General features: G+C 42.2%; 2 protein-coding genes across 7 annotated transcripts; one reads left to right on the top strand and one right to left on the bottom strand.

Moving 5' to 3' along the window:
- Positions 1 to 11,339: 11,339 nt before the first annotated feature.
- Positions 11,340 to 64,855, bottom strand: ALPK2 (alpha kinase 2). 3 transcript variants are annotated; one of them, XM_072860437.1, is made up of 14 exons: positions 64,656 to 64,855; positions 63,693 to 63,727; positions 62,552 to 62,605; positions 62,162 to 62,275; positions 49,577 to 51,286; positions 36,239 to 39,122; positions 33,468 to 33,615; positions 30,318 to 30,445; positions 30,184 to 30,219; positions 27,742 to 28,016; positions 27,530 to 27,618; positions 23,422 to 23,639; positions 21,487 to 21,535; positions 11,340 to 14,433 (listed from the first exon to the last, which is right to left on the bottom strand). In XM_072860437.1, the coding sequence occupies exons 5-14, from the start codon at positions 51,062 to 51,064 to the stop codon at positions 14,199 to 14,201; spliced, it is 5,550 nt and encodes a 1,849-aa protein (XP_072716538.1). In that variant the 5' UTR covers positions 51,065 to 51,286; positions 62,162 to 62,275; positions 62,552 to 62,605; positions 63,693 to 63,727; positions 64,656 to 64,855; the 3' UTR covers positions 11,340 to 14,198. The 3 variants fall into 3 exon arrangements, with proteins under 3 accessions (XP_072716538.1, XP_072716539.1, XP_072716540.1); XM_072860438.1 differs by lacking the exon at positions 64,656 to 64,855 and having other exon boundaries at positions 63,693 to 63,972; XM_072860439.1 differs by lacking the exons at positions 62,162 to 62,275; positions 63,693 to 63,727; positions 64,656 to 64,855 and having other exon boundaries at positions 62,552 to 62,567.
- A 103-nt stretch (positions 64,856 to 64,958) lies between these two features.
- On the top strand, positions 64,959 to 102,827 carry MALT1 (MALT1 paracaspase). 4 transcript variants are annotated; one of them, XM_072859350.1, is made up of 17 exons: positions 64,959 to 65,175; positions 67,015 to 67,181; positions 73,810 to 73,931; positions 75,055 to 75,205; positions 79,047 to 79,225; positions 79,815 to 79,911; positions 80,647 to 80,679; positions 82,415 to 82,441; positions 83,586 to 83,621; positions 85,455 to 85,658; positions 91,484 to 91,661; positions 93,021 to 93,095; positions 94,159 to 94,286; positions 98,040 to 98,189; positions 99,641 to 99,798; positions 100,696 to 100,821; positions 101,611 to 102,827. In XM_072859350.1, exons 1-17 carry the CDS (start codon positions 65,015 to 65,017, stop codon positions 102,073 to 102,075), a joined length of 2,457 nt encoding a protein of 818 aa, XP_072715451.1. In that variant the 5' UTR covers positions 64,959 to 65,014; the 3' UTR covers positions 102,076 to 102,827. The 4 variants fall into 4 exon arrangements, with proteins under 4 accessions (XP_072715451.1, XP_072715453.1, XP_072715452.1 ...); XM_072859352.1 differs by lacking the exon at positions 80,647 to 80,679; XM_072859351.1 differs by lacking the exon at positions 82,415 to 82,441.
- Positions 102,828 to 132,741: the final 29,914 nt, after the last annotated feature.

The raw sequence follows: 132,741 nt of genomic DNA, 5'->3' as shown, positions 1-132,741 counted from the left end.
GATATTCAGCAAAATGTCGTGCAAGAGAATCTGACAAGCCCTAACGACACACCAGAGGATCATTTGGCAGTTGTGTCAGATGGTAAGTGCCTTTCCGTGCTTGATTCATGTGGGGAAAAGGAAATGCTAAAACGTACTAACACAAATAAAATAGTGCAAGTGAATTTTGAATACTAAGCACTTCAGAATACCAAAGTATCCACAAATGCCTGTGGCCTGTCTGTGTAATTTAACAGGATTTAATGTCTTTTACATAGTGATCTCTGCCTGCACTTTTAAAGAGATCAGGCTTTTATTAGTGTCAGTCAGCAAGCCACCCTAAATGTTTATTGTTTTAAAAAAAAGGGGTGGCAGGGAAGCTGACAGTAAGCGTGGTTAGACTTCACCAGGGTTACAGGAATGCTTCCAAGTCCGGATATACAAAAAGGACAGGTTCTGTGATCCATATTCAGATACTTCTTGAAAAACCCTCTTGTTCTTCGCAATGATCTACTCAACTGGAACATTCTAATAATATTCTTTATACAAATGTCTAGCAGAAGAGAAGCAAAAAGTGGATTTTTTTTTCTCTGATGTTTATACTTCGCTTTCGCCCTGTACTGTCCAGTAACTTGCCCATTGTTTCAGGTTTTTTTGCTCCATTGCAGTACTAAAAACTAGTGGCCATTTCTCTTTCTTTCATACCTTTTGTCTTGGAAATATTCCTGTGGAATTGCTGGAAGCTTCCATGTAGTTGTGGAACTGTAAAACTGCCTGCTTGCAGCTGCATCATTTGCCTGGCTATCTACTATGATACAGGTTTCACAGTGAAGTCTAGAGGCACTTCTGCCAGGGCTCTACTGCTCTTTGCACTGTATCTGCCAGCGATTGTCGGGCTTCTCCTCAGAGACCTTAATTAGAGTAAGGTCTTGCCTGACCTTTCTTCTCTGCTGCAGAGAGAAAGCTGAGTCAATGTGTATGTGGAAAGGTAAGGGGAAAAAACACTAATATTGTGATGAATTAGAAAGCAAGGTCCAGTACTTATGTTCCTTTGGCATTAATTTCTCATTATCACCAGCTAGAGCGTAGGCACATTTATTAAAAATAGCCTTGTGGACCTCAGGTCTACAACTGCAAGCTGCATCCTGACTAGACAGAATGTGCTCTGGGTGTGACTGTGTATTTGTCATCATTAATTAAAAAAACTCAGTGCCGTTTTGATGCAGAGGGTGTGTTGCAGTTCCTTTCCTTCTTGCAGGGATGTCTCCTTTGTAGCTGTGATTGCACAGTGGCCCGACCTGTGGATCTGCAAATCTGCCTGACAGTTCTGTGTATTCGTTCAAATGCACAACTCTTTCCCAGTACAGCACGTACAGACTCAAAACACAGACAAAATCAGTGCAAGATGAAAAGCACTCGGAAAAGTTTCAGCCCTGCCCAAGCATTTACAGGCTTGCTTCCTTGACAAGGATGGGAATGACAGAGCAGTTGTAATAATCACGTTTGAAAAACAAAATCGTCTGACCTGGTAACCAGCCAGTGAAGGTTCATTTCTCCGCTATTTACCAGCCAAGGGCCACTCAGAACTCAACTCATACTGCCAGTTCATGCTTTCACTGAGGTTTGATTGTATGTACTTGCAAATCAGTAGCTAAAGTGGTCTAGAGCCCCAGTGAGTCTGCACTGACCGATCAACGCTGGTTGAACTAGATTACATTTAAGAAAAAGATCCAGAAAAGACAGGAAGTTGGATCAAAAGGTAAGGATTGCAGAGGAAATAACTCGTTACACTGCGCAGAGTGTGCTGGTGGTTCAGGTGTATTCAGCACATGTAGGCAGCCAGCCAGTTTGTGTGTGTTAGTATCTCCTCTCTGCTGGCACTTCAACTTTTCATGCTGTAGAATAGTGAGCTAAATAGCCCCACCTGATGATCTGCATATGAACATCTGTGTTTGGGAGCCCTGTGCCCTTATCCTTAATCATTTCCTGTTACAGCTCCTTCCACTGTCTCAATCCAGGGCTGTTGTTTCTGCAGTAGGCCTCAACCTGCATCTCATCTGGAGAGCGGGTTCTTTTCTGGATCATTTCCTTCAGAGAGCCATGTTCTACTCCCCACAAGCCCCAGTGCTTCAGCTGACCTAGGGGCAGTTGCCCATACAGAATCTCTTATTTTGGGGCACACAGAGCTGCACTTTTCAGAAATTGCAGCATGACCTGATTCAAGCTAGGGACTGCCTCTCCTACTTACAAAAGCTGGTATTTAAAATGGCGACCACTTGGTCTCAACAAGTACAGAAATGTGATTTTCCTCCATAGCTGTACTACATTCGGCATACATACCTCAAACGTTTAGATTTTACAAACAGCTGATGACAGAGATTTGTGCCTCTCTCTCGTTTCTCAGCTGGAATGCACGATGGGAGTGCTGACAGCAGACTGAGAATAAAGCAGAGGCATTACGGCTGTTAATGTGTGGGAGTGACACAGGGCAGTGAATTAGGGAAGATAAAAAATGAGACTGACAGGAAGGCTAAGCCCATAGGAGGAGTTCCCTGGGGATCTGAGTCTGCCTTTTGAACGCTTTGACTTGCTTAACAGTCTTCTGCTAAAATGCAACCAGAGCCAGAAGACTATTGGAGAGTCTAGTTTTATTACATATGGGTAGCAAATGCTCCTGAATGTGTAAAAATGGGAACGCATTTACTGAGCTTAAAAATAAATGAGATGGATAGTTTAAAAGTGTTATAGCGAGACATTCTGTCCTCATCTCTTGGCACAAAAAGACAGCTCCATCCCCTGCCATGGTGCTTCTAACCAGTCCATACAGCATTCTTTTTTGAGTCAGAAAGTTCAAGTTTCCAGTAGCTACAAAAAACATTTCGGTACTCAGCACATACAAAATCTACCCAAATTCATGCAAAATGGAATATTAATGTTTAACGTACTCTGCTCTCCTTGAAAGATTTTTACCAATTCCAGGGGAATAAAGGAATTCCACTCTGTGGTCTGTCTTCTTTTTTTTTTTCCCTTTCTTTAAGTTAGCAGACTCCATTACAGTTATTGATTAGTTACTAGTATTATTTTGTTATTCCTATTAATGAACATTCACTAGCTGGCTTGCACTTTCACAAAGCTACCTTCTATCTGCATGGGTCAGTGTTTCTTCCAGTTAATATCCAATATGATCTTGCACAGATGATCACACTAGTTGACAGTCTTTATAGACTGAGGAAAAAGCAGATACCTGGAAGAGTAAAGTACAAAGGCCACTCCTATTCACCCAAGCTCTGGTTTCTAATCTCCCCCCTTCCCTGTGCTCCTTTCTCTGTTTTCTCTGCTTCTCTGCAGCATTCAGATGTGATGATGGCACATAACTGAATTTCCATGGCTTTACAAATCCCTGTGCATCACGTGACCCTCAGCTACCCTTTGTGTGCTCTTAGTCCGCTCCTGACGAACAGGATCTTTTACGTGATTTTTTTATACTCACTGAGGATGTGCAGAAATATTCTAGACTTGCAGGCTAAACAAACACAGAAACACACTCCATCATATTAAACCAAAACAACTGTCCTGGGAAGAAAAGAAACACCACAGTCGTGTATGTTAGTTACACTGCTTAATTCACTGTTGCGTAGGTGTTGACGTGTCATAGAAGAACTTGCCTTGAATAAAACAGGTGAAGTGAGACTAGGAGTACAGACCAACTTGGTAAGTGGGCTAGCTCTAAAATGCTGGGAAAAGCAAGTATATGGAAAACAAATATAATCTTTAGCATCGTGATTCCTCAGATCTAACATAGCTCTATAAAAGTCAGGTGCTTATTCTGAGCTGTCTCCATCAATAAGAGAAAGACACAGGTCCTTGCAGAGAATGATTCATCCTTCCCTTCATAAATTTGTCTCTTAGGGCAGGACCGATTACTTTCTCAAGGTGCCTGTCCATCTCCTTTGCCTGTAAAGGCACGCTTAAAGCTACTTAGCTTTTAGATAACTACAGCTAGCTGAGAAAAAATACTCACCTCAAAGAAATTCTGAATCCTGTCTCCCACTTCCTTGGTGAGAATCCTGATGTACCACTTATCAACATGCACAAACATGGTCTTTTCTCTGTGTTTTGCAGATCTGTGAAGCCCCCATGCTGAAGTCTGCAATGCGTGCATATTACTCCTTCCGTGGACTAATGATCTACTACTACCAGAGCTGTGGAGTGTGACAATGGTGTTTGTGTCCAGTCTATCAAACGCCATTATCACACTAAATAGCTACTGGTAGACAAGACATCAATTCAGAAAAGTACGTGAACTGTAGCAATACATTTTCCCACCGTGCTGAGGAATAAATAACCTTTTTACACATATGCCAGGATGACTCTACTCTTTCTTTTATAAGCAAACCCACCATAATATGTGGGAAATACATACTCTGCTACATGCACTTCAAGATTCCCGTTGTAAAGCACACGAGTCATCTTAAGGAATCGTCATTATAATGTCATCATTAGGAATGTGGATTTCATTGGAATCAATGGGGTTGTGATTACCTCTGAAAAACAAGGCTAGCTTGGGATTTTCTTTTTCCTGTTGGATTGACCATGACAATAGAATACTGAAGCCAATTAGCTGATGTAGTCAAACTCTGGCTCTTATTTTGGTATCAAATTAAAACATACATTTGGAACATTAATTGACTGACATGCTCATGACATTTTTCAAACAGAACACTTTCCAAAATTCTGATAAAAAGTTATTCTGATAAAAAGCTAACTTGAAACATAATTTATTCAGGTTCCAAATGCTTTCAGCTTTGTTCCCTTCCATGTCACAACTGTATGTATGATTTGAGCACCACGTCCAAGTCCATTGTCTTATATTCTAAACCTACTGTTTTGGGAAGAGTCACAATTTCCTCATAGAAATTCTTCTGAAACTATTTTAAAGAATAGGAGCCATCTGTAGGAACTTCCAAAGGGCTTATTGAAAGCCAGGCACCACCACTGCACTGAGAAGCCTAAATCCCACTGAATAATCCAAGATTTAGGCTCACAGAATGTTGTGCTCTGATTTGCAATGAGAGTGGTAACCTTAATATTCATCAGTATGTCCCAAACTCCACCTTTCCTCTGACTTCTAGTGCTAAGTAACCAGGCACGCATAATGAACAGGAAGCTTCCTATGGCTGTGATGTGTAGAGTGCTGCTGTAAGAGAGCATAGAGGGATATGTGAAATTTATCATTTATAGATTATACTGTGTTTCCATTTGCAACCAATTTTAGTACACAGTGTTTCCCAACAGAACATCTTCAATGAGTTACTTAATTTTATTCCCTAAACCATGGTTTCTTCCGTGAGTTATTGCCATGGAACAGTCATTAGCAATGCATACTGCTGAAAATTAATGGAAGAACTAGTGTTGTATATTAAAATTGAGTTCCAGTCTACATATTTTTAAAAGAATTCTCAGCACTTCAAATTATAATAACACAACAGGTCTTCACAGAGGAGCCCAGAATAGGTTTCCTAAACCTTATATGTATCTTAATCACTCTTTGCATTCACAATTTTCTTTTGTGACCATCTGCTCTGAAACCTGCACAGAGGTATCTGACACAGCAATAAAAGGTGACTGAATGGAGAGTAATCCAGTAGCCTCCTGATAAATTAGTGCAGAACAGCTCTTGCAAAGGGAAGAAGATAAAGCTTACTACCTACAGGAAGAAGAAAGACTTTTCGGTGCTTTTTTTCCTCTTCCAATCCTGCTGTCCCAAATAAACATCAGGCACAGTGACAGGGAAGGGAAGGAGCAGGGGCAATGTTAGAGGAGGTGGAGGAGAGGTGGGAGTGCAACAGCGGACATGTGAGCACAAGGACAAAGCAAGTGGTGCGGGAAGCCAAGACCTTGAGCACGGCACCAGCTACGCAGCCAGTCATTCACCTGTTCAATTCGTCCCCTTTTTCTCGAACCCCTTTCTCCAACTAGGAGGATAGAGGAGAACACCACCTGTGGTCCCAATCCCTTTAACATCGTTCCGAGGGACATAAAGTCTCTTGAGAGTCTTGTGCCAGATGCGTATCCACTGCTGTCCCACTGCCCTGACATCGTCCTTCCAGTATATATTGCACCCGTTGGCCTCCTCTTCCCTGGTCCAGTTTTGCTTTCAGGAACAATAAATCTTAATCTTGACTACCAGATAAAGCATGAATGGATGGACAGAAATATTCTGATGTTATTCCTCCCTTCTGGTGTTTCCTACGTTACACAGGAAGCTCATTCAAACACATTTCTGTAGCAGCAGTGCCAGCCTTTTGGTGTCTGCCACAAAGGCTTTCTGCTCGGTCCTGATGATGGGTCCATCCCTGTTATGCCACTTGATATGGACCTGTCACATCACCGAACTGTAGCTGTGATACACTGTGCAGCCACATACATGGCACAAATCCAGCCACAGCAAACAAGCAGCTCCCATCACCCGATCCCATGTGCACCCCCATCACAAGACCAAATGCATATCTACTGTGTGTTTGGGGCAACGTGAACATGGTTCATGTGGTAAGCGAGCTTTCAGTTGTAAAGAAAGAAAAAGACTGCAGGTCCTTTGTGAAAAAGGTAGAAAGGGAAAGGTGAGGGCTGGGCTGCCCCGTAGCATAAGGCTGGGTCCTATCTTTTGTCTGAAAGGAGCAGATAATGAATTAGAAAGACTGATGTAGTGGACCAGATCCAAAACATCTGGCACAGACTGAGCATCTATAAGACCACTAAGCATTAACACTAACAAGGGACATTGTTCTGCCACCACTGCAGAACAAGCAGCCTCGGTCATCCATAAACACAGCCAGAATCCAGCAGCAACAGAAAGGCTCCCAAAGCCAGTATTCTCCTGCCGTCCAAGACTCAGTAAATCACAGCAATTTCACACCCACAATATTTTACGGCAGACTCACAGTGAAATCAGCAGAGCTGCAGATCATTATGGCTTGTTTTTCAAAAGGTCTTTGCTGAGAACAAGCTTCTAGCTGAGGGAATCTTTGTGCAGGTAAGTTGGGGTGGGGGTGGGCAAGAGCGCTGGAACTCCTTTCTCTTTTCTCTGGCTTTGCAGGAGGAAAGAAAAATGACCTTGTCTGCAAGGCCCTCTGTGTAATGTTTTCACAGCAGCTACTTTTCTTCTCAACCTTTGACTGAGCGAGAAATGAAGAAAGTCCCTTCCCTCCCTCACCACACCTGCCGTGCTTTCTAGGGAGCCTGTACCAGTCTCGCTTGCCCTTCTCCTGATTACTGGCACTGCGATTTTTCTTATTTGAAGAACACCTTATGCTGTTTCTCTCCTCCCACTCAGTAAGCCTCATGTGCTGCTTGCCTGAGCACAATATCCGTATCATCAACAGAAAGAGTTGGAGATTAGGTCTGTCCTTTTGGACTAGCTCTACGATGTGCAATGTCATCACAGCTTATTCCACATCATTCATTCTTTTAGAGATGCAAAACATGAATCACCACTGCTGCTGGTGGTGGAATGGCAGTACAGGCTCCCCAGCTTCTACTTGTAATGTTATTAAAGGAAACCCATTTCAAATATTCAGTCAAACATCCATGTGGGCAAACAGTTCCTAACCTTCCCCTGGTGTTCTGTGGCAGGATAGCAGTGTAGATTCTCCTTCCCTATTACCTTCTTACTACTGTGCTCTTAAAACTCAAAAATGAAGTTATTTACTGAGGCTTTTATTGTAGAGCAACATGACCTTTACAACACCCACACAAGTATTAGATACACTGAAGTCTGGAGAGAAAAAAAAAAGAAATTAAAGCCTAATGGGGCTGCATCCCTGCAGTTCACTGTTAGATTATGTGAGGTTAAGCTGAGGGAGTTATACTGAAAAGTTTCTCCCATAAGAACTGCATACAAATTTCTGGCTATGTGGTATAGGGAATGGACTGGGAAACATACTGCCTGTTTTCCAGTGGGGTCCTCCGTCTTACATCTCCTTGAAGTGGATAAATATTCAAGGCACAGCCTTTGAAATGCATCAGCTGCCTTCTGAAGTTGCGTTCTTCAGAGACCTGGGGCCAAGCAATTTGTAAAGCAGGTGTATGCATAAGGACTGGGAACACGTGTCACAGCGCTGCAATGATCTATTCATCCAAGACTAGTCAGCCATAGATTCAAATCCTGAAACTGAGCAGTCTGGCTTTTTTAATTTGGAAATTTGAAATGAAGAATAATCTCACTTCTATGGCAAGGACCTATCTTCCCACACAGGTTAAAAAATGCTGCAGACATTTTGGTTAAAAGTTTCTCAATTTTCCAGTTTGAGAGAAAATTCTTCTGCACTCCAGATATATCTCCCCACATTTCAGGACCAGGCTGACTGTTTTCTATACCTGCTGACTTTCTCTTTGTGGGTGAGACTGTTATTTAAGATCTAAAGCTGGAACTAGAGTCTACAGCTGATTCTCAGCAACTGCGCACTGGTCTTCAAAAGTGCAAGCTCTCTTCTTGAATCCGTGGAGGACTGATGTACTCCCGATTCATCCATTGCTACCATCAAACACTTCTGAACATTCAGGTGACATGTTCAAATGTACTCAAGGTTCTATTTCAAAAGGGACTGAGGAGGCCAGTTTCCACTGAGCAATACAGTTCCAAGGATCACAGACACAGTAAAAGGATCAACTTAAGAGTTATGTGCCTAATATTTTGTGGATATGGACCTATACACTGAAATTCCTTAGGTCTTTTTGAAAAACATTACCACTGGAGCTCAGGTGTTTTTTAAAGCACTTAAAAACTGTGAAAGAACAGGTAGAATTATCAGTTTATCTATAGGGACACATACATCTAAAAACTCAATATCTATAGGCCATTCACGGGACTAACTACTTTTGGACAAGAAGAAACATCCTGTAGAAGCTTTATTGACTTCATTCTTGAGTGTTTTATCATTGTTAGTCTGTGTAATAGAATTTAAATCACAAAGCATTAGTGCTTCAGCCTAAACTACAGTGGTGCCCTATGAAAAGCATAACATTTTAAAATTGCTATCAGGACACAGTGCAATTCATTCATTCTGTGTGTGCTTAAGAATATGTATTAATATAATAACGCAACTGCTAGAAGCAAGAATTAGCCTCCAAGTGCTCCTTGAGAAAACGGGTTCCAGTTTCTGCTTTGCTGATGTCTCTGCCGAGATTAGAATACATATTTATTTGACTTGCTCACAAAACCCATGCTTTGGTTCCCTTATGTAAAAGGCAAAAAGCAAACTTTGGCTCAGATTAAAAACAGTCTGTAAAACAGGTAGCTGTTTCCCCCATTCATCTCAATGGGCCATTAAGTCTAGAGCCCAAGGAGAATACTGTTTACCCTACTGATAATTATTATTTCACTGCTTATGATTTTGCAGACATCCACTTGATGCATATTGGTAACACAGGTACACCAAGGTAAAACCATAGTTCTACTAGGTGAATCTTTCTTCTGCCATTGAAGTCAACCGACACAAACAGGACCAAACTTTCTTTTTCCAGTCTGATTTCTTGGTCTAGACCTTTGTATGAAGTTGAGTTTAGATGCACTCAGCTTTCATTCTTTTTCAGATAGCCAGGAAATACTTCCTGATGCAGGGTATATATGTATTTTCTGTAACAGCAAGAATAAGGTGGGTAGAGTGGCTAGTTATCAGTCTACGAAGAACAGCAATTATTAGCAAAGTCTTTTTAAAAAAAATCTGACATGAAAATTGAGACATGGGCAGACAAACAGTCTGTTAATCATCATTTCCCACCAGTTTCTGACATGCACACTGGAGCTCTCTCTGTGTCACTGTCAGACTAAATTTTAAACTCTTTATATCATGACCCAGAAACATCAGTAAGGAATTGAGGATGTTTTTGAGAGGGGCCTGCATAGACAAGGTACTCCTGCCACAGAGTTCCTACCTGTCAAACAAGACAGACAGGAGGGCAAAACAGACAGCTCAGCAAGTGTGAAAGAGGATGGGGCAACAAGGAAACAAATAAAAGGCAAAGACTCAATTCTCTACTTCCCTTAGATACACCAAAGAGCAATCATCTGAGTACCATGACAGAGCAAGGTTTTAAAACTTGTCAAGACGGCTTTAACCTGAGGTAATCAGTCAAGCATTTTCTACTTTTGGTAGCTATTAATACATAATTATTTCAATGTAATTGCACATGTAGCTGAACTCAAGGGCAATGACTGAATTTTAACAGGATCATGTGACATTATCATAATTGAGGCTTTTGTTCTATTAGAGAAAAATGAGTCCTTTAAGCCAGGGTATTGCCAGGTTTTCCTATTATCATCAGTTAGACTTTCCACTGACAGAAAGTCAGGAATTGTGACTCACACAGCGTTGTAATACATCAGCAATGTAATATGTCTATTAACAAACAAAACACGTTCAATAAACTCTTGAGCAGTGGAAAAGCATCCATTTTAGATGGATGTATGTCTATTTAATCCAAATATGATGGCTTGTTATTATTGGCTTGTTATTATATAATGCTCCATGTACACATTTACTCTGCAAGATCAATAATAAGAAAATGAAAATGAGCTTTTGAGTACAGATGTCAAGTCTAGTTGAAAGATGAATGAAAAACATCAAATCCCTCAAAAGACAAATATAACCAGAATGTGGCCTGAGTCCTTAATTAATGCCCCATCAGTGGGCTTGGAAGACAGTTCCCCACAGAGGAAAACATTCTAAAAGATTCACTTACGCTCACTGCCAGGGGACAAGAATGTCATCATCTTTTCTTTAGAAGGCAACACAGAGCACAGAGCCTTTCATTGTATTGTGTTCCATGGACATGTGGAGCATAAACATCCTCATTCAGATCTGTGATTTCTGCTGTGTTTATTTTGGCCAACAGGTGTAAACATTTTCTCCAAGTTTTTGATTAATGAATAAGGACAAAAGTTATGACTCAGTCCTGAAAACAACTGCAGGGATGGAACTATGGTCACAGATGGGTGCTCCGAGAATCCATCTGAGCTTAGTCACTTGCAGGATCGAGACCTCCATCTTTCCAGACAAGGATAATATTGTCTCTGTGCTGTCATCAGTACTGAACACAGCAGGTAAATGCAATAAGGTGATGTTTTTACACAGGCATGAAATATCAACGAAACGAATTCTCTGAAGTTGTGGGGGTGGGAGAGTGTTGGTTTCCCAAAACCCTGTCTCTTAGAGATCAGAAATATCAGGAAGCTGAACACTTCAGCGGGGAAATGGAAGCAAAGATGCTACATGACACTATCATACTTGGTGTTTCTTGAACGACCAGAAATGACTTTAGAAAGCTAGGGAACCGCTCTTCAGCTCCTACATGACGGACAGACAAGAGTACCTTAGGTAAAGCAAGGGTGGCCCACAAACGTACACACGTACACAAATGCAGCATCTGGATCAGGCAAGAACCCCCAAGTGAGCCTTCTCTATTCATAGCAGTGCATGAGGGAATTCAAGTTCAGTGGCTATACCAGGCCTCACTTCTTTTATGCAGGCTTCTTACATTGTCCCTTGGCTTTGATGAGCAAGCAGCCTCATAACTGGGGTGTGTTACATCGCCCAGCACACTATTGACACTCATGGCTACAGAAGAACTGGAAAGACCTGCGGTGAACTCTCCTTCCCGTATTGGCACTCGCCGTTGATGGAAAGCTGTCAGGAGCAGAGCTGTTGTTGAGACCCTCTCCCATCACCACAGAAGGGGAAAGGGCTGCTCAGCTAGGCCCACTGACACACAGCGTTGGCCTCACCGCACAGTCCCCCAGGCTGGGTGGCCAGCTTCATGCTAACTGCGTGGCACTGACATTCTTGCCCCTGACTGACCCAATGGTTCCAGGTGCAACATGACAGAGTGCCCGATGTGCCCCATTCCAACATCTTCTCCTCCCCACCAAAGCTAGCCAGAACCGCAAGCAGCAATAAGCATCAACAGAGTACAGAATTCCAGGCTCAAATAAATGATGCACTGATGATTGCCAGGTGGCAGTGGAAAGTGGCTTGCTGCCATCCCCGTGGTGAGGTGCGCTGCCTGGCCATGCACAGCGTCTCGTTCTCTCACACGCACCGACTTCCTTTTGGCTGAGAGAGACGTGGGTAAACTCAGACTGGTTCCTGCTTTGAACAACAGAGACACCAGAACAGCAGGACTTCCCTGGGAAAACCTCTTCCCTACAGCACAGCCAGTATCAAGAAGACCATCTGCCTCATCTGTGGGACATCTCCCTCTGCCTGCTGTGTTTGATAACGCCCTCAGAACTCCTGCACTGTGTACCTTTCTACCTCAATTCTCTTGTGATAGTTCAGATTCTCTGCAGTAGCACAGCATTGTCATTCACCTTTATTTTGAAATGAATGGCTTCCCACCCTCAGTACATTGTAATTGTTTTGTCAAGGTTTAATTCTCAGTGTTTTGACCCAGATTTCAGTCACACTCAAAGTTTTCACCTTTGGCATTTTCTATTTAAAAAATCATCTTTCAAATAGTCTTTCATACATTTAATTTTATGTGGACTACAATACCATCCTAATTTCTGCAATACCATTTTGTAGTTGGTCTCCCACAGCAGAAAACTATTAAAAACTCAAATGCTTCCGAACAACTCTGGAGAACTTCATCCCATGTAAGAGTAGGAATTTAAAATCAGGATGTCCATCTGGCACTTTGCTTCCTTTTCCCTCAATGGAGAGACATACGCACTTTTTGGGCACATTTAATCTAACCTATTTCAGATGTTTGTTTTTCAGATGACCTGCACTTTGCTCTAAATTCCATTGAGAAGACCTCCATTAGCCATAAAGGCAGCCCAGGATGACAAGCCTAGATGTTGCATCTACACTGCAGTCAGATGAGCTTCTGTCCCTAGTATCAGCTAGTCCACAACAGTTTCTCTCTTTGGCACCCACTGCTTATCAATACAAAGCAGAACCTAGTCTGAAATCGCTTTTATCTTCCTCAGCACTGATGGGACTCTTACACACAGGTATTGGTTTCTGGCACCACCTGTTATTCAGTAATCACACAGGGATAAGAAGTCCGACAATGTTCGGTGTTTGTATCCTGTGTTAGGCATTGCAGGCTGGGTTTTCAACCGCCACCTCGAGTAAACTTGTTGCAGTCATCTGACATGCATAGTTCCCTCCTCTGGCTGCAAATCTCCAGATCTGCATAGGCTTAAGTGTAGCATAAGCTACACTTAAGTTAATGGAGCACAGTATCTTTTTTCAGTTCTGGCCCTGCCTAGGCATTTTGGATAAATCATGACTCTTCAGCAGACAGGTACTGGCTCAGGGCACCTGCCATGTTCCTTCAAAAAACAACTCCATGCTACACAGAAAAGTCATTGTACTTATTCTAGTTGAAAATGCTGCAGGGTACTGAAATACCTTCCATATGTAATGGTTTATGTCGGATGGTAGCTGTTTGGCAACATGCAGATTCCAAACCTCTATCCTACAATAGGATCGGTGCAAGCACAACAGTACTGTGCCATGGGGTTCACCGCAGATTCAAGGAAGCTTGCATGGAAAGCAAGGAATTCTATGGAGAATCACACAAGTTGCTCATCTTTAAGCTGATGACATCACTTTGTGAGGACCTTAAAGATGCTAGCTAATTTTGTGGGGGGCAGAAGACAGATATGTCCAATCATGAATGGCTTTGTCATGTATTAAAAGACATGTAAGTGGGAGAAAAAAACTACAAGACTAGGATTACAGTAGGATTACAATATGCAAAAATCTGGGAAAGGAAACAATTTTTCTGTAGCAGCCTGAGCAACAATACTGTGCAAAACTTTTACTAAGTGGCATCTTCAATATACTGATGTTTATGTAGCAGCTGAACCCACAGGGTCACAGGCACAGACACACAGAAGCCAAGATGTTCTCCAGTGACCTGCGGTGCACTCAATGTCCAAGACTCAAAATGTGCAGACACCAATACAGAGAAGGGTTGTAAAATAATCCAGGCAGATAGCTTAGTTTGTCTTCAAAACCTTGCCCTGGTGTTAAATCTCAGGTACCAAGACCATAGAATCAGCTCCTTTCTTTGTTGCTGGCATCAGCATCAGGATGACTTCAAAATAATGTCCTAAGGCAAAAGACTAAAGCTATGCTCCCACCAGGTCATTGGGCCTATCACTACTACATATCCTCGAGAGGAGTTTTCACAAGATGGGACAGTGCAACTCAGTGCTCTGAAGAAATGAAGTCTCTAGGTTCTCTTGCTTTCTTGGGCACTGTTTTCTTTATAGTCGATGAGTTTGGTAGATTTTTGCTTTTCATGGATGTTGCTTTCCTCTGTTTTTGATGAGTGGTTCGGAGAGATTTCAGCCCCAGCATCTCACAGTACTTATTGCACTGGTGGAGGGCTCTGAACTGCTCAATGAAGGAAATCGAGCAGTTGCCTTTAAAACCTTTGTATCTGTAGCGACAAAGAAAAAAAAAGCCAAATGGGATTTCAAGATTCATTTTCAGCACAGGGAGGCAGAGTATGACTGTAGGCAACTTTCAAGGCAACTTGAAAACATTAAGCAAGTCACTTCCACCCATGCTGTTTGGAGAAGCACTAACTCTGTCACAGAAAATCAAACTGAGCCATTGAGAGGTGAAGGAAACCAGGCAATAAGTAGTGACAGAAGAGGGAAAAGGGTTAAAGAGGCATAGTTCTGTGGTCTGTGTCCTGGCTAGTATTTTTCATTTCATTTAGTTGAGAATATAATTGTCTGCTGGCTAACTTTGTCTCAGTAATATATAAATGAAATCCATTCTTCATCATTCTCTGTAACAGTTCTTTTGACTATCATGAAGAGACAAGGTTGCCACAGGAGGTATTGTCAGAACCAGAAGCTCTTTTCATCCAAACATGTGCATAACTTCTGTGCTACGCTCCTCCCTCACCCAGGCTTGACTACAAGATCTCAAGGAGCCAAGCCTCTTGGGGAAGGAGGATGTAAGGAACATTCCTGAGGAAGGCAGTCTCGTCCAGCCTTCACAGTTCCCAAGCCACCACCGCATCTCCCACTGCTACCTCTCCCTTCTTCAGTAGGCTAGCAAAGCCGGGGAGCAGGCAGAGCATGTACATGCCTCTTCTCCTCACCCTGCCACTGGTTGCTGACATTCCTTCTGGTCCCTGCTTTTTAAGCTGCATCAGCTTTTTTAAAAAGCTGCACCTGCTTTTTAAAGGAGTAATTTTTGGTCAAATTACCAGGATGGAGAAGGGAGAAGAAAGGCCAGGCTGCTCCTCTCCTTTTTTTGGTAACCTTAATAAGTGCATGTTCTACCCTATTCTCTTGGTTCACTGGACATACAGTGTCCTCAGATGTGAACTGTGAGTTATCACTGCACGAAAAACAAACAAACAAGATTTAGCACTGAAATGAACACAACATGCTCATTGCACAGCATTCCAGAGAGCTTCTTTCCTCATGCAGATTGCATAGTGCTAAAGAAAACACTGTTGCTCTGAGAAGGGCAAACACCTTCTGACAGATAAGCACCTTTATTGCAACACAGTCTGCCAAATTTTCTTCTACAAAAGAATGGTGCCAGTGGTGAAAATACAGTAAAATACCTTGCTACAAAAGGGGATTATATCTGCCTGCATTTATATCTAACTGCCCGATTTTGCATCTCTAGTGTTCCTCTACAGAGAAGAAATAGAAAAGTTGAAACCTCAGGCTGACTGCTTTCCTAGCACCAGTAATTCCACACTAGGAGGAAAGACATTTCTTTGGTGGATAAAGCAAATCTGAAAGTTTCTCTAGTATATCTAAAAGGTAATATTTATTGCTTATTCAAGCATATACCAAAATGGTAATGTATATTGGCAGTCCCCCTTACAGCCAAAATAAGTCATCTATACATTTTGCTGCTGCTTTTAAACACTGTCACAACTGCCTACCCAAATGGATTTGGATGGATCCCAAATGATTTCAGACAAGCTATTGCAGCCACAATGATGAAGCCTTTGCATATAATTGTAAGGTGAACAGCAGACCTTAATCTTCTAAGGAATGAAATTATTGCTGGTGGTTAACTTCAATATGAAAAATTGGAGTTCAACTTTCTCATCATAAGTATTTAGGAGTCCTTTTTGTCTTCTCATACCAATATTTTATTCTCAGATTCTTCTTTGAATGTGAAATATATATTTCAATGAAATAGAGCTCCAAGTGTATTTTACCATTATTTGTCATGTGAAGCTCTTCATACCAGACGAGGTTATCCTCTAAGTTAAACAGGCAGTAAGCCTGCCTGCTCTAGAGAAACCACTCAGCTAGCTTGCTATAAACAGCCAGATGAACCTCCAGGGGTTAAGAATTTTTTTTTCCTCTCCTCTCCAAGTAAATTATGTGTTTGTTTACCCAAAGGGAGTTTCAGAGGAGTGCCATTGTTACTTCAGGACTATACCCTGGAGCTCAGCAAAAGAATGAACTGTTCTCTCGCCCCTTTTGAGAAATAATAGACTTGCGACTTTATACTTGAGCTCCTTTACTAGAGCCACCAGGTGTATGCTCCAGACATATCAGCAGAACAAGTTCCACATGCAAACACACCTGTGCTCAGCAAGAAAATCTCTTTATATCAGGCATTGATCCTGACTCCAGAAACTAGCTGAAGCAGAGCAATGCACTGCCAGCAAAGAGCAATAACTTAGACCGAAATATTTTGATTAATTTATCATGAATATTCAATTAACCATTGAGTCTTTCCAGTGAGTGCCAGTGGCAACGACAGCTGCTAGAGCATCTTCCACTGTCATGGTGTGTCACTGCTGGATGCTGCATCAGGGCATGTAACACAGATGCAGCTGCCAACGTCTGAGGAGATAATGAGGCTCTGTGCAGACAGCCTTTGGGTAGCACCTGCTTACTCTGGTATCTGAAATTCTCCATTTCTGCTGCAAGACTGATTGAGAGGCTTCAATTCTCCTGCACTTTGTGTAGGTGTAACCTCCAGGGCTATCAGTTACATGAGAAGTTTCACTGCACTGAATGCTGGCTATTTGAATTCATGGCTGCAAAATGACCGCGCGCTCTTTCTCTTGATCTTGCTTTCTTTTTTTCCCTAGGTAGCCATGGCAGCTAAAGAAAATTTCTTAATGTGTTTTTCTCATGCTATAAAATTCTGATAATACCTATTTCTTTGTGGAAATAATCTTGGAAAGAAAAAGTTGAGCTAAAAAATTCCACTTTTCTCATGAAGTAAATAGAAGTCTGTCTAAATGGCTTTCCTATCTGTATTTGGTATTTGTCACTTTCTGTATGTCTTTGAAGGAACATCTAAACAAAGAGCAAAACCAGCAGCATTTGCTCAGATGATACTATGAGCAAGAGACACTTTAAATGAACAATTGAATGCTCTGCTAACTAACTTTAGCTTTAGAAGTCAACAAATGCCAGAAATATTTGCAGTAAAAGAGCATAAATATCTTGTGATATTTATATTAAAAAGATGTGATTGTTTTTATTTTACTAGCTTTGCTCCTAAATCAAGTCATCCTCGTTTCTCTTCTCTTAAAATACTAGGTTTGCATTTGATCTTGTGGCTACAGATGTGGCCTATGTAATACTCCTTGTCCATTTTGGAAGTTGAGAGGCATGAATGAGCCTAGTTTGGCTCTGCAGTGTGCAGAGAGCCCCAGGTCTTATAGCGGGCCATAGGAAAACTAATCTACAGATGTGAGACCGAAGTTTTGCATCTGAGCTCTCCCAGCTGTTTGCTGTTTGTTAGTCGCTGCTTTCACAGAGCCCCCCTTGTGTGCTTCCAGACGGCATCATTTGTTCTGGACAGACCTAATGACCATAGCTCTGTTGTAATTTGGCAGAACTTGTGATCTTAATTCAAACCATTCTGTGCTGTTATAGCTGCTTGTATGTGTAATTGGGGGAAGGTCTCCATTACTGAATGGCTTCTACCTTGTACAGTCCGTATTGCACTCGTATGTTCAATAACACCAAACTATTGACTGTTCCAAGCCATGAAAAATATGAAGCTGTTATTTTGCACAGCATGGCTATTAATTCACTGACTGTATCAGATGACCGATACAGAAAACCCGGACAGAATTTCATCTCCCAAACTTGACAGCTGGGGGCTGGCCCAAACCAAATGTTCCTGAAACCTGAAGGGGGAATGTTGGATTTGTCCCCAGGCTTAAACTCCCCAATGCCTCTTGTTGCCATGTTGAGTAAAACTAAATTTGTCAATGCCCTGAAACCAGACAGACTTTCAGATCCACACTGGGCAAACAGCACTGCTGTTAATCATCATGACCGTGGGTCACTGTGTTCCTGATTACTTCATCTTTCTGTTTACCGTTCTCGGATCAATACCTGGGCACCTGTGTACAGCTTCTAAACTGGCTCACTGTTTGCACGTAGAAGCCAGTCGCTGTGTTGCATTATTTTTGTTTACGTTCGCCAAAGAATCTACTAAGCAACTTATTTAGAGGGTTGATTGCCTGACTCTGGTGCGCCCCAGTGGCTACATTAAAAATACTTCCCAGGCTTTTCGGTTTCTAGTTAGGCTTCGCCCTCTACTGACAGAACTGTATTGCAGCTACTTCAGCGCATTGCTTTGGGTTCCTTTGGTTGCCAATTCACTGGTAAAACAGACATAGAAAGGGTAAAAGATCAGAATTACTTTGAAGAGCGCTAATTGTTGAAAACATCAATCTCTCCACAGCCTCTATAGGAAGGAGGGGAAAGATAAAGACAAAGGATACATAAACGCTCATCCAGAAATGTTTGTTCAGACTTGGAATATGAGTCTGGACCCCCAAAAAAATCATTAACAGCAACGAGCAATGCTGAATATAGGTACAAAATGTTAATATATGCTGCTTATTGTGCTTGGTTTACAAGAAACACTGAGCGATGAATAATGGCCATGAATAATTCGTGACAGTTGCCATATTGGCTTTTGCAAATTCATCAATAACAGTTTGTACTGTGACATAGGTTATTTGAAAGCTTGATTATCCTACGAGCATGGCGGGAGTGGGGGAGATGGATTTTTTTTTCCCCTGATCACAAGTTTAATCTTAGAGTGAAATGAGAATTGTATTTAATTTACATTCCAACCAGGAACAATATGAATGTTTTTCCATTCATCAAGGATCACAGAAGCATTTCCCAAGGATATTTTTGGTTTGCCTTGATGTGACTGGCCCAGGCTTAGAAGAATTGGAGGCAGAGGACCTGTCTGTGATCAGTGAGGTCACTACCTCTGCAAAGAGTGGTTGAGGAAACTATGGGAATTTCTATAGGCAATTACACCAAAAAGTCAGCTTTGTATCTTCTCTAACAATAGAGTTAAAATCATAACAGTATCATACTATATTTTTTAGTTAAGTAGGACTATGTATGTTCTCCCCAACATGTGAGATAGACAGTCTCTCATTGGCATGGCTGCACGCTACCAAAAGCAGCAATAGCCAGTAATACAGACGAATTCTGTGTACTTGTTTGTTTTCTGCATCCAGGCTTGCGGAATTGAAAATCAAACTGCAGATATTAATGCAGAGGTGTCCTTTCTAGGAAAGGAGCATGAAAGAAAAATACAGGACCAGGAAAAATCTCTTGTCTTGTAGCAATATCATTGGCTAAATGACAAACAAAATGATACTCAACATTTTTAAGAGGTTGTTCATGAAGGGAAATGATATTCCCTTACATATGACTGAGGTGATCCTTACTACAGCCTGCATTGCATATTCATTTTCTCACTTCACCTTCCTCTTCCCTAGCCCAACATGGGTTTTTATAGGAGTAATTTCCCATAGTGAGCTGGACAACAACATCCATTAAACCATTTCTATAAATCTTCTGATTCTAGAGAACAGTGTTGCCTCAATAAAATTTTTATGACTTCTTTGTTTTATAACAGGATGATGCAACTTCATTTCAACTGATTTCACTTTGGATCCACAGCTGAAAGAGTAAATCAATGTAAGTTTTGAATGGATGCCAGCCTGCAAATTGTTAAGGATTTTCCCAGAATATTCTGGGGTCAAATTTTTAATAATTTCAAAGATACTGTGAGGTTTTTTTCCTGTACCACAGGTATGTAGACAAGCTCTAGTTTAGCATAAAGACTGAATACATGTGTTTGGGTCTGCTTTTTTCTATCAGTTTCTCAAAAAAGAATATGAATTTAAAGCATTGGTCACAGGCATTTACCCCCATCCCCTTTCCCTTTCCAGCAGCCAGCTGATTTGAATGACTGCCTACACGGCCTATTTCTATCAATGGCTCTTTTGGCCTGTGGTATAACTAGAAGCTTTAATTAACAAAAACTTCAGAGAAGTGGAAGAAAGTTAGAACATTAAAGGCCTATATCTTTACACACATGCTTAAGTCTCCCAAAAAGACCTGAAGCCATTGCAAAACTACTAGGAAACAGGCCTCTCTAAATATTATGAACAGATCTTTTGTTATAGCTCAGAATTACTGCTTTTGAGAGAGAAAGAGATACCATCAAATCCCTTAACACATTTCCTTTTTTATCAGATAAGCGGCCTATACAAAGCTAAACAGACATCTTCCCTCCACCCATGCAGCTGACAAGAACACAGGCTCAAGAAAAGCTTACGCCACTGCCTGCTATAGGAAGAAAAACTAACTCAGAGTTCTAAACTGTGAAAAGAGTCTTTATAAAAGCTTGTGTCATAAATACATATTCTAAAGCTTTGGCACTTTGGCTGGCTGCAAGGGGGATTTCAGCTGTCTCCCCTCATGCAGTCCCTGCAAATTCCTTGCAAAAAGGGCAACACAAACTTCGGCCCCTTTCAGGGCATCTCCTTCCCTAGTTGCCACAGTACTGTGGTAGATAGCCTCTCTTCTTCCAGTGGAAGAGTAGGAGGGGAGAGGGGTCACTTTGACTACTGGCAGCAGGATCTAGTAATAGGGCCAGACAGGTATAAGCGCTTGTATTTGCATTTGCTGGGGCAGGTGCTAATGAGTGCAAGCCCAGCTGGAGCTCTGGCTCCAACAGCATGCTGGGGTTTGAGGTATTTCCTCCACGGCCAGAAGCTCTGGACAGCACAAACACCAGGTCCTTCATTGTACCCCAGGCTGGAGCCAGTGTTGGCCCTGCATTTTCAGCCCTACCTTCCTCCAGCTGAGGCACCACCAAGTAAAGTGCCTCACTTGCTTGTAAGTCACCAGACACCTGGATTTCACTCTTGAAATGCCCTTTGAATAAGCCTATTTTAAGGGAGGCGTGAAGGAAAAGCAAAGCCCAACCTACAGTGTAGCCCCATCCTTTTAGAACAAAATAAATGTGTTTCCCTTACAGGCAAGTTCCCATAAATATGAACAAAAAGAAGTTAAAAGAGTCACATGAGGATTTTTTTCTTCCAAAGTTAAAGCAAGAATAAATTTCCAGTGCACCCTCCCCAAACACATTTACACTGTGAAGAGATTGATGTGTAAAGCAAAACCATGCTGATGAGAAATACTTTTTCACTCACCCTTTGGCCAATGTTGCTATGCCAACGTCAGTTAACTTCATTCCTACACCTACAAGGCATCAAGGAAACAGAGAGCTTATGTTACACTAGAATTTCTAGGAATACCTTCAGATTCAAGACCACCATATATAGAGGCATTAAGTATTATTTATTGATTCATGTTTTTAATTTTAATTATTTGTCACCATTTTTAAAAACATTTTAAAGTACCCCAGTTAAAAATAGGATATTCGTGCTCTGATCACTAGCAATTTCTAGAAGTCCGTCTCACACCGGTAGTTTACAGATAGCAAGGTGATAAATAGAGCATAACTTGTTTCCTGTGCTAGACAGTCAGTGGGGGGGAAGGAGGGGTTACACTTTGATGACTGCATTTTAAGAAACATCCAAAATCTTTGCTTATGCACCTGCTCTGAGATGTGTATATTTATTTATGGGTTTTGTGGTTTTGATGCCTTGCAAACTTGGACTACAATGGTTATCAGTAGGAATTGCATATTTGCTTTGCTAATCAAATAGCAATGGGTCGGTCAACCTTATTTTTGCTTTTTGGGTGAGAGATCCAAAATCTCTTTCTTACTGAGTATTTCCAAAAACTTGGGGTTTTTAACCTGTCCCTTTGTTGACCTGTTTATAGGCAAAATCCAGTCCTGTAGTGTGCAATTTTTTCTGCACAGGAAAATGATGGTCTCAAGACCATTTTCCTTGGAGAATACCCTCAGAAATCTCAACTGGTATGCCTGAAAAATGCAGCCTAGATACTCAAATGAGAAGATGATCAGAGAGGAAGGATGTTTCTCTTCAACAGCAGCAGGTATATTGTCCTTTGTGGCAGCAATCGTTATGGAGGGTCAGATACCATTTCTGCTGTTGTGCTTCCCTCCGGCTAGGAGTTTGTTCTTTCTTCTCCCTTTAAATTACTTCAGGGGTCTTGTTTAGATGTCTTGTTGCTAATTTTCCTGCCTTCTCTTGTTAAAGAATATGGGGTATTTTCTAAGATCCCACCTTTCTTTGGTTTTCTTTAACAAGGGTCTGTCTGCCTTTGTTTCAAATGCATCTATGCATACTGTGTTGGGTTCAGGCCCAGCATTTCAGCAGTTAGGAGGAGTCACACGCATAGGAGCGTAAGGGCAGCATTTAGTAAATGCGAGGAGGGCATTTCTTCACCAGTCTTTTTTTGAAGGAACATGTTTCTTCAAACCTAGCCAGGACCTGAATGTGGAGCATTCCACTGTTCAGAGATTGTTGGTAAGTATTTAAATACAAGAAAAAGTGAAGGACTAAGATCTTATTAGCAACTTAACTCTTTAATTCACAAGACATTTCATTAACAGGTGAGACAGGGGAGGTGAGACAATAAGTCAGGCTTGACTCATATTGAGTGTCCTCATTTACTAAGGGAACATGTGGAAGAAAACTCTCCCGTTAAGAGTGCAAGATTTGTTTTTTCTTTTCCAAACTGTCTTCTTACAAAAACATAAGCTAGGTAAAAATTCACTTTCTCTGCTGATTAGATAAACTTCATAATACTGTACAGGTTAATACATGTTTGCCCCTGCTGCCACAGTAGGCAATTAATTAATGTCTTTCTGTTCCCTAGGGTAACACACACACAAACAAACACAGTGCACTTAAAAGAGGCTGGAAAATAAAATATCCTAACCCTCTCTCCTATCTTTTATTCCGATCTGCATGAGATGCTGTATAAAACAGGCACAGGGCCAGGGTACTGTCCGCATCTGGAGAAGACTCTGCCCATTACAAGGTTATGGAAGGAGCACATTCAGCATTGCCAACAGGACACAGAAAGCCAAGAATAACATTGCTCAGAAATAAGTCTCTGGAAGTTCTGCAGTTACGGGGATTGACTGTGAGTGGTCCCCAGTCTGTATCATGGGAAAGCCATTTTATTAAGCCCCCACTCAGACAACTCACCTTGCAGGTCAGTGACAAGCAAGCTCCCACTGGTCTTCTCATACACCCAGTGCTGGAAGGTGCAACACTTCTGGCCAGCCTCTGAGTCTCTTCTCAGGAAATTTACTTCCTTGCCATCCCTGACAGAGTATTTCACAAATTCACCAACCAGCTCCTCCTCCACTGTCGCGTAGGGGATGTTGTTAGCAGGGCGATGAACAAGAAAAATAGGAATGATCCTGAAATCAAGGGATAAAAACTAATAAAATCCAGAGAGTTCTGTCAATGAAGGAGTAAGAAACAAAGTGGCCAGTGACCTCACAGAGTGAATTAACAGCTACCAAGTTTAAACCAAGCCAGGAGACATCTGGATAAGATTTGGATCTCTAGGTAGCTCTAGAACATAATCACATTATCCTCTGTGTGCTTATTTCTTTGTATTATTTACTCAGATGTAAACTTTTTCAAAGCATACTTTCTAATGTTGCCCTACTACATCCCAAACCCTAAACCCTGCACAATAATGTGTGCTTGCTTATTTTGGAGTATCACTGCTTTAGCTGCTCAGTCTGACTGATACATGATTCAGTCTTTCTGAGGTGTTAAGCACCTGCAAATTTGATCCACTCCAGAAAGTGCTTTGCCCAAGACCAGTGGAAGTGGAGGATTTCTCAGACTAGACTTCTAAAACCTGACACATCCCAAATTAGCAAACACTTTTGATAACGAAAATACAAAGCAACTACTTTACCAAAAAGTAAGAGGAAACAAGAAAGTCTCTGGAAAGACCATCAGATTCTCAAGACAAGTTGGTCCAAGTGAAAATCTAGAATCTGAAGATTCTTGGGCTTTGGCAAAGTTTGGATCCAGGTCAGAAAACTTCAGCTAGTTTTGTACGAAGTTTTCAGGAAATTGCAAACTTGACAAGATTTGTCTCATTTTATTCATTTAGAAATTGAGTTAGTTTAGCCAGAAAGACTTACAAAGTTTTGTAGGAATACACGCTAGGTCCATTTATACCTAAAGATGCACCATGCCAAAAACTCACATCCAATATCGAGTAAGATTTTGCTTGGGGTTTCATGGTCTTCCCAGAGAGAAAGACTGAATGTGAAGTGAAAATGACAATAGTCTGGAAGGAAGTATCTGTCTCACTGGCAACAGGACCTTCTTGGTTACTGTCCTGGTTTCAGCTGAGATAGAGTTACTTTTCTTTATAGTGGCTGGTATGGGGCTATGTTTTGGATTTGTGCTGAAAACAGTGTCGATAATACAGAGATGCTTTAGTTGTTGCTGCACTAGTCCAGGACTTTTCAGCTTCCCATGCCAAGTGCACAAGGACTTTTCACCTCTGCCAGGTGCACAAGAAGTTGGGAGGGGGCACAGCCAGGACAGTTGATCCAAACTGCCCAAAGGGCTATTCCATACCATATGATGTCATGCTCAGTACATAAAGCTGGGGAAGAAGAAGGAAGGGGGGGGACATTCGGAGTGATGGCGTTTGTCTTCCCAAGTAACCATTACGCATGATGGAGTCCTGCTTTTCTGGAGACAGCTGCACACCTGCCTGCCCATGGGAAGGAGCGAAGGAATTCCTTGCTTTGCTTTGCTTTGCTTGCGTGCGCGGCTTTTGCTTTACTTATTAAACTGCCTTTATCTCAACCCACGAGTGTTCTCACTTTTATTCTTATGATTCTCTCCCCCATCCCACCGGGGGGAGTGAGCAAGTGGCTGGGTGGTGCTTAGTTGCCGGCTGGGGCTAAGCCATGACAGTTACCAAAGTTCCTGCTGTCTGGAAAGTAGTGTTCTACCTCACAGACAGTCATCTTCTGTTTGTACTTAGGCTGGAAAAACTCAGCAAACTCAGCTTAGGCAGCACTCTGATACTACAGTATAAATCTCCAAAATTAAAACCTTAGAGTAAGCAAAAAAGTGACATCAGTGTATATTGGAGTGAAATTTAATGCTGCTCTGAGATAAGATCATTTTGGAAAGCCATTCAGCTGGAGCTGGTAATAGAACATAACCATATTCTATCAGCTAGCTCACAAGAGCTCCTAGCAGTATCTCAGAACAAATGGGGGAAATGACTGTCACCACAAAACAGGTTTCTAGTTACCTGCTTTCTTACAAACAGTCATCTCTCTTAGAGTAACACTCCCAAAGGGGTGGTATAGTTGCTTCCAAACACACTTGTACTGGATTCTGGCAATGGCAGAATCATGACTGTACCTATGTGCTCTATATACATTGAAAGGAGGTCTAGAAGAATTAGTCACGGGACAGAGAACCACATGTAACCAGAGCACTTCTGTATAAGTCTTCCAGTCCTAGTCCACAGTGAAGCCTTATTGACACGATTAATTTATTTGTTGTGATATTTTACCCTTATTGTTATAGCACATGCAGTTAAACTGGTACAAATGGCCTTCATACCAGTAGTCATTCTCCTTCTAAGGAACAATCGCTGCAACTGTAGGCACTTGTCTAGTTCTAACCTACTCATTCAAGGAATGATACCAGCTTAACTCTACCAGTATCATTAAAGTGAACAACTTTCATTAGTATATAAGGCTCCATATAGTTTCATATTACTGCACACTGAAAGGAAAATAAATGGGTTAGGGGTTAATAGAAGTGTTAGTACTACTCCACTGTGGAAGTATCATAAGTAACCTCAAGACCACAGAATCTCTCTCTCTCCCCTCCTGCTGCCCTTTTATAAATGTCTCGCTGCCAGGCCACTGACTATTATAGGGCAGTGCTTTCTCTATCCTTTCCCCAGCTTTCTCTTACAGTCAAACGTGCACAGATAGGCTAAGGCTGTAGCTTTAAAGCTAACTCTGGAGAACGTGGACAACTTTTCTCTTGCTCTGTTTCTCTTATAAAATGTTGAAAGGAATATACCCTCTTTTAAATGCAACTCTGGTCTGACAAGGACTGGCTAGAAAAAGGAATCTAGCCTTAGAATTTTGAAATTAAAAAGCAAACCAAAACCATACGCACATCATCTCTTTTTGCTGCTATCTTCCAGCCAATTGTTTAGAATAAAGCACCAGATCTGAACCTTCCATGTGCCTGTTATTTGCACCAGACTTCTAGTTTTCATAGGGTACATGCTCTCTCTCTCATATCTAAATTAGAGTTTATATCCTGTGCCTAGAGAAATCTCTCAAACACAAATTTTACCAAGAGCAATATATTTCCAGAAAAGAAGCTGACTTGCACATATATTTTCCCTAAAAGATTTCACTGCCATCTCCATCAATATTTCTAATCCTGAAAAGGTTGCTATAAGGAATCATTCCACAGGCTGTGTTTTAAGTGGTCCTTTTTTTCAGGGAATCAGTGAAGCTGAGCAGATCTTGTGTCATCTAAACTGAGATGGAGATTTAGCCTGCTGTCAAGCATGTAGGTCTTACCCTTGAAGCAAGGCAGACGGAATTTCAACCATCCATCACAAATTCAACTCTACACAGTAGCCTGACACTGGAACAGCAAATCCTTTGAAAAAGATCTATTACCAAATCCTTACGGTGCCACTTCCAGCCCCAGAGGCAGAGGTGAACCTGTACTGAGCTACTGGTCTGATGTCCACATATTCGGGAAGTGGAAAACTTCTGATATGAACTAAACCAGTCTTTGGGAAAACCTAGCATCAGAGTTGAGCTTTCTGGCTTAAGCCTCTCTTTACATAGAAAACCTGCCTAAGGAGTGACTTCATACCAGCTTCAGAATGATCATGGTTTCTCTCAAGATTTCATTTTTAATGGAAAGTTGGGAGGCCTGACTTATCCCCTACTGCTGTAACTAGATGATACTAGTAGTATCACCTACTGGTGTTACTTCACTAACATGAATAATTTCCTCTAAATTTATATCAAAATCATGCCTTTTGCCTGCTATTTACTGTCTTTACTCCTTATTATCCTCCTCTAATGGGAATGGAATCTCTCTCACCACCTTGATACTCAGTATTATTTAGGTCATGACTTCAGCTGTAACACTGTTCTCAGGATTCCTCTTTCTTCTTCTTTAGTAATTACTCCTAGCAGTCAGTGGGCAGCTGTGGCACAGAACAATAAATACACGTATACGTGTATATGTATACAAATAAGTATATACTCACTCTGGTACTTCCCCAAAGCCTTCCAAGGGTTCAGCTTCAGCTGCATATATCTTCGCGTACTCTCTTGCCGTATTTTGGACATAGCATTCCTATATTACAAACAGATATGCCTATGGAATATTACTCAAAACATTTAACAGATCATCTGTTTGAATATTTGCAAGACAGCTTTTCCCCACAATTCTTGCTTACAAAGGACAGGGGAAGCTTACCTGCAGTGCTAGTTTGTAGTTCTTTTGAACTAGATCATCCTTACTCTTGGTCCCATATGTGATAGCATTGTGCACTTTGAGAACACAGGGGTGGCCAGGACTGAACACTGGCACGAGGCCTTGCATCACTTTACTTCGGAAGGCTTTCCGGTGCATGCCTTCACCAAAGTGAAGCTCTTCTGTAGCTATTATTCCATGCAGGTTCCCACCAAAATAACTGTCACTGATGAAATCTTCTCTGAACATGAGCTGCATGAATTCAATTTCTTCCACACCTAAAACACAACACCGCTTTGTTCTGCACAACATCCTTCTGCAGTCACATGGAAAGGGGTGGACATGGGAGAACAAATGCATCTCTCCATAGAGTATTAAAGAAAATGCTCAATGGACAGAGAATACATGGCCTCACTTGTGTTAATATGGGGTTGGGACCCTGCTCCTCTACATGTAGCTTGTTGCCTGTACCATCTAAAGCCAGCATGGAGAAAGATGGCAGTTCAGGTTCATAAGGAGAGAATACAGAGTGTAGCAAACAAAAAATAGAGACAAAGACCACAAAAGCTGTCTTTAAAACTATTAGGGGAGTTGTGAACTGGAGCTTCAAATGAATACGAAGTAAGTCAAGCTGACTGAGAACTGAAGAGGCATTGAGGGAATACAGAGATCCTGCCAATTCTGCTTTTTTGGGAAGACAGAGTCAGTAATAAAGCTAATGTGCAGCAGTGTATGCAGATATGAATTTAAAAGTAGAACACAGTTCTGTGCCCAATGTGCTCAGAGCACATTCTTCTGAAGCTAGCCTGTCTTTCCAGAAAAGCCAGAAGTTGCTGGTACAACCAGAGCTTGTTTTAGCTTTCAGCTTGGAATCTTTTCAGGGAAAGATTCTGCCAAGGTGTTTGTAGAGGCACTCTGCTGAAAGAGGTCTCAGTCCTTATCCAATACGACCATGATGGAAACATGCCTTTCCTAGTACCAACCACATTCACTACATCAGCTCCAGTGCTGCAGACTGGCATGTTAAAGTGTTTCTGTCTCTACAGTCTGGCAAGACCAGCTTAAAAACAGGTTCATTAGCAAAGGTAGAATAAAATAACAAGATTTTTATTTCATAAGTGATTTTGAATAAAAGCCACATTTCTATAAATGACCATGTCAGTTTCAATCAAAAAGCAAATACATCAATTTTAGTGATCTTTATATTCAGGAGAAATTGGTACAATAATATTTCTCTTATGCCTCCACCTGTGGATTTTGAAGGTACCAGTAGCATAAGAATGTGTTCCTAAGTTCGTTACAGCTGAAATCAAGCAGGATTATGGATTTCACCCTTTTAAATGATCACTGGAATACAAAGGGAAAAAAAATAAAGGGGAAAAAGAAGTGGTTACAGTTAAGCACTGAGAGAAACTAAAACATTCTAACTGCACTTCCAGTCTCTCTAATCACAACATTTCAAGGAACATCAGTGGAAAAGATAAATAGGAGAACAAAAGGTGTATACTACGCAGCAATGAAGTCCTTCCAGCTCCCCTTTGTTGTTATCTCCGGTTTAGACTCTGTACACTATTGCCTCTCTTTGAAGCACAGAGGAAACAGTGCACATGTAAAGCTAGAATTAGAAGGCTCCTTAACTCCACCTAAAATTCTCTGTTGATCAAAAGTTATACGGTGCTGTTACATGAAAAGTCCTGTCTTCGTTTTAACAAGGAACTAAATGTTTAATTTTATTCTTCTAGAAAAAGAAAGAAAAATTGTTTGGCCGAATGAAGTACTTGATTAGTACAGTGTGCTCAGAAATTATAAACCAATTTGCAATGCACTGTCTATCTTTAGCTGCAGCACAGCAAGACATATGCCAAGTGTGATTAAACACAAGTTAACATATGGGGAAAGCATTCCAAATCTTCATGCCCGTCTTTCTCTTGGAGCAAAGTTACATAGCAGGTGACTTGCAAAGACCATGTGTTCAAACACCACTGGCAAGTTTTTCTGCCAAAAGAGCTTTCAGTACTCTCTGTGTGTCTGTGTCTCTGTATGATGCGATGCAATGCTATTTCACCGTTTCCTGTATGTGAAGTTCTAGTGCATCAAGCTAACAAGAAGTTACACAGTCAAGTTCAAATCAACAGTTTGTCACAGCGGGTACTCCATCACCCTGCACAAACCACTCCATCCTACATGAGGGTATTTCACCTACAAAACTCCCATGAATTACAGGGAATTTTATCTTTGATGGTGCAGCAAAGGCGAGCGCAAAAAGGAAAAGACAGCTAGCAAAAACACAATACTGATTCAATGGCTTTGAGGGATTCCCATAGTTTCCGACGGGATAACCGTCAAAATGTCTCAGTCTGGTCACATTTTTCCATCCTTCGTTCTGCTTGGAAATCAGAAGGAGCAAAGATCTGAGCACATATTCAAACAGATGTGTGTACTTACCTTCACAATTCTGAAAACTTGAGAGATGTTCCAGTACTACAAGGAAACAAAGAAATTGATTTTGTAGCAAAAAAAATATGACTGAAAACTGCCACTTTCATTATTATTAATTAAAATTATAAACTGGGATTTACCTTCGGAAGTCAGATTAAACTCAGCAGTCACCTTTCCATACATATTTTTCAAGCAGCAATAATACATTCCCTGGTCTTTGTTACTGGCTTTAGCTACTGCCAAAGAGACGGGAGAGTCGTCCTGGGCACTGGAACAGAGTATGTTAATTTTCAACATTAATACTTTTAAAAGATCTTTCCTGATTATTCCATGTATCTCTCCTTCTGTCCCTGGAATTTCTGTCCCTCACTGCAAAGACTGATTCAAATATGATGCAAGTAGATGCAATCTAGATTTGTAAAGAAAGTAGATTTGCATTTGACTGATGCAAATATGATGCAAAAGTATTTTATTTACCCTACTTAGAAGCATTCAGTCTATTATGTGTTTCACAATAGATGATCCTACTATGTTCTGAGAGAAAAGTACCTCAATAAAATCGAAAAATAATTAAATCACATCAAAAGGCATTCTAATATTCCTATCAATATCATGGCCAAATATATAAAGTATGAACATGTAAAAGCTCCAAATGTTGCCTGCTGTTCCTCAATATTGACTCCTCACTCAGCTTTCTCTGTTCCTTTGCTTTTTTCAAGCGAGATGTTTACTCTCTGATGTCTGTGTATGCAATTTCACAAATGGCTCAAAGGCAGAGTTTATTAACGGGGTGCAATGACATGCAAATGCAGTTACGGTACCTGCAGACCCAAGCTGGCTCTGGCAGCAATAAAACCACACTGGAACAGTGCTACGCCTGAGTGAAAAGTCCTCTTAGACCACGAAGGTTCTCACATGTACCACACTGGATGTCCACGGAGGTATTTATCAGCAAACCAGATAATCTATGCAGGGATTATGGAGACCTGGCTAGTGTGCTTTAAAGCTTTTGCGAAATGAATTACTGAAGGTGTGCACAGTTTTGTTGGCAGCATGAAGTTTCATATTGTTTTGGCACACTGGAGAACATATTTATCCAACCACAGTTTTTAAATTAAATTACTTAGCATATATTAATATTACTAGCGATGTGTATTTTTCAATACACATTTCCATGTGTTGACAGGTTATAAAAATTTAAAGATTTGTTGCCTAATTTCCTGTAAATGCCCCCTATTGAAAGTAGAAGCCACGATGTACCAAACAATGCAGATTATGTATTTCTGCAGATTGATGTATATTTCCAAAAGAGGAAACAGTGCTTGGGTACACAAAAAACAACTACTTGGATTGTGATTGTGGTGGAAGGGAGACTTCCACTGACCCCTGCTGAACATTTTTGAAGTAAAAATTGTAATTAGAATCTCTCCTACTCTAAATCTGTTATATATTTCACTTCCATTCCAACATTTTGAAATATATTTACTCTATGAAGTTAAAATTAAAATATTTTATGTTATCACATATTTTACTTGTTATCACCGCAAAAACTGATAAATTTGGTATCTCTGCATTGTTTATTTGTTAAAACACTGCAAAATTATTTAGCAGATAATGATATGTACTAATATTACAATGGATATTGTAATACAATAATCAAAATCAGTATAGTTAAAACAACAAGAATCAGAATGATATGGGAAGTTTAACCAATTTATGCAACTTTTTATCTCCCCTTAAAAGAACATCTTAGAAGATGTCTTCCTACAAAACGTTTTCATTTTTGCAGAATTGTGCATTCTGATGGAACAGAATGTTTGCTTTGTGTAATGTTAATTTTGTATTTTTGAAACATTATAAACAGATTTTAAGAGCTATGTGATAAGAACGTCATTACTGCTACGGAAGAAAATAACTCATTTCATAAACATGGAGTTTTAAGAAAAGCTGGAAAATATCCTGATAAAGGACTTAGGAAGCTTTTATTTCCACCCTTCTCATTGCACTGCCTCTAGTCACTCAGTCAGGTTAACTGGGTTGACGGGAGAGATCATTCTTCCTTAAATGCAAGTCCCATTGTTTAATCCAATCAGTGTCAAGTTCCATTCGATACCGAATACGAAGTTCAAAGTAGAACCACAGACTCACAGCGTGGTTTGGGTTGGAAGGGACCTTCAAAGATCACCTAGTCCAAGCCGCCCTGCCGTGGGCAGGGACATCTTTCACTAGACCAGGGACATCTTTCACTAGACCAGGTTGCTCAAAGCCCCACCCAACATGACCTTCAACACTTCCAATGATGTTGGAACACATCCACATCCAACCCATCCACAACTTATCTGGGGAACCTGTTCCAATGCCTCACCACCCTCATCACAAATTTCTTCCTTATGTCCATTCTAAACCTGCCCTCTTTCAGTTTAAAACTGTTGTCCCTTGTCCTGTCACTACAGGCCCTGGTAAGAAGTCTCTCTCCTTCTTTCTTATAAGCCCCCTTTAAATACTGAAAGGCCGCAAGGTCTCCCCAGAGCCATCTCTCCTCTAGGCTGAACAACCCCAACTCTCTCAGCCTTTCTTCACTGGAGAGGTGTTCCAGCCCTCGGATCATTCCCATGGCCTCCTCTGGGCCTGCTCTAATAGGTCCATGTCTTTCTTGGGCTGGGGACCCCAGAGCTGGATGCAGTACTCCAGGTGGGGTCTCATGAGAGCAGAGTAGAGGAGGAGAATCACTTCCCTTGACCTGCTGGCCACACTTCTGATGCAGCCCAGGATATGATTGACTTTTGGGGCTGTAAGTGCACATTGCTGGCTCACATCCAATTTTTTGTCCACCAGTATCCCAAGTCCTTCTCTGCAGGGCTGCTCTCAATCCATTCATCCCCCAGTCTGTATTCCTACTGCAGAATAATCACGTCAAGCTCTACATCACATGTTAGTTGCTTCAGCAATTTACTTCCACCACACAAGGACAGATAGCTTCCCACATATTAATCAGGAGTGTTTATGTTGTTTGGCTGGGTGCTGAGGTTCAAACTTCCTTTGATCTTTTACAGTACTTGAAAGTTGGATAAGACTGGTTAAGAACAGGCTGAAAAGAATTACTGGTGATGGAACGCAAACTATGACCAATATTAATACACTGTGTGAAGATATGCTTCTTAGTTACCCTGTTTAAACTTATTTTTTGCACCTATCATACTAATCCTCTTAACAGGTACAATAGTATATCACTGGCATATTTTCCCAAAAGCTATTCAGAAACTACCGGTCCTTCAGAAACATCCACTCACCTTCTCTGCAGTTGAGCTAGTAACTTGGAATCTTTAGTCCATGTAATGGTGGAGTCACCATGAATGTCACCAAATTGACAGCATAGCTTAACATTTCCAGAGTAGTCGGGGAACAACTCTGCTTGGATTTTCTTCAGCAGCTTGGGAGCTTGAAACAGAAGAGCCACAGTTTAGGATTAGAAGATGATGATATTGTTGTGGCATTTTAAAGGAATCCCAGAATGATTTACAGACGTCGAGAATATGAATCTGACAACACTGGTAAATAATTATGATTTCTTGTGATGCAGAAACCACGGCTTTAAAATACGGAGGTTTTAAAAGACTGATTCAGTGCCCCACACAGTCAATGGAAATGTTGTCAATGCAAAGACATTTTGAATTTATGGAATAGGACCCAAGGGAAGTTCTAGCCTGAAAAGGCATCGACATAAAATCATTTCTTAAACAAAACACATTCTCTCTGACTAAAGGATCAGCTGGTTTTATCAGTAAAAAAAGACACCACAAAGGTACAGCATACCATATGGTTACATAATGAGAATTCATATTAACTGAATACTGGTAACTAGTAGGTTTTTTTAACTGATCACAGCCTTTGAGAAAAAAGACTTTAAGTCCCAGGAGATGCTCAGTCTCCAAGGTATTCTTGGAACATACCTAACGCACACTGCCACGATGAGACTCTTTGCAAGATGCAGTGATGGCACCATTTCCTTTAAAACACAGCGGGAGAGAGGAACCCAGACTTAGTGGTTAGATATTTGCATTTGGCAACATCAGTGGCCTCTGCTTCTCTCCTCAGTTTCAAAGGATTCATTTCCCACCTCTAAAGTAAGTCCCTACCTTTCCAGCCATACGGCATGGTTCTTTTGCTAAACATTGACCATTGCACAGAACAAATCCAAGAGTCACTCAGGTTACAGAAAGAGAGCACTCTGCCCAGTCTGGGGAAGGTCCTAATAACCTGGTTCTCTGCTAAGACTTGTTTTCTGGCTCACAGAACGCTCCAGCATCTTCTGTACATGGGCATGGCATGAGCAGGAGGATGAAGGGTACTTGGAAAGAAAGGGAATCACATATACTTAGGGAGAGGTTTTGGGATCATGACACATCCCTGCGCTCAAGTGAGACATCCCTGCTAGATGTAAGGGATGTAAAATGCAAGATGTTATGTTTCCCACTGTGTTAATTCTGAGCTGCTGCACTCTGAATGAGCTGGCATGACACATCTCCCTCGGGGATCTCTTGCCAGCAGTCTAACTTTCCCCATCTAATGCCGAAGGAATGCTGGATCCAACTCGAAGGGTCGGGCACCTGGAATTCACTGCTATGTTTAACTTGTAGTCACTTAAGTCCTTAGGCCTAAGAATCTTGCTGAATCAGGGCTAAAATGACGCAGACAGTATGTGACAGAACTGTAAATAGAACTAACAGCTCCAGATTCCCTGCCTTAACCTCAAAGTTGTCCCTCCTGCAGCTGAAAATAATACAAAAGAGAATACTGAGTATATACCAGACTAATCATAGCAACCTTCCCATAATGCTGGGCAAACATCCACACAATTCTCTAAAGTACAAACATACATTCATCTCAGTCTAGACTAAAGCAAATCAGAAGCAGGTTAAGACTGCATCAGTCTTATCTGATGCAAGCCTGAATGTTTACAACATTTTTCAAGCATAGCCTCAGGTACATGGCAAAAGATCAGGCATTTCTCAGTAATTGCAGTTTGCTTGCTCTGCTTTGAAGGAATGTGCCTCTCCTCCCACACATTTGGTTCTCTGGCAAAGGACGCATCTTTGAACAGAGAAAAGTCTGGGGTTTTTTTAAAAATGTGATTGGAAGAGTAGAACTCTCACCAGACCACATTGTCATTAGAGTCTCTGAAGAGCTTCATAGTTGTGTAGCTCACCTTTAGTTGCTGTTCAGTCTTGCTTTGATCTATTAAATTATTTTACGATGTGAACATGAAATGTAATCTCCAAAGGTAAAAATAAGACTTTGGTCCTTGCGAAGTATCCATATAAACCACAAATACCTCATCTCTCTAGCTGTTACACTGTTGATACTCCTGTCTGCATTTTGTTCTACCTGTTAGCAACCTCCTCGAGACTCTGACAAGCAGCCTGAATCTCATTTCAATTATATGTTTTCTCTGTCAGTTTCATATTGCTAATGTCACCAGTGCCATTCCTGACCAAGAGTGGTGCAAAGGAATGCAGAACCAGCCATCAGACACTAGATAGGACTGCAAAACATGATGTTTATCAGTGGCACACTACTAATAACAATAATACTTTGCTAGTGATAAAACCATTTGGTAAGCAAGAGAAGGTACTGCATTTGGGAGCCACAGTGTAGGAGCATAACTGGGAACACAGCCCTGCGGGAACATAACAACATGCAAGGACTGGGCTTGCAGTTGCTATATTGTGTGAGGTTATGTGGTACTGTTACGCTATACATCCCTGAAAAGTTACTCGAAGAGACAAATGAAGGAGTAACTACTTCAAACACGTTAAAAAGTTCATAAACAATATATTTGCCAGCTAGGAAAAGGATGTTAGGGAGCGTTCAGCTCTGTGGCACGGGGACAGCACTAGTTACTAAGTTCACAGAACTGGAAACTAACATCAGTGAGGGCAGGACACCTTTAGCTGATATGATTTAGACTAAAGGAGGCTTGCAGTGTGTTTACCAAATTTGAATTTCGTACTGTAGCCAGAATGATGGGAAAGGACAGAAATGAAAATCAGTTTTCTCTTACCTTTGCTATCCTTTTTGAAAATTAGTTTCCTTTGCTCTTTTCTATCTTCTTTATGAATCATGCCCGCCTCACTCTTCACAGACTTTTTAACACAGCTAGGATCATTGCTGACATTTCCCCTCTCCTCCAGTCGGGGTTTTTTTGACAGTGTTGCTGGTGGTAATTTCTTCTTAGCTCCAGTAGCTAAATGCCCACTCTTTGCTGTGTCTTGTTTACATTTGATGGGCGCAGGCTCAGCAGCAGTTGGTGATGTCTGGTAGGATTCTGACCCTTCTTGATTTCTTAGCCTTTCCGCATTGACTGGGAATGGATCATATGTGGTCAATGCTAAGGAGAATGGCTGAGTTCTGCTGTAGGGTGGTTGCTCTTGAAAATACTGGTTGCTCCTGATATCAGCTGGTGGCAAATTAACTAAACCACTTACTACGCTCTCTGATGTCATGACTTCTTCATCTTTATCATACTCAGTAGACTTTATTGAATTATCTACCTCAGTCAGCTTGCTGGAAGAGATCAAGTCAGGACAGGGCTGCCTAATGCTAATATTCACAATCTGTCTCTGAGCCTTGGAGCCAATTAAAGTGTGCAAAGGAGACTTCATTTCAGCTTCATCTGGGTTATATTCAATAGCTCTTTGAAACTCCTGTTTATTTTCACACAAGACTGCTTCCTCCTTGTTTTCTTCAGGTACCCTATGGAACTGATCCTGCAATCCTTTGCAGAAAGTTTCCAGCACACTCCAATTTTCATCTACTTTGAGTGCTGTTCGTGTGGGTTCAGTTTTTACTTGACTTTCAGGACACCCCATTGCTGATACAGTGGTAAGAAGGCCCTCAGGCTGGCTTACAGGAGTGAAGAATGGCAATGGTTCCTTTACAGTCAGTTGTTGGATATCTAACTGATGACTGGTATCTCTATAATCCTCATTTGCTGTGCTGGGGTATTCATTCTGAGCCTTTCTAGGCAGTGGGGTACTAACTGCCGTTACACTTCCAGGTGCATATGTGTGATTTTTTGAAGAATCTGGTTTTGACTCTTCATCAGACTTGAAGGTGCTGTCAGAAAAAAATACATGTTGTTCTGATGTATTATGAGGGGAAACTGTAGTCTGACTCTCTGAAACATGACTAACTCCTGAGTCACAGGAAGTTTCAGCCCTTTGTTCATCACCTATATAGATCTCTCTCTGTTCTTCTTTTTTACATGGTTTATATCTGGGCATTTCTACACAAAAATCTCTTAAAAATGGATCCTCAGAAGAGGGAGTGAATGCCACTTCTTGTTTTTCTATTTCTGTCAGTTGGTGTATGTTTCGGGGTAGATTCTTACGTGTTGTGGTTTCAGGAGTCTTAATTAAAGTAGGCAATTGCATTAGGTAACCGTATTTCTGTGCATTAGAAACAACTTGACAATCTCGACAGTCATTCTTTTTTGAAAGATGATAACTGTCAGAATTATTCTCATTTTGTGCATTGAAGTCTGAGTGACTTCCTTTTCCTTGTAAATTCTCTTCATAACTTTTGCGTATGGTGTTAACAGCAGAGTATTCTTCATGTGTAAACTGACTGGTATTTTCACTGGGGAAAACGTCTTTCTCTTTAGGGAAATAAGCCAGTTCTTTTCTTGCTGGATAACAGTCCCTAAAATGACACCCTCTACCAGTTACAGAAGTTACAGACCCATTTATCAAGGATATGTTGTGCCCAGTATGAAGTAATTGTCCAATTGTCCCCTGCGACTTATCTGACATGTAAGCTGGGTTTTCTTTGTCATATGCTAAATTACTGCTCTGAGCATTTTTCACTCTTTGAGGAGAATCTGCATCAGATGTTTGGGAAGCATTATTAATGGGAAGCTTTCCTTTCCAAGTAACAGTCATTTGAATGGATCCATTACTGTCAGTTAACATTTGATTTGGCTTCTGCTCCAAGCACTCCCCTGTATTTAAGATTATACTATTTGCTGAAACACAAATGGATGGTGTTTCCATTTTATTTCCAGTGCTAGAATCTAGACATATACCATCTGTTTCTACCACTTGTGCAAGACAAGTGTTTCCTACGGATGCACTGTTACATGCTTCATCTGTTTTAAGGAGGATATTAGAAACATTGCAGTCTTCTTTCTCTGTTCTTTGTCTACTAGCTGGCTGTGTAATAGGTTCCTGCTCTTCTATCAAATTTATTGGCAAAGGATGATCAGAACAGGTCTCCTGTACGAAGTTCAGTGCTGTGACTTTGATATCTGTTGGCCTAATTTCTAAACTTGTGATCTCCTGGTTTTCAAATGGGATATGATAGTCTGAGTCATCTTCATGAAGAAGTTTCCACAGCTTGTCATGCACTGCAGATATATCAGCATCTCCTTTGCATTCAGGTTCTCCAGATTCCAGGACTGACTTGGGATTAGCTTCAAACAGAGATTCACCACATGATAGACTGCAGAGACTATCTGTGTTGTTGCTATCGTGTAAGTCAAAACTATACCTTTGCTCTCCCTTCCTTGGCTCATCACATAGCTTTGCAGAAGAGAGAACAGCACATAAACATTCTTGTTTATCAGGCACAGAGTCTGTATCCCGTAAAGGAAAAGGTGAAATATCATTCTTTGATTTGTTGCCATTACTAATAATATTAATTCCTTGTTCACAAAAGACTTGTTGGTGACAACTTTCTCTCTTATCACAAGGAGCGTGGTGTTGAGAACAGGTCTGTAAATTTGCATTTTTTGCTTGTAATGTCTTTTCAGTACAAAGCATTTCTGAAGCTGGATGGATGGTTCTTGCACTCTCACAAGTCATAAAGATGCATTCCTTTTCTATTTCAGGCTCCATACATAGTCTCTCACAATTCTGGGTAAAGATTTTAGGATTAGCACCTTGATTCTACAAAGAAGAAAAAAAGAGAAATGTAATTAAAAATTAGAATTGCTGCTTGACACAGGCCTGAACTAGAGTTCTGGCTTGAAAAGTACCTAATTTTTTTCTTTTTTTTAGTATTTGTCAATAGTCAAGTTTCTGACTTGTAGCTATCAACCTAATGGATTGAAATCAAACTCCTGGGTCTTAACAGCCTTGAATCCTGGTAAGTTTCAGATCTGGATCCAAATGCTGAGAAATATAAAATTTAATCAAGATGAAGATCAATGACTGATATAGTCCAGCTAGCTAAAATTAGATAAAATGAGACAAAATAAAATACAATAAAATAATAAACCAAAACAGTCATGTCTATGCCTTTTGCTAACAGTCGGAGCGTCCCACCATGCTTATGTAATTCTTACATAATCCAAACTGATGAGTTTCTGGAACTACCCAGACTAGTGTTTTGGGAGCTTGCCTTCCCCTTTGCTTCCATCATGGGCATTGTTATCTTAAGGTTCACAAAGACACTTTCTTAATATGTATCAGTCTTGAAAAGTTTCAGAGAGTGCACCCCACATGCCTGCCCTGCTAGGTACTAGAGAACAAGACTCCTACCAAGAAATGAACATCTCTGGGTCAGTTTTAAGCCGTCTTCAAAATTTGTCTTTGGTCACCTCTGACCCCTGAGATGACAAGTCCCGCTTCAAAAGGGAGTACCAGAGATCATTCCAGATCCTGCCTCTGTCCAAGTGGTAATGAATTGCTCAATATAAGGCATATTCAGCCCTCCTCTAGCAATGAGACATGCATTGCAACCTTAGGGGCACTGCTGGGAAAATTGGGGCAGGAAATAAAAACCCATATTCCTCCTGCATCTCCTTTATTCTCTTATATCAAAATATTCTGAATTGTCACTTTATGTAGAAACAATCCATTCCTCAATTAATCTAGGCCAAACTGAACTTACTTGATGCAAGGAGTGCAGACCTTATTAAAGAGAACAACTGGCTGATGTTTGGGCTTGCATGGGATGACAGAAGTGCTGCCATCTGCCTGGCATACAAAATCTGTTAAACTGTTCACCATTCCCCTCAGAACTGAGCTTTCACTCTTAAATTCTTGTTGCAGAATCCCTGCCAAGCTTTTGTTCTCCAGGATTTTCTCTAGTCCTCTTCAGCTCTAAATCAATTCCATGGAGGTGGTGAGCACGTTTCACGCGAAGCAAGCCATAGATGGAGAAGCCTACAATTTTTTACTAGACAAAAATGCATTGTTTCCTAAACGAATTATGCTTTATGCTTTTGGTTACCATTCATTTGCCAGAACAACCTGTAAAAGTAGAGCAATTTAGCAGTCAACCTTTGAAAAGAATATTTACTTTCAAATAGCTATTAACAGGCTATAACAACATGGACCTTATGAATTAGTTTGTACATTTGACCACGTATCTCTCTAGTGGTTGTCTGACGCTTTGCACCTACTCCCAGCAGAAATTAAGAAATGCTAAAAAATATCAGACTGAGTTTAAAAAACACCAATCTTTGTAGAAATTTTACATTTTTTAGCTTTTATCCAGCCACAGACTCAACTTCGTAACTGTTTTGTGTTGTTTTTTTCCTCGTGAGTCCCAGTTCCGTCCATAGTTATTTGTTAACTTGCAATGATGTGCTGGATGACTGAAATGAACAACTGTGACGCATAACGGGTGAGTCCTCTGGGTTACAGCAGAGCTGTAATGGTGTAATGAGTGCTGGCAGACACATAATTCAGAGAAGCGATTCTGGAAAGAAGCAAGTGTTGTTACTTAGTGAAGGATATGTACTGAAGGATTTCCCATGAGTTGCTGTGTGCTCAGGTAGAGGCAGGGGCTGCTCAGACACTAGGTTCTTAGTTTCCATAAGTTCATGGTAAAAGGATTACCGGCTGTAGTAAATATTGCTTTCCTTTGCTGCAAAAGCCACCCACTTCAGCTGCAATTCCTTTCATCCTTTCTGTTTCTCCATTCAGCTTGAGTAGGATGTGGAGCTGACTACATGCTGTGGACAACGGGGAAGGAAGAGATATAGAAAATTTTTGTCAATGACTTTAACTGCTGTTCCCACCCCAAGCACCATGCAGTTGCCACCACACTGTCTTCAGAACTCCTTGGCCAGTGCATACTTACCTAGAAACCCTGAACCTAGGAACCTCAGCTCCACAACTGCAGTCCCCTCTGATTCCCAATGCCTTGGTTTCCTGCTCAAGCCTGCGCTGCAGGAGAAGATGCCAGTCTCTAGGTCTTTGAGCTTAGACATACACCGTCTCTCAAGTCAAGGGGGATGTGGGCCTGGACGTGTCTCTACAGACAGTTCCAGTTCTCTTCTCTGTCGGTTCTGAGCATAGTGCTCCCCCACTGCCTCTGCCACTTCCGCTTCCCCACAAACCTCTGGAAAGCAGAGTTTATTTTTCTGTTCCTTACAGCCACAGCAGCCTCAATCACAGCTTTTACTAAAACCTGTGGAATTCTTGCTAAGTATGTTAGACATATGATCAGGCAGTCCCTACCTGCTTTGGTACGAAACTGAAAATAGACAGCTCTCCCATGCTCACTGGAAAGTGGGCTGATTATTTCAAGAACCCTTTTATCTACCTAATCTGTGTGTCTGTCTGTCTCAAGCATTTGTGTGTCTATCTATCTCAAGCATTTATAGATGTGCAGCACTGTAGAGTCTAGACACACATTTTGATGGCTGGAAAATAAATACAATGCCAAAAGAGGGCTTGTAATGGAGTGCCTTGCCTTGCATTTGACAAAAGTAGGTCTGAAAGCAGAATGCAGTTTAACGCCTCACAGTGGCACATTTATTAATTTTTTAATTGATATTTAACAGGGATATGTGCTCCTAGGGTATGTGGTAATCAGGTCCATGTTATTTTTGTTTGAAAGTACTTCTATCCAAATCCTTTAAACATGTTTCAGGAAACCTTGCTGGCTTTAACTTTGGTATTTGCTTAGATTAGATTTATTTCAGCTAATACAGTCCTAGAACTATTCATCTTGATTTGGTTTTTTGTTCCCTGTTCTCACAGAAGATCTCTAGGGTTTAATGCCATACATTTTAACAATTGCTTCAATTACTGGACAGTCTGCTCGACTCCAGGGGTGACAAAAGAATGGTAACAAACTAGAGGATTTTATTATGTGAATGCAGTAGAACAAGCAATTTTAATTTGTGCGTGTGTAACAGACTGCCTGGTGCGTGACAATAGAAAGATGAAATCACAGTTCTGTATTTAAACTTATACATGAAATATACAGTCCATGTACCTTCATTATAACGCCATGGTTACTGTGAACAAAGGAGGGATAAACAGGTCAGTCAGTTACATAATAGCTATGTGAAAGGAAAATGGAAACAGCCACTTCAAAACCAGAGCTTCCTTTTTAATCTACTGTAAAATCACGATGTAAGGAGGACCCTTCCTTGGTTATTTTGCTCTGCTAACAAGACCCATTGTGTTCCAAAGCCTGACAGGAACAATTAAATGAAAAGCAAAGAAGGACCATAGGGAGTAAGTGAGCACTTTTGCCACCTCTGAGTTATTGGAGGAAATAGGGGAGAACGTGGAAAAAAGAAGAGGAAATGTAAAAGGATTCTACTTCTTCATGGCAATCTGATATCAGGAACATTTTCATCTGCCAGTCTCTGTGGAGATCTAGAAGACACGGATGACCAAACTGATGACCTACGGACCTGCAAAACATTTTACAGTTGAAGTAAGCTTCTCCCGGGATGCTTCAAGTCACCTCTTGAAACACCTCTTGAATGTTTCAAGTCACCTCTTCAGTCACCAGGAACCGAGGAACAGCACCCAATCTGTGGCCTCCAATGTTATGGTAAAACTGATCTGTCCCTTCAGCCCAAGCTGGGCTGGTTCATTTTCAGATCTGGAGATCTTCTCTTCAACCCACTATATCATCCAACTTAGTGGTCAACACGTTACATTTTTCACTATTTCTCTTAATGCTTTTACTGCCATACTACATTCGTAGAGTGCTGAATTACTATGCACGCTATGCATAAGTTTAAACCAGGACTAGATCAAAAATATAATTTTCTGAAAACAAAGCTCTGGCTCTGAAGGCCATTGACTCTCTTGTGGCAATAAAGAGAGATCCATTTATGTTGTCTAGTTGCCTTGCACGCTACCTCTTGCTTTGGTATTTGCACTCAGTATCTCATATTCACTCTTGTTTTTATGAGTTGCAGTGGATTCCATTTTGGTGGGAATGACAGCTTCCCTGAAGTTAAAAGAGATCCTTTCTGGATCTGACTGGCTCTTAAGCTTGGCAACCTGTGTGCTGTTCAGTGACTGGCTTTAAATAACACTGAATTAACAAGTAATAGCAAATATTTGGGGGGCGTTGTTGTATAGAAGTATAGATGTATAGATGTATAGATGTATACAACATCTAAGAAATGTTGTATAGATAGGCTCTGCTTCAACATATCTAACTGCATCAACAGGATGCAATCCTACAGGTACTCTGGTTCCAGACTTGCACCTGGGTTGAAACTGACCCAAGGTCAAAGACAGCAGTTACTGGTTATACAAAAATAAACTTCAGTCTGGTGCAGCTTGTAGTGCGGTTGCTTTTCATTTTTAGCTTGTTTTACGATTTTTAAGATAAAATAATTCAGGCTGTGGAAGGCAACAAATTGATACTCTGAGATCCACATTTACGAAACAGGAAAAACAGCACAGGAAGCCTGACTGGGAAGGATTATTGTTGGTGTTCAGAGGGAAGTTTAGGTAATTACCTCCATCAGTCATTGTTCGGGCCATCTAATAAAACCATCTGCAGAGAGGCCAAATGATGTCGGATACTAAGGAGATTGAGGCAGTTCAAGAACCTGAACAAAATACAATTAGTACCATATCTAGGAGGGTTTCATTAAATAAATACTTGATTCTTAAGGAGAGTTTTCAATGTATGAGGCATGGGCATATAGCACCTGAGCAAGCTGTCTAATTTAATTTCATTACTGATCTGGAAGAAGAAAAAGTCAGCACGCTTGTGAAAACAGCAAGTGCTAGCTTCTGGAACTGCATAAAGGAACTCGAAGGTTACACAGTTCCAGGCGGCCTGGGAGTGCTCCCAGTTCCTGGGACCCAGTGTGCCCTGCAGCCACATTCCAGTCCCATTTCAAGACAAGGTCTGGGCTCTTGCTGGTTCTTTTTTCACTCTGGTTTCCATTCAAAGAAGGAAGCCAGAGGAGCCACTGCATCTCAACAGGTGATCCACACATACCTCATATACAGACAAACCCCCAAAATTACGAATCTGAGCAGGAAATAAAACAAAATTAGATTTGGAAAAGAGCAAAGTAATGCACTTGGGAATACAATATAGACAAGCCAAGGGGAAAGATATCAGGGGTAAACTACACCACTGACCAAGATATATAGATAACAGAGGGAAAAATTTAAATATGGCAGGTAATAATAAGGTCAATGGAGGTTGCAGTATGATACAGGAGCAGGGCTACAATTTCCTCTCTTGATGTCTTGATTTTTTTAAAGGCACCTCAGAGCATCACAAGAATCTTCACAGTACAATCTGAGTTAGCTGCTGTTCTCTGCTCCCTTTGCCATACATGAGAAATGGACCATCTTCACCCAATGTGACAAAGTTTGTTTCTGGACTGACTGACAAATTGTCACATTCACATGCAAATAAACTCAGTAGGCGTCAGTTAAGACTATTCTGGTTCTCTCTCCCCTACAAAATGTAGGGATAATTTATACATCAATCTCTCACCTGATCAGCTGAACCATTTCTGTTAATGAAAGCAAGAAGTTAATCTCTGAAATGAGATTATTAATTTTACCTCATGGTTTCTCACTGTTGTTTAAGAGGAAATAGTTTAGCAAGGTAATTCTCCACTGTAAATAAAGTCTCCATGTTACATTTATATCCCTCTGTTTGTACAAATGGACTGTAACAAACCATCCCTAGAATACAGACAATAAGTATATCACTGCCTCTGGATCAGAGCTCCCTCAAATCCACCATGTTTGCAACTGCTTTTGGTTTACACTGTTCTCCAGCAGTAGCTTAATGTCTCTTTCTATTTCCCTGTTTCATGCGATGCCATTCAAATTCCTCTTTCCTAAAATAACACTCTGCTTTAAATGGCACACCTGCCTTGGATTAGCTAAAATAACTCAACACCTGTAGTTATTTCAACTGCTTTAGATAGGTGAAACAAAAGACATGAGCTGTATTTTATCCTGCAGATGCTTACTGACAGGCACGTCCTGCTAGCATCCTGCTATTCCTGCTGAAGAGGCAGAAAAAGAGGAAGTTAAATAACGACTATAGTGTTTCAAAGGACAGAAAGCGAGTCCTCTGCCTTTGACAACAACATAGAGCAACAGGCCAACCATGCACAGCTGTCATGGGTCCATGCTCTGAAGCTGTGAGGATTTTCCAGCGGATGGGGTTTTTTGTGGGTCTCCCAGGAAAGACTGGAGCCAACTATAACACAGGTGACAAAATGGGATGTTACCTGCCAGCCCTAGGGTGGATCCTACTGAACAAGCAGGGCTGGTATCACAGCCTGCACGAGCTCTAGCTACTCAGGCTAGGACTCCTCTGTTTGCTCTGACGCAGAGCTCCTGCCCCTTAGCGCACTGCTCAGGCTTGGACCATTCCCCGGGAACGTTCAGCTCTCATCTCAGCCAGACTCAGAGCAAAAGTCTGAGACAAGACCACCTCTTCAAGCAAATGTACCAACCACTCTAGCCTATTAGAAAGGATGAGGTGTAGCCTCTCAAACTCTCCTTTTGGATCTGTGGCACATAGCATGAATATAATATTCAGAAACAAAGCATGCTAACCACTTGTTGGAGAGTTATTCTGCACCCAAGGACTACTGAAGTATTTTATACAGAATGCAAAACTTTCCAATGAAGTGAAAAACTTTGAGAAAGGAGAGACCTAATTTCTGCTAGGATTCAGAGTTGGAGGAGATTTGGATCCCAGCTTCCTCTGTCATAGGAAACAGATTTAGGCAAACTGCTCTTTCAGAATTCCAGCAAAAGAACTGAGTGGTAGCAAGTTGCACCAACAGGGAGCAAGAATACATGTCTCATAAAAAATTATAACTGACTACGTTTTGAGCTCAGATAACCAAAAAGCCTTCATTTTTTCCAGCAACTATTCACTCAAATGAGACAAGAGGCAGAGATGTACTTTAAAAACATTTGAATGAAAAATGAAACAGCTATAAGCTGATTGAAAATGATGTGTTGGGCATGCACGGTGATTCTTACTCATTACTGTTTTGGAACAGAAGTCCTCAACCGTTTTGTATTCAAAGCCAGCCATTAAACCAGCTCCCATCCAACAGCTGTTTATTGGCCTACGTGAAACCATTTGCTGGGTTTCAGTCTAACTCCTCATGGGCAGAGTTAACCCATCATAACTCTTCTGACACCCTTTCAAACAGTTTCCCTTTGCTCTTCCTTTGTTGCGTAACCCAACTTCTTCCTCCCCTCTTACCTTTCCACCCTTTCCCGCACCTTTCTGCACGTTCCTCCCAGCACACACCCTCTCCTTCACGACAGTGCTGGAGTGCAGCACACATGACTAGCACCTGCTTTTCTGTACTAACTGCAGAGCAGGGACCTCTAAACTTAAGAGTGCCCCAGCAATGAAACACTCTAAATTACAGTTCTCCATTACACACGGCAGCTTCTAGGACATTACACACAACAGCAGATAGCTACCATCTTAACATATTGAACAGGGCCAGTAGCCAAACAGATTAACAGCTTCATTGGCCTGTGCAGTCCTGGCAATTTTGGCCACCCTGGAATCTAACAAAGCACAGATATGACATGCTAGACAAAATACTTTTTGTTCACAACCAGATTACCCGATTACTTGGAAGTTCTGTGTCAGTTCTGCTTCTCTCCCTTTTGTACAATAAAATTTAAAATTATCTAGAAGTGACGTAAATTTATGTCAGGAAGATCAAACCAAGTATCTCTCAAATTTTATGAGAACAGGCTGTTCTGACATGAGTGGAAATGAAATAATGGCAGGATGAACAGTAGATCTAATCAGCAGGAAAAAAAATGCTCTAGAAATATACAAACACCACATGGCATTCTTCCTGGGGTATCAGCGTAAATGTTAAGTATTTCGCTCATGCCCTGGACCTGCCAGTTCCAGCAGGACTTCACCAACATCACTGGCATTCGGCAGGCCATAGACATGGGCTCTGTAATTCAGGAGTGACACCAGGACCTTGTGCTGAGGGTGCTGGCTGAACACTGAACAGAGACCAGCTCTTGAATGACACACTGCAAACTTGAAGCCTCCTGGCTCTCTGTACAGTGTGTAGTACCATAAAGCTGGCACAGTTGGCTTGTAGGACCTATTATTAATTAAGCTGCTTTGAAGCATTAGATAAATAAAGAATTTCACCTGGGGCTAGACTGTGAGGTCATGAGAGGAGTCAGGAGCCTCCCACCTTGACCATCTAATGGAAGGAGAAGTCACCCAGAACAGCAGTTGCTGCACAAGACAGACTGCAAAGGTTGTTCCAGTTAGAGGCAACTTGGCACGAAGGGGAAGTGTAAATCCTTGGGTAATTAGTGCTGTCGTTCTCTGGCTCCTATACACCTCTCAGCAGACCTGATTCACCACATGGAGAGGGAAAATACAATGCTCTTCAAAAGCAGTCAGCTGTGGTTTTTGCTATGAGTCCCTCACCTTGTTCCTGGCAGCGCTGTCTCAAATGCTGGGCTCCATCCAATACCACGGTGCACTTTTACATAAACTTGTGTGCAGCAGTAGGAGGTTGATTCTTTCTTGCCTTTCTTAGGTTACACAAGCAGATTGCTGAGGAGTTTCTGGCTTACTGTATGGGAGCTGTGAGAAGCTGTCCACATTTTCCTTGTGCTATAAAGAGTAGTTTCCAGATGGGATGCTTTTGTTTGGCTCATTTTCAAGACCACATAATTGTGAACCTACACCTAAATTTCCTCTTCATTCATGCATGTTTAAAACCAGGGGTTTGGTTTGTGCTCATCTCTAGCCCTTTTGTGTACACTGATACTTCTCTCCTACTTAACTTTTATCTAATGTAAAGTTTTGGTCATGGACACACAAACAGAAGAAGTACATGCTGACTGCAGGTAGCAAGAGTCTAACCAGCCAGTCTGAAACTTGGTCATGGCACTTACAGTAACATAACAGCTGCTCTTTGCTAAGGGGGCTCTGGGATTTAAATTATTGTACTGTGCTTGGAAAAAAAAGAAACAATGCCTCTTGCAAACCATGCTAATACATACTGTCAAGAAATTCTCAGTAGGTTAATTTCAGTAGGGGGGTATTCCCTGTCATAAGAACATTATGTGCTGCTAAAACGTGATTGGAATTTTATGTACCATAAAAACAGAGAAACCTATGGATGTTTTTCAGGCAGAAGAATTCAGTGATTTTTGACTGCTTAAGACACCCCAGTGGTGAGATTAAAGTCAGTCTACTGCCCAGAACTGGGACACATTTTTGCTTAAATAATATAGATGAAGAAAAGCATGTGGAACTGGAAAAAGCTTGTGTTTATTTGTCATAAATGTTTTTTTCTGTGCAATTAGGTATGCACCTTCAAATCAGTAAAGTCAGTGATAATAAGATTAGTCATGATTTAATACTCATCTATATATGTTACGTATCTTCAGTCTTTACTATGTGAAATAAAAAGTATGATCCAATTCTCCCACTTATGAAAAGTGGTGGAGCATCATCAGTCTGTACAACTCTAGTGATTTCCCTAGTTCATTTCCTACCAACAGACATAAAATATGCAAGTACACGGAAAGCCCACTTTGGGTTTGTTTTTTTTTAACTGGTTTTTACATTTCAACTGGAATATCTGACTCTTTCATTGTTTTATTTTTAAAAAGCAAAGCTCCATTCACCTCCGTAATATGAACTCTCTGGATTAAACTCCCCTCCTTGTTACGAATTCAGAGCAAACCCCTGTTGATTTGTTTTAGATCTCCAGCACCATCACTGGATGACAATTTTGTTCTTTGAGTATAAACTGAAAAGAAAGTAAATCAAAACGTTCTCTGCTCACAATAGGTATTTGAGAAACTTTCTGGGTTGAAAGAAACGTTACTTTGATAAGACCTGTGCAATAGCCTACATATCAGATTTCCCTATCCAGCTGTCCAGAGTCCCATTAGTGCCTCTTACTATTATCAGTCTCACTCTATAATTAGAACAGCTTATGGTTTATTTGGGCCTTTTTCAAAACCAGATTTCCTTCCCAGCCGTAGCTGTCATTCAGAAGTACATGAATAGTATCTTTCAAAGTAATTTAAATTTTACATTATTTTGTGACAAACAGGAATAAAAAGCATTCAAATCAGTAGAGCAGCTCTTTCTATTAAATGATAAACACTTCACTTACCCTGGGTGAGATGTTTTTGTTTGGCATCTGATTTTGCTCAGACAGGCCCCAAGTCCTTTTCCTTTCCCAATGACAGTCTTTATCTGCCTCTTCTGTATGACACAAACCAGCCTGCATTTGCAAGCCTTCTGCCTCCTCAGGGACTTGTGTTGAAATGACACCTTCCTGACTGGGAAACAGAGCACTGGATTCCCTAACCTCTGCTGCAGTCTGGAAAGATTGTCCTATATTACTTACATATCTGCAAAGCTCTTTAGGGTTTAACAACTTTAAAAGGTTTCTTCTTAGACTTTCTGTTAAGGTACAGACAGCATGCCTTGCATTTTCCTCTGGCAAATTTCTTCCCCCTTCCTCTAGCAGCAATGAGCTTTCACCCAGCAAGTCCTTGTCTGTCATGTTTTCTGTCATTGTCTCTGAAGCCTGATTTGTCAAAGAAGCACCTATGCCACTAGTAGAGGAGTCCACCTTGGCACATACGTTATCCTTGTTCTTTGATTTGTCAGTTGAGAAATCCGCAGCTGAGTGGCCACTTCCATTATTTTCTTGTTCAGTTCCAGGATGGTCATTTTCACTGTCTGCGGATGCAACAGGCACTTTATACTTTTCTTTGTCTTTCAAACTGGTACTTGTATCTCGGTGGTGTCCAACAGTGAGAGTCATCTCTGTCTGCAAAGGTGACTGGCTGCACATAGAGGGGTCTCTCCTTACATTTACTCCTTTGAATTTTGAGTGATGACCACAGAAGCCAATGGTGGTATCCATAGGCGTAGTGTTATCTGACACTTGGAACAGATAAGGCATTTCACCGAGGAAGTAAGCACACCCATCGCAATCCTTACTCAGTTTTAAATCATCTTCATCATCGCTTTCTAATAAAAATTGTAATTTCTTTTTCCAGATTTCATTTTCATGCACTGTCAGCGCATCTGAACATTCAAAATACTCTAGGTCATCATCAGAAAAGTCATCACTTACACTTGGAATTTTCTCTGCATTAATCTCCAGAATAGTGGCAGAATTTTCAGAATCATCTTTTACAAAATAATTGTGATTTACTACGGGAGTATCTGCCTGCTGACTGAACAGGGTATTCATGTTTAGAGGTCTACCGAGCCCAGTCTTTTCACATGCCTGGACACCTGCCAGAGACTGACCAGATACAGAGTCTTCCGTGTTAAGGCAACAGTTGTCTGTGTGATAAGTGATTACATTTGAAGGGCGGGAATGCACCTGTCTGCTGCAGTATTTCTCTGCTTTTCCAGCAGTGACACTGACCATACTGTTAAAATGAATTAGGTCATCACCATTCTCTGAAAAATCCCTTAGGCAGGAAATATTTTCCTGGGTTTTAAATACATTTTTTACATCCATGTTGTCTTCCACGTTAGGCAAGTGTCTGTGGGATTTCTCAAACGGGGACAATACTTCTGCTTTTCTGAGCTTCTCAAGCAGTAAAGCACTGACTTTTGAACAGTTAGAATCTAACATGGGGTCACCCTCACAGGGATAACTCTTGTGTTGTGCAAAATGTTTCTCGTTCTGCTCATTTTACCCTGAAGTCTCCCACATTGTCATATAAGTCAACAACAAATTCTGGGGAAGTTTTGTTTTTTGTATCTGATTTCAGTTCAACAAAAGTTGAACAGCAGGTCATTCTAGCTGTCAAACTGTTTCCAGGTACTGTTCAATGAAGTGCAGATCTTTGTGCACCTGCAAATAAAAGAAACCTGAAGTTTAAAATTACTTCTAAAATGGGTATACGTATTTTCTAAAAGGTGTTCAACTGACGCACAGTTGCAAGCATTTTTAAAAAAATACAAATAATTATTTTAAAATCAAGATCAAACATTAAAGCAGTAACTATAACCCAGCTACCTAAGCAATGACACTTAATGGAAACCCATTATAACTGTCTGGAGTGATTTGTGCTAGGAAAACAAATTCTTAAGCATGCCTGTACATACACATAGCAGCACAAAACAGGCTTTAGCATATGTCGTTTAGACATTTCTAAATGCAAACAGTAATCTGCAGACAATGTAAATTTTCACATGTGCATGATTTCTACAGGTACTAAGTACCTGCTATTTTGGTAGTCACATTGGCACAACAGTAGGCTATTCCTTGAATTGGCATCATAGGGACATAAATTCCAAAATCTCTTTGTAGAAATAGCTGGAACAGTCAGTCTGGTTAGATTTTATAGGGCTATTTCTGTTTAAAGCAATTCCATTGTATTTTGTCTTGATATTTGTAATTTCTGTGGTGAGAGAACAATGAAATGAGGCTGGTTAGCTTCAATTTGCTGTTCATACTGAGTCTTACTTTCAAACAGCTGGGCAGTAGCAAAATGGTGTGGCAATGCAGAATTTACATAAAAACAAAGTGAAATACACCAAAAGGCTTCCATTAGCTAAATCCAAAGAAATATGGAATCATCTCTCTCTTCTTGTAAAAAAACCTTGTTTCCCAAGCATTCCCAAATCTTAGGATTTTAGATGCTTGAGATGTTCTTGTATAGTACTAGAGGCACTCTGGGTCATTCCTGACCACAGGGTACCCACGCTAATCACAGCAGGACTCTTCCACAATCCAGGGATCCACTCATCAGGGAAAGCAGTGTAGCAGAACTGAGTTTCAAGTAAATTTGAACTCATGGGGGACGCCAGACTAAAAGCTCTGAAACGTGGTGACCTATTTTTATGCACAGAACTGGTATGACATGAAGAACAGCAGGAAAAACTTTCTTGCCTTCCCGCTAATCTGATGAAGCAATTTAAAGACACCTCTATTCATTCTCCTTTTCCTTCTCCCTGCTGCTCCTATTGTGACCTTTTTAGCTAATGTCTCTCTCCTGGCTGCAAGATTACCAGCCACTAGCACTCTAGCACAGCAACCTTTCCCGATGCCCTTTCAAGCACTTTATAGTGCTCTGTCTGCTCTCTGCAGGGCCACAAGCAGAGCAGTCATCGGACCTGTCAGCACCCAGCTTCGTGCCACGGTCCACTGCGGACACTGATCAAAGTCAGTCAGTAAGAAAATATGTGGGAGCTAGATTAGAGCTTAATGGCTAAATAGCAAGGGGCTTGCATGGCTTGCTTGGAATCTGCCTCTCATGTAAAGAGCACAAAGTAGCTAGGTATATTTCCATTTCCTTCGGGCAAACCCTAACACAGGCAGCTTTTCCACAGAGTTACCCGGGAGGAGAAAAGCAGGAAGAGAAGGTGGTTAACAGGAAGGATACAAGAAGGGACAGTGTTAGGTTGTGTGATAAACAGTTTGACTCCGTGCACACAAAGGAGCGCAGAGGAACAACAGCTGATGGGGGAACCAGACCAGCACCCTCTCCCAGCATAAAACATGTATCTGTGTTGTATACATGCGTACACTGGTTGGACTGGTGGGCATGGAGCTGCAGCAGCCTTGCTGTAAGGCTGCTGGCTTCAGCACCTCCTAACAGGCAACCCAGGTCAGGAGAGCGGAGAGGAAAGGAGAGGAGAGGAGAGAGTTCAGTATTTGTGATACGAGAAAGGGGAGCGGGAGGAGGTAGTGAAAAGGCAGCAGAGAGGCAACATGTTTTGTCAATTTAGTCTTGGAATAAATTAGCAAAGGTCCAGCATACAAGGAAGTGGAGGCCAACAGAAAAGGATGGTTTGAAGAGCAAGCCTGATGTGCCACAGAGGTATATTGTCAGCTCAGAGGTGTAGCCGGGAAGTTGCCAGAAGACACAGAAGATGACACAGCTTTAAAGTGGTACAAGCCAGCCTGGTCACAGTGGCTTGGCTAGAGATGCTTCGGAGCATGAAACACGCACTGCTGTATACAGTGTTGCTGACATACAGAAGGTTTCAGGTTATCCACACAGGAGGTACAGGGCAGAAGTGTGCAGGCTTCCGCAGACCACCACCTTTGAGCCTGAGAAGCAGTCTAGTTCAAAATCCCTCATAATAGGGGCTTCCCTGCTGAAGATGACAAGACGACGATATTGAGAGGATACCAGTGCATATTGTAGTGGTTTTAAATAATCCAGATACCTGTCGACTGGCCCTGGGCCAACACTCTACACTTGCTTCATGCAGGCCTTTGAACTACAATCTAGACCATGCGTCCAACAAGAGCCTGGAGAAAAAAGGCATCGGATCCCATTATCGTCAGCCTTTCAGATCTCTGATCACATTTTGCTTTCCATTCCAAACTTAAAAAATATAAATATTTAACAGAAAAAATGGAGCAGTAGAGATTAATCTTTTCCTGATCCATTTTATTACAGTGCCATGGAATTACCCCCCAGCATTCACCCATCCTCTTAAATATGTATTTGCCTAATGATCCCTGTTGCATTCTTTCAAATCTGCTTTCATCTTTGCTTTCAAAAGACCAGATGCCTCTCTCCTCTTTTTTGGAGGGTATAAGTTATTTTAAAAGCATGGTAATTTTCCCAACTGAAAAGAGCCTTGGCAATATTTTTTTAATGCAGATTGACTCACGAATACTCCTTACTGAAGCAATTGTACTATAGTGTTATCATCATCTTAGTTCAGCTGCATTTTGACATTGAGGGGAAAAGAGCTGTCAGATTTCTCGATAGGAAAATTAGATTAGATTGCTGTGCATTTTGTCAGATCCAACAATGGAAATTAAAGCTAAATAATGTTCCATGAGGAAACCCGCAATAAATGGTGAGTTTCCACCCAAGATGAAGAGATATTATTTTTTTTTAAATCTGGGGATAAAATACAATATATTAGATTAAACCATAATTTCAATTATTGAATTTAGATAGAAACTGGAAAGAGAACAGTTAGTGTAATACCCTCTCAGCTCCTCAAGAAAACTTGTGATAGAGGACGCATAATGAAATTCACTGAGGAAAGACGAATGGGAGATCATGATAACTGACTATCAGCTATTGACTAGTAATCTGAAAATAAGCTCAATTCCTAATAAACTGGGTTCGGAACATTTGGTGGAAAGAAGACAAGAGAACATTTAAATGTATAAGGGTGTTCTGGCTGCTTGTCTGAAGTCTTGCTCTGGAAACCAATGATGCTACTTGCTGAATCAGGTACTAGCTAATGACAGGAGGGCAGTGAAGCCGAGCCACGTAGGAGAACTTAACACCACCAGGTTTTAGCAAGTAATGGTAAGAAAGGTGCCTATTTTGGTTATCTAATGACCTGTAAACATATTTTCCATCTCTTACTGATCAGAACAGTGGCGATTGTTGGGGAATTTTTATGGTACACCTTGAGGCGAATTAAACACGTGTTTGTGCTTAAATAAAACAAAAAAGTATTTAATGAGCAATGCAGTGGGCAGAGCCCTACCGCCATAAGCAGTTCTACAAGGAGTCTGCAAAGATGGTCAGGAGCCCATCCCTTACGTACACTGGCACCAGCACCAATCCGTGAGGGGCTGCGTGGGCGCCTCAGCCCGGCCACAGGTCCATCCTCCAGCCCAGCTCTGCTGCTCAACGGTGGCCCCGGGCGCTCACATTGCGGGACAGCTATAAGACAGTACCGTGGCTGTTTCTTATCACCAAGGGAAACTTCACTCCCTTACTGGGAGTAGTTTGGTCTCTGGCATTCCTGCTTCCAGCCAGCTTAACCCCTTCTGCACTTGGGCCTTTTTTTCCTCCATGACAGAGGACAGTCACTAATTCCTCAGTCACAAATTGCCACTGCTGAGCAGCTACAATTCGAATTTCCCCTTTGCTATCCCTGGACATGTTGGCTTCCCCTTTCCCCTTCCTCCACCCATCTCTCAGGTCTGGCTCCACTGCCACAAAGAAAACCGCACGCGTATCAGCAGGGTCCGATGTTACCTAAGCTTAATGCCCAGGAACTAAGGATAAGGGAAAACAAAGCTGGCAGCAGCATGAAAACAGTAACCCGAGAACCCGTGGTTGGATACGATTTAGGAGAAATACAGAATTGATGAAAACCTGGAACGGCCAGATTAACAAGGCAGCAACAGGCAGTAAAGACATTTGTAGATGCTTCACCAAAATGCTTTTATGGCAGGAAATAATCAAAGTGTTTGTGGAAAACAATCAGTTTCAAATAATATCATGCAAAAGAATGGCTAGAAAAAGCATCAAAATGGCTAAAACAATCACTCAACATTTCTCTAAGGAAAATATATAATAAAACAAATTCACAAATTTTCAGAAAAAATGCTTTTTCATTTAAAATTCATACTTCGTCATAATTCTATACTGGTTTTGAAAAACTCACTCGTAGTGAAAGAATTGTCTAAAATTCAAATTCTAAATAAAAACTTTGATTGTTCAAACTTATTTTCATTAAAATGCCAACATTTTTCCCAATTTGAAATGTATTTTTAAAATAAAAAATGTTCAATATTTGATCATTTATTTCGACTGAGACCAAAACATTTTTGAAAAATTACACTTTGATATGGAAGGAACAATGTCTACATGAGTTTAATTTTTAGTAATAGCCATTTTGCAGATGGTTTTGGACCCAAAGCCACTTATAATGATTTCAGAAGGAACTGTGGGCGTAATTCTAATGTCAGCAAAAAAATTTTTAACTGACAAAAATACACCAATTTGCTTAAACTTAAAAAGGGGCCATTAATTTTCCTCTCTTGCATCACATTTTTTTTCTACTTGATTTAGTAGGGAATCTACTACAATCCCTTTACAAAGGGAAATCTTCCTGTGTAAGCAATTTTACATTCACGGACATTATTTCTACAGAAACCTTATGCATTTTACAAGCCCAGGAGGGAATTTGTGTCTTTCTGTGGGGTTCATTTCCTCTAGAGTCAGTGGAAAAAATTCCCTTTACTACCTCTCTGAAGTTTTTTCCTCTTATTTACTATCTATTCATCATGCAACCTCTGTTCTCTGTACAGTCCTGCTCAGCCCACACCCTTATTCAGCAGGATTTATTCCTATCTTTCAGATGCACTTGCTCCTCCTCCTCTTTCACAGGACCTGTCAGTCTATACCCATAGCCCATCCCCATTGTCTCTCTCCTTATCATTACGGCACCAGCTTTTCAGGCCAGGGACCATTCTGTGTATTCACATGCTGCCTGGCACAATGGGCACCTGATCTATGCCTAAGCCTTGTATAGTACTGCCGTAGAATTAATATATGTAAACATGCTTTGACAACCGAAGCATTGTCTAGGTACGTCAGAAACTCCACATCAGTGCATAAATACCCCTGTATGGCTGTACGTGTTCTGCACATGCCCCACTTTACACCCACATCAGCGCAAAGGAGTGGGAAAGAAGAACCTGCATCAGCCCACACAAAGGGTTATCTTCGCTAAACACACAGGAGGAATGGAAGTGATAATCCTCCTATGTTTCATATGAAGAAATATCATTCCATCAACTAATATTTTGGTTTCTTTATACCAAGCTGACACTGGCTCTGGGATAACTGAAAACACAAGAAAAATGGATATCTACATAAATAATAATGTGTCTTTGCAATAGCCTTAGATCACACAGGCCATGTCTTCAGTAACTTATCTGCCATTGTCCACACTTGCGGGGCCGCACAAAATCTGGCAGATGCCTTTTGCTTAACTGGTCAAGGATTAACTTTCATTGAACTTCTACACGCAAACCTACAAATGTGGAAGTCCATCTGCAATGCAGATACAGTTTTTTATAGTCCATTCCTATGCATAATATAAAATTTGTGGTTGAATCATTGCATATTTCCTCCTGCTGTTTCTGCAAAAGGATTACAACCAACAGTCTACTCCCCATTAATTCTCTGTGTTAATCAAAAATCCAAGGATGTATTTTTGAAGGTTCTATGCATCAGGTAAGAATATGAAAATCTCCATTTTCAGTTTCCAGAAAAATAAATCTCTAAACCACCAGCCACTACAATAAAGAAGAAACCTTGAAAACATGAAAACAAATGTCCTCAAATAAAAAGAAAAATAGAAAGAGGCATATCTATATGTATTTTTTTTAAGCTACATGATTTTCAAACCAAAGCTCATTAATTTCTTGAGTCCTGATGTGATTTTGGAACACTGCTTGATGACAGGTGAAGCAGTAGCTCTCTCAGACACAGCAGTAGTAGTCCAGCAACTCAATAATGCAAGCACTGCAGTTCAGAGCATATTTGTGCTCTTAGAGACTTCCTGTGCAGCTTTCAAGGGAGGACTTCTACACTGCTTCTCAATAAATCTCTTATCCTCTTGAGGACACACAGTATAGACAAAAAACTGGTGAGTATCACAATTTGCAGAAAGATTTCTACTGAAATTTTATGAAATGAACTTGAATGCAAAATTAAGTAACATATGAACATTAAATAAAAGGTCACAGGCAAGGTGCTTTTATATTGTATATAATAAAAAAGTATTTAAGCTGTGCACAAAACTGTTGCAGAGTCCAACCCTAGCTCTGTAACATTTCAAATAAATTATTCTTTTATTATCAAAGAACACATACTAATTAACAAAATTATGCACATGAATAATGTATCAGTAATTTATCTCATATTACCCAGGAAGAAGCAGTATTTAGATAATTATATTTATTTGGGTATAGCTGAGTGTAATTATATTATATTTAGATAACTACATTTATAATTATATAAAATAAAAATATATGACTTATCATACACTCTATCTCTGGGTCAAAAGTTCAATTTACAAAATGGAGTAAACAGGTTTCCTCTTGATAGCAATCATATTACTTGTTTCAAAGTGTTTGCTGCCTTTTTTGTATATTTACTTAATAAAACATCAAGAATTGCAGTTATTTTTCTAATAACAAAGTAGATGCCAGTTGCTAGTATAAACATCAGCAGTTTCTTATGAAAAACAAAAACAAAAACAAAACCCAAAACAAACAAAAAAACCCAGCAGATGACTCTACAGCACCAGTGTGATCCAAAGTTTCTCTTCTGAGTAAGTTGGTTTTATGCCCAGGTCCTAAAGCAGGTATTTTAACTCTGCCCTCTGTGGAATTCTCCTGGCTTCAAAGAAGCCATTCAGATTTGCACATTTTACAGAAACAGGTAAAAGTCCTTCATGGTGAAGTCAGTTACAGTACAGGTTCTGGATTAAAAACCATCCTGCAAAGCACGGGAATTTGAGCAGATTAGCCCCTATAGATCTGTTGGATGTTCTTATTTCTCTTAACATAAAATCACAGAATGGTTTGGGTTGGAAGGGATCTTTAAATATCATATTGCAAAGACTATTTTAAATCTGATAGACCTGATAAAAGAAGTATGTTTTAAAACCAGGACTGACAAAAGATGTGGGAAATAGTTATGAACTAGAAACTGTTTCTATGGGGCAGAGGGAACTTCTCCTATATCAGGATCAAGGTCTTTACTGGGAAGTTCCTTATTTCTTTGTCATCGCTGATTTTTGCTTTTGTCTGGCTGGCTTTTTGAGGCAGGAAAGAGAGAGCTGTGCTGAACATCATCACTGTGATAAGAGAACAGAACTACACTACTTTAAATGAGCGCTTGGAGAAAGACTTGAACACACAGAAAGCACAATCTTTCTCCTGCGTACACATGTGTATATGAGGAGGCTGTGAATGCATGCATAACGCAATCTGCTCACCCACTCTTTTAACACTTCTCTATCAGACTGATCTTGTTTAGAAAGTCAGCTTATGTGCTTCATTGTTTATTCTGAGATACTTGGTCTGAGACAACAAATTCCCCAAATGTCAGCAGAGTTTCCGAGTATCACCTCCACTCCATAGGCCAAACTTTGGGATCTGGATTTGTCCTTTTGCAAAACAATTATTATCCCTTAGACTATGCTCCTAAATTTGGATTTATCAATAACTCCTTCTCCATTTGCCTGGGAATACTATATACATTTTCATACATCCCTTTTTAGAGATGGTATATTGACAGGTAGCTTCACCACAAAGAAAGCTGGTGGATATAATTAGACTTCAGTTAAGATAAACATGAAAAATCTCCAAACCAAAATGCTAATAACCACAAAACTTTTATTTATGATGAACAGAAATGGTCATATACCATGCAGACCCAAACAGAAAGCTAGGTGGTACGGACAGCAGGATGTTATAACATTATATTGATTGAAGGGGGAAAAAGCAGCAAAAGCAGAACAGAAACAACAGAAAAAGCAGAAAGGAATCTCCACTAACCACATGATCTGAAGAAAACTCTAAAAGGGGCAGTGTCTAAAAGGTGGGACTAGGCAGAACTTCCCACCACCTGGGTCTGTATCCACACCCCTGCCTCGCTCTGGCATCATGTTGGAATGAGTGCCACATACACACACTGTTCTTCCCTTCCCCTGTGTTTGGCACAGACGGAAAAGACAAGCACGTAGGATATAGCAGAGTCCTGCTGCAGCCTGGCCAGATTCTCGCTCTGCATGATCAAGTACTGAGGCAGTACTGAGGAACACAAGTCTAGACATAGACATAAACAAGAAAGTTTGGGGTGAAGTGCTGGCCACAAGAAGACTTGTATATGTAATAATTGACTTCTACAGCGCTCAGGGAACCAGGACTTCATATGCATTTCTGACAATAAATATGACTGTACTGTTTAAGATTAGGCATGAAAAGCCACATACCACAGACAGAAAGTCATAGCGATTCCTAGCATATGTATATGGGAACTGAAAGAATAACATTTACTGCAATAGCTTGCGTAGCAAATAACTTGAAATAGCAAATGTAGCTTAAAATGAAATATTACTGCTAACAAAACTTGTGGTTTTATGACTCTGACTCTTGGTTTGCAGAGATACAAAGACATCATAGGCCTAATCACTCAAATAATCTTACAGATCCTTTCCAGAATGACCAACTATGGCACCGTGTGTATAATACACATCCTGTCATCCAGTCGTTTGTGAAATCTTAGTGTCCTGCCTGCTTAAACGCAGTTATGTTCCAAGGTTAATGCTAATTCCCTTTCCATTCTCCCTGGAAATATTTCTCAAATACGTCTTAACTTTCTTGCAGAGAGTTTGCACATGGTTTGTATAGCTGCAACGTTCCTCTAAGAAATCAACAGCCATACTTCCATCCACTCCCCGTTCCCAGCCTGCCAACTGTTTTGCATTTGGGAATATACACATTTTTTCACTTCTTCATCCAGGGCATCTCTCAACAGAGATTTTTTATTTTGTAGCAAATTCGATAAGTTTAGCATTTTTCTTCTTCCAAAACAAAACAAAACATAAGACTTTTGCTGTTATGCAATAAACACAGACATTACACACCAATTTAGATTTCTTAAATGAGGTACTATATTCCCTGCATGGAAATACATACAATATATTTATATTTACAATCAGAAACGTACAACTTCTTTTTTTCCAAAAAGGTTGCCATGCATGTTTTGCCATATTTCACTGCTTATTTTCATGTTCTCTTCTTAAACTTGTCCTTTAACAGAAACCAAAGCTTTTATTAAAAGTTTTCCTTTAAAAGTTTCATCAACATTGGCATGTTTCTGTGAATCTTTTATTCCCATGCATCCATCAGTACTGATGGAATCAAATTCCACATGAAATCTCTGATCTGCTTTCCTCCACTCCTAGTCTATACAAGCTTTCCAAAATGATTGTGCCAGACAGTCATAAAAACATTTTCCCAAAGTGTTGTGATCATCCCTACACTCTCAAATGTTGTTACCTTGTAAAAGTTAAAATCTCCAAGACAACAGAAACTGGAATTCTAGAATTCAATTACAACTTTGTGAACTCTATTCACAATAGGACTATAGTAAGTATTTATACAGCAGTTTGCTTACTATAGAGTCTAACATTTGGTGGGGTAAGAGCAGTGAGAACCCATGGAAGCAAGGATTTACGATGACTGCATTTTCTATTTGTTTCTGTATCTCACAGTAGTTCTTCCTGGAATCCCTAATGTTGCAACACAAACAATAACTATAACCCTATTATTTTTCTATAAATCCTTCAAGACACTGCAATCAAATCAAACATTTAGAGCAGCATATTTGTCAAAGAGCGTTTAATGTCAGAAATCAAACTAGCAAAATACTGTATTATCTAAACCAATTATCATGTATCTATTGTATTAACAAGATTTGGATAAGAAAAACATGGGTGAAGTTTTGGCTGTCCAAACAGCAGATGTCTGGAAAATACGTCCTTGCCAAATATACTGCGATATATTGTGTTTCTTCAACTTCCGACATCCAAGGCTTTTTGGCAACTTTTATATTAGTGTACTGCCCATTGTAAACAGCACCACAGTATAAAGAAAACACCACAGCTAGAATTTGTTGGCTAAATGTAAGAAGAATAAATGACTGGCTCTGCATATCTCTAACAAAGGCCTTAATATAGAGTAATTCAAATAAGCAATTACAGCACAACTCTTAACACTGATCTGTCTTAATCTATTTTTAACATTTGTCAAGCATCTGACACTGTCAGCATGAGCAATTCATGCATCTAGCCTGATAATCATCTACATGCTACCAAGTGAACAGATTTTTTCTCAGGAACGGAGGAAATTTTTACCCAATGAGTATTAGGCCATGCAATATATATTTAGAAAGAATAAAATGCATATTCCAGGATACCTAGTATCACTTACACATTCTTTAGCGAAAGAAGCTTGCTTTCGTACAATCTTGGCAATTTTGTTTGTTTTGCTGAAACTCGGTGGAAATACTACCAGAGTGTAGTTTCAGAAACTTTTAGCAGAATTCTAAATGCAACGTTTAAAAAAAAAAAATTAAAAAATCTATCAAAATGAGCAAAAATGACTGTACTTTAGCAGAAGCAAATAACAAATCATATTTCCTGTTCAATAACAGTATAAGTCACTATATTCATGTAGTGCATTAAGAATAAAGTAACTTACTCTTCTTCGTTTATTTATCTTCTATGATACGCATTGTATTTGCACACAGGACAAAAAAGTAGACAAGTAATTTTAAAAGTATAAACAATTTGACCTCTCAAACCACAAATGTGCACTTACCCTTGAGTGCTCCTTCTTTAAGTTCTAGAAGTGGGCCAGGCCTGTGGTTTAACTCTGTGTTACAAGACAAAAGACGTTTAATTTATGCATGTTGTTTCAGAGCTGAGAAGCTAGCTGAAAGCTTCAGTGTCGTTTTGCTAGTGTGACCTTAGTATAGTGAGTCTGATCACAGAACAGTTTGACTTTTAAGAGAGACTATTTCATTACATGCAGCAGATGGCTCTTCCCGGGAAAACCTCAGCCAGAGAGAGAGAGCGAGTGAGTTGGCAGTGATGAGAGGGTACATCCTACTTCCATAGAGGTCCACGGGAATTTCCTCATGGCCTTGGGAGGGAGGAAGTGTTGGCCTTAGCTTTTCATAATAAAGCACTGGGTTGTTTTTTAAAGCACATGCTTAAGTGTGCTTAACTGCTTTGCTAGGCACGTTGGGAATTTCTTATTTGCTTGAAGTTAAACACACAAAAGTTCTGTTGAACATGAGAAAATCTGCAATCCCTAATAAGCAGGTTGAGAAAAACAAAGGTGGATAGTGAACTTTTAACAATCACTACATAAAAATTCACCTAACGATTCACATTCCTCAAAGACAAATAAGTGAAGCCTGAAGTAAGAAAGTATTCCCATTCCTGTTACCCAAGAAGCCAAGTCTCACACAGGAGGAACTTGAATGAATTGCACAAACTGCTCTGAGCTCAAGGGATCTAGAAAAGACTGAAAAGCAAGTTTTGTGCCAAGTCATTTCTCAAGCTTTTGCTGAAAGCGCAGCTAAAACTGGTTATGACATACTACAGTGCTAAATACTTCTTGTTCCCAGTATTATCTAGACCCAGATAGGAAACTGGTGTGTTCGGCAATAAATATAGCACCTACAACCATCCTCGTTCAGGAATAGCAGCAGGGATATCTATGTTTTATATAACAGCCTAATAGTCAAAATAATGCCCAAAGAAATGAGAGACCAGGATTTAAAACCATATTCGACCTGAGGTAATTTAACTGTTTGACATTGTAGGAAGACACCCAACAAGCACAGACCATAGGCTGAGGTGGGTGAAAGGCACCTGCCTGATTTTCTAGCAGCTAAGTCATACACAGCTGTGGATAACTAGATATTATCAGGAAGTCAAATTCACTGTCTTACCTGTATCCATTTTGCCATGCAGATTGGTTTTGCACCTAAATTAGGAGAAATAAACTATTGGTTAACGATGCGGGAAAAAGCCACTCCATGCAATTTCTTCAAGTTAAGTCTAACTAAATGGCTTGTTTTTCAGAGATTCTGGACCCCACAGAAGTCGGGAGAGATGCTATACTGTTATCTGCTCTGCAGGCAGATGTGTATCTCCAAGCAGATGTAAGCCTGTTTTGACTAGTGCAATGGAACCCAGGAGACAACACACTCTACTGAACAGCAGTGCTTACTAGTTTGGTCTCAATGCTGTGGTGCTGCAGCCACCTGACTTCCAGCTTGCTCACTGGGAAGGCAAGGCAGGCTTGCAGTCACATGAAAAAATAGTGCGGAAATACAGGCAGCCACATTTGAATGCTTGATCACTGATTAGAAATGTTAGTAAGATTACTTTCTAAGGCACTTTCAGTCCACTTTGAGCAAGTTGTAATTCCAGAGAAATAAGAATTCCCCTTAGATCATGGCCACGCTCATCTGTCCATTAGCAGGGATGGAGAGCAGTCACGGAAACGTGTCTCCTCGGGAGACTCTTCCCGAGCACTACCGCCTCTCCCTCACTGAAAGACACGTAAGGGCCCTGGCCCCTTAAGCTGGGCACTTGCTTGTCTGGGAACCGACAGCACACTGGACAGTATGTGTCACAGAGAAGAGCCCATGGCTGTGTTGGCTGCGGTTAGATAAAGCCGTTTCTCCTCAAAGCGAGACCCCTGCCCCAGTGTTGTAAGATTTTTGCCTGGTTTATCCCCCCACCCGACTCCTCTCCCTCTCACAGGAGAGCTGCTCCCGGCTCTCTGGCCACGTCTGGCCTTCTCAGCGCCAGCTGCCCAGGCTGGCAGCAGGTCTCGGCCACAAAGTCCGACACTCAACTTTCCCATTTCAAAACAGGTAAAACAAAACCCTGAGCAGTTCCCTCACGCTGTCAGCAGCGCCGGAGCGCGCACTCCGGGGCCGAGGGAAGACCATCCCCTTCCGAAGGGCCACAGGCCTCCCAGGCACAGACATGGCGAGGGTCCTCTCAGGGGAGCGCGGGAAGCCAAGCCGCGCGCGAGGCAACAGCCGTGCGGTGCCGCGCCGTGCCCGAGGCGCGCTGCGCCCTGCTGCGCCCTGCTGCGCCCTGCTGCGCCCTGCTGCACTATGCTGCGCTGTGCTGCGCCCTGCTGCGCCGTCCTACACCGTGCTGCACCGTGCGGCTGCGCTCGGCGCGTCCTTCCGGGCGGGAGCACCGCCCCGCGCGGGCCGTGCCTCGCCGCGGCTGGGGAGGCAGGAGAGGGGCGATGTCGGAGCCGGTGCGGAGCGCGCCGGGGTCCCTGCCCCTCAGCCGCCTGGCGGAGCCGCTGCTCCGGAGGCTCAGCGAGCTGCTGGACCGGGCAGCGCCCGGCAAGGGCTGGCGGGACCTGGCGCAGCGAGCGGGGAGCCGCGGCAGGGTCCGCCTGAGGTGAGGGCGGCCTGCGGGAGCGCGCAGGGAGCGCGGCAGGCGGCGGCGGAGGCTGCGGGGTGGCCCGCGGCCCTGGGCTGCGCCGGGGGGCGGGAGGGGCCTCGGCGGGGGCCTCAGTGGGGCAGGCGGGGAAGCCGCGCGGCTCAGGTGGCGCAGCCCCGGGCGGAGGGGCCGGGCTTCCTGGCAGAGCGAAGGCTGAGGCCGTGGTGCCACCTCGGGGTCGAGGGTGGGGGACGCGCCGGCCCCGGGGTCCCTCCCGGAGCCCTCCCTGAGGCCGCGCTGTAGCTCATCCGTTGCTGAAAGCGCACGGGACCGTGGGCGAAGCGGCCGGGCAGCGGTATCGCTCCTGAAGTCAGTGGCGGGACAGCGAGGATGAAGCAGGTGTGGGTTCGTCGTTGCTTGCCAGCTCCTTTATGAGTTTGTACTCGAGCGAAAACCAGCAGCTGAATGCTGCCGTTGTTTTGTTGCCGCTTCTACCTGACTCCAGAGTTACCCAGCCTGTGCGGCAATGCTGTCCCTCCCCGTGACCCCGTACTTCATTTGTACAAAGGAAGGGAGCATCCCCTAACCGAAGCCCCGGTGCTGGGGCAGATAGGCTCGAGGGCACGTAGCCCCTCTCTAGGAGGTGCTTCCTTAGCCCCCCATAAGGGCTTCCAGCAAAGAAGTAACAGGGTGCAAGTAGTGCGGTTTTTCCCTTTGCCACCTTTGTAGTTGGAAAGCATCCCCTTGTACCTCACCTGACTTTCCTCAGCGCAAATGCAGCCAATTGCTTGTCCTAGACAGGGAACATGGAACATGCTTGTTGACTGTTCCCTTGTCTCCTCTTGTCTATATTACGGTAAACACGTTCATTTTCTTCAACTCTTTCTTCCTAGGTCACATTCTCTAGATTGCTTCCTGATGGTTTTACTTCCTGTGGCTCTTCAAGATTTTGTTTAGAGGGTGGTATCTCAAAAAAATGAGGCATTTCAAGTGCAGCACTGAATGTACATTTTGAAGATGTGTCCTTTCTCTATTATGACTATATTTATTAATATTGGGAAATAGAACCTGAGGACTACAATATGACCCCTCTGTAGGGCCTGTGGCTATGTTTGTTTCTCTGTATTACCCAGTAAAATACACTGAAAGTCTACTTGATAACTGAAAATATCTCTCCTCCAGCTTTGCATGGCACTGATTTAAGGAAAGAAACATTGATGAATCTTTTTAGTGGGTATACATAAAAATGCATTCCCTTTCCGTAGCTGTATTCATTTCATTATTATCTGTGTTATTTTAATCTGCTGTGATTGAAAGTGCATGAAGACTTAACACCAGAATTTAAAACTATTCATGTTTATACCTGGAGATGAATTTATTGGAGCAGTTAACTGCACTGTAGCAGTAGATGTGTGTATCAGTTAAGCTGTAGCAGTCACTTGTTTTAACAACTACTCTGAAAATCAAAGTCTTCCTGGACTTTCAAGTTAGTTTCTGACTTGCTCTTTACCGCTTCTGAATTAGGCACATGAAAATGAAAGGTGCTGTACTTGTTTTTCTGCTGAGACTTTAAAAAGAGAAAATTAGAAGATTTCTTAATACATTTGGCCAGAATTGTTAGGTACAAGCATCTCTTGTTTTGTAGCATGCAACTCACTAATACCACTTTCTGTCTGTGGAGGTATCACTGTATAACTTCTGAACTCCTGAAACTTGAAGGAAATACTGCAAATATGTCCAAATCAGCTAGGAATTTCCCATCTTTTTATCTGTCTACAAGTGATTTTTAACTCTGCTCCTTTCTGAGGAAAAAGTAGTAAGAAGTCTATGCCATGACTTTCTCATATTATTTTGTAGCCCTCTGGATTTAGAACAGTGTTCCCTCAAAGTGCTGGAGCCAGAAGGAAGTCCCAGCTGGAGTCTCCTGAAACTGCTGGGAGATCGAGGTTGCACTGTGGTGGAGCTTATGGAGTTCTTGCAGGCCCTGGAGCATACAGAGGCTCTCCAGTGTCTCAGCCATTCAGGTCAGTTCTGGTTTGTGCTTTCGCTGCAACTGTATGTTTTACACTGAAAACACTGAAGCATTTGTTTTCTACAGTAAGTAAAAACATCTTTAGTGTTTGAATTCTAGTAATTGGTATTCATAGGATTACCATAGTAATTGGTTCATGTGATTCTGAGATTAAAAGTAAGCCAAGTAGATAAGCGGGCTTAATGCAGTATTGTTGTAGACTTGGACTTGGCTGCATGGATATGACAGGTGCTGTCATTCCCTCTGCTGACTTGGGTTTTGTATTAAACTATGCCTTTGGGAGCTGCTTATAGAACTGAAATGGTTGAGTTAGAAAGACAAGTAGTGTTGCCAGCCATCTGTTCGGGCTACAGGTTTCGTTAACTGCATTTCATAGCTTACCCTAATTGAAGGGGAAGGGTCCAATTAGTGCCAGTTCTGGTGCGTATTGGATCCAGTCCAACTTGCTAATGGGACAGAAAAACAGACTAACTTAGGGTAGAACGAGATTATTTTCTGCTAACCCATTCAGCTTGCTTCTTCACAAACAGTCTAGGAAGTAGTGCAACGCAAGGGAATGCACGGGTAAGACCATGTAGACCAAGCGCTTCTTGCTATAGTACAAAACCAGAGCTCTTTTTTATGTCCTCCTCCTTCAGGATGTGGTGAAATTCAGCCTGCTAGGAAGTTGCAAAAGCTTCTCTTCAGAGCGGGGAGTGGAAATGAGACTAGCAAGCTCCTTGCCATACTGATAGCTGTCCAGTTCTTTGGACAGTGTGAGAAAAGAAGCCATGGGCTGAGAACCATTGTTAAGACAACCTTGGAATTTTTCAAGTAAATTATAGGAAATTTTCAAGGAAATTTTCAAGTAATGCTTTGCAGCCTTTTCATCTAGTTAAGGCTGCTGCTTCTTGTTGTACTATGGTGTGTTGGACTATGTGTACTATGGAGGACCATAGTGTGTTGAATGAGGTGTGATTGAGTTACGTGATAGCTTAGTCTAGCTGAAGTGTACCACTGTAGGCTTAGCACGGAGAGGGGAATTGGTGTTATATCAGTGTGAGTGGATTGCGCTCACAGGGGCAAGAGTTGAGGTGGAGGCATAGGCAGTAGTATGCTGTCCTGCACTGTGAATGCTTGTTCCTTTTTATTGTTCTCCATATGGTGGTTACTGGGGGAGTACTGAAAACAAGAATGGTCCTGGTTCACATTTGTACTGCGTAGTGCCTGCATGGAGCCAAAATGTTGTGCTTGCTTGATCTGTGATCATCTCAAGTATCACCACCATTGAACTGAGGATTTTTGTGTGGCTGTCAGTCAAGTTACATTTTGAAATATGTAATGAAGACTAAATCCTGGGTAAAACTGGAACTTGCTACGTAGCAGAATTGTGAGATAGTGGTATCAATTAAGGAACTGGGTAGATAGCTAAGATACCCTTCTATTGAGGAGAACAAGCCAATAAGTAGACTTGTCAAGACCCCTTGGAACTGCAGAGATCATCTTGTTATAAATGAATCTCTTACAGAACAGTATGATCTGTGATAGAATGGATTCAGCCTCCTCTAAGGAGGACTGGGTAGCTTCATACAGACTGAGAAACTGGAACCAAGAGAAACCAAAGCAAAGGGCATTTGAAGAAAGTTTAGGTCACAAACAATTTTAAACTATTTAAAAAGAAGTGGTAGGCCTTGATATTTGCAGTGAGTTTATTTAAATGTTCAGGGGTGGTTGATGCTTGAAGTACTAATTCGTAACTGCCCGTTTGTTCTAATATACCAAAAAGAGTTTAAGTGTTGTCAAGTCCCTTTAGGAATGGGATTGTTTAAAGTAAGACCTCTATAGCTGTCATACTGGTTTGTCAGACTGTTTTCTACCAGCTTAGTTGATGCAGTTAAAAACACACAAACCTTTGTGAGCCTATGAGTGTACTGGTTAATGAGTTGTGCAGTTTTGAGGCTGCTTAGTGGTCTGTATTGGCAGTGATACTACCTCAGTACCTTTACGGCAGAGATGTATTGTTACAAGCTGGGACATCGCTTTGTTTGCAGCAATACAAAGGATCTCTTGGAGGATCACAGAACCAGAACCAAGTTCCAGAACTAGTTTTTCTCTCGGAGCTTAGAGACTTGCCTGTCACATTGCATTAACTCCATAGAAGATCTTCTTCCTATAAAGACACAATATAGTAGTGGTAATAACTTTAAAACTTACCCTTTTTGGTAGTGAGAAGGCCTAGGCATCTTGTTCCTTGGGTCCCTCTCTGTCTCTTTTCTTCCCTTTTTTTATCTTGTCACGTTGTGAACTTGCTGAAAATGAATGAAATGCAAAGAGCTTTTTCCCAGGCTAAGGAGGAAAAAAGGCTTAATGCGCAATTTGTGGTATTACAGCCTAGTCCTTGTGCAACCTCATTGAGTTGTGGTGATTGAAACGAGCAAGGAGGTGTTTTTCCTCTGCTGGCAGGTCTCTTACTGCAGCAGTTTAGGCACTTCAATCTGAATGAGTAATTGAGGCCAAGTTTCCAGAAATGACTGAAAATGTTTACCAGTGTGTAAGTTAAGAACATAACAGTTGGATTATAGTTAAGATTATGAGTACTTAATTTGCACTGCATGTTTCAAAGTCTGGTAACCATAAATGTCAGTTTGCCATCCTCGATGGTGAAACTCGAGCTTTGCATTTTCCAAGGAAAATCGAAGAAGTATTTGTGTGTCTTTGTAATCAGTCAGAAAATTGAGCCAGAAGGTTTTCTTTTTGACCCATTAAATTCTGTGATGCTTGCAGGAAGTAGCTGGATAGTGCTGAATGAATTGCAGGAAAATAAATGAAACTGTGAAGAAATTATGAATCAGATTTCTTAGAACTTGTTTGTAATACTTCCAAGGAGTGCAAAGTACTAATCTTTCAGAGAATTTGTTTTTCTCAACTACTTGGTTAAGAGATGTTAGTGGTGCAAATCGGGAGAGATTTAAAAAAAAAAAAAGTGGGAGTCTTTGGAAAGAGCAAATCTTTTTAATTTTTCTGCCCGTTAAATTAAAATAATATAATTCATGTTTGTCTTGGTTAATGTTAGGTGATTGTGGTGCTCAAAAACTGCACTTAACACACTCCCTTTAACTATGAAAAACAGCCGAAGAAGCGTTAAATGAGGAACTGAGGTAGCGATCTTCAGGGCTAGGGTATAGAGGGAAGTTATTTTAGAGAAAGAAGGGCAGGGAATTTTCAAGTGCTCTAGCTACTCTGGAGTAGCTGCCTGTGTGATCAGCTATTTCAGAATAAGATTGTGTGTGGAGGAAGTTAATGTAGCCTGCTTCCCTGTTAGGCAAAGATTATACGATTTACAAGTGTCGTATAAGTTCTGTTTCAGTCTGTTGACCGCAGGGGTTTCTGCTCAGGTTTCAACCCGTTGATCAGATTGTTATAGTTTATTTCCTTAAACATCCTCTGTTAGGAAAAAGTTCTGATGTGCGACTAAGCTGTTAAACACATGAGGGGGAAAAAAGCAGACAAAAAGAAAACTCCTGTTGGAATGTAATAAGAAGGCTTGGAGCAAATGATAATCTTGAGTCTTGTACCAGGATATTTGCGATCTCTTTGCTGCTGTTTTTTTTAGACAGCTTCTGGTTTACTCTATGCTATTCTGTAAGATTATTCCCCCAGCAACCTGGAGTACTGCTTCTGTACCAGACTACGCTTTCATAGAATCATAGAGTAGTTTGGGTTGGAAGGGACTTTAAAGATCACCTTGTCCAACCCCCTTGCCGTGGGCAGGGACATCTTCCACCAGACCAGTTTGCTCAAAGCCCCGTCCAACCTGGCCTTGAACACTTCCAGGGATGGGGCATCCACAACTTCTCTGGGCAACCTGTTCCAGTGCCTCACCACCCGCATCGTGAAGATTTTCTTCCTTATATCTAATCTAAATCTCCCCTCTTTCAGTTTAAAGCCATTACCCCTTGTCCTATCACTACGTGCCCTTGTAAAAAGTCCCTCTCCAGCTTTCTTGTAGGCCCCTTCAGGTACTGGAAAGCTGCTATGAGGTCTCCCCAGAGCCTTCTCTTCTCCAGGCTGAACAACCCCAACTCTCTCAGCCTTTCTTCATAGGAGAGGTGCTCCAGCCCTCTGATCATCTTCGTGGCCCTCCTCTGGACCCGCTTCAACAGGCCCATGTCCTTCCTATGTTGGAGGCCCCAGAGCTGGATGCAGTACTGCAGGTGGGGTCTCCCGAGAGTGGAGTAGAGGGGGAGAATCACCTCCCTCGACCTGCTGGTCACGCTTCTTTTGATGCAGCCCAGGAGGCAGTTGGCTTTCTGGGCTGCAAGCACACATTGCCGAGTCATGCTGATCTTCTCATCAACCAACACCCCCAAGTCCTTCTCCTCAGGGCTGCTCTCAATCCATTCTCCACCCAGCCTGTATTTGTGCTTGGGATTGCCCCGACCCATGTGCAGGACCTTGCACTTGGCCTTGTTGAACTGCATGAGGTTCGCATGGGCCCACCTCTCAAGCCTGTCAGGGTTCCTCTGGATGGCATCCCTTCCCTCCAGTGTGTTGACCGCACCATACAGCTTGGTGTCGTCGGCAAACTGAGGGTGCACTGAATCCGACTGTCCACATCGCCAACAAAGATGTTAAATAGCGCCGGTCCCAATACCCCGACCCCTGAGGAGCGCCACTTGTCACTGGGCTCCACTTGGACATCGAGCCGTTGACCGCAACTCTTTGAGTGCAACCATCCAGCCAATTCCTTATCCACCAAGTGGTCCATCTGTCAAATCCATGTCTCTCCAATTTAAAGACAAGGATGTTGTGTGGGACAGTGTCAAATGCTTTGCACAAGTCCAGGTAGATGAAATCCAGCTGCAATGTGTTTTCATTAAACTATAAAGAAGGATCTACTTTATCCCAAAACAGGGAAATTAGACTGACTCTAAAAAAAAAAAAAAAAAAGAAATTTTTAGTATGTATACCTATTTTGTATCTGATTGTTCATTTCTGAGAGTAATGAAATGGTGATGAAGTGCCTCTGTACCATTCACTATTACTGTGCTTTTTCTGTAACTAGTTGTACGGGGCCTAGCTAGGGTAGGGTAGATTTAATTTTCTTCATAGCAGCTCATATGGGGCTGTGTTTTAGGTTTTTGACCAAATCGGTAACACACCAATGTTCTAGCTTTTGCTGAACAGTGTTTGCACAGCATCAAAGCCTTTTCTGTTTCTCGCTCTGCCCCCCCAGTGAATAGATTGGGGGTGTGCAATAGGCTGGAAGGGGACACAATCGGGCAGATGACCCAAACCAACCAAAGAGATAGTCCATACCATATAACATCATGCTCAGCAATAAAAGGGAAAAGAGGGAGTTTTGGAGGGCCTAGCTATCTTTTGCTTGGGAACTGGCTGGGCATCAGTCTACCCACCGGAGGTGGTGAGTGGTTGCCTTTGTGTCACTTATCTTGTTTTCTTCCCTATTCTTCCACTCATCCTTCACTTATTAAACAGTTATTATTATTTTTTGTTCGTTCATTTTATTTTGATCTCCAAGTTTTCTTGGTTTTATTCTTCCTTTCCCTCTTCCCCCATCCCACTGGGGGTGGGGGACTGTGTGGTGCTTATCTGCCTGCTGGGCTTAACCCACAACAGTAGCATTGTAGCAACTAGTCATTAATGTGGAGTATTGCTTGTGGTCCCACTGTGGTTGTTAAATGCATTTTACCATCCATAGCAAATAATGCTTTAAAATAATGATTTTTGGTGGCTTATCAGCTCAGTGTTGCTGAACACCTTGTTCATAGGTCCATGTATTTTTTGACAGCAATGTGAGGTTAAACTTTCTGTTCTGCAGTTGACTTTTGTTGGTTTTTTTTTCCCCACTCCTCTTCTTCTGATGACCTTGGTTATATCAGTGGATCTGTGTTTGGGGTCATGCTGTAACTAGATCTCTGGAATAGTCTAGGTTAAGAAAACAACAGGATCATATCAGACCGGTGTCAGAATTTTGCTCATGCTATTTCATGGCAGTTTAAATTTGAAGTGGAAAATTTTACCTTGCAGACTGACAAAAGAAAACCCCAGCCCTGTGTTCCACAGGAGTCAAAGGCATAAAGCTGAAACCAATGTTTCAGCTGATAAGGTTGCATGCGGAATAGTAGAAAAACGCACTGTGTTGCAGTTAAACTCTTACTGTTTTGATCCATCCCTCAGGCTGTGCTTAGTCTTAATCTGAAGATTAACAACTCAAAGAAGTTGTTGGGAGTGAGCAAACTCTTAAAACTGGGAATACCTTCCCCAAAAGGGATTTGTGATGCCGTTGGAAGTATTATTTGCTTTAGTGAGTAGAGAGCAAGAAGGATTGAAGTATCCTAAAATTAAAATGTCTGAATGATCTACTTTAAATCTTAGATAAACTCTGTAGAGTACTGATCAATTTAAGCATGGATTTTGTGTAATGGAAGACAATTTTGAATGTCTTAAAGTGATATAACTAACTGGAACTGCATGTATACACAGTACCAATAACAATTTATTTTCAAGTATATTTAATGACAGAAATTTTCTTTGCTCGAAGGACAATTTAAATGCAAATTTAAATTGTGGAATTGTATTACTTAATAACTTTCCTCTGTGTAAATTCTTTTTTAAAGGTATAAAGATTGTTGTACAGCCAGATTCTCAAGCAGTGCTCTCTGGTCAGGTCGTCAAGCTGTGTTGTTGGGCAACAGGACACCCATTTGTGCATTACCAGTGGTTCAAACAGGAAAAAGAGGTAATAGTTGATACAAAATATAGGTTTTTAAGTGAAGAAAATAATAGGTAATAATTTTGGATGATACTTTTTTTTTTTAAGACTGTTACTCTTATTTACAAGGAGAGAAGATTGCTATATGTAGTAATAAAAATAGAAGTTTAAGAAACACTGCACAATGACCCTATCAATGTGCTAAAACAGTAAGGTGGTTCCTTATATTCAGACCACTTCATCCTTGGAGGCTAATCTTGGAATGTGACAGTAAGGAAACTGTCAGTTTAGTTGTCTCTTGGTCTACCAAGAAGTTTAACACAGGCTACTGAGAAACTGCCACACTGGAACAAATGCCAATCACTGTTGGTCTTGGACAGACGGAAACTGGTTTCCTAAGAACGAACAGTAGAAGGCCTGAACTCGGTGGTGCCAGAGATGACTTCAATAAAATACTGGAACGCATGTGAGCTGGTGTCTCTGGAATTTGCATGGCAGCACTTATGCCCATATTTCTGGTCCTGGTTATCTTTCTACAAGATGAATGTACTTTTTTTTCTTAATATTATTTTATTGTAAGTACTATTTTGAAAAATGCAGTAAGTTTATGGTATTTTAAATTGCTGTTAGGACTGAATTTTTTAACTCATTTTCTACACCTGTCTAAAGGTTTATCTAGATCATCCAAAATACAGCTTAAAAATATGATTACAGTCATTTCCTGCTCATTACAGTTAAAATACAGATGTAGTAAAAAATTATTTTTCTGTGAAAGAATGTTACGGTTTCCTGGTCATAGTTGAGTATATCTTAAGACTAGAGCTGAATGTAACACACGTGCTGGTTGGAGTAGTGCTTAAATTACTCTGAGTTATTTGTGGAGAAAGGTAAAAAAATATTAATTTCAGGAAGAGCTTTTCAACTGGCTTAAAAGCTCAGAATTGTCTTAAATAGAGGCATATGAATGATTCTTGGAACAAAGCCTGTCTCTGAGCTACTAAATACATAGAACAAGACTTTCTCATCCAAAAGTTTCAAGTAAATGAAGGAGTTGAGGCTGATGTTATGGACATCGAAATAAATATTCTAACATTAGATCCTGGCTTAGATTAAATCAATCTAAATATTTCTTGGTTCACCTGTAATTCAGGTTCCCCATGGTAATTCTCCAGAGCTGGTTTTGAGTCCAGTGAATGTAAACGATTCTGGCTTTTACATCTGTCGAGTGAACAGTGAATGTTCCTTCACATTCAGTCGGTGGGCGCGACTTGAAGTTTGTGATCTCCAGGGTACATCTCATGGTGAGTGGCAAAAACATTGTCTTCTGAAAGTCTGTCTTCCCACTTGTTAGACAAACTTGTGGGTCCCCGTTGCTGTTTTGCACAGATGTGAAAGAAGGCTAATTAAAAACGCTGTACCCAATTATTGGGCTCTTGTGCTGGTTGCAAAAGCAGAAGAGAAATGAAGTTTCACCACAATGGATAAGAACAGATTGATGGAAAACATACACAGTCTCAGATTCTTTTAATTCTTAGAGGATTCTTGAACGAGAAAAGCAATTCTTTAACTCTCTTGTTGTTTACCTGTTTACATCTTGTTGTAACTCGCTAGTGGCTGGACACACATGGTCTATTCTGAATGTCTGCCCCGTGGGCTCTGGCCTAATAGTCAGGACTATTTGTTTCCTCTTCATCTGTGTGCTGCCAGTCTGAGAAGAAAGGTGTTTGAGTAAAGGAGAATCTAATGAGGTTCTCTGCCTTCCTAGAAAGAGGTCCTACCTTACCTAGAAGGTCAGAACAGTAAGCTACAGAAGAGCATATGCATGCTGGAGGCCTGCACACTTTAGAAAACGTAGATACTGTGGAATGGAAAGAGTGTTAACTGCACTGTGAGGAAACAGGACTGAGGTCTGGAATAAGGTTTGGCAGGTAGTGAAGTGATAGATCTCCTTTCCAGTCACTTTTTCAGATCATAATGGGCTATCACAATCTTAGACGTGTACCAGCCAGGAAAGATAAATTGGTCAAAGCCCAGCATATTCTTTCTTTGCCAGAACACCTGGGGAAAAGAGAGAGAGGCTGGGGCTCTGTGGATATGTCTGTTGCAGAATACGTGTTTGCTAATCCAATCTTTTCAACTTCATATAAGCAACCCAGATAATAGTGAAGACATGCCAACAATTTACTGAAATAAACCTATGAGAGGAGGAAACACATGAGTTAAACTGAGTCTTTTTGGTGTGAATTGCATCTTCATGGGTTTTATAAATGGTCAGCTAACAGTCGAAGGTGTGTTACCTGCATAATAAAAGCCATAGTAATTCAACTGTACCAGTGTAAGTCCATACGAATTTATGGCACTGGCTTGAAGATACCTCTGCTTCAGTGCTGGGTTAATCTCCATTTGTAGCATACGTGATGAAAGTGCGGAAGTGGAAGAAGTGTGAGGAGAATGGAATCATAGCAGAAGGCAAATAAGATTAAATAGCTGTCTACTCAGTAGTATCCAGCTAGTACTGGAATTTTTTAGTAGGCTGTAAAGAAAGTAATGGAAATTTACTTCTTGGGTCTAGTATATTAATACTGTGCATTTATTTCCAGTTTCTGAGATTGCTGGAGTGGCATCCTTTTGTTTTCTGGTGTGTGTAGGTTTTCTTGGTTCTGTTTTGGTTTTGTTTTTTAACAGAATAGTCAGTTGCATTAAACAGGCATTGACTCATGCACTAAGTCTACCCTTTATAAACTTTCTAATTAAATAGTGTGGACTTGCTTGTTATTGGCCTAAAGATGAGTGAGATGGAAATCAACTGCACTGTCTTCAGACTGTGAAGAGTATTTATTTTGTCTTACATCACGAGTCAAAGGTGTTTTCCACTCGCATCCCACATACAAAAATTATTCGTGTCAGAAAAAGAGAGAGCGCCGATCTTCCAGTAAAAGATCAAAGGCTATTTCAATGTCATTTGAGGTGACCTTTTTACATCTTAATCTCAAACGTATTCTCAGTCCCTTATCTAAGCAATTATTTCTTCTGCTTTTCCTTTGCTCCTACTTCAGCTTCTATTCAGTTAGAAACCTGCAGCTTGAACGAATGCTCTCTCTCTCCTGTAACATTTGGCCTGGGATTACTGGTGTTTCAGTTGAACTAGATGACGCTGACAGTACCATTTCTGCAAATGGTGTGAAATCTTCTATTTCAGCTGCTGACTGTCTCCTTTTCTCCTTTTCTTTTCTTTCTCCTTTTCTTTTCTTTCTCCTTTTCTTTTCTTTCTCCTTTTCTTTTCTTTCTCCTTTTCTTTTCTTTCTCCTTTTCTTTCTCCTTTTCTTTTCTTTCTCCTTTTCTTTTCTTTCTCCCTTCGTTGCTTTCTTTTTCAGGTATTTTTTTCCTCCTCTCTTTTCATTGCTTTCTGTTTGATGAGAGCTCAACCATTCTCCATTCTGTAAAAGCTGTCTTTCATAGCTGTCTTGTGAGCTTGTGATCACTGAGGCAGCCAGACGCAATTCCGAAAGATACTGCTACAGGCTTGTTAGCGTATATTGTGAATGATACAGCAACAGGCTGTACCCAGGACAGCCTGTAAATGAGATGGCAGGTGAGGGATCACACTGGAGACGAAACCACATTATCTTTCAATCTCATGTTCTCTTTCACTATCTGTAACTTTTGTGTTCCTCGTCTTAAAGACTAACGCTGTTTAATTTGACTGCCAAAGCAGTTCCTTTCCATCTTGTGTTACTTCTGTCTTTCTGCCCTAAAGGGAAATTAATTCTGTACATTTTGTTGAAAGATCCTGATATCAAACTGGGACTTTCAGAGGGCGGGAAGGAGAGAGAAGGTTCTGTAAAAAGCTGAGTGAAAGGGAGTAAAGTTTATTTTGACATATAAAAATCTTTTCTATGATAAAAGTTACAGAAAACAAAGCTCTTTGTAAGAAAAAAAAACCCAACACCATTATAGAAGTTGACAGAGAATATGGTAAATCAGGGTCTCTGTATTTGAAATGCCGTACAGCAGTGGTTGTAGAACAGAATATTTGCTCAGGCATCTGTCAGTCTTTTTACCAGTATCAAGTCTGCATTAGGAAATACAGCTTTTTCTAAAAAATGCTAGTCAACATTGGTCATAAATATGAAACATCTGTTTGTAAAATCTTTGAAGTACAAGTTTATAATGCGCCAAGAAGCTCAGATGCTAGTAGAACAGAGATATCGGAATCACTGTCTCCCTTTATTTTACTTCGTAAAGGAAAATGTCATCACCCCCTAATTGTCAGTCATGAATAGTTCTGATGACAAAACATGTGTCTACATACATATTCTAAAAGTAAAAATGAGTGACCGTGCAGCTGAGATAAAAGATCACTGATGTGACCTTTACAAGTAGGGCTGGGCTTGCTGTAGTATGTGTCAGTTAATTGAACTGTTCAGTATGCAGAGATCAGAAACCTTGTCAGAGGAGCACTCGTGTGTGTAGTGGATGTTTTAAAAATTAATTTCAACCCTTTGTTTCAATAAATTATATCATATATAGAAACTTACATTACATCAGCTGGACAAGTCTTTAATGCACGTAGGGTTTTCGGAATAGGTTTCTTTCCCAAAGACATTTCTATATGGGGACATGTCAGTGGCTGATGTCTGTTGAGCACTTTTAGCTTTGGGCTTTTTTAGTATATTTACTATAAGGTTTGATGCTCAGTTTAGAATGAGAAGAATAGGGATATGCTAAAACTAACTGATTTTAAGTCTTAAATTCTTATTCCTGTGTCCACACTTGCACACAAGTTAGATCCTCAGTCCATCCTTCAGTAGCCACTCTTCTTTGTACTTGCACCTTTCTCTGGAGCCTTTGTAATCCTACAGGCAGGAATAAATAATGCAAAGAGGGCTCTGGTTTTTTTTTTTACTTCTGGGGTATATTTAATGTGTATTCCTCTTTACTTTTGAACTGAAGAACTGGAAAGCTGTTGCTACTCATTTTTAGCATACTCTTAGAGGACAAGTAACTTAATTTCATTGCTATTAAAACAGTCTTGTAGTTGCAGGAAGATGTGGCCATATGTCGTCAATTCTTGTTAGTCTATATGCAGTTAGATTGTCTCACTCTTTCTTTTCTTCTTTCTTCCTTTCTTTTTTTTTTAAGGGAGCTTAATTGGTTTGCCTGAAAACAACTTGCGCATTTGTATTCAGCCTCAGTCACAAAACCTGACAGTGGGGGATGCTTTGGTGCTAGAATGTGGAGCTGTTGGAAACCCAGTTCCTCATTACCAGTGGTTCAGAAATGGGTTTCCCTTGGCAAATGGGAGCAAAAACGTCTACATGGTAAGTTACTGCAAAGTGCCAGCCTTGGGGGACTAATATGTAACCCCCTTAACTTTTCACATAAAGCTTCCTTGAGGAAAACAGCTTCTTCATAGCCTTAATAACCTCTTATAGAAGTGCTTGCTGTAAGTTGTTCTCCCATTCTGTGGCTTTCCCATACTGTTCTGGGGCTCTCGGGTGCATAATTTTAATCCTGAACACAGTTCAGGTGGTAGTCATGGGGTGTAAGGCTATAGTGTGTTTTGGATTAGTGTGACATATTGACATAACAAAGGTTAAGTATCAGTAAAAGTGAAAGCTTCTCTTTCTGTCTTGCACTGCAAAGCACTCTGATTTGTATGAGCTGTTGCATTCAGTGCTTAATGCATCTCAAGCCTGTGAGGTGAATTTGCATTCTTTCTTCAATTCTTGAAAGCATTTCTAGAACACACATGCTGTCCAGCTCGCTAAAGAATGAGGGTATCGGCAGCTTTTGGATTTGTTTAGGCTTTGCTTTTAGTTTTCACTCTTTTTGCTTGTGGGCTTAAATGAAACTGGTACAGGTAATCTTTTGGGGTCTGGTGGGATGACTGTGATGATGCTTGCGTAGGTAACTTATGTGGACGTGGAACATCAAGGGACATATTGGTGTCATGTATTCAATGACAGGGAAGATCAGGACAGCAAGAAGATAGAAATCGTTATAGGTAAGGAGTTTTTCTGTTTGATATAGGTCAGCTGATTTATCAATTTCTTCCCTATCATTAGAATTTATTTTTGAAGCTTTCAGGATTAAGCCAATCACATGCCTTCTGTATTTTTAGTTTATCCATTTGTTAAAATAGCTGTGCTTGCTTTAGCAAATGGAATTTTAGAGCTTTATCAGTTATAAAGTGCTTTGGGTTTTTGTGGTAATCACCATAGAAATGCTACCACTTTTTGGTATTGCCAGCATGTACGTGGCTTGTCAGCAGCTTGCAAGCTGATTTCTTCATGTTTTTTGACAACTAAAAAATAGTTGAACCCTTGTTGGTGATATGAACTGTGTTATACTGAGTCCTTCAGCAATCAGGACAGGTGAGATTGTTCGTAGCAAGCAGAATAAATGACTATAGCACGGTTTATAGGGTGTGCATGTATTTGCAGTAAACTAAAGAGGAGAAGATGTGTTTGTATAGCTTCCAGATCTATCTGGGAATACTATTGCATAATTCATATGAAAAATTCTTTCCTATCATAAGAAATATTCTAGTTTAGTACTCCTGAGTTTTAGTAATAATTAAAACTATACAGTGTTGTGGTCAGTGCTGATTTACACTGCTATAAAATGAGCCAAATTGCAGAGAAGCTTGGAAGTGACCTTTGTCTTCCACTTTGTGTGCTAACTCTCATAACTGAGAGCAATTGTCTTCCAATTTTTTTCCCCCCCCTTAAAACACAAGGAAGGAAAGCTCTGGCAGTGGAGTGCACAGAAGGTAAAGTAAATCTTTAGTTGTGAATCAATTTTTAAAAATTAATGACGGGGATGACGAATTGTTGAGTGTGTTGCTGCAAAGCATGCGTGGGTTAAAAGCTTCAGTCTACTTTAAAACAGTGTGATGCAACGTTCCTTCTGCATGTGCTTCTCTCTTCTTTGCCTTGACACCATGATCTAGAGCACACAGGAGAAAAACCAAGCTATTTTCTTCTTCTGTAGTATTCAAAGTGGTTTGCTTTTTGCACTGTTTTTGTGTCCTGTGCTTACAGTTTCTAGTGAAATGTAAAGCTCTTGAGATTTCTTTGGCTGGGCTCAGGAGGCAACATCCTTGCAAGAAAAGCTGAAGATGTTTAGGAACCTGCGTGACCTCAGAGAGCTGGATAGAGCTAGTTCCACTGTCAGCTCTGTGTCTGCAAGAGGTGTTTCCAGCAACCTTATTAGGATGATTTCTGTTCTTTGCATTGCTGCAATGGGGAGGAAGTGTATTGCAACCTTTAATGTTGATTCCATCCCTTGATTGCTGAGCGTCTCAAAATCTGTAATATTTGCATCATAGGGGATCATATATAAAAATATAAGCCCCCCCCCCCCAGCTTACCTACCAACAATGAAAAAAACAAACGCATTTGCAAAGTACAATAAATGGCACTCTACCCTGTTTTTCCACAGAATCATCGAATTTTATTGGAATTGAACTGCTCCGCAGCATTTCTTGTTCAAAGTTTAACTAGAGCTGATGTCCCCCTTTAGCCCTTTTGTTAAAGGTTTAACATTGTGAGGGGATTGTGTACTGTCACTCACTGGAACATAAAAGTGACACACATTTCAGTGTCAGCCACTTCCATGGCATAGCTTCTGAGACAGATCATCTCTTTGAGCCTTCACATCTTTTCTGGCTTGGAGGTGTCTGCATTACCTGATGGAGTGCTATGCAGAAGCCTCCTAGTTACCTGTAATTCAACTACCCTTTGAAGCAGAAGATAACCACTGTATTATCTCTGGGGGTCTACACCCAAACTACAGTTTGCTTGGATGCAACATCATTCTGCTACTAAGCTACATTAACACCTACAGTAGTGTCACCTCAGGTCACTACAGTCTCCCACGTGGATATATGAGCCTGCTTTTGTGGCTTAAGAAGTCTGCCTAGGGCTCTACTGTGTGGAGCAGACCTGCTCTAAGAGACCTCTGGTGCTTCAGATAAATGATTTTTCTTTTCCATAGTTTCCAGTGTTCTCGGAATAGTTAGGTGAAACCTGTGGTAGCTTAGAATGTTTGAAAATTGTATCTGAAGTTTTTCTGAATACATGTGGCTTTACAAAGTAAGATTTCTTGCTCAGGATGTTGCTTTTGCAGCAGTCTTCAAACATCTATTTTTCAAATGAGTGATTTTGACATCTTGTTCCTTATTCATTCAAGCTGCTTGCATGCCTGTGGGATTGAGGCATAGTATGTGTTTCTCCCTTTGTTTTGAGACCTACTATATTATAATGCTGTGTCTAGCATAGCTTAGTATATTGACGTAGGATTTTCTTTTCTCTGTGTGTGCAATAAACATATGAAAGGTTAGATTTGCAGAAATGCAAAGCCAAAAGTATTTTAGAAACGTAGTTTGTTTTCTAACGTTTGGCTTCTATTAATAATGGCATGACACTTAATTACATTTTTCTTAATAAAAATGTATTATTTGCTTCTTGTTTAAACTATGATTTTATTGGTGTATTTCTTCACAGAAGATCTAAGTGATCTTCAAAAACCAGGTAAGTGATAAGTTTTGAAAAACATTATAATTTTGCATCTTCATGTTATGTTACAAATCACTGAAGCCTAGCTGGGTTACATTGTTTGGATGTATTTATAACTGGGGATTTAATAGGGGCAGATACCATGTTAAGAGCAGCACAACTTTCTGGTTCCAGTAAATTAACTTAAAGAATATAGTGAATCATAGGGTTGCTATTATCTTTTTAAAATCACACAAAGCTGCTGTTTTATACTGCATGCGTACTTACACAAATACAGAAGGAATTATCTTTGGCTTTCTTGTCTGTGGCTTCTTTGGACTCTAAGTTTTAGTATGTTGCTGCTTTTTTCAGATTACTATGGTGAAAAAGATGTAGGATGTCTGGCTGTCACCCATGATATGTTGGATTGGTATATTTCTCAAATTCATGTTGGAGTGAGCTAATGTGCCCTGAAGGCAGTTTAATGTTTATTATAGAAATGTAGATCTGGAATAGTACTCCATAAGGAGTTATCCCTGATACAGTGTTCCCAAAATTTCAAATCACAAAGGTCATATAATTTCCTGGGTTAGACGTCAAAGATATGTTTACTTTTGCCAAGACTTAGTTTTAGTTGCTGAACTGGTACTGTCATGATACATAAGATGTTATCCAAAGTGTACCACTTTGGCATATCGCTTACCTGTTCCTCTTGGCACAGCATGGGCTCTACCATCCCTCTGTGAAGTACAAAATAAATGAATTTTCACATACAGATGGTCATCCCTGCTAAGCATCCTGCATCTTGCATGTCTGCATTTCATTTGGAGAGGATAAACTGGTTTGGGTGTTACTGAAAATCCTCATGTGCAGTTTGAGAGAATCAAAATTATACTGTAAGCATCTATTATTTCTTAATATATAGAACTAGCTATTAATATCCTATTAGGCTATGTTTGCTGGAAGAGGGTGAAGGAAATCAGGTAAATGACAAGAACACAACACCCCAAAACCCCACCAAAACAAAAGAAAAAAATGTACTTTTTTTGTCTTAAACTAGTAAGTTATTAGGCAAAGCAGTACCAATAGACTACGGCTGTATGGAACACGCAGTTTGTTTTCTGACACTGGCAACTATGACTGTTGTTACTGACGATCTGCTCTTTTAATCTATTTCAAGCGGACCTACAAGAACAATCAAATGACAGACCTGTGGGTAAGTAGTTTTGTAGCTGTAATGAATGTATGTATTTCATATCTAGGAAATAGATTTTGCTTCTTCTGAATATTGCTTCTTCTGCCACTGCTAGCATAACTGTAGTGTGTGTAAATAGCTTCAAGAAGGGAGGCTTCTGTGTATTTTTATAGTCCTTTATAATGCTTGCATGCCCTTTCAGTTAGTAAGCTGTGGTGAGGGCACCAGTATTTTTAGTGACTCGGTGGAGTGTCTACAACTTCTCATCTGTTTCAGTTTACTGCTTCAAATTCCTCTGGCCAGGACCTTAGCCAGTGTGCTACTCCATTACTTTGAATACTTCAGCAGTTGGAGATAGTGGTATTAGGAGGATGTGATAAAAAGGATTGGTAGTCTGTCTGCTAAGGGTATGCTGTCCCTGCAAGCTCAGCTCTTCCTATGCACAGCGTGTGGATGCTTTGATCCTGAGCTGAAGCTCGTAAAGATAGATGGATAGATGTGTTATGAAGAATAGTTGCTGGGGTTTTTTAATTGCATTCTTAAATTTGTATGGTAGCCTTGACTGTGGTCAGGCATGTTGTCTTGTCAATGCTAAACCAGGGGGAAAGACTGCTGGCCTCTGTCAAAATGTTACCCCTCTTTCAGGTTCATCAGTGCGAGAGGGGGTGTAAGTACTCCCCAGTCCTGGTTCATCGTTTCTAGAAAGCTTGTACTTATAAAAGTGTTTTTCAATGACAGTATGCCACTGTCACTCAGTCTCTGCTGTTTAAAATACTTTACACTGTTCAAGACCTTGGAGGTTTTCCAGCTGCAAAAATGTTGAAATCATCTTGTTTGAAGGAAGTGAAATGTTAGACATTGAGGCTACGGACAGAGATTCTCTTCTGGATTTAGCTGTGCGGGGGTACTGACTCTGAAGCAGGTTTGAGGCATTCACGTGATCTCATTTGCCACCAGAACTGTGGGACAATAATTCCTACTGGAGAGGAGAAGTAATGAACCAGGGAGGAAACTTTGAATAAGTTCCTTTCTGTAACTTAGTGTGCAATTTTTGGATAAAAATCAGGCTAGTGTTCTCTCAAGCATTTCTGTCAATGTGACTTTTTTCCCCTTTCATTGCTGCTTTGTTTACTTATGACACAATTACTTCTGACTTTATTAAAATCAAATGAAAAATCAGACTATGAGAATATCAGTAGACTTCCCTCCAAATTTTGTAAATTTCTTGGACCTCTGTATAAGTGTGGTGAACCAGAGCAACAGTAAAAAGAAACTTTAAGAAAGAGAAAAAAGACTTTTTGCTTTGACCTGTAAAAGTTTCCACCTAAATGTACTGTGTTTTAGAGAGATGGGACATGGGAGATGGAGATGTGAAAGTGGTCTTTTGTGTGTGGTGGGTTTTTGTTTGTTTTTTAAGAAGCATAAGAAAATTTGAGGTTTTTGGGAAAGCATACTGGCCATAACTTTGGCAACTTGCCATAAGAATTTTCATGTTTATTAAATTTCTTCTTGCACTGTGGGGGAATGGGGGAATTCAGTAATAGTCTGTGCTTTCAGAAAAATGAAAGAAATGGGAGGTAGCCTTAGTGACTCACTTCTTGACAGATTATCCAGTGTGAGATGTATCACAGTTCAGGTATGTAGATTGTCAGACCATGCTGAGATGTATTTTTGGTTTTTTGGATGAGAAGAGAGTTGAGCTCTATTGTTGATGTAGGATGACTTTTAAAATCATGTAAAATATTGTGCCTGAAGTGAGATTGGATACTATTTTCACTTCAAAAGAAATTAAAGTTATTGAATCCATGGAATGTATACATGTGCTGTGGTTTTGTTTTTCCTTTGTCTTTGCAGCAACAGACAAGGTAGCTCTGTTAATAGGAAATATGAGCTACTGGAATCACCCCCAACTCAAGGCTCCGATGGTAGATGTCTATGAATTGACCAATTTGCTAAGACAGCTGGATTTCAAGGTTGTTTCTCTGCTGGATCTCACTGAGTCTGAGATGCGAAATGCAGTGGATGAATTTTTACTTCTCCTGGACAAAGGAGTATATGGTAAGAACATGCGATACCCCTTCCAAAGTAGGTCAATTTTGTGATGTATCAAGTACACGAACGTCTGGTATTTGCCTCTGCCAGCTCACTATATGTGATACCAAAACAAACTTCATGGTAAATAGCATGTATGTAGAATGCGAAAAGTAAGTTAAAAACACCCACCAGCATATCCTTTGACTTTGGTTAAAATGTTGTTGTTTCTTTATTCTTAGATAAAATGTTTGAACTTTTTTCTTTAGCCACGCCTAAAACTCCAATGCACTCTTTTATTTGATAGTACTGATGTGTTTGTCTGCTGAAAGCTGCTGCATCCGTATAGCATATTTGACAACACACTCTGCAGAAAATGCACATTTGTACTAAGAAGTCATTAGTATAAGTTTGTAGTAGTCTTTTAAGCAAGAGCAAGAATAATCTGTTGTGTCGCCTGTATTAGTGTATTATGGAAACGAGCTAGTAGCGGAGTAGTTGAAAACTGTGTAACTGCAGTATACAAGACTACACGTAGTCTTGGGCAGCAGTCCTTGCTGCTTTTAGGAGACCTTTTTGTAAACTTCTGTTGTCGTCCTTTCCCCGTGCTTGCAAGTTAATGATTTGGTTAGGGCCGGCCGATCCCTTGGCATACGTAGGCTGCTAGGTTGCATGTCTGTTGGGGAGGTGGGGAACAGCCCTAAGTGCAGCATGGAGTATGTTCTGGGCTTGCTGGTGGGACCCTTCCGCTCATCCCCTGTCTTTCTACTGGATGTCTGCAGAACGCTCTTTCCTTCTGGATTTCCGTCCTTCTGGCGCTCTTTGGGAGGGACTGCTCTGCTCTCTTAGCCCTCGCTCGCCAGCTCTGTAAGGAACAGAGGAAGAGGGGTGCTTTTCTTTGCCTTGACAGGGAGCTGCACTCTGATACCAGGTGTGTTGGGGGGTGGGCGCAGGAGAGTGGGACATAGTAGCAAAGCGTATCTCTCGCGAAGATGTTACAAACTAAAATATAGTACAGAAAAAAGAGAAAAACATGTGCTTTAGAGTTGGGGCATAACACTCAACAGATTGGATGCAATCTTTTTTGCCCTCTTCTCTTTTGCCAAGTTTTCAGGTTAAGTAGAAATCCTTGCTTTGAATTGCTGGTTCCTTTCAGTTATTGTGATACTGGCCTGGCAAGCACACAGTTTTTCATAATGTCTTTGACAGGGAGTGAGAGTGAGTTGTGCAAACCTGGATTTCTATTTCAAAAAGCAAACTTAAAAGAAGTTTGTTTATGTAAAATGAAAATGTAGTTCTCTTAAGTTATGTCTATGCACTTTAAAGAAGTAAATTAAAACAGGAGAATTCACGTTATCCTTTGCAGAATGTACCTAGCATAAGGAAAGGCATTAACTGAGAAATTGGTGAGCTGTGGACTTCAGGTTCTGACTTACTGCAGTTGTCAATAATAAAGGACTTTTCACTAAGTTGAATACTAAGATTCCTGTTTGGGCAGAACTCAGGTACAACTATTGTTTCACAGCTTTGTGGAAGGTCTGAATATGGAGTATAAAATTTATTCTTTCTCTGTGTTTTTGCACATTAGATGGAAAGCTTAATAGTAGTGGTTATGCCGCTTAAGCAGGCAGCAGCCCTCTTATTTTTTTTTTTCCCTCCTTTTTCTTAAATTCTTGAGACTTAAGAAAAACACCCCACAAAAATCCAAGGTGCTCAACTCCTAAATTGCAGCATCACTTTAATGATTGTACTGCAGCATCTCATCAGTATTGGTTTTTAAGCAAAGTATGCGTACTTAAAGATGTGTTTAACACATTTCTCTTCCCCCCCCCAAGTTTTTGTTATTTGAGTCACACATCCATTTATAAGATACCTGTAATAGAATATTAATAATAATTTTTAAGCTCTCCTCCATATGCTGCACAGTAGGTGGTTTCTGCTGGGATAATGACTGACCAGTCGGGTCTGGTATGCTACTACTGATATGCATTGATTCTTAGATGGTTACTCATATATCGGGATTCCTTGTCTTGCATAAACTTGATGTTGAGGGCCAAAGCACAAGACAGAACTGGTGGCTGTGCTAGCTGGGGAAGGGCATGGTGGAATTGATGCACAGAGCAAAAACCTTCATGTCTTGCATGGAAAAGGCCTAGAATGGCCTGGCTTGGAGTGTAAGAAAAGTTCTTCTGCGGGCTTTGAGGAGTTTGCTGCTGACTGCCACTATTTTTGTCATTTTTCTAAAAGCTAAGATTGCATAAATGACTCCAGAAATTATTTAGAACAGAGACCAAAATGTTCTGCCAGTTGTCCTATTTAAATTGCAGAATTCCTATAGTAATGCCCACCCAAGGAAACATTATTTTATTCTTCTTTGTAACACAAGGTCAGATTATTTCTGATTTGCGATATGACTGTATGACTTTTTTAATGGTGTGTTACCTGATGCTCTGTCTGTGCAGAACTGCTGATCTGACATTTGGGCATTTATGTCAGAGCCAAAACTTGCATGACACGCAGACTAATTATGGCAGGAAAGTTTAGTAGACTTTCTGGTAGCAGTTTTCTTTTTTTTGTTCCCTGGGAAGTAGATGTGCTTATATATCTGAGTGAGCTTTTAGATTCTTGCACCTTCTCAATTTTTTTCTATAATTGTTGACATGAACTTAGAAAATAAAGTACTGAAAGGCTTTAACGAGTTTCTCACCAGCACCATATGAAAGCTCTTATAAGGCATATTTTTGCAGTTGTGTTTTTCCAGGAAGTTGATATTTCTGAAAGGTAAGCAGAGCATTCTTTCAGTAGTGTTTGGCAATGACTACTTCAATTTAAATGGTCACTTTGTTCTTTCTGGATGGTGGCTATTAATGGCTTAAAGCATATAAAAGATGCTGTCAGTGCACAAATAGATAATGATTTATTGCATTTTTAGTGGGCATAGCTCCAAATAGAAGAGGCACAGCAGCTACTTCTGTTTAGTTCTTGTTACACATATTCATGATGTCTAATATGACATTGTGTAATTCTTGCTTACTGCCAGGAAAGTGGCATTTCAGATACTGTTCCTTAAGAGCAGGAGTAGTAAACAAAGTGATGATGATTGTCTCCTCTAATGTCTTAGCTTATGTTGTTCTAAATGTAGAGTGCAATTAATATTGTATCCCACAAAGGGTAAAAGCATAGACCCATATGTTTTAAAGGCTAAAAAAAATTAGGCTGCTTTCTTTAAAGGAAAAAAAAGAGAGAGAGAGAAAGCAAGACAGGGAGGCAGATATCACTTAAATGCTGACGTCTATGAGGAACTTGAGCCTACTTAAAATTGTTGTGTCAAAGTGTCTAACGAGGCCTGCCAAACGTGTTTACGCTACTTACTCTGGGTATGCAGACATTTATTTCTGATCTGGAGCTCACCATATTAACTATTGCAGGTACTCATCAAATAAGCATAGCACAGTCATCTGCCAAGGATATAAAAGAAATGTAGTTGTTATTTCTGAAATATTTCTATTCATTGAGGAAATACTCTGATAAATCGTGCTTTACATTAAAGAGACTTATTTCCTTCAGTCAGTCCAATTACTTATCTAACATATACTCAGATACATATAATCTCAAATATAACCTTGATTTAGGTCCAGATCCAAACTCTGTGGAAATCAAATTTAAGAGTTTCCTTTTAACTTAGGACCTGACATGGAGTCATGCACTTGGCGCTTAACTTCATTTTTAACTCTCTTGAAACTACCCACTCTCAGGTAACCATTGGAATCTTATAAATAGCCCAATAGTACCTTTATTTGTTTAGGTTTTTAGTCATACACTTTACATTCTGTGCCCTTTAGAAATCTAGCTTTTAATTGAATAAAGCTGTTGCCATTTTCCAAGACTCTAGGAGATGAATAACCATTAGGCTCTTTCTTTAAGTGAAGCCTTGCATCCTGGAGTTTATCTTGTATGCCCTTGCTGGCTGCTTATCTTGACTATGCATGTTTCCCATAAAAAGAAGTTGAGCACTCTTGATTGAATGGAGCAGTTTGCGAGGTCCTGGCATAGTTGTTAATGACTTGCGAGCTTACAAGTAAAAGAGAACCGAAGGCTTAGTTTGAAGGGCTATAGTTATCTCTTGGTATTCCTCTACAAAAAGTGCGGGGCTATGTGAGAGAAGTCTTCTCATTTGTTGTAGCTATCTGTAATGGAAAGGTAAAAACATCTAGCGTACCTACCTACACAAGCTGATTTAACTGTAAATCATTTTAGTATGTTAGGATAAGGCTTAGTTTGTTTTTTCTGAATATTTAAGTTTTGTAGTGACATAAATTTCACAGCTATTTTTAGTAAGAATAATGACATAACAAGCCCATATCTCCAGTTAGCATGAATTGTCATATCTGTGTTGACTTTTATTCACCTGCAGCACTATATACTAATTGAAGATCTGACCCATAGACAGCTTTAGATAAATAGATAAATAAAAATTTATCTATTATAGATAAATAAAAATTCTTTTTAGAAGATGGAATTTGCCATAGATAAGCAAAACCAGCACTGGGAACAGACAATAGGAAAATTCCATTTAATCGTACAAGCTTCTGGTAACTGCATTTTATGGCAGTGGAGCTTATTAATGCTAAGATTGTCTAATCTTACTGCAAATTGATATGACTTTAATAGTTGACATTTTTATTCATGTAATTAAAATCTAAGCCCTAGGTTGCAGTTCCCTTTTTCAGGGTTAAGAAAAGCTTTTTTTAATTCCACTATATGTTTTCTTTATACAAAACTATTCCGTGTTTTATTGAAGATTTTAAATCTTAAAATATTGTAGACGGTTGTCTACATGATAATTGTGGGATCATCTTTTGTGTCTAGGTAAGCATGCAAAGCATTTTTTTGTTTAGTAGACCCACAAGAGTCATGAGTCTGTAACTGTAAAGAGACGTAGATGCAATCAACTAAAAATGAGTTGTTGGTAGTTTGGTAATGGGAATGTGCTCTGGAGTCCTAGAGTCCTACCAAACATGATCATGGAATAATCTTCACACACACACACACACACCCCCCCCCAAATGTAAAAATATTTCTTATCTCTCTATAAAAAAAGACAAAAACAAATGGAGAAACTGACTGTACAGAGGAATCAGCAAAACTAAAAACTTGCAAAATGTTCTCATAGTGCAAGCAAGGTTTTTCTCTGATTTTTTTCTAGTTAAAGTGCTTTTAAGAATTACCAATGATTAATGGTAAGTAAAAAAAAAAAAAAAAAAAAAGGAGAATAATTTTAAAGATGACAGCATCTCTCATTAAAAAAAAAAAAAAGGAAAGAAAAAAAATCCATCCAAAATGTTCAGCATTATTTTTTTCTGTCTATAAAATCTGCTCTGACTCGCTGCTACTCAAAGCTTTGTAATTGCACATGTGGACAACATGTTTCACAGTTGGCACATTTCCTTGTTCATATCTGTGGGTTGTATATCGTACATAACAGGTTATTTCTGTTAGAGATCATAACTCTACTTGAAGCATTTTAAAAGTATTTAACTTAGTGTGTTTAATGCAAATATCTAATTGATTCTATTGCATGAGTGAGTGTTTAGGGTTTTTTTAAATTGTTGTGTCTGTGTATTGTGAAGTTCATGTTAATGTGGTTCCCCCCCACCTCCCCTTCCTTCCTGTATTAGCAAAGGTATATCAATATAAAAAAACCTGCTTGGAGTAGCTTGAATGATCTTAATCTCCCACAGACACATAGTGTAGACATAGTGCATGAAGTTTTGGACTGTGCTAAAATTTATAGAAATGTTCCAATGTACTCTTGAACTGTGTTTTCAGTCACATGCATTTTGACCTCTCAGGTTTGTTATACTATGCTGGCCATGGCTACGAAAACTATGGAAACAGTTTCATGGTTCCTATTGATGCTCCAAATCCCTACCGATCTGCAAACTGTCTGTGTGTGCAGAACATCCTCAAACTAATGCAGGAAAAAGAGACGGGACTTAATGTATTCCTACTGGATATGTGTCGGAAAAGGTACAATCTCATAATTTGTGAATGGTGAGAACTGACATTAGATGTTTGAGGGTTGCTTTTACTTCACGATAGAGGGAGAGGGTATAATGACTGTAGTTTTGGGAACTGACTGTGAAGTTCAGTTTATTCACTGCAGCAACAGATTAAAACTGAGCCTATTTTAAAAATGAACAAATAAAACGGAACAGCCACTTTGAGAGAATAGCAAGGGATCTTGAGAGAAAGCTGGACTTCACGCTGAGGAGAAATCTTTATTCTAGGCTGAGAATACACTGTACTTGAAAGTTCATGGTTCTGAGAATTCACAGCCTGCACCTGAGTGCTTTTAAAGTCAATAGGATTCATTCATAGACTGATTTTGCCTTTGGCCTTGGATGGAAATGTGAAGCTGGTGATTAGACTTTCTGTTTCCATGGCCAGATACTTGCCTCCTGATTTGAATGACAATTATTACTTCTATTTTTTGTTGTTGTTTAAAAGTTATAAAGCATCAGTCTTGCTAGATAAGAGTGAAATCTGGCATCTTAAAGAAGAAAAATGACCCTTTCCCCTTGCATCATTAACCATGTTCATCATTACAGGGAGGAAGGAGAATCCATATGATCAAAGGCATGTTAATTTGACAGAAAGGCTCAAGTGAAGTGCTTAGTTTAGAACTCTTCAGAGGCATGGATTTTGTGGACTGCTTTTATGCTGGGGATGTTGTATCTTTATTTAGAGCTTAAAAATCAACTGGTTTATTGGATTTTTCTAAAGAAAGTACTATTTTCTTTCCATGTTAAGAGACTACTATGCCCGATTAAACTTGCACTTGAAATCAGCTCTTCAGTCAGTACTTCTGAAAATTGGTCTCTAAGGAATGTTTCATAATAGAACATTGCTAGTGCTTTAGTGTTTGTAGAGCCTCTAAACTTCACTGCTAATGAAATGCCAATGACCCAATTCAGCTTCACAATCTGCTGTCCAAATAGAAAATACTGCTACATAAGCCTCATGTTAACTATGCAGACACCATGTTTTGAAAAAAAATAAATAAAATTTAAAAATTCATATAGTTTTTGTTATAACCTAAAATCGCTAGTTATCAAATCACTTTTGAAGAGATTGTAGCCAAACTCTATATTGGTTAATATAGCATGCCCTCATCTGGGTAATGTGTGATATCTGACTGTGTCTTTACATTGTCTTCATGAAGAGCGTTGATGATGCTGATTTTTGTCTTTTAGCAGTCAGGATTCATTCCAGAATTGTAGGAGAGAAAAAAATTACTGTTTCTGAACTATGCTGTTTCGGTATTTTGAACAACCGTAGGTTTGTTACCATTATTATTTTACTTTTTTGTGTTTCCATTTATTGCAGAAATGAATATGATGACACAATTCTTATCTTAGATGCTCTGAAGGTTACAGCCAACATTGTTTTTGGATATGCAACGTAAGGAAATTTTTCTCCTGCTATGCCATAGAGGTTTTGAAGCCAGAAGTGACCACTGAGATTGTATAGCTAATCTTTTACAGAAAAATACTAACTGTAGTGTTAAAGGACCAGTAATTTATATCCATATCTGTGTCCTCATACTATCTTTTTTACTTCGTTCTTTGAATCATTCCACAGTCTGACTGACTGTGGAAATGCGTGTGTAGTGATTCCCAGTATTTAGCATTCCCATTCAGATGTAGGGTAATGCCAGTGAGAGAATGGCGTTCAGCAAACCACAAACTGCTGGACAGTGTTCGTGATCTTTTTCTAATGGTTACTTGTAGGAGTGCTCTACTCGTCTAAGTATTATTTGAGATTAAAAACATACAGAGAAAAGGCAAATTTTGCCCTCAGACCCATAATGTTCTGTTTCTTTGTGCTGATGGGGAAGGGGGGGTTACGTCCTGTGTGTTCCTAATGGTACTTACTGCACGGTGAGCTTGTACAGAAGGTCAAGTACTGTGGAGCAGTTGATGAACTACAACCTCCATGCTGTACCCTCTTGGGTCATGTGTCTCCTCTGCAAGTTAAATTTCTAGGAAAAAATGTGTTAGAAATATAAATTAATGAATTTTTTGAGGAGCAGCATATAGATTGGCCCCTGTGTTTCTTATTCTAGGTGTAAAGAATAAAGTTACAACTGCAATTGAAAATATTTGAAGAGGTTACTTAAGCACAACGCTAAATAAACTCTATCAGTTTTCAAGTCAAGTGCAAAAGCTGTTGAATAGAAGTAGCCAAGAGCTTTAATTAAGTCTTCTATGAGAAATATAAGCTCATATAAACAGTTTGACATCAGCTCTGGTCTGTGGTTTGACTGTAAGTGAAATCTTCCCAGAATGAGTTGCTCGCAAATGAACATGAGGAGCAGGTTGGCCTTAGACACAACCTGGGTTTCAAATTGTAGGGTTTCTTTCCCCCATTCCCAACATAACTTTACTCCTTTTGTTCTCATGTTGATCTTCATCATGCAGATGTTTCAGTGTTTTTTCCTTGTCTGATATTGGTGATCTCATAGGTGCCAAGGAGCAGAAGCTTTTGAAATTCAGCAGTTGGGGTTGGCCAATGGAATCTTCATGAAGTTCTTGAAGGACCGTTTGTTAGAAGACAAAAAGATTACTGTACTGCTTGATGAGGTTGCAGAAGGTGAACTCCAACTTACCACACTAACAGTCTTCTCAGCCTGCATTACTAAAAACTTATTTCCTTAAATGTCATTCTTCTCATGGTGAATGTGTTACGCTACTTTAAGCTCTTTCTTGTTGCATTTTGTTGAAATAGCAGCTTTTATCAAGAAGCAGGTGCTACTAGGCAACAGATTAACAAAGATCATGATATTATAAAGGGATTTGAGCTTCTTTAATAGTGATCAATTTTATACTCTCCTTTTTAGTGAGCCTTATTTGCTCTGAATGTCTTTCTGCGTGGCGCTTTGAATTGTCCATCCACAGAAATTACTCTTCTGTCTTATTTGTCAGCTGCTAGTGGTAGTCCAGTCATTTCCACATTTGTTTAAACAATTAACTGAGTCCTACCTACCTCAGAGTGCTATAGTGATGATAATTATTTGTGCTCTATCAAAGGGTGTAAGTGCACTATAAAGGGCAATCCACGGTTTTAATATGCCTGGTTCAGTAATTGTCTTTTATAATTGATGGGAGAAGGGCTAAAGTGAAAACTGTTGAGGGAAGATGTATTGCTTCTGTGCAAACATTTGCTCAAAACATAGAATAGATACAGCCATTAACAAAGAGCTGTCTGTGTAAGATTCTGTTATTTGTAGGTAATGTACATAATCACCCAAGTTCTGCTGTGGTTTCCAATGTCCTTGGTGCAACTGCAGGTCTCGGAATTTTGCCCAGTCTGTCTTGTGACAGGGATCCAAAAAGCAGAAAAAAATCCAAGAGGATCCTAAATGCACAGTAAAGTTCTGCTATCAACAGGTCAGACTGTTGAAAATGAAATGCAAAGGTTAAACCAACAGAGCTTCTGTCAGTGCTCTACTGAGGAAAGGGAAGAGATCATTGGTTGACTAGCTGAAATATAATGGAATTTATGGCAATAGGAAGGCAGAATACCCCCAGGGTGTAAATTGAAGTGTGATGGCTCTTGGTTACCGTTTGCTTGTTTGTCTGGTTTATATTCTCATATATATTCTCTGTCTTTTTGCTTATAGTTGGTGTGCTGCTTGACTAGATCCCGTAAAACAAACTCACCATTCTGTATTTTCGGTCTTATCTGTTAAACTTTCCATGAAGTTTCTGTGAAAAGTTAAATAAAATTTCAGAAGATCTCAGAATTATCCTGAAGAAATAGGACCTGTAGATGGTAAAACTAAAATGATTATTCCAAAGCCTAGGGCTGAAGTTGATCCCCCCGCCCTGTTTTTCTTCTTTTGCCTGGTGCAGTCAAGCAGAGTGCTTTTGCATTAAGATTTGTACTTTTTATTTGCTTACAGTACTACTCAGTTTTGCCATTGCCTACAAAGGACGAGTTGGAGGACTTGCTGTCCTCTTGTTTGCAGCTAGCTCTAGCTGTGGTTCCTGAAAGCCTGGCAGAAGCTCTGATAAAGCTCCTCCTGCTGGATGCTCACCAGCTGCTGTATTTAGGCCCAAATTCATTAAGCCATCGTTCCTGAAATTCTTTGTTTTGAAGCAGGCCCCAATATCTTCCCTTTCCTTCATCTTTCTTGCCTTCTGGGACATTCTGACTGTTACTGTTTTGTGAAAAGAGAACCCTGTAATCCACTCATCCTAGCATCAATACTATGTCTGTAGTATATGTATATACTAAGCCTTTAGTTTTTATCCTGCGTTCTCCCATTGTCAGCCTGTTCAAAGCAGGAGTAGGAACAGAACAGACACCCGTTTGTATTCTGCAATGGTCACAGACCAATCAGTCTTTCAACTTGCATAAGAAGTTAACAAATTTTATAATGAACAAATATCCAAAAATATTCTCACCCTCTTCCTCCCCTCATCCTTCTTGTCATTGCTTTTGGGTGTTCTTAAGTGGGTTAGTGTTCTCTGAGATGTCTCTCTCCTCTTCCCCCCACCTTCGTGCCTTCCCCATAAGAACACGTCGCAATTCTGCCAGCACACGTTTTCGCTACACTTCCCCAAATGTCCGGTAAAATACAACTGACTCTTATTGTTTCATCTGTACTGCCAGGTTAATGTCACGTGCTGTAGATGTTCTGACGTGTGACCTATTACTTATCTCATTCTTGAACTCAGAGTGGAGAGAAAGATTGATTTGTCAGGCAACATGACAACCATTGTTGTTAGTATTACCAGATGCTGGGTGTTAGCGAGTACACTGGTGCACTGATGACACTTGAAAATGTTCCAGAGGAGTGTTCATATTAAAAGTGTTCCATGCAAATGGCCTTCATTATTTCATTTTTTTATGAACTCGTAAATGGAAATTTTCCAGGATTTTTTTAATTCACTTTGCAGGCCATAGGTTTTTACTTTCTGCATGCAGCAAAACTATCTGAAAATGTGACCTTTAAATGTAACTGAACTAAATATAGGGAAACCCTAATAAATTGGAGTAAGTTTAAATCGCAGACTGGTTAAAGTTGGAAAGGACCTCTGGAGATTGTCAAGTCCAAACCTGTTGCTCAAAGCAGAGTAAACTAGAGCCGGTTGCTCAGGACCTTGTCCATGTGGGTTTTGAATGTCTCCAAGCATGGAGACTCCACAGTCTCCCTGCACAACCTGTCCCAGTGTTTGATCACCCTTAGAGTAAAAAGTTGTTCCTTATGGTTAAGTGGAATTTTCTCTATTTCAGGTTTTGTCTGCTTCCTCTTGTACTGTCACTGCTCTTAACTGAAAAGAGTCTGCCTCTGTCTATTCTACTTTCCCTCGTCAAGTATTTATACACATTGATAAGTCCCTTGAGCCACGTTCTCTCCAGTCTAAACAGTCTCACCTCTCTCAGCATCTCCTCATAGGAAGGATACTCCAGTTGCCTCATACCTCTCTCATATGAGAGGTGTCCCAGGCCCCTCATCTCTGCAGTGACCCTTCACTGCACTCTCTGCAGTAGGTACATGTCATTCTTGTACTGGTGAGCCCAGCACTGGACCCAGCACTCCAGATGTGGCCTCACCAGAGCTGCCCAGAGAGGAAGGATCACCTCCCTTGGCCTGCTGGCAGTGCTGTTCCTGTTGGCCGCCTTTGCCACAAGAATGCGTTGCTGGCTCATGATCAGCTTTGTGTCCACCAGGTCCCCAAGGTCCTTCTCTGCAGAGCTGCTTTCCAGCAAGTCGGTCCCCTTTGTGTACTGGTGCATGGGGTTATTCCTGCCCAGGTGCAGGACTCGGTGTTTCCCATTGTTGAACTTCATGAGATTCCTCTCTGCCCAATCCTACAGCCTGTACAGGTCCCTCTGAATGGCAGCACAACCCTCTGGTGTATCAGCCACTCCTCTCAGTCCTTTATCATCTACAAACTTGCTGAGGGTGCACTCTGTCCTGTTCTCCAGGTCATTAGTGATGATGTTAAATAAACAGTATTGGCCCCTAAAATACTCCAGTGGCCCCCAATTCTTTAGAAATCCCCTCCAATGGTATTCACATTCTTGAGATTAGTCACTTTAATTAGGACCTTACTGAATCAGAGCTGTGATATTGCTTGAACTGTTTTTGAAAAACATGTGAGCATGTTGACTAGGACACGTGTCCTAGTCAAGATTCCCTGCAGGCATCTGGCATGCCGTTTTAGCCTTAAGTGAACGAATAGCTGAGCAATGAATACTTCTGAAACTACAAGTTTTTATGGAAGTGCTGATAGTGGCATAACCATAGCAACCAGACAACACTGCAGTGATGTACTTCAGTTAGAATTTCAGCAGCATTGATTTTGAGAGAAACTATATGCATCTTATTTTTAGATATGGGCAAGTGTCACCTTACCAAAGGCAAGCAAGCTTTGGAGATCCGCAGCAGTTTGTCTGAGAAGAGGGCATTAACCGATCCTATTCAACAAACCATCTCTTCTGCAGAGTCTCTGGCACGGAACCTACAGTGGGCCAAAGCTCATGGTATAGTACAGTCTACTTTTAGATGATCCCACTGGCACAATGGGAAAAATAAGAGGATGTCCTTCCTTAATATTCTCTAGTCTGTGGGCTGTGATATTGAATGGAAATGGAAGGAATTCAAGTTCCTATCTGAATTTTCATTAGTATGTTTGGATCTTGGAAATTGTTGTGTTGGGTTTCCCTCTACATGAGATTATAATGAACAAGGTGACATGCGGAATTCATCCTGAGTAAGTATATTTAAGCCCACTCAAACACCGTAGGGGAGACTTCTATGATGTCTACCTCCTGGGATAATCTCCCACTAATCTGTTTGTGTCTAACAATGACACTTTGAAGACATCGTTAATCTCATTCTGAAGTCATCACCTAAAGTAGCCGGGTGAACTGTGTGGTAAAAGTGCATGATGAAAAGGAGTTTTCAATGTATGCAACCAAGAAAACTAAACCAAAGGTGAGATCAGTTCCAGGCTTTCTAGACTTCTTTTAAGAAGGGCAGTGGGGTTTAAGACCTTTTTATCTTTTTCACCTAAATATGTTGGAGTACACTTTAAAATTTCTTTGACAGGTTGGGCAGAGGGTCAAGACAACTAGTCATGTAGGCAGACTCTTTCACAGATGTATATTTTTATTTGTGGAATCAAGCCCTTAATTCTTGTTTGTTAAATGGTTGAAGTGCAAAACAAAAATTATAAAGAGATAATGTTATCTTACGGTTTATTTGTTTCAAGCCATGCATAGAAGAGAATGCGTTTGGAATTTGGGAAGAGAATAACCTTTATATTTGTATAAAGGTCCGTCCATGATAATGTTAAATAATCCACTTGCAGTGGGAGTGGAAAAATCAGTGCAAAGCATACAGACACAGAATGATGACATTGACCCTTGAGCACTTTCAGATGTATTCCTATGGATTGAGAAAGGTCCAAAATACAAAGAAGAAAAGTGTTGCGGGCTAGGCTTTGTGAATGTGTGCATAGGTTGTGAAAGGAAAAAAATGAACCTGAAACTTGTTCTGCTGTCAAATGCAAAGGTTCTTATAATGCTATAGCTGTGTCTCCTATATATTGGATATATACCATATTAACCTTACTGATTTGATTACAGGTACATAAACAAATTCTTGAGTCAGTAAGCTATATCCTCATTACAGTAAATGTTGCCTTGCTAGTTGCACAGAGATTGGAAAGGAACTTGCAAAGCAGCAGTGAGTCAGCTCTCCCTGGCAGTGTCTGCCAGTTACCGCATGCTACTAGCAAGTAGCGTTGCTGCCTGGTTAGCTTCTGACCTGGTTTGCTTCAGTGTCAATATGTAAGTCATAGGTAGAGGGAGGGCAAGAGGAAGGGGTCCATACCTTTTAAAACTTTTGAATTTAAAAACAAAATTTAAAAAATAGAAAATACATCTGCTAAGTTTTATTTAGAATGTAATGATGTGTTATTTATTTGCAGAGCTTCCAGAAAGCATGTATCTTGAATTCAAATGTGGTGTTCAGATTCAGTTGGGGTTTGCAGCTGAGTTTTCCAATGTCATGATAATCTACACACGAATAGTAAAGAAGCCACCTGAAATAGTAGTTTGCAGAGCCTACGTTACAGACTTCGCACTCGTAAGTGCTTCCTATTGGTGTCTCGGTGATCTCTCAATGAAGTTGAAAACTGTCTGGTCTGTCCATGTCAAACTGCATCTCTTGTAATAAAATGAGTCTAAACTCTTGAAATCAGGTGCTTACATGTGTGTGTCTGTACAGACACCCTTTTTTTTTATGCATATTTTTAATATATGTAAAAATACATTAAAATGAATCTGGGGTCATCTTTTTCAAAGTCTCCTTTGTTTTTCATTGTCTAATATCAAGTATTTGTTATATTTAATTGAAAAAGTTAAATGTCAGTAGCTCCTGTGTGAGCTGAGGACACACCTGCCTTGCAGGAGAAGGTTTCTTAGGCTTGAGTTTTACAGTTCTTTGCACGTGGGTGATCCTGTCCAGTTCCATTGATGTTACTCAGCTGATCACAGTAAAGTGAAGGATACGAGTAAAACGGAAAGCTCCTCGGGGCAAAAAGCCTTCTTTTCTGATGTCTATGAAAGAGGACATGGGGCAGAAAACCTTTTTAGATAGAACAAACAGGACACTTCCAATGCTTTATGAATAAAATATTTGAGTTAATGTGCATAATAAATACATGTATTTTTAGCCCACAGAATTAGTGTTGTAGTACTGTACTTCATAGCAGAAGTTAGGTAAAAAAGAGCAACCCTGAAGCAAGCACAGCAAGTTTGACAGGAACCATCAGCAAAAGAGGGTAACCTGCTCAAATGTAGCCCCTTCTGCCTGTGACTAACAGTGATTTCAGCAGCTTTTGCAAGTAATCCAAGATTGATGTTTTCTTTCTTTCTAAGAAGAAGAAAGTACTGATTTTTTATAAAGAAATACTGCGAACTATTTTATGTTCTACAAATTCTGTGCCTTCAATTAAGTTTTCATTTTTTTTTCTTGCAACAGGACCTGGATGTGGATCCTAAAGAGGCCAATAAGGGAACTCCTGAGGAAACCGGAAGCTATTTAGTATCAAAAGACCTTCCCAAACACTGCCTCTACACCAGGCTAAGTTCACTGCAGAAACTAAGGGTTAATATATATTATTCCTCACAAGTTTGTTCACATAATTTAGATTAGTCATGTTGCTTTGCAGTTCTGTTGAGGTAGCTGTGTATTGTCTGCTTAATAAGTAACATGTTCTTTGGAGGGAAAGAATTACTAATAGCACAATTTAGTGACATCAGTTGCTTAGCTGAAAAATAAAAGCCAGGGAATCAACAAATATGCAATCCTGATACCATCGTGCAAGGCACTTTGTATTTTCTAGGCCCATACTGAACTTTGACACGATGATTATTTTTGTGAAGATCAGCCCTTGCAACTGTGGGGATGTTCCTATCCCCTGTAGTATAAGAAGAATGTGACCTGAAGCAGATTTGCATCTTACAAAGTCATTAGTAGGAGATGAAAATGTTACGTATCATCTCCTTCCATTCCAACCTGTGCTCTTGGGCATGCAGTTTTTGAAAGGTTCCCACTTCAACGTACTGTGGCACTGTTAAGTTTATCTCTGTATCTTTGTGTCGTGAACATCTGTGCTGGACATCGCTTGGTACCTCTTCTTCAGTGCTTTTGGCAGCTGGTGTAATATAAGTGCTTCTAGAATTAAAGACTATCAGGTGAGCAAGTATTAACCAAAAGAGGTCCTCAGTAAACAAGTCTTGCCTAATATGTGTCTTTAGCTCCTAAAAAGGTTAGTCTCCTTCTCCAGTAGACTATGCCTCTTTAAGTGTTTCCTATATTGTTTATTTGGGGAGGAAGTGTGGAAGTGTAACAGGTTTTTTTTCTTCTTCTCCTCCCCACCCCCCCCCCTTGCAGGAACACTTGATCTTCACTGTTTGCTTGCACTATGAGTATCCAGGAATAGAAGATACAATGGATGAAAGAAAGGAAGTTAATGTTGGGAAGCCCCTTATTGCAAAATTAGGCCTTCATCATGGATTCAAAAATAATAACTGTCTCCAGACCTGTTGCATGGCTAATAATCCTTTTCATAATCAAACAGAGTCAAGTCCAGTGGCAAGTAAATACTATGTCCCTAGTCATTGCCAACCAAATTCCTGTCCAGGCATTTACCATCCAAACCGTGTTTGCTCAGACAGCATCAGACAACCAGAGGCATGTTCTTGCAATGGGACTTCAAGGATATTAGCTTCAAGACATGAAGTATGGAATTACTCACCCTCTGTGGAAAAGAGTAATGTACCAGTAGAGACCACTGATGATACTGTTGAACTGGAATTCCTTCTCTCTGACAACCTCAGATTCTCTAAGCAGCAGTAGCTGTGATGTGTTCAGAATAGGCCACAGGCTCATCCTTGAGTAGGGGACCTTCCACACTGCTTATCTGTCTCCTGGAGTTTGGGGGCTTCAGGACAAAGGGATTGGAGAGTCTAGAGGTGGTACTGGGAATGAGGTTGTGATGAAAATTTTTCAGATGCAGAGAGACAAAACTGGACTGATAGATTTAGGAATGAAAAAGGCATGATTTTTTTTTTTTTTTTCCCTCCTACCATTTCACATTTGATACAGGGAAAAACTTGACCTCCTCAAAGTTTCCTATTCCGTTCTCTGGCAGTCAAGCAGCTAATGAACAGAGGCAGTCATGCGTTTCTGGGAGGAAGCTGCCTATCTCTGTTAGGGGACAAATGCATAAAAGCCTGGCTGTGGTGTCAAAGTTTCTCTCGAGATAGTAAAGCCTCGGATCGTCCTAGCTGCTTCTCCAGTACCAACTGGAGTTATAAGTTTACTGTAAATGTATGTTTCATAAATCTTCTGTTTTCAGAGAGGAATTGCTCATCCTATACAAAACCAAGATAAACATGTATAGCTGTCAGAGGAAAAAAACGTTGACAGAATTAAGCAGGAAAATGAATTTCCATGTCCTCTATGATTTTTAACATGATTAAAAAAAAAAACCTCTTTGCTCCAAAATGATAAATATACCTTTCTCTCTTCCATCTTTCAGTTTCAGTTGTTCAGTATCCAGGGATTTCTTTTTACATACTGCATTAAAATATGGGTTTATGTGTTTATATATGTTGTAACAGCCTCCTATTGAGTATATAAGATGACACATAATGTAAATGAACTGAGCAAAGAGGGAGCTTTTACAGAAGTGAAGCTACCATATTTTAGTATTCCCGTGTTAAGAATATGTCTCCTTCAAGCCTCAGTTTCTTTCCTTCCTCATGTATGTATTAGGATCAGTCACTGACATTCCAGTCCCTTGGATGTAGCTAATAATCGGCTTTGACTGCATTCTCCTCTCTCATGGTCGGATGTCCAATGTCTGGCAGCAGCTGACAGATGGATGAAGAGCTGTGCAAGGAAAACAAAACCTGAACTGAGCTAGTAAACTAACATTATCACTTTTTTTTTTTAAGAGAACTAGGTTACAAATTGTCAGAGGGAGCAAAGTCACAGGTTCATCCTGTGGTGGATTGTTCTTATTATGATAATCTTTCTCTTATGTAACACAATTCAGACTTTTACTGATGTGATTTCTGGAAAGGTGGTCTTTTCATGTTCTGCAAGAACACTAAATGGAAATGTGAGGAAAAAATGCCTGTTTGTAGCAAGCAAAGTATTGTATAGTTAGTCAAGCAGTAAGACATGCTGAAGGCTAAAAATGAAGGGGCAAGATGAGTGAAAACTTTGGGATTCTTCAGTCTGAAGTACCAGGATGGTGTTCCTGGACACCAGCCGTTTCTTTTCTGTGGTGATTTTAAAAAACAAACAAAAAACCCCTATACAGTTGTTTTCCAGGCCAAATGAATTTATATTCATTCAAATAAAAATGCTAACGGTCTATCCTAAAACTGAAAATCCCAGATAAAGGTTCCAGCACACACAAACTTAGAAAGGATAAAGCAACTTTAAATGCAGTCTGCTGAAGGTGAGGGACACGTGCTTCATGTCACAGCCTGACACTTCGTATATAGCCCTACACGTGTGCATTCGCTCCAGAGCTCAGAGCTGGAGTTCATCTCTCCACAGACCTTGCCAGAAGTACGCTAGTCTTCTAGGTCCTTCAGCCTCTGAACCCAGAATCTCACTGTTGGAGGTGGAGGCACAGGCACCTTCAGAAGACAGTTGATCCTCTACTGAAAGGCGAATGAGCTACTTTCATACGGTGCTTTATTGCTTCGTTGACCAAAGGGAACAGATAGACCTAGCCTTGGGCTAGCTGCCAGACCTTTTAGGTGTTGAAAAATGTTTTGATCTGTGTTTGGGAAAGGGCAGTCTTGCTTACCAAACTGTTTTGCATATTCAGGTTGAATAGTTTGGACAAAAAAGACACATCAGGTTTTTTAATGTTTAGTTTTGTTTCAAAATACTGAAGAATCTGTGACCTGCCTATGTGTATCTGGGCATGAGTGTGAGAACACTGATATTTTATTAGGTCTTAAAAAGTCTTGATGCTTTGAGAGCATGAAAATATCGGGGTGTGAGGTAATTCAAGGGAATTTTCAGATATGGGTAGTAGCCTTTCCTGCCCAGGTAATATTGATAAGCAGTATTGCTTTAAATAATGAAATAATTTTTTACTTTAGAAAAATTATCGTAGCGCTTTTCTTTAAGTAGGTAGCAAGCAATAAAATAATTGAATCTTATTGATGTGGTGGACAAACCACTTTAAATCTTCTGTTGAGATCCACCCTTCTGATGGGATCTGGTGGTCTTACAACATGTTGGCTGGGCACCCAGGGAGGTGCTGGACGTGGTCATAACAAGTTTCAGGTGGGAATGTTAATGCATCATTAACTATATCTGTTGGTCGTCAAATTCATCTGTGCTGAAAGGTGGATATCTGTACAGGGATTTTAATGTAGTTATTTCCAAAATGACAGCCGTGCTTGAAGTGATCTGCAAATGAGCTCGAGTTTCTGACTTTCTCCTTTGGAGCGTATTAAATAGTGAAATATTTATTGATGACTGAGATGTTCCTGTGCATTAATTATCCTGTGTAATTGACTTATAAATCAAAAATTATAGCTTGAGACATGGTCTGGTACTGTAATGTTTAACTAATACTTTGTCACAGTTTTCTAATTTGTATAAAAGGTTATTCTGTTTCTTACTGTGTAATAAACTGTTGTCCACAAAATTATACAGCTGTGTGTATGTACTTGCTATGTTCTACTCCTCCCAGTTTAAAACCCCCCAAACTGTATTAAAACAATGCATATAATATCATTTCCTTAACAAAAAGAAAGGGGAAATCTGAGTAACGAGCTTCAGCTCAAGTTAAACATATCTGCACCCTGGGCCTGTACAGGTTTCTCAAAGTAGAAGATTGGTTTTTTGCAAGTTTATATGCCTTCTAGCTTCTGATATCCCAACTGTACTGCTGGCTAAACCTAAATGATCCTTCTCCATTGCAAAGATATCCAAACGAGTTTCAGTAACATTTGGACAATTTCCTTAAGAAATGCGCATAGAGAAAGAATCCAATTATTAAACCTTAAAAGTTGTCCAGAGAAAGGCAGGGGAACGCACTGACTGTATTTGCTTGTCTCTTTGCAGGCGCGCTCCTCCAGGGCACGGGAAGGCTTCCAGGAGCAGCAGTGCTGATGTGTGAGTCGCTGTCTCCTGGCATGGTTCAAACCAAAGGGTGGGCCGGCGGCTGGTGCACTACAGCGGAACAGATGGTCAGCGCTCCGTGAATTTCCTGCTCCTGGAGAGCTCTAAGATCACGTTGATTAGTTCTCGAGTTTAGGACACAGTCCGATGGTACAGAGTCTTTGTCAGCCTAGGTAGGAACTGATTAACATTTGAGGATCTATACCTAAGATGCTTGAACTGTAACTGTGTTTGAACGTGGTAAAGAGAACATCACAGAACTGTAGAGATTGGAGGGAGACCTGTGCAAGTCATCTGACAAGACTCTACCTGTGGCTTAGGGTCCGTGGAGGAAATCTTAATCGTTCTGAGCCCTGCTTAAAAAGGGAATGGTGATGGAAAGGCATTTTCTTACTGTATCACTGCCTTTAGGAACTGCTTTAACTGTTTTAATCATCGATGTTAAGGGTGAAATATTCTGGTTCTTAAGGACAAGCTGTAAGAGGCATCCATTTCCTTTGGCCCATATCCAGTAAAGCACTTTAAAAGTTCAGCATGCATAAATTAAGGCAACATTTAAATCCCTGTGAAATCAGTGGGATTAAAGTACATGACTAAACCTAGGCATTTGTTAAAGCTCTCTTTGGCTTGAGATGCCCTTTTTGAACCGAAGCCTTGGGGTTTTTTTCCTGAAGTGCAATTGTTTGGGGATAATACTTAGTTTTTGCTTGAAGTATCTGCTAGGCTAAGTTACTTACGTGGTTTTTATTTGGGTTTGGATGTTGAACAGGTTTGGAAGAAAGGTTTTAAGGTGATCCAAATAAGCTCAGGCTTCTCTGGCAAAGGAGGAGTTCATATGCTTCAGAAAGGCCAATACACCCCTTCCATTTTTCCTCCCCACTCTGCAGTAAGGTGGGGTAATTTAAATGCAAGAAGCTGTTGTTAATGCAGCAGTAAACTTCTGAGTGATCCTCTTTCTAGCGAGTGATAGGAATAGAGGAGCGTGAGAGGCTTATAAAGAAAGAGCTCTCCAAAATTAATGGTTTGGGATTCGTTTGGTCTTTGGTTTGGCATTTTGAATTTCACATCCTTGGCCTTTGCTGACTATGCTGGCCGTGCTCTTCGCTGATCTATAGAAGACAGTGCTGGGACTTAACACGGCACCAGCTGCCACTGGCTTTGGGTGAGCATCCGCTTGTGTATTTCTGTGGCGTGGCAAACCGCCGAAGGAGATCCGTACTGTTATAAGCAGTAAGACATTTGTATTGTCCTGTATGAGCATCTTTCTCTGCCAGCCCACTTCGTTTTCTGTCTTCTCCACTTTGTACAAGTTCTGTAGGGCAGAAGATTTCTCTCTTGAGGTGTTTCTTGACTAGCACTCTCAAATCATGATGCTGTTGGTAGGTTTAGTAGGGAGGATTTTACAGTTCTGTGTAAGTCTGTCCTAGCGCACCGTTAGCCATTCGTCAGACTGTGGGAACGTCAGAACTGTTGTTACATCATGAAGGCATCAAGTGACCAGAATATGGTTTTGGAACTCAAGTTGACCCTGGCTAGAAGTATTAACTGCAGTAATTCTGTGACCTGATTTTTGGCACAGCTGAGACCTGAAACCTTGTGGTAGAGATGATCAGTGGGTGTTCCTAGATTGCACCATTTGACACCAGAGGTCACGGAAACCAGGGAACTTCGTACCTAATGTTGAGATTGTGGGAAGACGATAGCCAAATACCACGGGTAAAGTTTTATCCTCAGTTTTGTTCATGTAGTGCATTGACCTAATGGGGTTTTTCAAGTTTGCTTTGCCCAGTATGAGGCACTGTTACTTCTCTCAAAATGTAACTATTTGAACAGCAGGAGGTGTTTGAATAGTGCCGTCTTTTGACTTGCTCAAGCCATTTCCTCTTGCAGTCCCATCGAAGCACTGTTCGTACCAGACTGGAGAAATGTCTTCCACAGAAATGGCATGAGTGAATTTCCCTTCTATACCTACGTGAAGCTCTGCAAGCTACCTCCTCAGTAAAACAACCTTTTATCTTGAGAGTCCTCAAAGTGTCTCTTTGGCTACAGGAGACCATCTGCACTGTGTAACTCTTCACTAAGAGATTGCAAGGCTGGTTTTGCTGTCTCTAGTTGTTGCTTTTCTTCACGCATCAACTACTGTTCCTCATTCTGTCAGCTAATTAATAGCTCTGGCAGCTCTCGCATACATTAAGCTTCAGGGCTACGTTCACCTTGACATATATTCCTGACTACTGTAAGTATAATGCATTTCAGTATTACTCCTTCCTTGCACAGAATTTTAATTCGGGCAGAGTAAGATCTGCTGACTTTTTGGAGCATGGGATTTTGAGATCCAAGGTGTTTGCTATGAATTGGAGATAGGTTTAGGGTATCAGGTGTGGGAGGAGGGGTTAGGAATTTTGGGGGTTTGGGGGTTGGTTTTTTTTAAAGTTTTATCATCCTTTTAGTTTAGTAATAGCGATAGTATAGGAATGGAGTAAGAACACCTCCATGTTATGGAGATTAAGCAGTTATTTAATTTCTAAAGTACCACTGCTGCAATTTAGTCATACCAGGCTTATTTGAAGAGCTAATAAGAAAAAGTGCTGTCTCCCATCCTTTTTTGCCGCCCCGCACAGTGAGCATGAGAGCGGATCCGTGTGGGTGTGTGTTACCACAGCGACCAGCCTCCGCACCTGCATCTGCAGCGGATGCGGGAGGAAGGAGCAGGACTTCCCCCTCGTTCTTGAGACAGAGTCATTGCAGTTCTTTGCTAGCACCCTGCTTTCATTTTTCAAAGTCAATTGAAATTAGTATGAAAAGTCTTCAACCTGTTATGCAAATGACTTCACTACGCATAAGATCAAACAGCTCTCAGATGTTTCCTGTGCTCTCTTGTGACTTAACGTGGTGGTTAGGATTTATTTCACCTCTCTAAAGGGGAGGCAGCTCTGCTTGCTGGCATCCTATAAGAGGATCTCTGGAGCACACATGGTAGGACAGCGCACGTTACCCCGTGGAGGTGGGCACCGCTCTCCTATTGAGTACCATCAGGCAGCCTAGAGAGCCGATCTGTCTAGCCTCTGCAGAGCTGAAACTGCTCAGATGAATTTCCCTCTGAATGTGCTGGTTTTCAGTGCTGTAGGTATTTAAAGTGGTCCCTGGATTCTTCTCTGTTCACATCCTGTCATCTTCATGCCTGTCAGCTTTTCTCCTTTCTTTTCCCTCCTGTTGAATGCCAGTAGTGCCCATGATACCTGCCTCACAGGACCAACGGAGGATTGGTCCAGAAATTTTTAAGAACGGCTTTGAGATTGTCAGAATGTACCAAATTTGATATTTTTCTTGTCTGTAAGAAGCATTACAGTCTTTCAAGGAAGTGCAGAGTGGCTATAAAATATTGATTTGCTGATTCTCAACGTTTTGTAGGTTCTGCTTTATGCCCGTCTTAGTGATATGCAGAAAACTGCTGCACACTCTTTCAATGTTGTGGCTGCAAAGAAAACATTTTCTTTGAAACGCCCATTAGATAATCAGCTCTGCTTTTAGTGGAAATAATGGGTTCATTTTAATCAGAAAATAGCTGTGCCTCATGCCAAGCCATTTCCCTGTCCTGGCAGGTAGGGAACTGCAGCTGTTTGCACACTACATAGTAATCACAGAAAGGATTTGCTGGTTAAAGGTGGAGCGGGTTTTGCAGAGTATAAATCGGAGGTAGGAGTTGTTACACGTTATAGTGGGAGACTCCCTGCTAGTTTCTGCCATGCTGTCTTCACTGGCATAATCCTGGTTAGAACACGGCAGCTCCCTCGTGTTAAAGCACACTTCCCTCTGATGGGAGATTCGGGAGCAAACCGTTTGCTAGCTGTGTGCAATATATTTTGTTTGGCTCTTCTTTTTTGAGGAGTGTTTCTTGTTCCTGTGGGGTCAGATGAGACATCCGTGAGCCCAACAGAAGTAGTTTATAAAGGTCAGTGAAACCCACGTTAAACTATTTTGTACTGTAGGAAGTATAGAAAAGAGGGAGAACTCTCTGTTTCTGTAGCCCTTCAGAAACAACGGCAACACCCAGCTGGCATAAAACCGGCGATGAACATCGCGAAGAAGCTGCCGCCCCTCGGCCTCTCCTCGGGAAGCTGCTGTAACCTGAGGCTGAGATCAGCGACCCACAGCCAGCTCCCTGGGCCCCTCTGGGCTTTTCCTGAGGCGGCCTTTGGAGTGGAGGAGAAGCAGATACTCAATACTTTCCCACTGTAAATGCTGTCGTGTAATGAAGGACTTCGGAGGCACAAAAATTGCAAGTGCTAGAACTTGCCCGCTTGCTGGGAGCTAGCTTTTGTCAAACACAGCAGGAGAAAAATGCCTGCAGAATTGCATGATTAACAGAGAAACATGAGTGAAATAAATACTCGTTTGGGTGCACAGAGCTAATTAAGTCATGAACTCTTTTACCTGATGAGCCAAAGTGATAAATTACATCTCCTGGTACCACCTAAAGCCATAAATTCTAAGGATGCTCCTTGAAGAACTCTGCAGATTGTTAATAAGTTTAATTTAAAAATTATGGAAATATTTTTGCATTATAACTCTTAGGTACTGCATACCATGTTTGCTTAAAAATACAAAGTTTATGTGCACACATGTTTACGATTTTCATTGTTTTAAATGGACCTTAACAGAGTGCAATATTTTCTCTTAATGAAAGCATGGAAGATGTAATAGGAGTTGTAGAGTATTAGAAGTGTATTGCAAACGACCACCAAGCTCTCATCCTCCTTTCCGTCATGGTCTGGTTTTTAACCGATATCCTTGTACAGAATCCACATCTGTGCACCTACCTGTGTTACTGCTGCCTGAGCGTTCCTTGCTTTGGCAAGCACCAGCACCGTTCCTTTTGAGAAGCCCCAGGACACCTTTGGGTGATCTGTTTATCCACTGAGTTTCCAAGTTCTTTTTGACGTTCTTTCTCCAGCCATAACGCTTTTGCGTCCAGCACACTGGGCTCGCGTTGCCGGGACTACGCCCAGATTCCTGCTTGAGAGTTTGTCCGTCGTCCTCTGTTGCTGGTGGACATGAGAACGGTTGGCAGCGCAACCCCTTGTTCTGCGGGCTGACCTGGAGACAGAGCTTTACCTGCGCTGCTCTGCAGTTAATGAACAGTTACAAAACTTCCTAGTCTGTGTGGCGTTTAACGTTAAACTCTGCCATTTAACTTCACAATAAATGGCACTTACACCACTCCTTTTTCCACAAGACTTGTCTGTATCAGCTTTGGCCGAAGAAGTTTGTTGGCTTATGGTCTTCCTGTGTAAAGGAAGGACTTGACTGAAGTACGTATATTCACTAAACTTTGGATTGTGGGTGGATGGAAGAGGTCGCAGCTCATCTGCACCTTATTCTTTGGCATCCTCTCTCAACGTAGCGCTCCTTTACGTAAAGATAATAATCAGATCCCCATTGCTTTTGATTTGGGCATATTCATCTCAGATCGTCAGCACTAGGTAATCTACAATAAATTAAACCCTGAAATTTGTGTGGATCTGTAAGTTTCCATTCACTGCTGGTCCTCCAAACTTGGCCTCTAGCTTTGAACTGATGTTTCTAACCTGAATTTCTTGTGTTTCTGGCTTCCATTCAACTTTACAGCTGTTTGTGAGGTCATTCATTCTCTGGGATGCAAAAAGATATCTCTAGAGTGTAGATTCTACTTAGCATGCAGCAGTGTTTATTTCAGCTCTCATGTGAGAAAGTTATTACTATTAAAACGCTCCCTGAGGCAATACCAGTAAATCGGTCAGATTCAGACTGTATTGCTGAGGTTGAGACTAGTTACTTTGCTGGTTCTGAAGTTATTTATGATGAAGACGAGCTAGTATAAAAAAACCATTTAGCAAGAAGCTTTTCTATCAAAAAGACGTTTCTGCCTACAGCTATGTTCTGCCAAAAAACATATTGCTTGTGATGAAAAATTGTCATTAATATCTTCAACCCAAAAGCAAGTTTCTGGAAAGGGAGAGAATAGTTCAGGTTGAACAAGAAGTCTGCTTGCAGCTCTCTGAGAAGACCTCCTGCCTGCCAGGATTGTGCAGGGCCTGAGGAGCTGCCCACTGAGGCCGTACTCGCCACTGAGTTCACGTGCTGGGTTTCGCTCAGTGCCCAGGATACTCGGGCTGTAGAAGGGACTTTAGTGGTCGTGCGACTTGCTTACTGCTATGATAAGTCATGATACTGTGTGCTGTAGCGTCCCTCTCTCTGTCTGGAGATGTAAGTGAAAAGATACTTTTGTTCCCATCGTAACAAAAATTTTGAAACTGCAGCACTTCACAAAAGAAAGCTCTTGGACTCTGGTCTGCAGCGGTCTACGGCTCTGCTCTCTTCTACAGCTTGCACGGCAGAGGCCAGGAAATGGTCTTTTTGGAGAGCTGCTCACTTCTGCGTTGCTGGGTCATGTTGCTCTTACTCATTTGAAGCGACTAACTGTTAATCCTAATGGACCTGGTTCTACAGCGCAGAGGCCACAAGCAGCGTTCCAGCAGGCAGGCTGAAATAAAGGACGGCATCAAAAAGCACCTGCCCCTGCTCCCTCAGCCCTGGGGGCCAGAGACCCTGCTGGGGCCAGAGACCAGAAACATTGAAAGTGGCCAGCACGGGGCAATGAATGCCGCTGCAACCAGGTTGCGGAGAAATTAACCTGAACGTTTTTCCTTTTGCCTGATACACTTCTTTTAAATCAGCTTTTAAAAAGGCTTGTTTTATACTGTGTCTGTGAATGTATAATTTAATAGCCCATCATTCTTAAGAGTATTTGGCATTTAAACACATCTACAAAATAAATGCAAACAGATACAGATACCCTACATGGTATCTAGAGTAAATGCTGCTACATGTTAGCTTAAAATATCACTCCCCATGTCACAGTATTGCAAAACTACGCTTGCAGATTTTGATCCCCCAAACTGAGTCGTGTAATAAAATTTGCCTCATAGAGCCAACTGTGAAATTATTCCGATGGTGTACGTGTACGTCAAAAGCAAGAACGTTCTTTCCAGCTTTGCTGTTGTCGGTGTCGTTGAGCAGAGGTCTGTGTGTTCTGCCACCGCGTCTCAGAGTGGCGGCGAGGTCCTGGGGGAAGAGCCCGGGGCTGGGAGCCGGGGTACCTGCGTCCGCTCCCGCCAGGGCCGGATGCCCCAGGTACTCGTGCAGCCCTCTAAAGCAAGAGGTGCTTTTGGCGTGGGAGGTCGTAACGGTCCCTTTCTCTTCATCGAACGCATGGCGGTGCCTGTCTCTGGAAAAGTGTGATCTTTTATTAGACTGAATGTGTGCCTGAGTTGGTTTTGTGCAGTCACACGCTCTCTAGTGGGTGCACAGAGGTGTACAGCTGTGACCGAGGGTACAGCCCCGTAAGGGCCTTCCCTGCACCACCTGCGGTGCTAAATCCACGGTTTTCGGCACCCGTTGCCGTAGCAGGCTGCGAGGGCACTCGGCCCCTCCCGAGCCCGGCCTGTCTCCTCTTCTGCCCTTACGGCCCTGCCGCCTTCGGGATGAGGCTGCGCTGTGGGGAACGGGGCGAAGGGCACAGGAGGGAGAGGACGGAGAGGGATGTGAACAGAAAAGGTGAAAATAGAAAGGAGGCGAAAAAGAGATGCTGGACCTAACAGTGCTTGTAGGCGTGCCGCTGGGAATGCAGGAGATCCCGTTAGCGGGGAGTGAGGGGAGGGAAGGAGCAGGCACTCCCACCAGATGCAGCATACTTGAGAGAACCTGCCGCACTGAAAAGGTCTGGAGAGCAGAGGGCTGGGCTCTCTCTCCGTACCGCCTGATGCAGCTTGACAACAGAGACTGATCCGACAGCTTCCGAGGGGCCCAAGGGCTGCATCTAATTTTTGTATACGTGAAAATACTCGCATTCTTTGGGAAAGTTTAAGGGTGCACAGGCGTGCTGTTTGGGCGTGCCTGGTTCTTTGTGGATGGCAGAGTAGTAACTGCCTGGGACATAAGTTTATCTTCGCTTTTGGCTGTAAAGCAGCGACGGTCTGCTGGCACTTTGCTGGGGCAAGGGAACAAGATCAAATCCAGCCAGCAAGATGGGAGGACCGGTGCACGTACTCGCTGTGCAGAGGTGCGGTGCACTGGGCAACGGGAAGGAAAAGTGGTGGTTTAAAGCTAACTCATTATCTGTCTGCCAGGTCAAAATCCGGGTTTGACCTGTGGTTTGATTATATGTCTGTTCACTACAGAATTCAAATCATGCAAGCCTTCCTGGTCCATGGAGTCATTTTGACTTGCGTAGTGGCCGCGAGGACCCTCCGCTCCGTGGGCATCTTTCCATCAGCTTCTTTCTTCCTTTCCTGATCCCGGTGAGATGAGCCGCGTGCTCAGCAGGCCCCCGGTGCCCCCCGTGTGCTGGAACACCTTTACGCCTCGTGGTCTCCCATCATCTTGTTTTATAAAACAAATAATTGTAACTCTTCATCCCTGCTGCTGGCAATCCAATAATCAGTTCTTTTCTTTACAAACTCTGATAAACAAAAAACTTTTGTGTGTGCGTGTGAAGACTGTAAGTTTCCACAACTGGAAAAGCTCTGCCTGATGTCAAGCACCAAACATTTCCCTTTCTTAACAGAATATGATAGAAAAGAAGGAGGACAAAAAGGTTTATTATTCTAAAGGTTTCCAAGAGAAATAACTGCCCTTTCTCAATCAATTCTATTTAAAGTTATTTTCCTTTTAGACTCATTAGTTACAATATTTTCTTATTGCTATCATCTTGGTGCTAGTCAATAGTTACAATAAAGTTAATAATAGCTGTCTCAAGAATGATATTAGCAATATTTTTACATATACAAGTGATACTGAGTCATCAGTGACAGCAGCTTCTCAAAGCAGCAGATGGTGGCCCTATAAGAAAGCATGTTTTCTTGCCTTAGCCCTCCGTTTGTGCCTGGACTGAGCAAAGATAACGAGGCAGTAGCATCTGTTGATGTAATATTTCCTGCTAAACTCCATCTGCCTGTCAGATCTGAAGATGTTTGAACTATGGTGTACATCGAAGGTACAAAAGGTATAATTAGAATTTTGATGTATCACAAACTGGAGTTGGTTTTAATTATGTACGGTGGACATTTTTGGACAGCTCTAAGAAGAAGTGATTAAAAAATGTAGTGAGTAGAGAGATGATGACGCTTAACAGTTGACTTTGCTACCTGGATTGTTATTTGCATGCATGCAGTGCAAAATGCAAGTTTTTGCCTTATCTGAAGCCCAGCTATTTCTTGCGTGTCGGGCTTGTGTAATTGTTTGTATTGTTCGCACGGAAGGGAGGTGGAGAAAGGCCTTCAGAATGGGTCAGTCCAGTTTCTCTGCCTGCAAAGATTGTATCGTGGCATTGAACTTGGCTCGTGGGTATTGCAGACTAAGTAGGGTTTAGATCGGGTTTTGGTGTTTAACGTTCTGGTGTTATCACAAGTCCCTAACTCACTCGCTGAATAATTTTTACCCATCTTTAATGGACAAAATGATAAAAATAAGGCTGTGAGGTTATTTTCTCTTCCAAAATCATAAGCGGCTCTGAGGTGGACGCTGCTGCCAGCCCCGGCTCTGCCTGCCAGGGTCAGACGGTGCCTGTGGGTGAGGGCACTGCCCACGCTGGGGTCCCCCATGGGTGCCCCCTGGCTCGGAGCCGCGGTATGGCCAGCCCCGACCCTGCTGCACCCTGCCAGCTACCTCTAAAACCTCCTGCTGATTTTTTTAAAACCTTGCTTTACTGTGAGAGTAAACACAGGATGCCTAACAAACAGGTGAACCTTTAGGGTGGGAACTCAATAAACTATCTCATACTGAGTGCCTTCATATCAAACTTACATTTTTATTCAACTGTTTAATTTTCAGTATGATTTCAACAGGGGGGTTTTTTGGCTCTTTACTTCCTTCAAAGTATTTGCCAGGCTCGCAGCGACTGCGATGTGCCACCAGCTGCAAGAGCGGGTCCCAAGGCGAGGGCTGTGCCAGAGGAAGCTCTGTCCTCTGCCACGGACTCAGCCGCGATGCTCTGGAGAGGCTGCTGTAGCCTGGTGCCAGCTCCGCCTGCCGCTTTACCCCTCTCCCTGACACCGGGGACGTCGTGGTGAAATCTCCTCCTCCCTCGCACCCCACGGACCGGATCTGGGAGGAGGCGAGCAAAGGTCTGTCGCTTGCTGCGGGCACCCTTGGGCGTGTGTGAACTCAACACAAAGGTGCGGGGCTCTCTGAAGCGATGGGACCCCGGGAAGCTCTTGCTCTGCTTCTCCATCTGCCGTTGCCTGTGGGGCTGCTTTAATGCATGAGCTTCAGATCTCCCGTCCCTGAGATCTTCAGTCTTGGTCTGGGTTTCTCAGTGTTGCTATAACTGTTGCTGTAACTCGGGCATCAGTTTTGTTGCCAGAAATTTATTCTTTCCTTCCTCCCATCCATCATGCAGCTGGGGGGAGCGGAGTGAGCAACAAGCAAAACTGTGACTGATGCTTAGGGAATAGTTTTGACAGGAAAAAAAGAAGAGATGAAACATCTCAATAAAATCAGGATATTTTGCTTTTAGACTGTTGTTGGTGTAACGTCTGTGCTTTGAGATCGTCTTAGATGCATTTCTTCAGTAGTGAAAAGATGGTTTTAAACAACCCAGAAAAAAAACAGGTTTTTTTTTTTCATTTTGCCACCAGGTTACATAGATTCTCCAGGCTCTAATAGTGAGAACAGTAATGCCCTCCACCTTGTCTACTTCTAATCCTGGCCATACTGTGTTCTCCTTTGGAATCCCTCGGCCCCCAGCCGGAGCGCCTGCTGATGAAACAAGCCAAGTTCCTCCTGGAGCCTCTGAGGGAGGGGGGTGTGGTACGAGGAATAACAAAGTTCAAATCGCTTCTCATATAAGAGATTTTTTCTACAAACCGACCCTGAAATGTCCTGTTGTCCCTAGGTGGATGTGGATGCAGATGGATACCTGCAAACAAAGACCAAGGAGCCGTACGACTCTAACTTTCTGTGCTTTGCTTTTAATGTGCTCTTAAGATCCTGCCTAACCAAGCATGGGTTTCGCCCTCCCAGAGACCATCGCAGCTGCCTCGTTTGGAAAGTGCAGCTGACCGAATTGCACGAACTTGGCCAGCCTGTGCGGCTGGGCTCAGGACCAGCAGCTGGCCCTGGCCTCTTGGGTTATCCAGTGTAGTTTGTGGCCCGTGGGTCTGACTGTTGTTTCTGCTGTTGATGTAGAAACGCTACGGGTGAGATCACGCGTGGGAAGTGTCACACAGTGGCTCGAAAGGAATAAATGATACTTTTTGTCATTAAGGAAGCCTACAGTAATATTTCCAGTGGTTAGTTATTCAGTCCTAGAGGAGGCATTTTTAGGACTGAGGCTCCAATGTGCGTGCATGTTTGTTGAGCACGTTGTGCCTGTTGAGGCCAGGGACAGCTCCGTCACGAGTCGATAACAGAAACTCTGGTTCTGGTGTTCCTCCAGGTGTACACCCCCCCTCACACACAGACACATAGAGGATAACACATGGTTAATGCCAGCAAAGCTGTAATTCTTTCTCTGGGTATTCAGTTCCACTGTTAAGATTCCTTTGACAAGGCTGGACACCCTCCAGCCGCCCCCGAGCCCTTGGCTGGACCAGCCACCAGGTGCCAACGTTCCTCTGCAGGGACGCGCTCCTGGCCGCAGCCTCTCCCCCCGCCCGCGGCATCTGCCCTCAGCCAGATGCTGATTGTCTTGTCCTGGCAAGAATCTGGGTAACAACGTTGTGCTGGTTTTGGCTGGGATAGAGTTAATTTTCTTCATAGTGGCTGGTATGGGGCTATGTCTTGGATTTGTGCTGAGAACAGTGTTGATAATACAGAGATGTTTGAGTTGTTGCTGCACTGGTCAAGGACTTTTCAGCTTCCCCTGCTCTGCCAGGTGCAGAAGAAGCTGGGAGGGGACACAGCCAGGACAGTTGATCCAAACTGGCCAAGGGCTATTCCATACCATAGGATGTCATGCTCAGTACATAAAGCTGGGGAAGAAGAAGGAAGGCGGGGGGGGAGACATTCAGGGTGATGGCGTTTGTCTTCCCAAGTAACCATCACGCGTGATGGAGCCCTGCTTTCCTGGAGACGGCTGAGCACCTGCCTGCCCATGGGAAGGAGTGAAGGAATGCCTTGCTTTGCTTTGCTTGCGTGCGCGGCTTTTGCTTTACTTATTAAACTGCCTTTATCTCAACCCACGAGTTTTCTCACTTTTACTCTTCTGATTCTCTCCCCATCCCACTGTGGGGGGAGCGAGCGAGCGGCTGGGTGGGCTGAGCTGCCGGCTGGGGTTAAACCACGGCAGATGTGAGTTTCCAGTACTGGACTATTAAGGTTATGCTGTGTAAGGAGTGCTTTCCAGAACTTCAGTTCCACTAAAATGCTGTGAAAAGGAGGTCTTTCCGTGCAACCAAAACCTCCCAGAGTTTCCTCAGGGTCGCTACCCCGAGGGTGACGGACATCCGACGCCTCGGGACGTGCTGGCAGGGGGAAGGAGGCAATGCGGAGGGGCAACGCGGAGGGACGGCGGCAGCATGGCGCGGTCCAGGGCGGAACGAATCTGCAGATGCTGAGCCCGTGGTGTAGGCAGGCATTGGTGAGGGAGCAGCGGGTGCGTGGGAGCATAATTTCGGAGACAGAGGTTTCTGAGAGGTGAAGAGACAAAGAGGTAAGATACCCCAGGTCTGAAACGGTGGATTAGCCCCCGTGGACAATGTGTGCAGGTGCTGGAGGAGCCGATGCCCACGACGTGCTTGTAATCTCCCCGAGCAGCCTGCCATTAAACACAATCTAATCAGGGCCGCAGCGGGTGCAGTCAGACTCCAGTATTGTCACCAGTGACAGCAATGGATGCCTTACCAGTGGATAATGGTTAGCCATCACGCTGCATGGGAAAAACATGCCAATTTTATGGGGAGGTAACCAGGCCAGAGCAGCTAGGGGCAGGGGCGTGCTGCCGCCCCACCTCGTGTCCCACAGGGAACTCTCACCTGGGGACCCCTTCCAGCAAGATAACTAGCCTGTATCTGTTTCTTTTATGTGAAACAAACCAAAAGAGCCTCACCACCTGCTCTTTTGTACAGAAGAGGGGAAAGCCACCAGAGACTGCAATTCTGTCTCAAAGAAGGGAGATAAAACTATGAGCGTGGGCTGCCGCTGACCTCCGAATCCCTCGGGGCTGGGTCTGTGCTTGGGCTGGATGCTCGCCTGGTTCCTCCCCTCCCTCCTCTGTAGCCCTCGATCCTCCTGCATCTTCTGCCTCCCCTTGTCAGACAGGAGAGGGGTGTTTCCAGTGCTGGGCACATCAGACTAGCAGCGTGGCTTGCCACGGTGTTATGCAAGCAGAAGTGTTTCCCTAACCCGGGTGTGTTTTAAAACATTTCTGGTGGTTTAGGTCATTGGGTATTTTTAACTTTCGTAGGGTAGTAGAGTGCTCACCGGGCAGGGAGCAGGCATTTCCAGTGCAGAGCAATTTCCCTCCCTCTCGCCATGCTAATACATGCAAAGTTAGCTAGGATAGAGTGTGCATGTGTGGGTAATTCCAAAGCCCAGTCATGATTTAAGTTAACTGGTAAGGAGAGCAGATGTAGCTTGAGCTAGAGGACTGTTTGCAGTAGACCCTGGGGTCAAGTTGGCGGTGGAAGGAAGCCAACAAGCTATTAACGCTAGCGGTTCCTGTTGTTTAAGTCTGCAAACCTGCAATCTTCCTTAACGTCCCTCTGGATGATGGCTGCAGACATTTCATTTTCCTCAGAAATATTTACAAAAAGAAACTTGCCTTGTTTTACTCATAATTGTCCACTTAACCCTTACATAGACTTCTGAAACCCTCCACAGGACTGCGTGTGGGGCCAGGGCCGATCCCTGGCCTGTCCTCCTGGTGCAGCAAACTCTTCAGGCGCAGGCTGGAGGACCTGCGATGGGTACGTACCGTGGACGGGTAAGGGTTAGCAAACCTGAGCTTTTAGATTTTTCTGTACTTCCTATTCATAAGCACGCAACCTAAAACATGCCACATCAGGAAGATACGTGTGTATGTGTATGTGTGCATATCTATGCATATATGCAGATTACACAAGTCTGTCGTTTTAAGAGTCCTCGATGCCGGGTCCTCAAGTGCTGCTGTCAGCCCGTGAGTAGGGCAGAGGCAACGGGTTGCTTTGGCTCCCTGCTGCCGGCGTTCGAGGGTGTGGGTGAGACCCACTAGACCAGGAGCAGGCCTGGCTGCCTGGTGGCCGCGTCACGCTGGGGAGCTGCCACGGAGGTACTGCGCTCTCTGACATTGGAAGTCCTCCAGCTCACGTGGAAGCTGACGGTTGCGTGAGCTTAGCAGTGTGCCTGAGCTGGCAGTTTTTGGCAGAGCTGGGCGCAGGTCCTCCCTCAGCCAGGTCCAGGTGCTCAGCAGGGCAGGTCTCCCGTGCGGGCACCCTCTGAGGATGCGCTGATGACGAGGAAAGCCGACCTCGTCTGCCCCGGCCAGGGATCATCCAAGCAAGTGATTGTACAGTGCTGCTAAAGGTGCACACCTCAGCTTTGCACGCTTTGTTGTTTGGTTACACAAGCCAGGCTTAGCATTGCTCCGTGGCACTTCGGATCTGGGAACTTGCGTTCATCAACTCCCAGCTTACGCCGTGACAGAAGCACTAAACAATGTGTGGCACGGACACCCGCGAATTATTTTCAATAGTGAGTTCACCGTTGACATAAGCGGCAACTGTATAGAGACCGTCACTTTTCCACTGTCATCTCCTGCTGTCGATAATTCTCAGGACAAAAGCAGACGTTGCTGAAACTCTTTGACTCACACTCGTTCTTGACTTATTTCCCGGGCAACTGTTAGCACAGGAGCCAGCTCAGTTGTTATTAAATACTGTTGGGTGGGAGAATCACTGCAGAGGCAGCAATATTTGCAATTTGAAAGAAATGGAAATGGTGGTAATAGCACCTGTCTTTCCTAGGGAGGGATCATTTTCCCCCCTCGTGCCACAGGCAGTGAATTAAGTGGAGCTCTCAACAGTCAGTACAGCATTTTGAGGAATTTAGATGTCTCCTAGCCATTTATAAAAATGATATTTTCTTAAAATTATCACTAGGGAAAATGATGTATGTAAAAGCAAAGCTTGTAAGTGGCTTGGAGGATTATTTTTTTTATTATTAACTATTTAACATAAATATGAGCTTGCCAATATTTTAATATTCTGGATTTAATCCAGGGTTTTAAATCAATATATACAGAGTTTAATACTCAAATGCAAACTATACTTGCATTTCTCCCATATCTCATCAAGATTTTTGATCAAAGTTATTTCTGCTTTTGGTTTGACTTGTCACAGGGTTTGGGTGGCTCTTACTGCTCTTGGAAGGCTTTCCACACAACCTGCTACACTTCTCTCTCAAGCAGCTTTTCCGACACCTGAGTTTCAGTTTGCTTTCCTCAACATCAGCCCCTCCGGCTGGCCCCTTCCCCTTCCCCGCCACGCTGGCTGCGCAGCCCTGCCGCTCCCTCGCAGCCGAGACCCTGCAAATACCGAAAAACAGGTCACGCAAGCGACCAGCCCCAGTCTGGGTGACGGGTTGCTAATTGCTGCACATTTAGGGGTCTGTTCAGCAGAGATCTTTACGGCAGCAGCAAAGGAAGTTTTCAATACAGAAAGTAGTGTTGTTACACAAACTAAATGGAATTTGTATAATCCTGACTCATCTTCTATAGCCTTTGGCGGTGATGAATCAGATGTCCTTCCTCCGGCAGGAGATACCAAGTACCAGCACCGAAAGTCTGAGATTGCTTGAAAGGCTCCCAGGCTGTGCTGGCTGCAAATCAGCAAGCCGCCTTTATTCTCATTTTTGCTTCAATTGTAGGAAGAACATCACGGGCAGCTCGGAATCAGCAACCACAGACAGGCTAAGCTGCTGATCACATCCTCATCCGTGAGGATAGCGTTTCCTGAGGTAAACAGAAGAAAAGTAGCACCAAAATCGCTCTTGCTGGAAACAATGCTGCACCTAATTGAGTTTTGTCCAGCTGCAAAGTTTCTTAATTGGCTGCTAGCAGCTTTCGCACAGTTCTGCTGGTGACTTGCTCAGAGTCCAGCTCTGGGTGTTCTGGATTCCCCTTTATCCTTATTTTATGATGTGCTTGTTCCATTTTACGGGGTAGGCTAGGGAAAAGCAGCAGTAACAGCAGTGCTGCTGCCGGCACCGAACGCCCGGCTGAACTCGCCTCCGGCGGGGCCGGCACGCCTTGCTGCCGGTGGCAGCGGGTGGCTGCGTGCGGCGAGGCATCGCCTCCTGCTGCCCCGTCCTCCGGCTCTTTCGGTGCCAGAGCGGCTGGCTGGCCTCAGGGCCACCAGCGGGAGCCCCGCGAAGCAGGCGCGTACGAGCACGCTGTGTATGCGGGGTTGGATTTCACGAGCTCATCGGCGCCGTGAGCTAGCTGCGCAGTGTTCCCCAGTTCAACAGGTAAAGTCTCCCAATATCTGTCAAAGACCTTCCCAAAGCAAGGGTGCGCCTGTGCCGGTTACGCCTCTTCTCAGTCCACTGCTCGGGTTCCCTAGTACAGCGTCTTCTTTCACTTCTTAGTTTCTAGCTTTAGGAGAAAGAAGTATCTGGAACGCGCAGATGGCATCTGCCTCTGCTCATGCAGGTGAGCTGCGGCTCTGAAGTGGCAGCAGTGGCCAAATCTTGTAGGACACGTTGGCGTAGAAAGACAGTGTATACGTAAGTGATTATAACTGCTAGCAATTTCTGTTTATGTACTTTCCTTCGTTGCTTGAACGATGTAATGAGTAGTTTGGTAGGATACACGCTCAACTACACAAGGATTTTCTATTCTGAGAAAATGGTATTAGATACCGTCTAAAACAAAACCTGAGTGTTGCACAAATACTTCCTCTCCTTGTCCCCTTTGTCGGACTCCAGCCGTGAGAGAAGGTGCATCCAGTGTCAGAAGGTGCCCTGTGGAAACCCCACCTATAGCTCCTATAGGGAGTGCCAAATGAGGCCATCCCATGGGCTCTGCCAGCGAGTGAGCCAGGGAGTATTGTACATGGCATGACACTTAACGGGTATTAGGGTAAAAAATCATCTCCCAGCCCTGCGTTTAGGTTCAGCTCTCTCCTTTTGCTCAGAGTGCTGTGTAAATGCAGGTGAACATACCGCATTCAAAGAGCTGTTGATAGCACCATCTGCAAAAGGCTAATGCCTCATTCATTACGCAGTGGGAGCCAGCACAGCCACCGTCTCATCAGACATTGTATGATGAATAATTCAGAAATAATCCTCCTATACTTGAATAAATATCAGGAGGAGGAAGGAAAAAAACCCATACATACGGCACGTTAAGGGAACAAACCAGACGTTTTTCAATGTCCTAGGCTGATGAGCTTTGTTACACTGGATGTTAATCGCGCAGGTGGCTAACGCTTGAAGAGAAAGCTGACGGAGGGGTTTCTGGCCCAGCATTTGGAAGGTGTTAGTAAGCAGAAAAGACCGTAGTGCTCATGGGAAAATCCATGAGCCTTACATTTTGCAATATGCGTGTGGTTCTGTTGTGTAACTTGCTGGCGACACAGGTGGAGGACTGAGTTTGTGAGGTGATGGCTGGGAAAACCCAGGTCCAGGTCCGGCCTCCTGCAGTGCTCTTCTGTGCTGCTGGGCAAATCGCTTTGATCAGGTGCGTGCCATCCCTCTCGCAGCTCCTGCCCGCACACCGCACACCTTCCAGTGGAGCGCTTTACCCTTAAACTGCTTGTTTTGCTGGTGTACGTGGTGTGGTGCGTTCGCAATGCTGAGCAACCAGCCAATTGTTCGGTGGGGCCTCTGTGTGGCTAGGACGGATGCTATAAGAAGTTTCCTTTCTTTCAGGGTATCTTAGCGCAGAACAAAACCAGACTATATGAGCTGGCAACGTGCACTTGCAGCCCGGAAAGCCAACCGTGTCCTGGGCTGCATCACCAGCAGCGTGGCCAGCAGGGCCAGGGAGGTGATTCTTCCGCTCCGCTCCGCTCTGGTGAGACCCCGCTTGGAGCACTGCGTCCCGCTCTGGGGCCCCCAGCACAAGAAGGACATGGACCTGTGAGAGTGGGTCCAGAGGAGGGACATGAGAACGGTCAGGGGGATGGAACACCTCTGCTGTGGAGAAAGGCTGAGAGAGTTGGGGTTGTTCAGCCTGGAGAAGAGACGGCTCCGGGGAGAGCTTCGGCCTTTCAGTATATAAAGGTTCTTATAAGAAAGACGGAGAGAGACTTCTTACCAGGGCCTGTAGTGACAGGACAAGGGGCAACAGTTTTGAACTGAAAGAGGGCAGGTTTAGAAAGGACATAAGGAAGAAATGTGTCACGATGCGGGTGGTGAGGCACTGGAACAGGTTGCCCGGAGAAGCTGTGGATGCCCCATCCCTGGAAGTGTTCAAGGCCAGGCTGGACGGGGCTCCGAGCAACCTGGTGTAGTGGAAGGTGTCCCTGCCCACGGCAGGGGGGCTGGACCAGATGATCTTTAAGGTCTCTTCCAACCCAAACCATTCTGTGAGTCTGTGGTTCTACCAATAGAACAAAGCACGGATAATGCAAGCCACCATGCCAGCAAAGTCACATCCTTCGTGACGGGCTTAGGCAAGGGGCCAGAGAGTGGTGTGAGAGAAGCCGGAGCAAGGGCTGATCCCAGCAGAGGCTGTGCCTCCCCTTCATTCATCTTGATCTTAGGTTCTCCAAAAATGGTACTCTGGTGCAGAAGAAATGCCTTTCCAAGTTTTGGCAATCATTGTAGTTTTCCTACTTCATTTTTCCTACGTCCTGTCTAGAAATGCTTGGGCTTAAGGTATCCTTTTGCCAACAGATGTAAACCTGTGCCAAGTCTTCCCAGAGACGCGGGGTACAGCCGTCTGCCATGGGCACCAGTACCACCTCTTGGCAGCTTGAGGATGACTGGCCAGCAAGTGTTGCAGGCATGTTGCCTGCATACTGGGTCTTGTATGTGTGCAACAGTGAGTCTTACAGACAGGCATATTTTGAGCAAAACCCTTTTTTTCTGACTGTGCTTGGGACCTCACACTATAGTGCCTATGTAGGTGTGAGAGTGCCCGAGGTGCGTGTGCTCTCCCTCTGGCCGGAAAACTGCTATTGTCTGATCTGAGCAAAATCTGTGTCCCCTTCAGCCCCGAAAGCAGATTGCATAAGCTGTTTGTGAAAACAGAAGGACCTGACCGTCACCAGGCCGCTGCTGGCCAGAGGTCTGTGTCCAGCACTGATATAACCGGGGGCTGCATTAAACCCCAGCAGCGGACAAGAAGCTGGAGCGCTGTGTCCAAAGCTCACCATAAAGGCACCAGTGCTGCCGAGTACGGCATCCGGCCGCCCAGGCCGCATTGCTGGAAGAACACGGCCCGGATCCGGAGATTTGGGTGTCCCGTACCGTGATGTCCTTTCCAATGAGGAATACATCTCCTTTACTTTCTGCCCTTCCTCTGTGAGGACGCAGCACTTTTCAGATATTCAGTTTCTTCTCTTTACTCTTACTCTGGCAAAAGAGCATTCCCTGCCTGTGGACGCTGCTCGGCCTTAAACGCCTCCACAAGTCCTAAGTGCAGTGCCCACACAGTCCTATGGAAGGAGAAAGGACGCCATCGCACCCCTTCCCGCCACGAGGATGCCGTCGCACCCTTCCCGCCATGAGGACACCGTCGCACCCCTTCCCGCCATGCCGCGGCTCAGCCCTGGTTCAGCGGATGCTCCCGACGGGACAGGATCCGAGCTGCTGCTGGGAACAGCAGGTACGGCCGAACCCAGGGTTGGACCAAGGCACGCACAGGCTCTGGAGACCACCTCTCCTGCTCGGCCGCGGCCATTCGCACCCTGCGAGGCCCGATCCCAGCCTGCCTCGCCGCAGGGAAGACATCGGTTGCCTGAGCTGGGTCCCTAGAAGCGCGGCCAGGCTCTTCCCACTGAGCGCCACAGGCTCCCTGCGGTGGAGGCGTCCCTCCAGCACGCAGGGCTGCAGCCCGGTCAGGCCCCATCCGGCTGGCGGCTCTCCCCGCACGCGGCCCGCGGGCGCCGCGGCGGTGCCGTGCGTGCAGCCGCCTGCTCCTCGGTCTGCGGCCGGCCCAAGAAAGCCCCCAGGGCCCAGCAGCTTCGGCCTCAGCTGCAGCAGAGACCTGCTAAAAGAGCCGGGCCGGCCCGTCTGCCAGCAGGGTGACCGCCCCCCGGCCTGTACGCAGCGCAGCAGGAACAGGGGTGTGCGCAGGGCATCGGCCATGCCGTGTTGCTGGTGGAGCACCTTAGGGGCCTTCTCCCACCTGCTCTGGGCGATCCCCAGGGCGGAGGCTGTCCCCATCGCAGGGGGCTCTCCCGGGAGGGGTCCTTAGTGCCGGCACAAGTGACGCCATTGCAGCCTCCTCCGCTCATCTTCCCAGATGATATCTAGGGCCCAAAAGACTGTTCATCTGAGACGCAGAAATAAAGGGTAGCCACGAAGCCTTTCTGCGGCAGAGTCCCTTTGATCACAGCAAACGCACAGGGAGGGCTGCTCTGTGTCTGCGCAGGCGCAGAGGCGGGGGACCCCGGTGCCCACCCCGGTGCCCACCCCGGTGCCCACCCCGGCAGGACGGCTGCAGCCCGGAGCTGTGGCTCCCCGCGGTGGGGACAGAGCTGCCGCCGCTGGCACGGTGCCTCCCGGCCAGCCCGTCCGCCATGGCTCCCGCCTCTCCAGAGGCCTGGAGGACGACGGCTGTCACCGCCTCGGGCGGCCGCGGCGACAGGAGGCCTAACTGCCTCTGCGCGGGCGTAGGAAGCCCTGCGTGGCTGCCAGGCCTGCGGCTGCGGTCGTTACAGACACCGTTCACAGGAGCTGTGGCCTCTCCAGCACGGCATTACGCTAAGACCTCTCAGCGTACGTGGAAAAGCTGAGGTATTGACTGTAACTCCCCTACTTACAGAATCATTTTAAGCCCGCTATCCTTGCTAACTAACCGGTATTTCTTTGGATAATAGTTAGTTTGCTCTGGCTTGTTAACAGCCAGAAAGAAAGAATTATTAAGCCCTGTCAAATCCTCCTGTCTTTGTATTCTATCTGAACTCAGCATCTCTTCTACAGATGATGAAAAATCTGAGTGTCTTGTTGTTCAGGACATTACCGTATTCTGGGTTTTCCAGCATTTAACATCCCGAGAGTTACTAGAATTTCTCACTCTTTGTGCTATTTGGGCACCGCAAGTTTGCTTCGTAGTTAGAGATTCTCTTCTGCAGATGGATCATGAGAGTTATCAGCCTCTGTGCAGCCATTAGCCTTTGCCCAATACTTTCCTCAAAGCTGGGGGAAATGGCCTGTGGTGGAGATGTTGTTCCATGGCTATGGACAGTGTTTGCTGAGGCACAGGCACAGATTATGCAGCAGTTATGATCTGAACGCTGTCTGTCGCACGGAGACTGCCCTAACACTATATTCTTATTCTCCCCTGCCCCGAGACTACATCCGTTTATCTGAGGTTGTACCCACTTGTGCGCTCTTCTTTTCCTCCTCTTCCTCGTTTCTCTGAAAGACAGTCTTCAAAGCCAGTTGTAACAGGGAGAGAAGGCCAAGACAAAGGACAGCTCAACACTGAAGAAAAAATCTGTAGTTAAGAATGGGTTCCAATAGTTTTCTCACTTTCTGATCATAAATCTAATTCAGCATCATTTTCAAATACGTATGTGCTATACATGGGCATATATAAATACATATATATCTGTGGGTTATACTTGCCCCATGCAAGTTTTAACTGTAGTTTGTTGTGGTCTGCACTTACATTTAAATGTGTGCAAAACTCTCGTTGTTCTGAGCTAGGTGCTGATTATTTTGGTCGGTAAGCGCCTGTACCAGAAGCAATGGCGATATAAAGCTGGTTGCTAGCTGCTGAGTGTATGCCCAACCTGTAAAGGCAGCAACAGGGACCCCTGAAAGAGGTAACCACCAGAGGGAAATGTCCCCCGCAGACAGGAGCGGCGGGAGGGACTCTCCCCGCTCCATGGCCCTCTCTTCTGCTTGCCTCTGTGACCGTCCGCTCTGAGCCAGTAGGGACCAATGGTTGCTGGTCCTCAAAATGGTTGATGGCTTTTCAATAACTAGGAGAAAATTCTGAACAGTCATGCTTGGTAGTTTTCATAGTGTAACCAGACCCTAGAAGAGACCAACAATGGATCCAGTGATTTATCTTCTCCAATGGAAAAATGGCTCTAATTTTTATGTTGCAACATAGGCGTTGCCACAAAATTATCACAGAGTTGGACAATTTGCAGATTAAAAGTCCTCCTGCTTCCTAAACTAGAAGCTATTCATACATTTCATATCATAATTACATATATCATACCTAATGTTCTTCAGTAACCTCTGAGTGGAGTAAAAGTCATTTCACTGCCCACCAAATTTAAAACCAACCTGTAAACCGTATTTATTAAATCGTAAGACCTCTCTCACCAGACCATAGATTACACTTCAAGGCTTAGGAGTTAGAATACATCTGTACACAAGCTGCACACGTTTTCTATCACTGTATTTTTGCCATTACTGACAAAAACTCCATGCTCTTTTTCTGAGCTAACCCCAGCAGAAAATGCAAACTGCATTGCTTCTGCAGATATTCTGGACAAGGATTACCAAACTATGCTTCAAAAGTCCAGCAGAATTGGCACACATTTTAATTATTTTGGTTTTAAAAAATGAAAGCTAAAAACCAAGTCATCGGGCCTCAGTTTATTACTTTTGGATGACTGGTCAGGCTCCATCCTCCATGGAGCAGCAAACCTTGCCTTGCAGCACGGGGGGTCACTCGCTCGTGATGTCCAGCCTAGATTAACAGTGGGCCACCACGGATCTCAAGCACTCAGCGGGAGGGACCCAGACCCACGCCTCGCTCCCACTGCTGGCAGCACTCTGGTTTCTCTCTCTCCTTGCTCTATTGACACAGGATTGCAAGCACAGAAGCAACGCACCATCTACCAGAGCGTACTTGCAGCTGCGTACGTTGTAGGAGGTAGGCAATGAAGGTTTGGAGATTGCAAAGGAGCAAACCCGACTCCCCCAAATCCTGGGAATAACCTAACCACTGAGCAACGGGGAGGTCTCTTCCGACGCTGCTGTCGCTCCTGCTGCATGAGAGCCAGCCAGCCCGGCCCCCCCGGCCCAGATGCAGACCAGTGCCACTTCTGAACAGTGCCGCGGCGTAGGCACGAGGTGGGGCTTAATGCAACCCCCAAAGGCTAGCTGGTGGTTGTGCGGAGTGTGGCGAACCACAGATTAGATCCAGGCATCTAGAGTGAGAATTAGGTGAATTTTAACTCCCCCGTCCGCCTGTGGGTCGAGTCTTGGCTATAAATCGGAGCTCTGGAGTCTACCAGATGGCCAGGTGCCAGAACGCTACAGCACTTCGATAAACGTCACATGACAAATTTAGATTTTAATGTGCTATTGGGCCAGAAGCTATCTTAACAGAAGAAATGTACAATTTAGAGTCTACAGATGTGGATGCAAGGTTGTGTGTGTCTGTCATATATTTGTTTACTAGCATGAGAGACATTTTCCATTCAAAATCACCCTAGATTTTAATTTTTACTTGACCTCAATAGTAGTTAAGACGTATTTCGAGTCTGGTTATAGACTTCTCCCTACCAAAGTCCTTCATCTTCTCTCATATGAGACCCCTTTCTTTTAATATATCTCATCTTTCTAAAAGCAATCCTAGAGCTTTTAGTCCAAAATATGATAGGAGACTTATTTTAATAACCGGGAAAGGAAATTGATTTTTTTTTTGGCCAAGAAAATATCTAGAGAATAGCAATAGGAGCATCTGAAAAGGGGAAGTTTAGTTGTAAGCTGTTTTTTTAAATACTGAATGTTTAAATATAGTGCCTAAAGAAAAGTACCATTGCATTCTAAACAATGATAAAAAGAAAAACCTAAGTATTCTAAAACAAGAAATGCAGGCTTCTGCTCTGCTCTTGTGGATAATATGATACAGGAAATTTTAAGGTGAAAACCTGAAAAAGCAACTGAAGTAACAGATAGTATTAAGTTTTTGCCAAAAGTTGTAAAGCTATTTGTCTAAAAAAAAGATTTAGGACTGGAAATATGGTATCTGTATTTTACCCTTCCTGCTTAAGCTAAGGATGTTTCACTAGCCAGGAAGGAATGTTTTGTTATTGAGTAAAAACAACAGACAGAGTTGGGAGAGGACAAAAAGGGCATCATTTGTTCTGACATTCAAAAATTAAATGTAAATTGACCTTATTTTTTATTGTGTCAATCCACCTGCAAAATCATCTTTGGCCCCAGCACATTTTTAATGTGTAAAAGCTATGTTTGTAGCCATTTATATTTGATACAGTTAAAACTGATTCCTATACAGAAAGTGTGGGATGAATACACCATATTTTAGAGTTCTGGATTTCAAGAGCCTTAAAATCCTTAAGAAGTTAAATAATTAAGAAGTTGTTATTGCACACAAGTTCAGCACTCACTGCAGCATCAAAGGGAAAATGTTTTGAATTGGCAGCACTCCTTGCCGACTGCTGAGAGGTAACCGTGGGCTGTACTGGAGGTCTTTCTCCAGGAAAAAGAAAAGGTGGGGTTAAAGATTCGCAGTTCCCAGAGAATGAAATACGTGGTACGCGACCTGATAGCCAAGTTCACTGCTCCGTCAGCGCAGGTGACCAGGCGATCCCGTCTCAGTGCTGTTCTGGAGTCGAAGTGGAAGGAGTACACTGGTGGTTTCACTTGTCTGGACTGAGACTCTCCACCGCGAGGACAGCAGTGTCAGAGGCTTTGTTGCTGGCCACTGCAAAGCCAATGGAGAAAGCAGAATCATCTGAAAAAACAGTAATTTCTTCTGCCACTGGTTCTAAGGGTTATCTGGCATAGTGTCTGTGGGGGAGTGAACGGGACCTCTATTTTGGTCACTCGTCATTGATACAGAAGAGCAAGTCCCAGTCTAACATGGGCTGTCAACTCTGCGTGCGGCCAGCAACTGCCTGCAGCCAGAGCGCCTCGCTGCTGACGGCGCGGGCTCTTCCAGCCCGCCGAACTCTTCCGAGCCATCCTCAGCATCCTCTCCTTCCCCACCCACAGACAGGGGCCATGGTATGGTGCTTCTGGCTGGTTGCTGTTAAAGGAGAAGCCGCTGCCCGAGCGCTCACACACCATTCAGGGAGTCGCACGCACACCACCCGAGACTTGAACTGCTCGGACCCGAGTCCCTCCGCAGCGGCAGCTCCACGGAGCTGACGGGTGCCCCTTTTCGACTCCTCGCTCACACACACACTCACTCTTGGGTGCTTCCTCTCCCCTCAGGCTCGACCCGAGGTTTCCCGAAGCAGAGTCTCTGATACAACGTACGCCAGACGAATTTATTGGTACAGCGGTGAAAACAGCTCGAGCTGGATGCCTCCGGAGAGGGACCCAGAACGAAGGAATCCCTGGGTAATTATACCCTTACAATCTAAACTCCCCTCCCCTCAGGAGAGAGTTCGGACCAACAGCAGTATCTGCGTCTGGGGTCTTCCCGTTCTTCATTGGGCCCTTTCGTTGTCTCTAGGTGGGCCAGTTCTTCTCTTATCTCTAAGATTGCAGCTTCTGCTAAGGTTGAAGCCTCCTTATCCTCCTAGTTTGCACCAGTTTTGGGGGCCTTCCCTCGTGTAGCCAAGTAAAAGTTCAGTGCACGGTCGGTGGATCTAGGTGAAAGTTCTTGGGGTCTAAGACTTCAGCAAGCCTTGATACTAGTGCTAAAGTGACGGCCACAACAGTTGCAACATGGTAAGGAAGTTCTTTCAGATGGAAACTTCACGGGTGAAGATTCAGCAGCTGGGGGGAACCAAAACTCTCCTAAGTGGCTACGTAAGTCACGTGCCTGTACAGCCCCAGGTGCTGAGATGGGATAAGGCGAGGGACTCCAGTTCCCACCTCTGGAAATGCTGGAGTAGCCTAAAACCAACCTAAACCCACCCGTTGCCTCCCCAGCAGCTAACTGAAACAGCTTCACCTGCAGAGTCACAAGAGTCTTGAGGCGACTTAAGGACTAAATCTCCAACCTAAGGTGTAAGGTCAACATGCTAAAAATCCTACCGAAGCCTCACAAAGCAGAATTGACACTGTAGGGACGCTTGCATTGCCACTGCCTGTTATTTTGTGTGTTTGAACTAAAAAGCCATTGGAGAAGAGCTGTCAGCCTGGCACCACTTGTAAACGAAACTTAAAATGATATTCATTTTATTTTTTGAAAGTCAAATACTTAGGGTGACAGAGTTTTTCTGCCGTGGAGATGTCAAGGACACCTAGCTGGAAGGAAAACAAGTACATCTCTCTGAAAGACAGCATGCACAAGGACCTCTATGCCATGTATAAACTGTGAAATCAATTAACATTTCAGATATTAATACAAAAGTAGTAGTAGCAGCTGCCATCTTCTTTATACTATTATGCAAGCCGACCACAGAAATGCAATGTAAGAAAACAAACTGTAGTTTTCACTTTTTTTATCAAATCAGTTTACTAGTTAATCGGGAAGAAATAGTGTTCTAAATATTACGGCCTAATTCTACAAGTCACTTGCAGGATGAGTCCCAGGCTTGTGCAAGCTGAATTTCACAGCCCTTCCTCAACATTAAAACTCGTGCAGAACACAGATCCATTTATTTTTAATATAAATTACCAAATCAATTTATTATATTCAAATCCTGTGAACTTGTCAGACTCGCTGACTGCCACAGCTGGCACTAGAGCAGTTTGCTGGGTTGGTTAGTTGGAACAAGACAGAATTTGTCCCTGGTGAAGTCCTGTCTGCTGGGGCGCGGGCCGCCAGGGTACGAGCCGGCCCGATCAACACCTGCGGACACAGCTTCTGGTGGGGCACCCTCCCATACGGAGCCGTGTTGATAGTCACGCAGCAGGCCTTTGCGACTTCGCGGCCTTGCCTACAGGCTTGTAAGAGATGTTCACAAAACATCGTTATTTCAACCAGAACATGTAGTTATTGTCCACATAGTCTGTAAAAAACCAAGCTTATAGCATAAACTTGAGATGGGTGTTACTTATTTAATGCCATCAATAGGATCCAATACAGCGATTCACAGGCGAAACACTAAATTCTAGAAATCATGCTGCACACTTGTAAAATACCCTGTCCCATGACGGAAAGGGAGGAAATTTCGTACTGCCATTTATAACGATGGCATTAACACCAGGTTGCTTCGCAGCAAACAAAAGCCTTATTACCAAGTGCCACAAGAGGTAACAGCCAGAAACGTCAAACTGTCTCCAGGAAGGACCAAAAGATTTCGTGTTAATCTCTTCTTGTGAGGCACGACAGCACCAGTACAGGAC

Source organism: Ciconia boyciana, chromosome 4 (assembly GCF_034638445.1).
Source record: "Ciconia boyciana chromosome 4, ASM3463844v1, whole genome shotgun sequence".
NCBI lineage: Eukaryota > Metazoa > Chordata > Aves > Ciconiiformes > Ciconiidae > Ciconia > Ciconia boyciana.
The sequence above is the reverse complement of the archived record's forward strand: the minus strand, read 5'-3'. Positions and strand labels throughout refer to the sequence as shown.

What these genes read in the sequence shown, in the direction of transcription:
- ALPK2 (XM_072860437.1), bottom strand. Translation starts at nt 51,064, where the DNA reads ATGTTAGATTCTAACTGTTCAAAAGTCAGTGCTTTACTGCTTGAGAAG. An exon ending in TTTCAAAAAGGATAGCAAAG is followed by an intron (nt 33,616 to 36,238) that starts GTAAGAGAAAAC and finishes TTCTGTTTCAAG; the next exon opens with CTCCCAAGCTGCTGAAGAAA. An exon ending in GCTTGTCACTGACCTGCAAG is followed by an intron (nt 21,536 to 23,421) that starts GTGAGTTGTCTG and finishes GATGCCTTGTAG; the next exon opens with GTGTAGGAATGAAGTTAACT.
- MALT1 (XM_072859350.1), top strand. Translation starts at nt 65,015, where the DNA reads ATGTCGGAGCCGGTGCGGAGCGCGCCGGGGTCCCTGCCCCTCAGCCGC. An exon ending in CCTGGACAAAGGAGTATATG is followed by an intron (nt 85,659 to 91,483) that starts GTAAGAACATGC and finishes TTGACCTCTCAG; the next exon opens with GTTTGTTATACTATGCTGGC. An exon ending in CTGGATATGTGTCGGAAAAG is followed by an intron (nt 91,662 to 93,020) that starts GTACAATCTCAT and finishes CATTTATTGCAG; the next exon opens with AAATGAATATGATGACACAA.